Consider the following 144,179-nt stretch of genomic DNA (forward strand, 5'->3'; position numbering starts at 1 on the left):
ATACGTTTGTTTATTCACCGTCGACACTGTATTCAGTGTCCGTGTCTGTGTCTGTGTCGACCGACTGAGGTAAATGGGCGTTTTTAAAACCCCTGACGGTGTTTCTGAGACGCCTGGACCGGTCCTAATAGATTGTCGGCCGTCTCATGTCGTCAACCGACCTTGCAGCGTGTTGACATTCTCACGTAATTCTCTAAATAAGCCATCCATTCCGGTGTCGACTCCCTAGAGAGTGACATCACCATTACAGGCAATTTCTCCGCCTCCTCACCAACATCGTCCTCATACATGTCGACACACACGTACCGACACACAGCACACACACCGGGAATGCTCTGACAGAGGACAGGACCCACTAGCCCTTTGGGGAGACAGAGGGAGAGTCTGCCAGCACACACCAAAAACGCTATAATTATATAGGGACAACCTTATATAAGTGTTTCTCCCTTATAGCATCTTTTATATATATACAATATCGCCAAAATCAGTGCCCCCCCTCTCTGTTTTAACCCTGTTTCTGTAGTGCAGTGCAGGGGAGAGCCTGGGAGCCTTCTCTCCAGCTTTTCTGTGAGAGAAAATGGCGCTGTGTGCTGAGGAGATAGGCCCCGCCCCTTTTTCGGCGGGCTCGTCTCCCGCTATTTTTGAAGTTAGGCAGGGGTTAAATATCTCCATATAGCCTCTGTGGGCTATATGTGAGGTATTTTTTGCCTCTAATAAGGTTTTTATTTGCCTCTCAGAGCGCCCCCCCCAGCGCTCTGCACCCTCAGTGACTGTTGTGTGAAGTGTGCTGAGAGGAAAATGGCGCACAGCTGCAGTGCTGTGCGCTACCTTAAGAAGACTGAGGAGTCTTCAGCCGCCGATTTTGGACCTCTTCTCTCTTCAGCGTCTGCAAGGGGGCCGGCGGCGCGGCTCCGGTGACCATCCAGGCTGTACCTGTGATCGTCCCTCTGGAGCTAGTGTCCAGTAGCCAAGCAGCAAATCCACTCTGCACGCAGGTGAGTTCACTACTTCTCCCCTAAGTCCCTCGTTGCAGTGATCCTGTTGCCAGCAGGACTCACTGTAAAGTAAAAAACCTAAGCTAAACTTTCTCTAAGCAGCTCTTTAGGAGAGCCACCTAGATTGCACCCTTCTCGTTCGGGCACAAAATCTAACTGGAGTCTGGAGGAGGGTCATAGGGGGAGGAGCCAGTGCACACCACCTGATCTGGTAAAAGCTTTACTTTTTTGTGCCCTGTCTCCTGCGGAGCCGCTATTCCCCATGGTCCTTTCAGGAACCCCAGCATCCACTTAGGACGATAGAGAAAAGGATGAATTACGATTCTTCAGATCATTAAGTTATTTTTAGAGCTCAAAGTGTAAAATTTAGTGCAAAGTGCACACCAGCGAAGGGAGTGCCTCCTTATTCCAAAGGTGCAAATAGTGTATTGCATGTCCTCATGCTTCTCAAGATGCATTCAGCTCTGCATCATATGCGCCAGTTTACGCCAGGCGTCCTGTACCCCCAGGTACACAGACACCCGGCCAGGTAATGAGCACATTAAAAGATAAAGATTTGCTTTGATAGAGAAAAAACTTTCACTATTCTGAATTACTCGAATAAAACATCCTCTGTGATACAAGAGTTGTCTCTTCCTTGTACAAATGAAGCAGCAGTAAAGGCCATCTAAAATACGCCCCAAAAATTATACAATACAGGTGCAATCAAGTAAGGCGGCGCATATCGCCCTCAGGGGCGGTAAGTAATCACAGACCCGCCACTGATACGGCTACGTAGATGCGCATCTGCGTGGGTTCGTTTCCCAAGCACACCTCTTCCCTCCCGTTTTGCCTCTCCAAACATATGTAGCAAATTGCATACAGACGTAGGTGTCTTCTTTTTTTTTTTTGTGGGCATGTGCAGCACAACATAGTGTACTTTACACTAAGCAAACCGCTGTATGTCCCGATATGTTCAACTTTCAAAAAAGTTTGTAGAGTTTTGCTGAATAAAGTTTTTTACAAATGTTTTATTATGCTGATCAACAAGGCCTAGGGGATGTCGAAGCGGCTTCCTGCTCTAAGAAGAACTTCCTCGTCTCTGACCACTACTCTAACCACCCACTTTCACTGGACGTTTGCGAAACGCGTAGTTGAGGATACAGAGGTTTTGAACCCTAAATTGCGGTTAATGTAATGAAGGAGATGGCGGTAAAACATTTTGTATGTGTGACGGTACTGCACCATGTTTTGTTATAGGTTTTACAATAAAATAATTTCATTTCTGAATCAAAGACGCTTAAATATACCACCACCCAAAAAATAAAATAAATAAATTAAAAGGTTATCTAGGTATCATTGTGATTATTACATAATGGGGCTTTTATTCCCCTTTGTTTGTGTGTGAACAAGGTCATCTACTACAAGACAATCCCAGTTATTATACGCAAAACACTATTTTACTCCGCTTGTAAAATATCAGGTCCTTTACATTCCCGGTCATCATACACAATTGTTTTCTATCATCCTCCTTCTTCAACGGATTATAAATAAAATTACCGGGGAATTCCAAGTCAGAAATAACTTCTTATGTTTCTGGGGCAGAAATAAGTTAATATAACCGTTAAATGAAGGGTGACAATTATGTTAAAACAACAAGATATGAAAAGCTCTTAATCAGGCCTTAGTAATGGACTCTTTCACAATTAGGGAATCTTTTGCGCTTGGAGGAATTAACCTCAAAGATCAGAATTTGTATGCAGATTATAGGTATCCTTAGAAGTGGATCAACAAAGCAAACAGGTCTACGTAACGCTCTACAGAACAAGCCTACAGCCTGACATATACTTCACAGCAATTCACATTACTCTTCCCCTCCTGGAACATACACACACAGCGTAGAGACACATGCAATCTAATCTATAGCTCACAGGGATTCAACATACAGCCCTCCAGCTGCTGAGGAACTACACATTCCAGCATGCCCTGCCACAGTTTTAGCATCATGCCCTAATAGCAAAACTGTGGCGGGGCATGCTGGGATGTGTAGCTCCACCGAACTTGGGGGCCTCATGTTGAACACCCCCCCTACCGTTTGTACCTCGTTACTCTTTAGGTCTTCCTCCGGCGGGTAGAACACCAAATCAAATTCCAAGCGATCAATAACCTAATGGTTTTCGTGATGTAGTCACTATCCCGGCGGTGAGCATACGGACGCCGGGATCCCGCCAGCCAGAATGCTGGCAGGGGGCCGACGGCTATTCTCACTCGTGGGTGTCCACAACACCCATAGGGGGGTATTCAATTGTTTGAAAAGTCAGTTGGGTGTCTGTTTTTTCCTATGTAGTAGACAGGAAAAAACAGACACCGACTTTTCAAACAATTGAATTCCACCCATACAGTGGGAATAGAATCTGTGGCCTGCAAGAGGTTTCATTGCGCTCGCACCCCCCACATCCTGCCGGCTTTCTGGCGGCCGGGATCCCACCATACCCAACCCTGGTTTTCCATATATGCTGTAATCAAAGACCATAGCTTCTGTTTTTTTCTTATCCAAACCAAATCTACTGGAACCTCTTCGCTAAAATGAACTGCAAACTAAATTTTCAATAACAACATTCAATTAACTTCAAGCAGTAAATGGCCTAAAATAAATGTATAGTCGGAAACCTACTGAACAAACAACTGTACAGTTCATGTACAGGGTGCGGCATATAAACCTCCCAGATTTTAAAGGTTAACAAAAGAGGCATTGTAAATGCCATTCAAACTTTTAGTACATAACCTAAAAGTGCCTGGACTGCGGTTTATTTCCAATTTGTTTTGAATAGGAGAGATCGTCCAAGATAGGCGACCTTCATTTGTGATACACGTTTGTAGTCGACGTCTACTTTCGCATCCCTCTGCGTCTCATGTCTGGCGTTATCACTGCAACTTCCTGATGAAGCTCACTGTCATTTGTCTGGCTACACAGCCAACGAGACCACCCGACTGCTGAGGTCTACAGACATCCACCAAGACCCATTAAATAAACGGACGACTGCTATACGCCAAGAGATGACAATATCCTATTCCAAACCAATTGAAAATAATCTGTATTCCCTGCAATTTTTCCATTATGTGCTGAAATCCGGAATAGCATTTATCGTGCCTTTTTTTTTAACTTTTCAAACCAGGGAGGTTTTTCTTTGCCTCACATTGTACAATAATGTTGGACGATGAATCAGAAACGGACTGAGGGGGAGATATATCAAATTTTGGAGAGAGACAGAGTAGAGTACCAACCATTCCGCTTACTTAGCAAACACAGCCTTACCATGGCACTGAGAAGCGGATTGGTTGGTACTTTAGCTCTCTCCAAGGTTTGCTACATCTCCCCATGAGGGAGATAAACTATTATTACTTATAGATACTACTTATAAGAAAAGACAAAATACATTCCGATCCATATGGACGCGGACAGACATTACCAAGATAACCGTGACAACATCTATTATCCTATTTGGAATATTGATATACAGTATATGCTGAAGTTGTTTGTCTGCTGTGATAAATACAAATATTATATTATTATATATTGCAAAAATAAGAATTTACTTACCGATAATTCTATTTCTCGGAGTCCGTAGTGGATGCTGGGGTTCCTGAAAGGACCATGGGGAATAGCGGCTCCGCAGGAGACAGGGCACAAAAAGTAAAGCTTTAGGATCAGGTGGTGTGCACTGGCTCCTCCCCCTATGACCCTCCTCCAAGCCAGTTAGGTACTGTGCCCGGACGAGCGTACACAATAAGGGAGGAATTTTGAATCCCGGGTAAGACTCATACCAGCCACACCAATCACACCGTACAACTTGTGATCTAAACCCAGTTAACAGTATGATAACAGCGGAGCCTCTGAAAAGATGGCTCACAACAATAATAACCCGATTTTTGTAACTATGTACAAGTATTGCAGATAATCCGCACTTGGGATGGGCGCCCAGCATCCACTACGGACTCCGAGAAATAGAATTATCGGTAAGTAAATTCTTATTTTCTCTATCGTCCTAGTGGATGCTGGGGTTCCTGAAAGGACCATGGGGATTATACCAAAGCTCCCAAACGGGCGGGAGAGTGCGGATGACTCTGCAGCACCGAATGAGAGAACTCCAGGTCCTCTTTTGCCAGGATATCAAATTTGTAGAATTTTACAAACGTGTTCTCCCCTGACCACGTAGCTGCTCGGCAGAGTTGTAATGCCGAGACCTCTCGGGCAGCCGCCCAAGATGAGCCCACCTTCCTTGTGGAATGGGCCTTAACCGATTTAGACTGTGGCAGGCCTGCCTCAGAATGTGCAAGTTGAATTGTGTTACAAATCCAACGAGCAATCGACTGCTTAGAAGCAGGCGCACCCAACTTGTTGGGTGCATACAGTATAAACAGCGAGTCAGATTTTCTGACTCCAGCTGTCCTGGAACATATTTTCAGGGCCCTGACAACTTCTAGCAACTTGGAGTCCTCCAAGTCCCTAGTAGGTGCAAGGCACCACAATAAGCTGGTTCAGGTGAAACACTGACACCACCTTTAGGGAGAGAACTGGGGACGAGTCCGCAGCTCTGCCCTGTCCGAATGGACAAACAGATATGGGCTTTTTTGAGAAAAAACCACCAATTTGACACTCGCCTGGTCCAGGCCAGGGCCAAGAGCATGGTCACTTTTTATGTGAGATGCTTCAAATCCACATATTTGACTGGTTTTAAACCAATGTGATTTGAGGAATCCCAGAACTACGTTGAGATCCCACAGTGCCACTGGAGGCACAAAAAAGGGGTTTGTATATGCAATACTCCCTTGACAAACTTCTGGACTTCAGGAACTGAAGCCAATTCTTTCTGGAAGAAAATTTACAGGGCCGAATTTGAACCTTAATGTACCCCAATTTGAGGCCCATAGACACTCCTGTTTGCAGGAAATGCAGGAAACGACCGAGTTGAAATTTCTTTGTGGGGCCTTCCTGGCCTCACACCACGCAACATATTTTCGCCACACGTGGTGATAATGTTGTGCGGTCACCTCCTTTCTGGCTTTGACCAGGGTAGGAATGACCTCTTCCGGAATGCCTTTTTTCCCTTAGGATCCGGCTTTCCATCGCCATGCCGACAAACGCAGCTGCGGTAAGTCTTGGAACAGACATGGTACTTGCTGAAGCAAGTCCCTTCTTAGCGGCAGAGGCCATAAGACCTCTGTAAGCATCTCTTGAAGTTCCGGGTACCAAGTCCTTCTTGGCCAATCCGGAGCCATGAGTATAGTTCTTACTCCTCTACGTCTTATAATTCTCAGCACCTTAGGTATGAGAAGCAGAGGAGGGAACACATACACCGACTGGTACACCCACGGTGTTACCAGAACGTCCACATCTATTGCCTGAGGGTCTCTTGACCTGGCGCAATACCTGTCCCGTTTTTTGTTCAGACGGGACGCCATCATGTCCACCTTTGGTATTTCCCAACGGTTTACAATCATGTGGAAAAAACTTCTCAATGAAGTTTCCACTCTCCCGGGTGGAGGTCGTGCTGAGGAAGTCTGCTTCCCAGTTTCCATTCCCGGGATGAAAAACTGCTGACAGTGTTATCACATGATTTTCCGCCCAGCGAAAAGTCCTTGCAGTTTCTGCCATTGCCCTCCTGCTTCTTGTGTCGCCCTGTCTGTTTACGTGGGCGACTGCCGTGATGTTTTTCCCACTGGATCAATACCGGCTGACCTTGAAGCAGAGGTCTTTGCTAAGCTTAGAGCATTATAAATTTACCCTTAGCTCCATTATATTTATGTGGAGAAAGGTCTCCATACTTGATCACACTCCCTGGAAATTTTTCCCTTGTGTGACTGCTCCCCAGCCTCTCAGGCTGGGCTCCGTGGTTACCAGCATCCAATCCTGAATGCCGAATCTGCGGCCCTCTAGAAGATGAGCACTCTATAACCACCACAGGAGAGACACCCTTGTCCTTGGATATTGGGTTATCCGCTGATGCATCTGAAGATGCGATCCGGACCATTTGTCCAGCAGATCCCACTGAAAAGTTCTTACGTGAAATCTGCCGAATGGAATTGCTTCGTAGGAAGCCACCATTTTTACCAGGACCCTTGTGCAATGATGCACTGTTTTTAGGAGGTTCCTGACTTGCTCGGATAACTCCCTGGCTTTCTCTTCCGGGAGAAACACCTTTTTCTGGACTGTGTCCAGAATCATCCCTAGGCACAGCAGACGTGTCGTCGGGATCAGCTGCGATTTTGGAATATTTAGAATCCACCCGTGCTGATTGTAGCAGTATCCGAGATAGTGCTACTCCGACCTCCAACTGTTCCCTGGACTATGCCCCTATCAGGAGATCGTCCAAGTAAGGGATAATTAAGACGCCTTTTCTTCGAAGAAGAATCATCAATTCGGCCATTACCTTGGTAAAGACCCCGGGGTGCCGTGGACAATCCAAACGGCAGCGTCTGAAACTGATAGTGACAGTTCTGCACCATGAACCTGAGGTACCCTTAGTGAAAAGGGCAAATTTGGGACATAGAGGTAAGCATCCCTGATGTCCCGGGACACTATATAGTCCCCTTCTTCCTGGTTCGTTATCACTGCTCTGAGTGACTTCATCTTAATTTGAACCTTTGTAAGTGTTCAAAAAAAATTTTTAGAATAAGTCTCACCTAGCCTTCTGGCTTCAGTACCACAATATAGTGTGGAATAATACCCCTTTTCTGTAGTAGGAGGGGTAATTTAATTATCACCTGCTGGGAATACAGCTTGTGAATTTTTTCCCATACTACCTCCTTGTCGGAGGGAGACTTGGTAAAGCAGACTTCAGGAGCCTGCGAAGGGGAAACGTCTCGACATTCCCATCTGTACCCCCGGGATACTACTTGTAGGATCCAGGGGTCCTGTACGGTCTCAGCGCCATGCTGAGAACTTGTCAGACGCGGTGGAACGCTTCTGTTCCTGGGAATGGGCTGCCTGCTGCAGTCTTCTTCCCTTTCCTCTATCCCTGGGCAGATATGATCTTATAGGGACGAGAGGACTGAGGCTGAAAAGACGGTGTCTTTTTCTGCAGAGATGTGACTTAGGGTAAAAAAAACGGTGGATTTTCCAGCAGTTGCCGTGACCACCAGGTCCGATGGACCGACCCCAAACAAGTCCTCTTCCTTTATACGGCCATACTGTGCCGTTTGGAATCTGCATCACCTGACCACTGTCGTGTCCATAACATCTTCTGGCAGTTATGGACATCGCGTTTATTCATGATGCCAGAGTGCAAATATCCCTCTGTGCATCTCGCATATATAGAAATGCATCCCTTAAATGCTCTATAGTCAATAAAATACTGTCCCTGTCAAGGGTATCAATATTTTTAGTCAGGGAATCCGACCAAGCCACCCTAGCTCTGCACATCCAGGCTGAGGCGATCGCTGGCCGCAGTATAACACCAGTATGTGTGTATATACTTTTTATTATATTTTCCAGCCTTGTCAGCTGGTCCTTGAGGACGGCCCTATCTATAGACGGTACCGCCACTTGTTTTGATAAGCGTGTGAGCGCCTTATCCACCTTAAGGGGTGTTTCCCAACGCGCCCTAACTTCCGGCGGGAAAGGGTATACCGCCCATAATTTTCTATCGGGGGGAACCCACGCATCATCACACACTTTATTTAATTTATCTGATTCAGGAAAAACTATGGTAGTTTTTTCACATCCCACATAATACCCTCTTTTGTGGTACTTGTAGTATCAGAAATACGTAACACCTCCTTCATTGCCTTTAACGTGTGGCCCTAATAAGGAATACGTTTGTTTATTCACCGTCGACACTGGATTCAGTGTCCCTGTCTGTGTCTGTGTCGACCGACTAAAGTAAACGGGCGTTTTAAAAACCCTTGACGGTGTTTTTGAGACGTCTGGACCTTACTAATTGTTTGTCGGCCGTCTCATGTCGTCAACCGACCTTGCAGCGTGTTGACATTATCACGTAATTTCCTAAATAAGCCATCCATTCCGGTGTCGACTCCCTAGAGAGTGACATCACCATTACAGGCAATTGCTCCGCCTCCTCACCAACATCGTCCTCCTACCTGTCGACACACACGTACCGACACACAGCACACACACAGGGAATGCTCTGATAGAGGACAGGACCCACTAGCCCTTTGGAGAGACAGAGGGAGAGTTTGCCAGCACACACCAAAAACGCTATAATTATATAGGGACAACCTTATATAAGTGTTTTCCCTTATAGCATCTTAATATATATATAAACATATCGCCAAATTAGTGCCCCCCCTCTCTGTTTTAACCCTGTTTCTGTAGTGCAGTGCAGGGGAGAGCCTGGGAGCCTTCCCTCCAGCCTTTCTGTGAGGGAAAATGGCGCTGTGTGCTGAGGAGATAGGCCCCGCCCCTTTTTCGGCGGCCTCGTCTCCCGCTCTTAACGGATTCTGGCAGGGGTTAAATATCTCCATATAGCCCCCGGAGGCTATATGTGAGGTATTTTTAGCCAAAAAAGGTTTTCATTTGCCTCCCAGGGCGCCCCCCTCCCAGCGCCCTGCACCCTCAGTGACTGCCGTGTGAAGTGTGCTGAGAGGAAAATGGCGCACAGCTGCAGTGCTGTGCGCTACCTTTAGAAGACTGAGGAGTCTTCTGCCGCCGATTCTGGACCTCTTCTTACTTCAGCATCTGCAAGGGGGCCGGCGGCAAGGCTCCGGTGACCATCCAGGCTGTACCTGTGATCGTCCCTCTGGAGCTGATGTCCAGTAGCCAAGAAGCCAATCCATCCTGCACGCAGGTGAGTTCACTTCTTCTCCCCTAAGTCCCTCGTTGCAGTGATCCTGTTGCCAGCAGGACTCACTGTAAAATAAAAAACCTAAGCTAAACTTTCCTAAGCAGCTCTTTAGGAGAGCCACCTAGATTGCACCCTTCTCGGCCGGGCACAAAAATCTAACTGGCTTGGAGGAGGGTCATAGGGGGAGGAGCCAGTGCACACCACCTGATCCTAAAGCTTTACTTTTTGTGCCCTGTCTCCTGCGGAGCCGCTATTCCCCATGGTCCTTTCAGGAACCCCAGCATCCACTAGGACGATAGAGAAAGTGTAATAAACAAATATAATTAAAATAAACACATATTACAAACGTTAAACAAAACTGTATATAAAAGTTCTATGGCGGACAAATTGCGATGTAATTTTGGCTCTGCTAGGAAATGATCCCTACATGCGGTTTGCTGGTCTATTCTACATGTCCCAAGACCCCCATTCCTGGGGGACGCAGCTGTCCACATGGCATACAGAGCCTCCATGTTTAAATGACTGGTTCCTTAGACCATATTAGGTTACACGTCCACCAGGCAGCCAACGTCCCAGCCATTTAAAACACAAACTGTGCGAAAAAGTGAAGGGAAGTGAAGTGTCACGTCTCTGTATCTCTGGAAGCAGAGGGAGGATAAATCACCCCTGTATGTCTTCTGCCACTCTCTGGCAGTGCCAGTCTCTCAGGATTTGCTCTAATCTCTCCTTCCAAAATGTCACTCCGTAGGTCGCTGTTATAGGGCTGGCAATGATCAACATCGATTTGCCAGAATCACGCGTCACCCCATAAAAAGGAAAACATTTAAAATATTCAACAGTTTCCAGACAATGATCTGGCCTGGCAACAGGCATCCCCCCCCATCCTTGAACTAATAAAACATTTTAACACTTTTTTCTAGATATTTAGCAACAGTACAGTACACAATATTAGCAAGTCCATATATAATATTACCACAAGTCTATAAGTTGTTATAACAAAGGTCTTATTTGGATTATGGTATCCCTCACTTACACACGGCGGAGGCAGCCATGTTTGTGCACATGCAGCTTATTAGTTCCCATAGAACTAAGGCACCAAGCGTTACTCTGGTATTCAGCCCAAAAATGGCTGCCTCCTGGGTGTAAGCGGTATGCTTCAAACACTGGCAAGTCTTCAACAACCCAGATAAAAGGAATAAGGCTGAGATCTGTCGGTAACTAAGGCTGGGTACACATCTAGCTGACAGATTGGCCTCCCCGCCCATCGATCTACCGATAGGTAAGGTGTATGCTCCAGGTAGGTGATCTGGAAAACATGCACTGTTAATGGTTCCACAAACAATCTTGTGCATACACACCAATCTGTAGCCTGACAGGTCCGGCAGCAGAGTCATTTGAATATGCCCACCCACTTGTGACATCATATTCAATGGCTGTTGTGGCGGCCTATAGCGCGGTCGGCCGTACACATGGCTAGATGCACCGATATATCTGGATAAGATATCGGCATCAGCCGCGCTGCAGGGCTGGCCTGATATGTCTGTAAACGACGTCATTCACAGACCTATCGGGTGACCCGCCGGCCCGCTAGTGATATAGGGTTCATCAATCGAATGAACGATATATCGAATAGTGTATACCCAGCCTTAGGTCTAGTATTGGAATCCACTTCATCTTAGCAGCACTTTAAACACTCTCGCAGCTCTACGCGGTCCTAATTCTCGCCCCGGTTAGGGAGGAGTCTAGACTCGCTTCAGCCAGAGCGCCGGTGCAGTGACTGCAGAGTAAACGCCAGACCTCAGCCGCAGCACAATCATATGCTGATTTATCCACATGTCAAAGCAGCAGACCGTGTTCTTTGTCGTTGAATAGAATGTTGCCAGGTAGTCCTTAAACTTTGCCTAACCCAGTGGTTCCCAAACTCGATCTTCAAGGCACCCCTAGCAGTCCAGGTGCTAAGGATAGCCATACTTGTTCCATCGATTAAATAAAAAAAGACGTAAATACCAATTAAGCCACCTGTGGCTATCCTTTAAACCTGGACTGTTTGGGAGGGGGCGATATCAGCGCAAGTAACATGCGCTGATACCACTCCCCCCCCATAACGACCCTTAACACATCTCCCTCCAAGTTTGGGAACCACTCACCTAACCCATTTTAAAGGCAGACTACCCTATTTACTAAATTACTATAAAGAAGCGTTTGTCAGACTGACCTCATGGAACCCTAAGAGTGCATGTTTTCAAGGTATCCTGTTGATCTATTGCATTAGTCAATTAGCACGCATTAGCTCCAGCTAGATAATCTGGAAAACATGCACTGTCAGGGTTCCGCAAGGCCCGGGTTTTAGAAACCCTGTCATATAGTAATCCAGCTTACCTAACAATTAGCTTTCCCTTTCCGGTTCTAGGGCCAAATCCTGGTTACAATTTACACTATAGTCAAGCCAAACGTTCTGCAGAATTCCACCACCTCCTCACTAGCGAGTCATCCACGACTTCTCAGTTCCCAAATTGCAAGCAAACCTCGCCGACAAATTGAGCCCCGCCCCTTCTCGTACTTCTCCGTCGTAGGGCAAGCCAAGCGGCCAGCACAATCGGAGACCAATGCTGACATTTAAGCCTTCATGACATTAACGTAGTGCATTGGATGCGCCTATTTTCTGCTGGTTATCTTTGACCACCAAAGTATCATAAATAGTTAAGTACAATGTAAAGAGTACAGGATTTAGGCGTCTTTGCCTGTTAGCAAAGAAGTCGTATTGATAGAACATTTGTTAGGTTACGGGACATATAGGGCCGGATGTAATGCCGCCCTGAGTTCAGCGACCAAGCGGGATGCTTTTTTTAATGGGGCATTCAATGAAAAGTGATTGCCCCTTTAAAAAAAGTCAGCATCCCGCTTGGCCGCCGAATACGGGCGGCTTTATATCCCGCCCCCAGTATGTTATTAAATAGAGGCGTTAGCCTTGACATTCAGCAACTGCTGTCTACAGGATAGCATAAAACAAAACCAGATCATTTCACCGGAACCCTACACAAATTCCTTACACTTTTCCCACCCATATACATGCCTTTCATTATTGTATGGTTCTAGGCTTATTTAGGGTAACGCCCTGCACAGATGGTGATACCCAAAAAGAATTCCAATAGACCATTATCCAGCGTGCAGTTAATGCTCTTGAAAGATGACCGCAGATTTAGGCCATTCGTCCAATTAGTTCACTATGGACACGGGTCAATTAAGGACTGGTTGTGGCCCCTGGCTCTCTCTCATCAGATTAAACCTGCGTCTTGCCAGCTATAAAAACGGTTCAATGGCCATCTAGAGAAGCCTCAATGTTTCCACCAGTCACAGAGTATAATCGTTCTCAGCCAACTTTTCTTAAACCTTCTTTCACATTCCTGTTCGTTACGCAAGCTTAAATCGCCAGAGTTTGGGGCGCAGGCCGGTCACCTCGAATAAAGGCTCGCCAAAATCCGCAGGGTCACCGAATAACTATTTCTTTTTACAGTTCCGGCGTCTGGAATCTCTCTCGCCTTTCAGTCGGCGGCGACTATTCAGTTGATGAATCTTGGCCTGTTATCCTCTAACAGATCACATAGAATAGGGCAATGGAAATAACTGAACTGCCAGTAATGTACGGAACGTCAGCTAAATACAATGGTTAGGAGCTTGCTGCTCAGAAATCCTAAAAAGGGATCGTTTTAGAAGAATGGAGGTAAAATATGTACCGGGGAGGGGGGTCTATGCCAAATAGAACGTTTCAGGGCGTTTGTCCGCTGCATTCTCGGTATACTTTAGCGACTATTTATGGAAGGGGTCATGTATGATGTGTGGATGGGTCTAGTGTGACTGAGATGTGGGGACTAAAACACAGGGAGCTACTGGGATCTGGCCATTATTCACGGGGGGAAACACCTAGTAAGAAGTCTCTCTTCAATATAAGTCTATAAATGATTCTCCGTCACACAGACATGAGCAGAATCAGGGTACCAAACCAATGAGTCTGGAAAATAATGACTGTTTTTGGGGGTCGTATCTACATGAAATGTGTGTAGGACCTTCTGCACGAAAATCCCAGGTCAATGTAATGAGCGAGGGCAGCAGCCTCCCGGCCAAGCCTTCATTGTGGCCAGGGCGAAAGACAAAGCTGCAGTTATTTGGGACCATAAGTGTCCGAAGACCTTTAGATTGGAACCATGAGGACAACCTGAGAAAGACTATGGCTAACTATATAGAACGACTTTATCTGCTTAGGTCTGCCCACCGGAAACTTGCCAGGCAACCCCAGCAAATCTGCTTTCTCCACGAAAGATCAATCCAATAAAAATCAAGAATTTCTCACTAAAGATAAAAGAAAAAAATCCTAAGGATGGACCTATAAAAGAAAAACACGCTATGGACGGACCTGGCCCCAAGTTGCCCCTTAAATAAAAAAATAAATAAATAAAAAACTAATAGAATGTGAGTGACACAAGTTGGGGTCAATCAAATTATCCTTGCGAGATCTTCGCGGCAGCGGCCGCCATAAGAACTGGCCACACAGTGCTTGCAACCCCGCGGGGCAAAGAGCAATTTTTTGCAAGTTCAGGCTGAAAGGGTGCGAGATCACGCACAGTTGCCGGCATCGCACCCTTCACGGCTAATTGGGTTGACCACTTAGTCTTAAATTCCCGAGAATGCAGAGGACACAACTTCCCTAGGGTATCCGCATGATAGATCTACACTGTCTAAGTTAGACAGTCAATAGGTTGTCACCATACGGCCGACATGCATTAGGACAACAGTTACTAAAAGGTCAACATGTTTTTTTTGTGTTTTTCACGTTTTCCCAACTTTTGCTTGAGTTACTGTCCACGTGGACTATAATTGGGAATAGTAACCTGTGCCGGGCGCAGCGACAGCAAAATGAGGCACCTTGCCCCAAGCTTGCCGAGCACACAGTATGGACTTTGCACCAGTGCCCTGGCCACACGTCTGCCTAGGTGGCTGCGTTCTGCAGGCCAGGCTCCTGATGAGCCACGGTCGCTTCCGTGGATTCCTCTTGTAGTCAGAGCCCCGTCAGGTCCACGATCACTTTGATGAAGATCGTATCTTCTCGGATATAAGAATTTTTGCCATCCAGCTTGGAGAGAGGACAGAACAGGGGGCACCCGCTTGCTATATTCATTTCGGCTACTGGCCTCTGGAAAGACGAGGACGTTATGTCAGGCCTGAAGGCGTCTATGATGTGTTCTCGATTGTTCTGGTCCAGCAACATCAGGGTGACCTGCAAAAACAGAAACCTTAATCATAAACACAATAAATAATTTACCCCATATAATAATTTCTCTTTTAAATTATTATTTTTTTTTTTTAAATGTGTGGTCTCGTGTGTCGCCCCCGTTTTATAGGCGTGGCGGGCCCAGGATCTGCATCGTCGGATGCAGACCTCCTGGACCCGGCTGACCGATTCCGAAGGTTAGTGTAATAAGTCAGGGCTTACGCAGACCGGTCAGAGGCAATGACCACCACGACCGGTGGTCTGATGCTGCATCATCAGACGAAGCACTCGGATTGCAGAAGCATGCAGGAGGCGTCTATCTCCTACAGATGATTCTTGTAGTGTTTGCATTTTATATGTACGGAACTGCATAGCCGCTTCCCTGCGGCTGTGCGACACCGCACTTCCCTGCGGTTGTACGATACCGGGCAAATCATATTCACGCCCTGTGGACGTATACGGTTTTACAATCATTTATGTAACTCTAAAATACTTTTAGGTTTATTTCATTGTTTATATTTTAAATAAACATGGTGTAAGACTAAGTAAGACTAAGACCCCTCCCCCTTTCTAGCACCTGATATATAATTATCTCCAGGAATGATATAGCAACTGCCACTGTTTGTCTGCATATATTTTAAATAAACATGGTGTAAGACTAAGTAGTAGTATTTTTGGGCTGAGAAATAAAAGGAATAACATGGGTTATAACACTGACTTTCTGGTTAAATGGCCATCGCAGCAGAGCATCACTTGGCCCCTTCATCACCACAAAGAAGAGGGAAAGGTGAGTCCCCCGCCCGGTGCCGTCTCCATTCAGGTAGATCCGCAGACACATCTTGTAGCCGTACTTGTTGGTGTAAAAAGCTGGAAGAGGAGGATATTATATTATATATAGTAATAGACATGGCAATGTGCGGACAGCAGTCGCGTATTAACCCCTGTGTTGTCGTAGCCTCACAAATATAAGGCAACTTGTGGAAACAGGGTAGTTAATAGCACAGGAATGGTGAGGATGGCCATCACACCTCAAACAAGGCTGCTTCATGGGACTACCATCTCTGGCTGCCAGACCCACTCAGCCCATCTGTCTGAGCTCCTACCACCTCTGTCTGGCTGATGGACCCACTGAGCACACCTGTCGGTGCTCCTACCATCACTGTCTAGCTGCGGGACCCACTGAGCTCATCTGTCGGTGCGCCTACCATCACTGTCTAGCTGCTGGACCCACTGAGCTCATCTGTCGGTGCTCCTACCATCACTGTCTAGCTGCTGGACCCATTGAGCCCATCTGCCGGTGCTCCTACTATCTCTGTCTGGCTGCCAGACCCACTGAGCACAACTGTTGGCACTCCTACCAACACTGTCTGGCTGCTAGACCTACTGAGCCCATCTGTCAGTGCTCCTACCACCTCTGTCGGGCTGCTGGACCCACTGAGCCCATCTGTCAGTGGCCCTACCATCACTGTCTGGCTGCTGGACCCATTGAGCCCATCTGTCAGTGCTCCTACCATCTCTGTGTGGCTGCCAGAACCACTGAGCTCATCTGTCAGTGCTCCTACCATCTCTGTCTGGCTGCCAGAACTACTGAGCTCATCTGTTGGAGCTCCTACCACCTCTGTCTGGCTGCTGGACCCACTGAGCTCATCTGTCGGTGCTCCTACCATCACTGTCTAGCTGCTGGACCCATTGAGCCCATCTGCCGGTGCTCCTACTATCTCTGTCTGGCTGCCAGACCCACTGAGCACAACTGTCGGCACTCCTACCAACACTGTCTGGCTGCTAGACCTACTGAGCCCATCTGTCAGTGCTCCTACCACCTCTGTCGGGCTGCTGGACCCACTGAGCCCATCTGTCAGTGGCCCTACCATCACTGTCTTGCTGCTGGACCCATTGAGCTCATCTGTCAGTGCTCCTACCATCTCTGTCTGGCTGCCAGAACTACTGAGCTCATCTGTTGGAGCTCCTACCACCTCTGTCTAGTTGCTGGACCCACTGAGCTCATCTGTCGGTGCTCCTACCACCTCTGTCTGGCTGCTGGACCCACTGAGCTCATCTGTCGGTGCACCTACCAACTGTCTGGTTGTTGGACCCACTCAGCTCAGCCATCATTTTCCAGGACAGCAAGTAATATCTAATCCACATTCATCTTTTCAATTAACCTCACTACCCTGAATCATCTATAAATGTCCCTATCTCACCTTACTCCTCCTGGCCGTTGAAGGCATCTTGCCCCAACCCTGAGCCCATTCCATTCCCTATCAGAAACAAATAAAGTGGTGGAGCAGGCATCCTACTTTCATCAAATTGCACCTTCCAAGTAGCATCCCCAGAAACCTACCTACAAAGCATATTATGCTCCACTTTTTGTGGAGCATAATATATGCTATTACGCTCCACTTTTTGTGATTTATATGGCCAGGTCCAGTTTCCTATTTCCTTAACAACTTTGCTGCCTACTTATTTCTAAGCCTTTTGTCTTTTATACTCAACTTTGCTATTGACATCCCCACTGCCTTTCTTACTTCCTTGTCTTTCCCACGGAGCTTAATGTCTGACACACTGTGATGGCCACCGCCTTGACTTTGTCTTCTCCCACTTCTGCTCCACCTCCCGCTTCTCAGACTTCCCCTTCCTGCTGTCCACGCATAAGCTCCTTACCCTCAGCTTTGCATCCAAAGGCACAGAGAGACAGCGAAACCTAGATACTCTCAACCCAACCCATTTTTTATCACAGAGACTACTCCTTCTATAACACACTCACTTCAACCCTGGACAAACCTCTGGCGATCCAAACTTCAAGTATAGCCCAGAGCACCACTGGAGGAAAGGTCACTGCAATGCCAGCTTCCTCTGTATCCTTTTGACTTGACCAACAAACCTACATCACCTGTCTACTAGCCACCCAGCCACAGCTGGCACATTTCCATCCTCCTTTAAACACACAAACTTCTCTCCCCAATTCCAAAGAAAATGTCTTTTGACCTACCATTAATATTGCTCTCCTCTACCTTAGGGATGGCCATCTGTGTGGTTACCATCGATGGAAAGTGGCTATTGATGGTTGCCAAATATGCAATGGCTGACCATGGATGGTTTCACCAACCAACCAATGGTGATCCCTGTTTTTTTGCCTGACTATCCCGTGGGCCAATCAGAACCAGGTGGCGGGTGTCGAAGGGACGGATGGAAACCATCTGGTTCTCCCCCATCAATGGCAAAAGTATTCAACATCGCCCATAAACCATCGATGATTATGACTCGTCGATGGTTGATGTACCTCCAGGTTACTTCCAAGACTTGTGCACCCCCCTTTCCCAAGTTTCTACAATCAGGTTCCAACAACCAACATTCCACAGAGACTGTCCTAACAAACCGTAATACATGATCTACGTACAGTAAAGTCTAAAGGCCAAATCCCCAAACTCTGGACCTCTGTGTCACCTCTTATACGGATGATAACCCTCTACTGCACACCCTTCACTCATTCGGCCTCCATGTACCAAACCAGTCAGTTGGCTCCATGATCAGTCAGTTTCTCTAGATCTAGTGTCAAGATTGATATTTGTGAATTCCTACACTGGTTCCTCAATCTCCAGAGCGTAATTCATACTCACGCTCACCTACGAAACCCTCAACAAGACCATCCCATTCGTATGTCGCCTGACACCCACTGACAAGTCCGCGTGACTTGCGATTCCCGCCTATGGCTCGTACTCTCAACAACACGTATAGGGAACCATATATACTGCCACAGGTTTGTGCCATTTTGCAGCACCTGCCTTCAGTGGGATGAAGGGTAACCCTATCAGTAATGTCAGAGTTCCCCCCCCACCCCCCAGTGCGGGGCAGACTTTGGGCTCTTACTGTGCATATGCAAGTCACAAATCTCCCTCGCCACCTGCAGTCATTTCCAGCACTAATCTGATTTCCACACCCTGCTGAAGAGCCCAATAAGCCGCACCCAGCTGTAAGAGTAACTCACGCGCAGAGAACATTGCCGGGCAGCGTCCGTTCATGGCATCCTGTCGCCTCTTGGCAAACTCTGTAATTTTCCACACAAAGATTCCATCAAAGGTGGAAAGTTCTGCTTCCTGTAGTCGCGTGTCCAAATCTACCAGCTGCAGTTCCTTCTGGCCCAGTGTGCGCTCCAACTGACGCACCTTAAGACACGAAACATTGCGTTTTACTTAACGCGCACACAGGTATAAAAGGTCTCCCCTGCACTTGGTGCTTCCTGAGCACACAACAAAACTGTACAACCTATGTTTCATATGCAGGTTAATTTTCCACTACAATCTTTCCGCATTGGTAATCTGCTATCACTACTCTGTGCTCCTGGGGACCCTGCTCCTTCCACTGTATAGCTCTTAGTCTGTGGCTTCCTGCTGCCTCTATTCCACTCCTCACATCATGTCACTGCCCCTGTCACATGCAGCCCTGTCCTCACCGACACATCACTCCTCTCCTGATATACTCTGTGCTGCTGGGGAACACTGCTCCTTCCACTATATACCTCTTAGTCTGTGGCTTCCTGCTGCCTCCATTCCACTCCTCACATCATGTCACTGCCCCTGTCACATGCAGCCCTGTCCTCAGACACATCACTACTCTCCTGATATACTCTGTGCTGCTGGGGACCCTGCTCCTCCCACTATATAAAACTCTGTTGCTTCCTCCTGACTCCATCCCCCCTCCTCACATCATGTCACTGCCCCTGTCACATGTAGCGCTGTCCTCACTAACTAAATCACAATAGTAGACAAGTCACTATTTCCCATAATCCTCGATGTCTGCTGTGACCATTGCAGTGATCCGATTGGATACAGGCTGCCTATTTCAATCTGACAGCAGTCGCGTCTGGAGGCAGTTCTACGCTCACCTTGTTGTGCATGGTCTCAATCTTCTCTTGGTCTGACCTCCGCTGCTTCGCAGCCTCCTCAGCGGCGATGCTGGCTCGCTCCAGCTCTCTGTTCAGGACGCAGACTATGTTTTCCAGAACCGTGCTCTTCTTGTCCAGGGTCTCAAACTGCCTCATCGCCTCTGAGAACTTAGTGGACTCGGCTGCTATTGGCGAGACCAGGCTGCCGTAAGGAACCGAATTGCCCTGCACGGACATGGCTCCCAGGCGGTGAGTGATTTCAGCGGCATCCTTTGTGTGCGGCTGGAGCGACTGAAGGTACTCCCACACCTTCGCCAAATGATCGGGCAGAAATTTACTTTCATGTTCTAAGAACTTATCGTTCTCCACCTGTGAGAGAGAGAGAGAGAAGCTGGTTGGTGATAAAGGCAGAAGCAATCATTCATGATAACGCATTCCATCAGTTAGATGGAAACCAGTGAGATCATTGAGGCATGAGGCGCACAGTGCTCGTGCCTGAATGAGGTCATCGCTGAGGCACACAGTGCTCGTGCCTGAATGAGGTCATCGCTGAGGAACACAGTGCTCGTGCCTGAATGAGGTCATCGCTGAGAAACACAGTGCGCGTGCCTGAAGGAGGTCATCGCTGAGGAACACAGTGCTCGTGCCTGAAGGAGGTCATCGCTGAGGAACACAGTGCTCGTGCCTGAAGGAGGTCATCGCTGAGGAACACAGTGCTCGTGCCTGAAGGAGGTCATCGCTGAGGCACACAGTGCTCGTGCCTGAAGGAGGTCATCGCTGAGGCACACAGTGCTCGTGCCTGAAGGAGGTCATCGCTGAGGCACACAGTGCTCGTGCCTGGAGGTGGTCATCGCTGAGGCACACAGTGCTCGTGCCTAAATATTATCACATTACTAATACTAACTCGAGAACAAGTTTGGTATTACTATACCTCACTTTAAATCCCTGATTAAAAGCTCTGGTTCCAAACCCAATAGCGTGAAGGAATCATAATTAAAATTCCCATGTTAAATCTGGATTTAATACAAAGAAAGGAGATGTATCAAACCTTCAAGAGAGAAAAGAGTGGAGAAGTTGTCCATAGCAACCAATCAGATTCTAGCTTTCATTTTATAGGCTGTGCTAGATAAATGATAGCTTGAAGCTGATTGGTTTCTTTTGGAAACCTCCCCAGTCTATCCCTCTGGCAGGTCCTCAGGGCTAAGCAAGGTGATAGGGTTACTGTTGTGAATACATATAGCAGCAGGGGAGACAGACGCCAGCACTCACCATCTCCATACAGCCGGCGAGCATGTAGCGGCACGGCACTCTGCAGCGGCCACATGTCTTCACGTGATCCTGGAACTATGACAAATGAGGTTAGTTGGATGTCGCACAGCTCAGGTACAGTTCATTCACAGTAAATTTAGGATACAATCGGGTGATATTTGGCTGGGCAGTTTATAGATTTGTTTTGTTTACTGCCTCACAGCACTGGAGTCTTGAGTTCGATTCCCATTAAGGCCTTAGCTGTGTCTAGTTTGTATGTTCTCCCCGTGCTTCCTCCAGGTACCCCTGTTTCCTCCCACAAGCCAAAAACATGCTGGTAGGTTAATTGGACTGTCACAGTAAAATGGCCCCCGGTGTGTATGTGTGTGTACGTGTGGCTGGGAATATAGAGTGTCAGCGCCACCAGGGCAGGGACTGATGTGAGTGACTGGATATTCTCTGTAAAGTGCTGCGGTATAGGAACTGTAATAGTCTACGACTTGCAGTCATCGTCAAGATTCCGGCGTGACTACCCGATGTTTCAAAGTGGCAATCATTTCATTGTTGAATTGCAAGTCACAGACTATTACACTTCCGTCTAGGTATTGATAAGATATTTAAAAAAAAACCAAAAAAAAAAAAAAAAACCCTGTAACTAAACATTTATAACACGAATGTTAATTAATTCTTGAATTTCGTTAGGCCTAATATATGGTATTTTATATTTATATTTAAGACAGCATGATATAGGGCCTAATTCAGATCTGACCGCAACAGCAAACTTTTTCTCGAATGAACAAAACCGTGTGCACTGCAGGTAGGGCAGATGTAACATGTGCAGAGAGAGTTAGATTTGGGTGGGGTGTGTTCAAACGGAAATCTAAATTGCAGTGTAAAAATAAAGCAGCCAGTTATTACCCTGCACAGAAACAATATAACCCACCCAGATCTAACTCTCTCTGCACGTTACATCTGCCCCACCTGCAGTGCACATGGTTTTGCCCATTAGAGAAAGATTTTGCTTTTGCGATCAGGTCTGAATTAGGCCCATAGTCCAGAGTTTGGGCAATTTGATGGACATCCTTCGTATTTGTGTAGAGCCACTCACGAGATCAGGTAATATGTGTATATAAGCTTGTAATGTTTGCTGCAAGTGGCAGGTAACCATTGGTTTGCATCTAAATGGCGATTCTTTGGCGCAGTGACCATGCAAAAATCTACATGCACTTTGAAAATGGATCAAGTGTTTATTTTTTTTATCCTTACAGTAAATTTATATGTACACATATCGGCAATCTATTTAAAGAACTACTTCTGCATCAAACACAGAAATCCTGAACCATACAGAATTTAATTGCTATCAGAATTTAATTGCTATCAGGTCCCATTTTACCCCAGAAAGCAGTGGATTGGTATTGGTGTCACTTCTAGAGATCCAGTCGGGAGATCAGACCTGGGGGAGCAAATTACCTTTTCTCTGGGAATCTTCTTTTTCCCACACCCTTCACACGTCATTGGGTACTTGGGGCAGATTTCATCATGGGCCTAAACCAGCAAGAGACACAACGATTAGATCATTAGAAGACAAAGGATACGGAAAAAGTTTTTACAGCACTTGGCAATAGGGCGTCATCATGTTCAACACTAGAAAGTTGTTGGATGTCCTGGTTGTACATCCTGCACTTGCCAGAGAACCGCACTTGTGTAACATGCTCCAATCAATTTTATGAGGTTCAATAACGTTTCTGGCCAACTGAGCAGAATTTAAAGATATTTGTGTAATTGCAGAATGTGTGTGTTGCGTTTGTAGTTTCATATTTCCTGCATTTGTCATGTAGCCTGGAACATGCACCGGGGTTCCGAGGCAGGCAGCCCAGGCGCACAAAGGCCCTCATTCCGAGTTGATCGCACGTTGCAACTTTTTGCTGCCCGTGCAATCAACTAGACGCCACCTATGGGGGAGTGTATTTTTGCATAGCAAGGCTGCGATTGCTTGTGCAGCCCTGCTATGTTAAAATAAGAATTTACTTACCGATAATTCTATTTCTCGGAGTCCGTAGTGGATGCTGGGGTTCCTGAAAAGACCATGGGGAATAGCGGCTCCGCAGGAGACAGGGCACAAAAAAGTAAAGCTTTACTAGGTCAGGTGGTGTGCACTGGCTCCTCCCCCTATGACCCTCCTCCAGACTCCAGTTAGGTACTGTGCCCGGACGAGCATACACAATAAGGGAGGCATTTTGAATCCCGGGTAAAACTCATACCAGCCACACCAATCACACCGTACAACTTGTGATCTAAACCCAGTTAACAGTATGACAACAGAAAGGGCCTCTTAAAGATGGCTCCTTAACAATAACCCGAATTAGTTAACAATAACTATGTACAAGTATTGCAGATAATCCGCACTTGGGATGGGCGCCCAGCATCCACTACGGACTCCGAGAAATAGAATTATCGGTAAGTAAATTCTTATTTTCTCTATCGTCCTAAGTGGATGCTGGGGTTCCTGAAAAGACCATGGGGATTATACCAAAGCTCCCAAACGGGCGGGAGAGTGCGGATGACTCTGCAGCACCGAATGAGAGAACTCCAGGTCCTCCTTTGCCAGGGTATCAAATTTGTAAAATTTTACAAACGTGTTCTCCCCCGACCACGTAGCTGCTCGGCAGAGTTGTAATGCCGAGACCCCTCGGGCAGCCGCCCAAGATGAGCCCACCTTCCTTGTGGAGTGGGCTTTTACAGTTTTAGGCTGTGGCAGGCCTGCCACAGAATGTGCAAGTTGAATTGTGTTACAAATCCAACGAGCAATCGACTGCTTAGAAGCAGGTGCGCCCAACTTGTTGGGTGCATACAATATAAACAGCGAGTCAGATTTTCTGACTCCAGCCGTCCTTGCAATGTATATTTTTAAGGCTCTGACAACGTCCAACAACTTGGAGTCCTCCAAGTCGCTAGTGGCCGCAGGCACCACAATAGGTTGGCTCAGATGAAATGCTGATACCACTTTAGGGAGAAAATGCGGACGAGTCCGCAGTTCTGCCCTATCCGAATGGAAGATTAGATAAGGACTTTTATAAGATAAAGCCGCCAATTCAGATACTCTCCTGGCAGAGGCCAGGGCTAGTAACATAGTCACTTTCAATGTGAGATATTTCAAATCCACCTTTTTCAATGGTTCAAACCAATGGGATTTGAGGAAATCTAAAACTACATTTAGATCCCACGGTGCCACCGGAGGCACCACAGGAGGCTGTATATGCAGTACTCCCTTGACAAAAGTCTGGACCTCAGGGACAGAGGCCAATTCTTTTTGGAAGAATATTGACAGGGCCGAAATTTGAACCTTAATGGATCCCAATTTGAGACCCATAGATAATCCTGATTGCAGGAAATGTAGGAAACGACCCAGTTGGAATTCCTCCGTCGGAACCCTCCGATCCTCGCACCACGCTACATATTTTCGCCAAATGCGGTGATAATGTTTCACGGTGACTTCCTTCCGTGCCTTAATCAAGGTAGGAATGACTTCTTCTGGAATGCCTTTCCCTTTTAGGATCTGGCGTTCAACCGCCATGCCGTCAAACGCAGCCGCGGTAAGTCTTGAAAAAGACAGGGACCCTGCTGTAGCAGGTCCCTTCTCAGAGGTAGAGGCCACGGTTCGTCCGTGAGCATCTCTTGAAGTTCCGGATACCAAGTCCTTCTCGGCCAATCCGGAACCACTAGTATTGTTCTTACTCTTCTTTGCCGTATGATCTTCAATACCTTTGGTATGAGCGGCAGAGGAGGAAACACATACACTGACTGGTACACCCAAGGAGTTACCAGTGCGTCCACAGCTATTGCCTGTGGATCTCTTGACCTGGCGCAATATTTGTCCAGTTTCTTGTTGAGGCGAGACGCCATCATGTCTACAATTGGTCTTTCCCAACGGTCTATTAACATGTTGAAGACTTCTGGATGTAGACCCCACTCTCCCGGATGAAGATCGTGTCTGCTGAGGAAGTCTGCTTCCCAGTTGTCCACGCCCGGGATGAACACTGCTGACAGTGCTATCACGTGATTCTCCGCCCAGCGAAGAATCTTGGCAGCTTCTGCCATTGCACTCCTGCTTCTTGTGCCGCCCTGCCTGTTTACATGGGCGACCGCCGTGATGTTGTCCGACTGAATCAACACCGGCTTTCCTTGCAGGAGAAGTTCCGCCTGGCTTAGAGCATTGTAGATTGCTCTTAGTTCCAGAATGTTTATGTGAAGAGACTTTTCCAGACTCGTCCATACTCCCTGGAAGTTTCTTCCTTGTGTGACTGCTCCCCAGCCTCTCAGGCTGGCGTCCGTGGTCACCAGGATCCAATCCTGAATGCCGAATCTGCGGCCTTCTAATAGGTGAGCCTTCTGCAACCACCACAGAAGTGACACCCTTGTCTTTGGTGACAGGGTTATTCGCAGGTGCATCTGCAGATGCGACCCTGACCATTTGTCCAACAGATCCCTTTGGAATATTCTTGCATGGAATCTGCCGAATGGAATTGCTTCGTAAGAAGCCACCATTTTTCCCAGGACTCTTGTGCATTGATGTACTGACACTTTTCCTGGTTTTAGGAGGTTCCTGACCAGATCGGATAACTCCTTGGCTTTTTCCTCTGGAAGGAAAACCTTTTTCTGAACCGTGTCCAGAATCATTCCTAGGAACAGCAGACGAGTTGTCGGGATTAAATGGGATTTTGGAATATTCAGAATCCACCCGTGTTGTCTTAGCACCTCTTGAGATAGTGCTAAAGCTGTCTCCAGCTGTTCTCTGGACCTTGCCCTTATTAGGAGATCGTCCAAGTATGGGATAACTAATACGCCTTTTCTTCGAAGAAGAATCATCATCTCGGCCATTACCTTGGTAAAGACCCGGGGCGCCGTGGACAATCCGAACGGCAGCGTCTGAAACTGATAGTGACAGTTTTGAACAATGAACCTGAGGTACCCCTGGTGTGCGGGGTAAATCGGAACGTGTAGATACGCATCCTTGATGTCCAAGGATACCATAAAGTCCCCTTCTTCCAGGTTCGCTATCACTGCTCTGAGTGACTCCATCTTGAACTTGAACTTTTTTATGTAGAGGTTCAAGGACTTCAGATTTAGAATAGGCCTTACCGAGCCATCCGGCTTCGGTACCACAAATAGAGTGGAATAATACCCCTTTCCTTGTTGTAATAGGGGTACTTTGACTATCACCTGCTGAGCGTACAGCTTGTGAATGGCTTCCAACACCCTCTCCCTTTCGGAAGAGACGGTTGGTAAGGCAGACTTCAGGAAACGATGAGGAGGATCCGTCTCTAATTCCAACCTGTACCCCTGAGATATTATCTGCAGGATCCAGGGGTCTACCTGCGAGTGAGCCCACTGCGCGCTGTAATTTTTGAGACGGCCCCCCACTGTCCCCGAGTCCGCTTGAGAGGCCCCAGCGTCATGCTGAGGTTTTTGCAGGAGCCGGGGAGGGCTTCTGTTCCTGGGAAGGAGCTGCCTGTTGGTGTCTCTTCCCTCTTCCTCTGCCTCGTGGCAGGTACGACAAGCCCTTTGCTCTCTTATTTTTATAGGAGCGAAAAGGCTGCGGTTGAAAGGTCGGTGCCTTTCTCTGTTGGGGAGTGACTTGAGGTAAAAAAGTGGATTTCCCGGCAGTAGCCGTGGCCACCAAGTCTGATAGACCAACTCCAAATAACTCCTCCCCTTTATACGGCAAAACCTCCATGTGACGTTTTGAATCCGCATCGCCTGTCCACTGTCGTGTCCATAAGGCTCTTCTGGCTGAAATGGACATAGCACTCACCCGAGATGCCAGTGTGCAAATATCCCTCTGTGCATCACGCATATAGATAAATGCATCCTTTATTTGTTCTAACGACAGTAAAACATTGTCCCTATCTAGGGTATCAATATTTTCAATCAGGGATTCTGACCAAACTACTCCAGCACTGCACATCCAGGCAGTTGCTATAGCTGGTCGTAGTATAACACCTGCATGTGTGTATATATTCTTTTGAATAACTTCCATCTTTCTATCTGATGGATCCTTAAGTGCGGCCGTCTCAGGAGAGGGTAACGCCACTTGTTTGGATAAGCGTGTGAGCGCCTTGTCCACCTTAGGGGGTGTTTCCCAGCGCGCCCTAACCTCTGGCGGGAAAGGGTATAATGCCAATAACTTTTTTGAAATTATCAACTTTTTATCAGGAGCAACCCACGCTTCATCACACACGTCATTTAATTCTTCTGATTCAGGAAAAACTGTTTGTAGTTTTTTCACACCATACATAATACCCTGTTTTACGGTATCTGTAGTATCAGCTAAATGTAACGTCTCCTTCATTGCCAAAATCATATAACGTGTGGCCCTACTGGAAAATACGTTTGAATTTCTACCGTCGTCACTGGAATCAGTGCCCGTGTCTGGGTCTGTGTCGACCGACTGAGGCAAAGGGCGTTTTACAGCCCCTGACGGTGTTTGAGGCGCCTGGACAGGCATTAATTGATTGTCCGGCCGCCTCATGTCCTCAACTGACTGTTTAAGGGAAGATAAACCATCACGTAATTCCACAAATAAAGGCATCCATTCTGGTGTCGACCCCCTGGGGGGTGACATCTGCATATTTGGCAATTGCTCCGCCTCCACACCAATATCGTCCTCATACATGTCGACACCACGTACCGACACACACCGCAAACTCACAGGGAATGCTCTAATGAAGACAGGACCCACTAGCCCTTTTGGGGAGACAGAGGGAGAGTCTGCCAGCACACACCACAAAGCGCTATATATACAAGGGATATCCTTATATTAAGTGCTCCCTTATAGCTGCTTTAATATATATATATATATATATATAGCCATTAATGTGCCCCCCCTCTCTGTTTTACCCTGTTTCTGTAGTGCAGTGCAGGGGAGAGACCTGGGAGCCGTTCTGACCAGCGGAGCTGTGACAGAAAATGGCGCCGTGTGCTGAGGAGATAGGCCCCGCCCCTTTTTCGGCGGGTTCTTCTCCCGCTATTTTTCCAGTCAGGCAGGGGTTAAATATCTCCATATAGCCCCTATGGGCTATATGTGAGGTATTTTTAGCCTTGTATAAGGTTTATATTTGCCTCTCAGAGCGCCCCCCCCCAGCGCTCTGCACCCTCAGTGACTGCCCAGTGAAGTGTGCTGAGAGGAAAATGGCGCACAGCTGCAGTGCTGTGCGCTACCTTATGAAGACTGAGGAGTCTTCAGCCGCCGGTTTCCGGACCTCTTCACGCTTCAGCATCTGCAAGGGGGTCGGCGGCGCGGCTCCGGGACCGGACTCCACGGCTGGGCCTGTGTTCGATCCCTCTGGAGCTAATGGTGTCCAGTAGCCAAGCAGCAAATCCACTCTGCATGCAGGTGAGTTTACTACTTTCCCCCTAAGTCCCACGTTGCAGTGATCCTGTTGCCAGCAGGACTCACTGTAAAGAAAAAAAAAACCTAAACTAAACTTTCTCTAAGCAGCTCTTTAGGAGAGCCACCTAGATTGCACCCTTCTCGTTCGGGCACAAAATCTAACTGGAGTCTGGAGGAGGGTCATAGGGGGAGGAGCCAGTGCACACCACCTGACCTAGTAAAGCTTTACTTTTTTGTGCCCTGTCTCCTGCGGAGCCGCTATTCCCCATGGTCTTTTCAGGAACCCCAGCATCCACTTAGGACGATAGAGAAAATAAGTTTCCTGCAAAACAAGACCAGGGTAAGAGTTACTTACCCTGTGCGTCGGATCCAGCGACGAAAGTCCCGGGACTGACGTCAGACATCTGCCCTCCAAACGCCTGGATCCGCCTGCCTTCGCCTCACCGCGCCTTGATAACAGTCAGTTGACGCCCCCCGGAATGCCTCCCGCCTGTCAGTGTTCATGCGATCGCCGCTGCGATCACTTTCTGCCCCGGCGGCGTGGCCTGGCAATAAGGCGCGTGCACATTGCGGGATGCCGCGCAGCCGCAGTCCCGACCCCACCTCAGCGAAGAACCGCGAACAGGTCGTAATGACCCCCAAAGGGAGCGATGCTGGGGAAAACTGCCAGAGGCTTCTGCCGGGATTTACTTAGGAAACCATTTACATCACCTATTACACATTTCCTTGCTTCTTCTGGGAAACCGTTTTGTAAAGGCAGCGTCTCAATTACATAGGTGTATAGCATCTTATCTGCATGAATAAAATTAACGACATTGCTAGATTGGAGAGAAATTGCAGGTGCACACCCTAAGCAATGCTAGTAATCATTATAATAAACTGTGCAATGTAACATATTAAAATAAGATTTTACTCACCGGTAAATCTATTTCTCGTAGTCCGTAGTGGATGCTGGGAACTCCGTAAGGACCATGGGGAATAGACGGGCTCCGCAGGAGACTGGGCACTCTAAAAGAAAGATTAGGTACTATCTGGTGTGCACTGGCTCCTCCCTCTATGCCCCTCCTCCAGACCTCAGTTAGGATACTGTGCCCGGAAGAGCTGACACAATTAGGAAGGATTTTGAATCCCGGGTAAGACTCATACCAGCCACACCAATCACACCGTATAACTCGTGATACTATACCCAGTTAACAGTATGAAATATAACTGAGCCTCTCAACAGATGGCTCAACAATAACCCTTTAGTTAGGCAATAACTATATACAAGTATTGCAGACAATCCGCACTTGGGATGGGCGCCCAGCATCCACTACAGACTACGAGAAATAGATTTACCGGTGAGTAAAATCTTATTTTCTCTGACGTCCTAGTGGATGCTGGGAACTCCGTAAGGACCATGGGGATTATACCAAAGCTCCCAAACGGGCGGGAGAGTGCGGATGACTCTGCAGCACCGAATGAGAGAACTCAAGGTCCTCCTCAGCCAGGGTATCAAATTTGTAGAATTTAGCAAACGTGTTTGCCCCTGACCAAGTTGCAGCTCGGCAAAGTTGTAAAGCCGAGACCCCTCGGGCAGCCGCCCAAGATGAGCACACTTTCCTCGTGGAATGGGCTGTTACTGATTTAGGATGCGGCAATCCAGCCGCAGAATGCTCCAGCTAAATTGTGCTACAAATTCAGCGAGCAATAGTCTGCTTAGAAGCAGGAGCACCTATTTTGTTGGGTGCCTACAGGATAAAAAACGAGTCAGTTTTCCTGACTCCAGCCGTCCTGGAAATATAATTTTTTAAGGCCCTGACTACGTCCAGTAACTTGGAATCTTCCAAGTCCCTAGTAGCCGCAGGCACTACAATAGGTTGGTTCAAGTGAAAAGCTGATACCACCTTAGGGAGAAACTGGGGACGAGTCCTCAATTCTGCCCTATCCATATGGAAAATCAGATAAGGGCTTTTACATGACAAAGCCGCCAATTCTGACACACGCCTGGCCGAAGCCAAGGCCAATAACATGACCACTTTCCACGTGAGATATTTCAAATCCACAGTTTTAAGTGGCTTAAACCAATGTGATTTTAGGAAACTCAACACCACGTTGAGATCCCAAGGTGCCACAGAAGGCACAAAAAAGGGGCTGAATATGTAGCACTCCCTTTACAAATGTCTGAACTCCAGGCAGTGAAGCCAGTTCTTTCTGGAAGAAAATCGACAGAGCCGAAATCTGGACCTTAATGGAACCCAAATTTAGGCCCATAGTCACTCCTGACTGTAGGAAGTGCAGAAAACGACCCAGCTGAAATTCCTCCGTTGGGGCCTTCCTGGCCTCACACCACGCAACATATTTTCGCCAAATACGGTGATAATGGTTTGCGGTTACTTCTTTCCTGGCTTTTATCAGCGTAGGAATGACTTCCTCCGGAATGCCCTTTTGCTTTAGGATCCGGAATTCAACCGCCATGCCGTCCAACGCAGCCGCGGTAAGTCTTGGAACAGACAGGGCCCCTGCTGTAGCAGATCCTGTCTGAGCGGTAGAGGCCATGGGTCCTCTGATATTATTTCTTGAAGTTCTGGGTACCAAGCTCTTCTTGGCCCATCCGGAACCACGAGTATCGTTCTTACTCCTCATTTTCTTATTATTCTCAGTACCTTTGGTATGAGAGGCAGAGGAGGGAATACATAAACCGACTGGTACACCCACGGTGTCACTAGAGCGTCCACAGCTATTGCCTGAGGGTCCCTTGACCTGGCGCAATATCTAGTTTTTTGTTTAGGCGGGACGCCATCATGTCCACCTGTGGCCTTTCCCAACGGTTTACCAACAGTTGGAAGACTTCTGGATGAAGTCCCCACTCTCCCGGGTGTCGGTCGTGTCTGCTGAGGAAGTCTGCTTCCCAGTTGTCCACTCCCGGAATGAACACTGCTGACAGTGCTAAGACGTGATTTTCCGCCCATCGGAGAATCCTTGTGGCTTCTGCCATCGCCATCCTGCTTCTTGTGCCGCCCTGTCGGTTTACATGGGCGACTGCCGTGATGTTGTCTGATTGGATCAGTACCGGCTGGTTTTGAAGCAGAGGCCTTGCCAGACTTAGGGCATTGTAAATGGCCCTCAGTTCCAGAATATTTATGTGTAGGGACGACTCCTGACTTGACCAAAGTCCTTGGAAATTTCTTCCCTGTGTGACTGCCCCCCAGCCTCGAAGGCTGGCATCCGTGGTTACCAGGACCCAGTCCTGTATGCCGAATCTGCGGCCCTCTTGAAGATGAGCACTCTGCAGCCACCACAGTAGAGATACCCTGGTCCTTGGAGACAGGGTTATCAGCCGATGCATCTGAAGATGCGATTCCGACCACTTGTCCAAGAGGTCCCACTGAAAGGTTCTTGCATGGAACCTGCCGAATGGAATTTTGCTTCGTAAGAAGCTACCATTTTTCCCAGGACTCGTGTGCAGTGATGCACCGATACCTGTTTTGGTTTCAGGAGGTCTCTGACTAGAGATGACAGCTCCTTGGCTTTCTCCTGCGGGAGAAACACTTTTTTCTGTTCTGTGTCCAGAACCATCCCCAGGAACAGCAGGCGTGTGGTAGGAACCAGCTGTGACTTTGGAATGTATAGAATCCATCCGTGCTGTTGTAGCACTTCCCGAGATAGTGCTACTCCGACCAACAACTGCTCCATGGACCTCGCCTTTATAAGGAGATCGTCCAAGTACGGGATAATTAAAAACTCCCTTTTTTCGAAGGAGTATCATCATTTCTGCCATTACCTTGGTAAAGACCCTCGATGCCGTGGACAGTCCAAACGGCAGTGTTTGGAATTGGTAATGGCAATCCTGTACCACAAATCTGAGGTACTCCTGGTGAGGATGGTAAATGGGGACATGTAGGTAAGCATCCTTGATGTCCAGGGATACCATGTAATCCCCCTCCTCCAGGCTTGCAATAACCGCCCTGAGCGATTCCATCTTGAACTTGAATTTTTTTATGTATGTGTTCAAGGACTTCAAATTTAAAATGGGTCTCACCGAACCGTCCGGTTTCGGTACCACAAACAGTGTGGAATAGTAACCCCGTCCTTGTTGAAGTAGGGGCACCTTGACTATCACCTGCTGGGAATACAGCTTGTGAATTGCCTCTAGCACAGCCTCCCTGCCTGAGGGAGTTGTCGGCAAGGCAGATTTGAGGAAACGGCGGGGGGGGGGAGACGCCTCGAATTCCAGCCTGTACCCCTGAGATACTACTTGAAGGATCCAGGGATCCACCTGTGAGCGAGCCCACTGATCGCTGAAATTTTTGAGGCGGCCCCCCACCGTACCTGGCTACGCCTGTGGAGCCCCCGCGTCATGCGGTGGACTCAGAGGAAGCGGGGGAAGAATTTTGATTCTGGGAACTGGCTGACTGGTGCAGCTTTTTCCCTCTTCCCTCGTCTCTGTGCAGAAAGGAAGCGCCTTTGACCCGCTTGCTTTTCTGAAGCCGAAAGGACTGTACCTGATAATACAGTGCTTTCTTAGGCTGTGAGGAAACCTGAGGTAAAAAATTTTCTTCCCAGCTGTTGCTGTGGATACGAGGTCCCAGAGACCATCCCCAAACAATTCCTCACCCTTATAAGGCTCTATGTGCCTTTTAAAGTCAGCATCACCTGTCCAGTGTCGGGTCTCTAATACCCTCCTGACAGAATGGACATTGCATTAATTCTGGATGCCAGCCGGCAAAATATCCCTCTGTGCATCCCTCATATATAAGACGACGTCTTGTGTTCGCAAAATAGTATCCCTGTTTGACAGGGTTACAGACCACGCTGCAGCAGCACTATCTGCAGGTCTCAGTCTAGTACCTGAGTGTGTAAATACAGACTTCAGGATAGCCTCCTGCTTTTTATCAGCAGGTACCTTCAAAGTGGCCGTATCCTAAGACGGCAGTGCCACCTTTTTTGACAAACGTGTGAGCGCCTTATCCACCCTAGGGGATATCTCCCAGCGTAACTTATCCTCTGGCGGGAAAAGGTACGCCATCAGTAACTTTTTAGAAATTACCAGTTTCTTATCGGGGGAACCCACGCTTTTTCACACTTCATTCACTCATTTGATGGGGGAACAAAACACTGCCTGCTTTTTCTCCCAAACATAAAACCCTTTTTTTAGTGGTACTTGGGTTAATGTCAGAAATGTGTAACACATTTTTTATTGTCGGGATCATGTAACGGATGTTCCTAGTGGATTGTGTATATGTCTCAACCTCGTCGACACTGGAGTCAGACTCCGTGTCGACATCTGTGTCTGCCATCTGAGGGAGCGGGCGTTTGAGCCCCTGATGGCCTTTGAGACGCCTGGGCAGGCGCGGGCTGAGAAGCCGGCTGTCCCATAGCTGTTACGTCATCCAGCCTTTTATGTAAGGAGTTGACACTGTCGGTTAATACCTTCCACCTATCCATTCACTCTGGTGTCGGCCCACAGGGGGCGACATCCCATTTATCGGCATCTGCTCCGCCTCCACATAAGCCTCCTCATCAAACATGTCGACACAGCCGTACCGACACCGCACACACACAGGGAATGCTCTGACTGAGGACAGGACCCCACACAGCCCTTTGGGGAGACAGAGAGAGAGTATGCCAGCACACACCAGAGCGCTATATAATGTAGGGATAAACACTATCACTGAGTGAATTTTCCCCAATAGCTGCTTGTATAAACAATATTGCGCCTAAATTTAGTGCCCCCCCTCTCTTTTTAACCCTTTGAGCCTGAAAACTACAGGGGAGAGCCTGGGGAGCTGTCTTCCAGCTACACTGTGAAGAGAAAATGGCGCCAGTGTGCCGAGGGAGATAGCTCCACCCCTTTTTCGCGGACTTTTCTCCCGCTTTTTTATGGATTCTGGCAGGGGTAATTATCACATATATAGCCTCTGGGGCTATATATTGTGATTATTTTGCCAGCCAAGGTGTTTTTATTGCTGCTCAGGGCGCCCCCCCCCCCAGCGCCCTGCACCCTCAGTGACCGGAGTGTGAAGTGTGTATGAGGAGCAATGGCGCACAGCTGCAGTGCTGTGCGCTACCTTGGTGAAGACTGAAGTCTTCTGCCGCCGATTTTCCGGACCATCTTCATGCTTCTGGCTCTGTAAGGGGGACGGCGGCGCGGCTCCGGGAACGAACACCAAGGACGGGTCCTGCGGTCGATCCCTCTGGAGCTAATGGTGCCCAGTAGCCTAAGAAGCCCAAGCTAGCTGCAAGCAGGTAGGTTCGCTTCTTCTCCCCTTAGTCCCTCGCTGCAGTGAGCCTGTTGCCAGCAGGTCTCACTGTAAAATAAAAAACCTAATTATATACTTTCTTTCTAGGAGCTCAGGAGAGCCCCTAGTGTGCATCCAGCTCAGCCGGGCACAGAAATCTAACTGAGGTCTGGAGGAGGGGCATAGAGGGAGGAGCCAGTGCACACCAGATAGTACCTAATCTTTCTTTTAGAGTGCCCAGTCTCCTGCGGAGCCCGTCTATTCCCCATGGTCCTTACGGAGTTCCCAGCATCCACTAGGACGTCAGAAAAATAACAAGTCAAATTAACCCATTATCCCATTGTTGTTAGTGTCTCGTTCTCAAAACTAAAAGTGATCGGCGCTTTAAATAAAGAAGAGATCCCATTTAGAAAAAGAAAACAACGATTCTACTGTGGGTTCCGTCCAGCTGGCATTGTAGACGCCACTGCTATTACGCCATACACAGTACCCGACATGTGGCCCTCCAGCTGCTGTGGAACTACACATCCCAGCATGCTCTGCCACAGTTTGAAGAATGCTAAAACTGTGGCAGGATATGCTGGGATCTGTAGTTCCGCGACAGCTGGAGGGCCACATGTAGAGCACCCCTGCTACACAGTAATCCCATGTATAGCGGACAATGGAAGAACTCCAGCTCAGAAGGATTATTAGGTGATTAATGTTACTCATGCAGAACGGCGTGTTAGATGTAAAGGTTAATAAGGCCAAGCTGCCACGCCAGGCCATGTGACAGTCACCGACCCAATAGCAGCCATCCCAGGCCATGTGATGGACAGTGACCCTATAGCGGCCACCCCAGGCCATGTGATGGACAGCGAACCAACAGCAGCCACCCCATGCCGTGTGATGGACAGTGACCCTATAGCAGCCACCCCAGGCAATGGGATGAACAGTGACCCAATAGCGGGCAGCCCAGGCCATGTGCTGGACAGCGGCCCAATAGCGGGCAGCCCCCATGTGCTGGACAGCGGCCCAATAGCGGGCAGCCCCCATGTGCTGGACAGCAGCCCAATAGCGGGCAGCCCCCATGTGCTGGACAGCGGCCCAATAGCGGGCAGCCCCCATGTGCTGGACAGCGGCCCAATAGCAGGCAGCCCAGGCCATGTGCTGGACAGCGGCCCAATAGCAGGCAGCCCAGACCATGTGCAGGACAGCGCCCCAATAGCAGGCAGCCCAGTCCATGTGCTGGACAGCGGCCCAATAGCAGGCAGCCCCCATGTGCTGGACAGCGGCCCAATAGCGGGCAGCCCCCATGTGCTGGACAGCGGCCCAATAGCGGGCAGCCCCCATGTGCTGGACAGCGGCCCAATAGCGGGCAGCCCCCATGTGCTGGACAGCGGCCCAATAGCGGGCAGCCCCCATGTGCTGGACAGCGGCCCAATAGCAGGCAGCCCAGGCCATGTGCTGGACAGCGGCCCAATAGCAGGCAGCCCAGACCATGTGCAGGACAGCGCCCCAATAGCAGGCAGCCCAGTCCATGTGCTGGACAGCGGCCCAATAGCAGGCAGCCCAGACCATGTGCAGGACAGCGCCCCAATAGCAGGCAGCCCAGGCCATGTGACGGACAGCGCCCCAATAGCAGGCAGCCCAGGCCATGTGACGGACAGCGGCCCATTACCTTTATATCGGGGAAGTAGAAAGAGCTCTTGCAGTAGCGGCAGTTCAGTTTCCTCTCTGGGCACTCCCGCTCGTTGTGCCAGTCTTTATCGTGCAGCCGGATTAGTGCTTTGCACGCCGGACAGGGCACAAGCATGAATGGGCATTTTCCTTCATGGGTGGCCTGTAAGACAAATCATTCATTCCAGTTACAATGCAGTGTTAGCACAGACTGATGGCGGCCAATGAATACCGGGGAATTACGTAGGAAGCAGCAAGTCAGGCAAGAACATTAAATACTGTCATTTTCAAATACAAGGGAGGGGTATGTACGAGGCTGCAATGCCATGGAGATGGCGGGATTTCACCGAGGCGGTCCCTAAGTTTAAAGGAGCCATCAGTTACAAAGCTGAAGCGGCCTCTCGCTGAAATTGGAACTTATTACATAATCCCCAGCTACTAAACACTCATTAAAAACCAGAAGCCTTGCATTCATAGAAACAATTTTTCAAGAATTCAATATATTAGTCAAGTGGATACCCGCCTGCAACAGTCACTAAGTACAGTACCGCTATTCCCCGTATCCTACCTGTGTTTTATCCCGGTGATACCTGTGGCCTTGTATTTGGCATCAAATAATAGTCCTTGCAGCCAGTGTACGGGCAGACGGCGTATATCTACCAGTGTGTACCCAGCATCAGTCTCGCACTACCTGGGGAGCAGGCCTGTTGAGAGACATTGGGGGTCATTCCGAGTTGATCGCTAGCTGCATTCGTTCGCTGCGCAGCGATCAGGCAAATAATCTGCACTTCTGCGCATGTGTATGCGGCGCAATGCGCACGCGCGACGTACGGGCACAACGATCGATGTAGTTTTACACAAGGCGTAGCGAAGCTTTTCAGTCGCACTGCTGACCGCAGAGTGATTGACAGGAAGAGGGCGTTTCTGGGTGTCAACTGACCGTTTTCAGGGAGTGTTCGGAAAAACGCAGGCGTGCCAGGAAAAACGCAGGCGTGGCTGGGCGAACGCAGGGCGTAATTGTGACGTCAAATCAGGAACTGAACAGTCTGAAGTGATCGCAAGCGCTGAGTAGGTCTGGAGCTACTCTGAAACTGCACAAAAATATTTTGTAGCCGCTCTGCGATCCTTTCGTTCGCACTTCTGCAAAGCTAAAATACACTCCCAGTGGGAGGCGGCATAGCGTTTGCACGGCTGCTAAAAACTGCTAGCGAGCAAACAACTCGGAATGACCACCATTGTGATTACTGGCTGTAACGCCAATCGTTTGGAAGAGGAACGTTAGGTCTTCCTGCTCAGAGAGGGACTCGTTTAGTTACAGCCGGACAGGCTAAGCTTTTTTTAATGTTTTATTTATGTTTGTGCTACACATTAAACTAGCTGCAGCTAGTTGTACCAAGGCCGTGGACTGGTGCACTACTATTTGGCTGCAGTATGAACCTGCACCCGTCTGCCCCAGGAAACGTCATCGTTACCCTGATCTTCCCACAACATTCAGGTTTTTGTTTTGTTTCGCAGCGATCTCACGGAATGACCTACACCTGTGGCTGGACATACGCTAAAGAACTTGAAAAGAGCTTTGATGTGAACAAGTCATGTGACGTCAGACACTAGATATATTTATCTTTCATTATAAATACAGAACAATGCGTTGTGGTCATAGCCCTTAGGGGTGTTTTTGTACCTATTTTGTCATGTGATTGTATGCCGTAACCGCACGCTTGTATTGCTACAATGGGACATTGTTCTTTAAATACATAGAAGCCTAAATATAATTCAGTGTGTCTTTGTGTGATATAGCAACCGGGCATTTCCCAGGACTCCGTTCACAAATATGTGGACACTTTTACATTCTTCTCGGATGGTCTGTCGCAGCTGAAACTTGTCTGAATGTGGGGGCGCTGTACAGCCTGACGTCTCCGCCCTCTACCCTCCCCCAGCAGCGGGGAATTCGAAAACCGGAGTGGAAAAAAAAATAGGATTTTAATACCTACCGGTAAATCCTTTTCTCCTAGTCCGTAGAGAATGCTGGGGACTCCAAAAGGACCATGGGGTATAGACAGGGATCCGCAGGAGACATGGGCACACTATAAGACTTTGAATGGGTGTGAACTGGCTCCTCCCTCTATGCCCCTCCTCCAGACCTCAGTTATTGGAAGTGTGCCCAAGGAGACGGACATTTCGAGGAAAAGGATTTTTGATAACCAAGGGTGAGAAATACACCAGCCCACACCACAACACACCGTACAACATGGCTTTCAAGCAATACCAGTTAACAGCATGAGCTAAAAACAGCAACAAGCTCAACATAACCGATACACAACCTTCATGTAACAGAAGCAATGACTATCAATACAACTGCAAGTAACAGTCCGCACTGGGATGGGCGCCCAGCATCCTCTACGGACTAGGAGAAAAGGATTTACCGGTAGGTATTAAAATCCTATTTTCTCTTGCGTCCTAGAGGATGCTGGGGACTCCAAAAAGACCATGGGGTCTATACCAAAGCTCCAGACCGAGCGGGAGAGTGCGGACGACTCTGCAGCACCGTTTCAGCAAACATGAGGTCCTCATCAGCCAGGGTATCAAACTTGCAGAACTTAGCAAAAGTGTTTGAACCCGACCAAGTAGCTGCTCGGCAAAGTTAAAGCGCCGAGACTCCTCGGACAGCCGCCAAGATGAGCCCACCGTCCTGGTAGAATGGGCTTTCACTGACTTCGGCAACGGCAATCCAGCCGTAGAATGAGCATGCAGCGTGCAATAGTCTGCTTGGAAGCAGGAGCCCCAATTTTGTTGGGAGCATATAGGACAAACAGAGCCTCTGATATCCTAATTTGAGCCGTTCTGGCGACATAAATTTTCAAAGCTCTTACTACATCGAGAGATTTTGACACAGCCACGGCATCCGTAGCCACAGGAACCACAATAGGTTGGTTTATGTGAAACGAAGAAACCTCAATTCCGCTCTATCCACATGGAAAATCAAATAGGGGCTCTTGTGAGACAAAGCCGCCAATTCCGACACCCGTCTTGCGGACGCCAAGGCCAAAAGCATGACCACTTTCCAAGTGAGAAATTTCAACTCAACCTTTCGCAAAGGTTCAAACCAGTGAGACATAAGAAATTGCAACACCACGTCAAGATCCCACGGTGCCACGGGTGGCAGAAACGGAGGATGGATGTGCAGCACTCCCTTCACGAAAGTCTGAACCTCTGGAAGGGCGGCCAATTCTTTTTGAAAGAAAATAGATAAAGCCGAAATCTGCACTTTAATGGAACCTAATTTCAGGCCTGCATCCACGCCTGCCTGCAAAAAATGGAGGAAACGACCCAGCTGAAACTCCTCCGTAGGAGCCTTCTTGGCTTCACACCAAGACACATACTTTCTCCAAATACGGATTTGCCATGACCTCCTTTCTAGCCTTAAGGAGAGTGGGGATGACTTCCCCGGGAATACCCTTTTGAGCTAGGATTTGGCGTTCAACCTCCACGCCGTCAAACGCAGCCGCGGTAAGTCCTGGAAGACGCATGGCCCCTGCAGTAACAGATCTCCCTCAGAGGAAGAGGCCAGGGATCTTCTATGAGCAATTCCTGAAGATACGGATACCAGGCCCTCCATGGCCAATCTGGAACGATGAGTACCGCCTGAACCCTTGTTCTTATGATCCTCAACACTTTTGGAATGAGTGGAAGTGGAGGGAACACATATACCGACTGAAACACCCACGGAGTTACCAGGGCGTCCACTGCACTGGCTTGAGGGTCCCTTGACCTGGAACAATACCTCTAAAGCTTCTTGTTGAGGCGAGACGCCATCTTGTCTATTTGGGGAATTCCCCAATGACTTGTGACTTCTGCAAAAATCTCTTGATGAAGACCCCACTCTCCTGGATGGAGATAGTGTCTGCTGAGGAAGTCTGCTTCCCAGTTGTCCACGCCCGGAAGGAAGACCGCTGACAGAGCGCTCACGTGCTTTTCCGCCCAGCGGAGAACTTTTGTGGCCTCCGCCATCGCCGCTCTGCTCTTTGTTCTGCCCTGGCATTTATGTACGCCACCGCTGTTACGTTGTCCGACTGAATCAGGACAGGTAGACCTCAAAGAAAGTGTTCCACTTGCAGAAGGCCGTTGTAGATGGCTCTTAATTCCAGAATGTTTATGTGCAGACAAGCTTCCTGGCTTGACCATTTTCCCTGGAAATGTCTTCCTTGTGTGACTGCTCCTCTGCCTCAGAGACTTGCAACCGTGGTCACCAAGACCCAATCTTGGATCCCGAACCTGTGTCCCTCTAGGAGGTGAGAACTTTGAAGCCACCACAGGAGAGATATTCTGGTCCTGGAAGATAGACTTATTTTCCGGTGCATGTGCAGGTGAGACCCGGACCACTTGTCCAACAGGTCCCACTGAAATACCCGGGCATGAAACCTGCCAAACGGAATGACTTTGTAAGCTGCAACCATCTTCCCCAGCACCCGAGTGCATTGATGAATCGATGCTCTTGCCGGTTTCAGAATCTCCTTGACCATGGTCTGGATTTCCAGAGCTTTTTTCCGCTGGGAGAAATACTCTCTGAAGTTCCGTGTCCAGGATCATGCCCAAGAAAGACAGCCGAGTTGTTGGAATCAACTGTGACTTTGGCAAATTTAGAATCCAACCATGTTGTTGCAGAATGGTCAGGGAGAGTGCCACGTTTCTTAGCAACTGCTCCTTTGATCTAGCCTTTATCAGGAGATCGTCCAAGTACGGGATAATTGTGACACCCTGCTTGCGTAGAAGTACCATCATTTCCGCCATTACTTTGGTGAAGACCCTCGGGGCTGTGGAAAGACCAAACGGCAACGTCTGAAATTGGTAAGGACAATCCTGCACCGCAAACCTCAGGAAAGCTTGATGTGGAGGATATATTGGGACATGTAAGTAGGCATCTTTTATGTCGACTGACGCCATAAAATCCCCCCCTTCTAGACTGGAGATCACTGCTGGAAGAGATTCCATCTTGAACTTGAAAGTTTTCAAAATAAGATTTTACTTACCGATAAATCTATTTCTCGTAGTCCGTAGTGGATGCTGGGACTCCGTCAGGACCATGGGGATTAGCGGCTCCGCAGGAGACAGGGCACAAAAATAAAAGCTTTAGGACTAGGTGGTGTGCACTGGCTCCTCCCCCTATGACCCTCCTCCAAGCCTCAGTTAGGATACTGTGCCCGGACGAGCGTACACAATAAGGAAGGATTTTGAATCCCGGGTAAGACTCATACCAGCCACACCAATCACACCGTACAACCTGTGATCTGAACCCAGTTAACAGTATGACAAACGTAGGAGCCTCTGAACAGACGGCTCACAACAATAACAACCCGATTTTTTCGTAACAATAACTATGTACAAGTATTGCAGACAATCCGCACTTGGGATGGGCGCCCAGCATCCACTACGGACTACGAGAAATAGATTTATCGGTAAGTAAAATCTTATTTTCTCTGACGTCCTAGTGGATGCTGGGACTCCGTCAGGACCATGGGGATTATACCAAAGCTCCCAAACGGGCGGGAGAGTGCGGATGACTCTGCAGCACCGAATGAGAGAACTCCAGGTCCTCTTTAGCCAGGGTATCAAATTTGTAGAATTTTACAAACGTGTTCTCCCCCGACCACGTAGCTGCTCGGCAGAGTTGTAATGCCGAGACCCCTCGGGCAGCCGCCCAAGATGAGCCCACCTTCCTTGTGGAATGGGCCTTGATAGATTTAGGCTGTGGCAGGCCTGCCACAGAATGTGCAAGTTGAATTGTGCTACAAATCCAACGAGCAATCGTCTGCTTAGAAGCAGGAGCACCCAGCTTGTTGGGTGCATACAGTATAAACAGCGAGTCAGATTTTCTGACTCCAGCCGTCCTTGAAATATATATTTTCAATGCCCTGACAACGTCCAGCAACTTGGAATCCTCCAAATCGCTAGTAGCCGCAGGCACCACAATAGGCTGGTTCAGGTGAAACGCTGAAACCACCTTAGGCAGAAAACTGAGGACGCGTCCGCAGTTCTGCCCTGTCCGAATGGAAAATCAGATATGGGCTTTTATACGATAAAGCCGCCAATTCTGACACTCTCCTGGCTGAAGCCAGGGCCAGTAGCATGGTTACTTTCCATGTAAGATATTTCAAATCCACCGATTTGAGTGGCTCAAACCAATGGGATTTGAGAAAATCCAAAACTACATTAAGATCCCACGGAGCCACTGGGGGCACAACCGGGGGCTGTATATGTAGTACTCCTTTTACAAAAGTCTGGACTTCAAGAACTGAAGCCAATTCTTTCTGGAAGAAAATCGACAGGGCCGAAATTTGAACCTTAATGGACCCTAATTTGAGGCCCATAGACAATCCTGTTTGCAGGAAATGTAGGAATCGACCCAGTTGAAATTCCTCCGTCGGGGCCTTCCTGGCCTCAACACCACGCAACATATTTTCTCCAAATGCGGTGATAATGTTGTGCAGTCACCTCCTTCCTGGCTTTTACCAGGGTAGGGATGACCTCTTCCGGAATGCCTTTTTCCCTTAGAATTCGGCGTTCAACCGCCATGCCGTCAAACGCAGCCGCGGTAAGTCTTGGAATAGACACGGTCCCTGCTGAAGCAGGTCCCGTCTTAGAGGTAGAGGCCACGGATCTTCCGTGAGCATCTCCTGAAGTTCCGGGTACCAAGTTCTTCTTGGCCAATCCGGAGCCACGAGTATCGTTCTTACTCCCCTTTGCCGTATAATTCTCAGTACTTTTGGTATGAGAGGCAGAGGAGGAAACACATACACTGACTGGAACACCCACGGTGTTACCAGAGCGTCCACAGCTATTGCCTGAGGGTCTCTTGACCTGGCGCAATACCTGTCCAGCTTTTTGTTGAGGCGGGACGCCATCATATCCACCTTTGGTTTTTCCCAACGGTTCACAATCATGTGGAAGACTACTGGATGAAGTCCCCACTCTCCCGGGTGTAGATCGTGTCTGCTGAGGAAGTCCGCTTCCCAGTTGTCCACTCCCGGAATGAACACTGCTGACTGTGCTATCACATGATCTTCCGCCCAGCGAAGAATCCTTGCAGCTTCTGCCATTGCCCTCCTGCTTCTTGTGCCGCCCTGTCTGTTTACGTGGGCGACTGCCGTGATGTTGTCCGACTGGATCAACACCGGCTGACCCTGAAGCAGGGGTTTTGCCAGGCTTAGAGCATTGTAAATCGCTCTTAGCTCCAGTATATTTATGTGAAGAGACATCTCCAGGCTTGACCACACTCCCTGGAAGTTTCTTCCCTGTGTGACCGCTCCCCAGCCTCTCAGACTGGCATCCGTGGTCACCAGGACCCAGTCCTGTATGCCGAATCTGCGGCCCTCTAACAGATGAGCACTCTGCAACCACCACAGAAGAGACACCCTTGTCCGTGGAGACAAAGTTATCCGCTGATGCATCTGCAGATGCGATCCGGACCATTTGTCCAGCAGATCCCACTGAAAAGTTTGTGCGCGGAATCTGCCGAATGGAATCGCTTCGTAAGAAGCCACCATTTTTCCCAGGACTCTTGTGCATTGATGCACAGACACTTTTCCTGGTTTTAGGAGGTTCCTGACAAGTTCGGATAACTCCCTGGCTTTCTCCTCCGGAAGAAACACCTTTTTCTGAACCGTGTCCAGAATCATTCCCAGGAACAGCAGACGTGTCGTCGGGGTCAATTGAGATTTTGGAAAATTCAGAATCCACCCGTGCTGTTGCAGCACTACTTGGGTTAGTGCTACTACGTCCTCCAGCTGTTCTCTGGACCTTGCCCTTATCAGGAGATCGTCCAAGTAAGGGATAATTAATACGCCTTTTCTTCGCAGAAGAAACATCATTTCGGCCATTACCTTGGTAAAGACCCGAGGTGCCGTGGACAATCCAAACGGCAGCGTCTGAAACTGATAATGACAGTTTTGCACCACGAACCCGAGGTACCCTTGATGTGAAGGGCAAATTGGGACATGCAGGTAAGCATCCTTGATGTCCAGGGACACCATAAAGTCCCCTTTTTCCAGATTCGCTATCACTGCTCTGAGTGACTCCATCTTGAACTTGAATTTTTGTATGTACAGGTTCAAAGATTTCAGATTTAGAATAGGTCTTACCGAGCCGTCCGGCTTCGGTACCACAAATAGTGTGGAATAATACCCCTTTCCCTGTTGTAGGAGGGGTACCTTGACTATCACCTGCTGAGAATACAGCTTGTGAATGGCTTCCAATACCGTCGCCCTGTCTGAGGGAGACGTTGGCAGAGCAGACTTTAGGAACCGGCGAGGGGGAGACTTCTCGAATTCCAACCTGTAACCCTGAGATACTACCTGCAGGATCCAGGGGTCCACCTGTGAGTGAGCCCACTGTGCGCTGAAATTCTTGAGTCGACCCCCCACCGCCCCTGAGTCCGCTTGTAAAGCCCCAACGTCATGCTGAGGGCTTTGCAGAAGCCGGGGAGGGCTTCTGCTCCTGGGAGGGAGCTGCTTGGTGCACTCTCTTACCCTTTCCTTTGCCTCGGGGCAGATATGACTGTCCTTTTGCCTGCTCGTTCTTATAGGAACGAAAGGACTGCGGCTGAAAAGACGGTGTCTTTTTCTGTTGGGAAGGGACCTGAGGTAAAAAGGTGGATTTCCCGGCTGTTGCCGTGGCCACCAAATCCGATAGACCGACCCCAAATAATTCCTCCCCTTTATACGGCAATACTTCCATATGCCGTTTGGAATCCGCATCACCTGACCACTGTCGCGTCCATAAACTTCTTCTGGCAGATATGGACATCGCACTTACTCTCGATGCCAGAGTGCAAATATCCCTCTGAGCATCTCGCATATAAAGAAAAGCATCCTTTAATTGCTCTATAGTCAATAAAATACTGTCCCTATCCAGGGTATCAATATTTTCAGTCAGGGAATCCGACCAAACCACCCCAGCACTGCACATCCATGCTGAGGCGATGGCTGGTCGCAGTATAACACCAGTATGAGTGTATATACTTTTCAGGGTAGTTTCCAGCCTCCTATCAGCTGGATCCTTGAGGGCGGCCGTTTCAGGAGACGGTAACGCCACTTGTTTTGATAAGCGTGTGAGTGCCTTATCCACCCTAGGGGGTGTTTCCCAGCGCGCCCTAACCTCTGGCGGGAAAGGATATAATGCCAATAACTTCTTTGAAATTAGCAGTTTTCTATCGGGGTTAACCTACGCTTCATCACACACTTCATTCAATTCCTCTGATTCAGGAAAAACTACAGGTAGTTTTTTCAGACCCCACATAATACCCCTTTTTGTGGTACTTGCAGTATCAGAGATATGCAAAGCCTCCTTCATTGCCGTGATCATATAACGTGTGGCCCTACTGGAAAATACGTTTGTTTCTTCACCGTCGACACTAGATTCGGTGTCCGTGTCTGGGTCTGTGTCGACCGACTGAGGTAAAGGGCGTTTTACAGCCCCTGACGGTGTCTGAGACGCCTGGACAGGTACTAACTGGTTTGCCGGCCGTCTCATGTCGTCAACTGATTTTTGTAACGTGCTGACATTATCACGTAATTCCATAAACAAAGCCATCCATTCCGGTGTCGACTCCCTAGGGGGTGACATCATTACCGGCAATTGCTCCGCCTCCACACCAACATCGTCCTCATACATGTCGACACACAGCAGACACACAGGGAATGCTCTTATCGAAGACAGGACCCCACTAGCCCTTTGGGGAGACAGAGGGAGAGTTTGCCAGCACACACCCAAGCGCTATAAATATATAGGAACAACCCTACAGAAGTGTTGTTTCCTTTATAGCAGCTTAATATATCAATATCGCCAAAAAAGTGCCCCCCCTCTCTGTTTTTTTACCCTGTTTCTGTAGTGCAGTGCAGGGGAGAGTCCTGGGAGCCTTCCTCGCAGCGGAGCTGTGCAGGAAAATGGCGCTGTGTGCTGAGGAGATAGGCCCCGCCCCCTATTTTGGCGGGCTCTTCTCCCGGTGTTTGTGAGACCTGGCAGGGGTTAAATACATCCATATAGCCCCAGGGGCTATATGTGATGTATTTTTAGCCAGAACAAGGTATTATCATTGCTGCCCAGGGCGCCCCCCCCCCAGCGCCCTGCACCCTCAGTGACCGCTGGTGTGAAGTGTGCTGACAACAATGGCGCACAGCTGCAGTGCTGTGCGCTACCTCATGAAGACTGAAAAGTCTTCTGCCGCCGGTTTCTGGACCTCTTCACTTTTCGGCATCTGCAAGGGGGTCGGCGGCGCGGCTCCGGGACCGGACTCCATGGCTGGGCCTGTGTTCGATCCCTCTGGAGCTAATGGTGTCCAGTAGCCTAAGAAGCCAATCCATCCTGCACGCAGGTGAGTTCACTTCTTCTCCCCTAAGTCCCTCGTTGCAGTGAGCCTGTTGCCAGCAGGACTCACTGAAAATAAAAAACCTAATAACTTTTTCTAAGCAGCTCTTTAGGAGAGCCACCTAGATTGCACCCTGCTCGGACGGGCACAAAAACCTAACTGAGGCTTGGAGGAGGGTCATAGGGGGAGGAGCCAGTGCACACCACCTAGTCCTAAAGCTTTTATTTTTGTGCCCTGTCTCCTGCGGAGCCGCTAATCCCCATGGTCCTGACGGAGTCCCAGCATCCACTAGGACGTCAGAGAAATACAGATTGAGGGATTTTAGGTTCAGGATCGGTCTGACCGAGCCGTCCGGCTTTGGTACAACAAAGAGGCTCGAATAAAACCCTTCTCCCCGTTGAGACGGGGGTACCGTGACAATGACACGCTGTTGACACAGCTTTTTTATCGCAGCACTCACTACTTCCCTTTCTGGGATAGAAACTGGCAAGGCTGATTTGAAAAATCGGTGTGGGGGGGGGGGGGGTCACCTGCTGAAACTCCTGTAGAGGAGCCCCAGCGTCATGCGGTGGACTTGGCAGAAGCCGGGGAGGACTTCTGGTCCTGGGAGCCTGGCACAGCAGGCGACCTTTTTCCCCTTCCTCTACCTTTAGAGGCAAGGAAGGACGACCCTCTTCCTTTTTTGTATTTATTAGGCCGAAAGGACTGCATCTGATAATGGGGTGTCTTTTTCTGTTGTGCAGGAACATAAGGAAGAAAGGATGACTTACCCGCTGTAGCCGTAGACACCAGGTCAGCGAGGCCGTCACCAAACAAGACACTACCTTTATATGGGAGAGCTTCCATAGCTTTCTTAGAGTCGGCATCAGCATTCCATTGATGAATCCACAGCGCTCTCCTGGCCGAGACTGCCATGGCATTGGCCCTTGATCCCAAGAGGCCAATATCCCTCGCAGCATCCTTTAGGTAAGCTGCAGCGTCCCTGATATAACCGAGAGTCAAAAGAATGATATCCCTATCCAGGGTATCCATGTCAGATGCCAAATTATCTGCCCACTTACCAATAGCACTACTCACCCATGCCGACGCCACGGCAGGTCTGAGCAGGGCACCCGTAGTGACAAATGGATTTTAAGGTCGTTTCCTGCTTACGATCCGCAGAGTCCTTAAGGGCAGCAGTGTCAGGAGACGGAAGTGCCACCTTCTCGGACAGTTGTGATAGAGCCTTGTCCACATTGGGAGATGACTCCCACTTTTCCCTGTCGTCAGAGGGGAAAGGATATGCCATTAGAATTCTCTTGGGAATCTGCCACCTTTTGTCAGGAGATTCCAAAGATTTTTCACAAAGAGCGTTCAGTTCATGAGAGGGGGGGGAAACGTCACCTCATTATTTTTTTCCTTATACAAACAAACCCTTGTATCTGGAACAGCAGGTACTTCAGAAATATGTAAAACATCTTTAATTGCCACAATCATGTACTGAATACTCTCAACCAATTATGGATGTAAACTGGCCTCACTATAGTCGACACTGGAATCAGAGTACGTGTCGGTATCAGTATCCGCCATCTGGGTAAATGAACGCTTTTGTGACCCTGAGGGGGCCTGTACCTGAGACAAAGCGTCCTCCATGGATTTTCTCCACGTTTGTGTCTGAGAATCAGATTTATCCAGCCTTTTAGTCAATAACGCCACATTTGCAGTCAATGTACTCAACATATTCACCCAATCAGCAGTCGGCGGTGCCGACGGAGACACTCCCAAATCCTTCTCTGCGCCCCCAGTAACTTCCTCCAGGGAGGAGCACTCAGCCTCAGACATGTCGACACACACGTACCGACACGCACAAACACACTGGCTATAGGGGACAGACCCACAGGGAAGCCTGTAGAGAGAAACACAGAGGGAGTTTAGAAGCTCACACCCCAGCGCCTATTCCAGTACTGAGAGCAAATATACAGATGTAGCCACCTTTATCTTGACTGGTTGAGGCGTTTGTCCCGATCGAGCATACGCAGCATACCGGGGTTTAGGGAGGCGCGCCTAGTCACAGAGAGGCGTACCTAATCGCACGGAGGCAGACAGAGCGTTTGGCGTTACCTTTACGTGTAATACCTGCGATCATCCACCAGATGTCGCCTTTTACAATCACCACTGCGCATGCGTGTGGTCTCCCGTAAAATACAATACTGAAATATATAATAAGGACTACTTTACTAAGCGTCTCATTACGCTGCATACAGTAAATACTCATTACGCTGCATTATTTAATACAGTAAATACTCATTACGCTGCATTATTTAATACAGTATATACGGTACAGACGCAAATAGTACAGCATACAGTATATGATCCATCTACAGTACTTTATGAATATGTGAGCGTCCAAGTCCCGCAGACAAAACAGAAAACCAGTAGTGTACACTGTCGCAAATGGACGTGTTAGAAGTTCACTATTGCCTCTTGAGATTAGGAATTTTGTACAGTATGTTAGGGTCCTAATCCCATAGCCATTACAGCATAATCAAAACCAATGGATTTCTTCATCTGTCTGCGGCGAAGTGGTGAAGTGTTTCGCTTCCTATACTCAGAGTCCCGAGTTCGATTTCTTTTTTTTTTTTTTAATTCAATAATTTTTTATTGGTTTTTCATTTTGTAGTTAACCAATACAACAAAACTACCAAACAAACAGACAGTATTCCAGATAAGGGAATACGCAGATTCCCATCCAAAAATTTCAATCACAGCATGTGTAACTTGCATGCTCCTCTCTTGCATACACATTTATAAATCAGGAGAAGTGCCATATATGGAGACAAATTATTCAGATATATTAAGCATGCACATCTCAGAAACTACCCAACCATCTATACTGTACAGCATATAACCTCAAACACGGGCAAATGGGTGGCTGGCCGCGGTCCCATGGGCGATACACGAGAGGGAAAAACAACGCCATCAGTACAGACCCACCTACATAATTCAACACATTCCCCATGGTACATGGCCCATCCCTCCATCCCATCATCATATTGGTCACACTATAGCAAGTAATCAGTCACTATGGTTCGTTGAACTAGGAGAGCTGAGCCATCTGCCCCATAGGTCGTGATACTTTTTCCTTGCTTTTCTGGCCATGTATACATATTTTTCGTGAGCCGCCGTTTCATTGACAAGCGAAACCCATGACTGTACTGTGGGAACATCCTTGGCCAACCATAGTCTAGCGACACACACCTTGGCTAAAGCACACAAATTAATCAGATATCGTCTGCTAGGAGCATCCAGGGCCTCTTCCTCCAAAGCCGACAACACACATACCACCGGAGTACACAGATCCAATGGAATACCAGTCGACACCAGAATGTTAATAATACCAGACCAAAACACTGCCATCCTGGGGCAAAGCCAAATAATATGCCAAAAATCAGCATCCAGACTGCCACATTTAGGACATCTGGTAGTATGAGTACCGCCCATGCGGGCCAATCTCACTGGTGTCATGTACACTCTGTGTATTATGAACAACTGGATTTGCTGATATCTAGTGGTAGTGGTAGATAACCGTGGGGAGCAAAGAGCACTCTCCCATACCTCATCAGAAATTGTTCCCAGGTCTGATTCCCATTTATTTCTAAGAGAGGATAATGGGTCAGAGTAGTGAGACCGGAGCATACTTGTATAAATACTGGATACCAAATGCCCGTTACCCAGATTCTGTAAAAGTGACTTGACTGGGGAGGCCAGAATCTTCGGAGGGGTATTAGAAAACTGTACATTAATCGCATGTCTCAGTTGCAAATAACGGTAAAAATAAGAGGAGGGTAAATTATAGTCCTGTTGGAGCTGCTGGAAAGATTTCAATATATCGCCATTATACAATTGCCCCAGGGATGTTACCCCCCACCTACCCCACACCGCCCTGGTATGGAGCGAGGCTAATTCTGGGAGACCAAGGACATTATGTAATGGAGTGTCTGGGTCTATACCCTGGCCCAGCAGTATAGTATGTACCCGCTTCCACACAAGAGTGGCCTGCCTTATTATAGGGACCCTAGACAATTTAGTATTCCCACAGAGTAACAACTGCAACGGCGTGCCATCAGGATACTCCTGCAGAAACATTTGTGAGTGTAAGGTGAGATTGTCGGAGTCAGACATCCACTCCCAGATATGTGCCAACTGCGCTGCATAATAGTAAAATTTAAAAACAGGGAGGGCCAGTCCTCCCGTCAGTCTTGGTCTAGACAGGGTGTCAATCTTCAACCGTGCTCTCCTGCTAGCCCAAATCAAGGAAGACAGTAGGCTGTCAATTTGCCTGAATACTTTTAAGCCGATATATATAGGTGACTGCTGAAGGACATAAAGGAGCTTAGGGAGGTACACCATTTTCACTAAGTTGACCCTACCAGTAATAGTCAGAGGCAAAGCCCCCCAAACCTTAATTTTTGAGCAGAGATAAACAATCTGCGGCATAATATTAAGAGAAACATAAGTACAAGGGTCATTTGATACCCAAATACCCAGATACTTAAAGGAGTCTACCCACTTAAGCGGGATATGGATCAATGGGGCTACCGGGATTGGACCCTTAAGTGGAGTGATGTTGGATTTGTCCCAATTAATTTTGAGGCCGGAGAATTGTCCATGGGTATTGATCATATCCAGAATTATTGGCATAGAGGAGACATAATCCTGAACAAATAGCAAGAGATCATCAGCATATAATGCTATTCTATCTTCTCTTGTGCCCACCTTAATACCCATAATATCGGGACTAGCTCTAATCAAACATGCCAGTGGCTCAATAGCGACGGCGAACAATGTGGGGGAGAGCGGGCAACCCTGTCTCGTTCCCCTGGACAAAGGGAAGGAATGTGATACGTATCCATTCACTGAGACCCTGGCCATGGGCAGAGAATAGAGCAATCTAACATATTTAATAAAATTGGGACCCATGCCAAATCTACTCATGGTTTCCCATAAGAAGGCCCACTCCACCGAATCAAAGGCCTTTGCGGCATCTAACGAGGCTACAACAGAAGAGCAGGCCTCCCCACGAGAAACCTGAAAATGAGTGAACAAGCGCCTTAAATTAACGGCAGTGGATTTACCAGGCATAAAGCCTGTTTGGTCCGGGTGAATGATTTGGGTTATAACCCGATTGAGTCTGGAAGCCAGGACCTTAGCCAGGATTTTAATATCCGTGGGTAGCAGAGAGATAGGACGATATGACTCAACCCTCTTGGGGTCTTTATCTGGCTTGGGAATCACTATAATCAATGCCTCCGCCATAGAAGGGGGAAGCATATTTTGCTCAAATATAGTATTGAATAGTGTAAGCAACTGAGGGGCGAAAAATCGAGCGTGTTTCTTATACAACTCCGATGGGATACCATCAAGGCCGGAGGCCTTACCATCTGGAGATGCGGTGATCGCTGCCTCTACCTCCTCCAACGACAGAGGAGCATCAAGAAGAGCTCTAGACTCACTGGAGATACAGGGCAACTGGATTTGATCCAAGTAATTACACAAATCTAGCGGGGAACATGTTAGTGTGGAGCTATATAACGCTTGATAATATGATACAAATTCCGTGACAATTTGGGGGGTGCGGTCTAACACTGTCCCGGCCGAGTTCACAACCTCTAGCACCGTATGAGAGGAACGGTCCCCCCTTGTAAGATTAGCCAAATAAGAGCCCGGTCTATCCCCTGTAGCGTAGTGAACATGCGAGGAGAATAGAAGCCTGTGCTGGGTTTTCCCCCATAGATACTCCTTCCATTCTTTCTGAGCATGGAGCCAGTCTAATTTAGAGTTGTCCAAGCCATCCCGTATGTATACCATCTCAGAAGCAGTAACCCGAGCCTCAAGCTCAGTCTCGTGTTTCTTAAAAGAGGATTTAAGACTACCCACTCTTTTGATCAAAGTTCCTCTCATGAAAGCTTTAAAGGTATCCCACAATAAGGAGATGTCGGTAGTGTCCGTATGTGAATTAAAAAATTCTAGCCAGCTAGCTTCCAATTCGGATCCCTCACCCATATGCGTGAGCCAGAAGGGGTTAAATTTCCATACTGCTTGGCCCCTCTGACAGCTTAAGTCAATATGTACCGATACAGGGGAGTGATCCGAAATACCCCTAGTCTCATATTTAACACCATGTATCATAGGCAGGAGCTCCCGAGTGAGGAGAGCCAAGTCTATCCTAGAGAAGGAAGTGTGGGAGTGGGAGAAACACGAATATTGCCTTAGGTCAGGATATTTCAATCTCCAGGGATCGACCAAGCCCAGCTCAGAGACAACATCTGCAAATGGAGACCGCTTCGGCTGGGGGTTGGAGGATGCCATGGAGAACCTATCCAGTTCATGGTTTAAGACATTGTTAAAGTCACCCATACATATTGCAGCCACACCCGGGGACGCGGCCATGAAGGTAGATACTTTTTTAAGAACGTCAGGCGAGTAAGGAGGGGGCACATATACAGCTAGCAACAGTAAAGGGACGGAGTTGATTTTACATTTTAGAAACACATATCTCCCCCATTGATCTGTTTGTACACTATCAAGCAAGAAAGGAACAGACTTTCTAATCAGAATCGACACTCCCCGGGACGCCGCGGTATGCGTGGAATGGAAAGCCCACCCCACCCACGGCTTTTTAAGGGACATAAGTCTAGTGCCTACCAAGTGGGTCTCCATCAAACAGATTACATCCGATGCATATTGTTTGATCTGTCTAAGTACCAGGGAACGCTTGATTTTGTCATTGATCCCCCTCACATTCCAGGACAGTAACCTAACCAGAGCCATACCATAGCACTTTCAATGATAAAACAGATGACCCGCGACCAGCCACCTCCAGCACACATCCACCCACCCATACCCGTGAGCAGCTGCAACAGAATCACATCTGAAACAAGCACATTGCACGTCAGAGGATACAAACAAAACAATACTGTCTTAACATAACCCCCACCCCCACCCCGTATACCACTGAAAACTTGCAGCATACCTGATTCCCTAACAAACAACTCTCCCAAAGAGCGAACACTAGCGACTAAGGCAAGAAATACCTTTACACATTTTGCAAAATCAAGAAACAAAGAAAAAACAAAACCAAAAGGGGGCCAAGAATTCAATGACCTTGCGGCAGGAGTAACCTCCAGCTAAATTCAAGTCCCCCCTAGGGCCGTCAGAACAGCCCCATCTAAAGAACTATTTTGGACCATACATCGGGACAGAGATATACCCAGGCGGACCTGAGAGTAACATATAGATCTGAACAGGATGCTAGTCCAGGGCAACAGGAGGCAGATATAAGGACATAAGTGAGCACCGTAGCATATTAGTGAAAGCAGAATAACAATTCTAAAGATATCCCCGCATTTACCCCGCCAGCAATGATCACACATCCCTCAGAAACCCAATGCTTGAGTTCAGTCAGCGGCCAACGCCCGCCGTGCCGGAAAGTGTCTGTCCAACCACACCGAAGCCTCACGGGGAGTCAAGAAGAATTTAGTGTCTCCATCTGAAACCACACGCAGTTTAGATGGAAAGAGCATGGCATAGGGGATGTTCAGGTCACGTAGTCTGCGTTTCACAGGGACAAACTGAGCTCTATCCTTTTGCACATCAATAGCGAAATCCGGAAAGACTGAGATCGGAGAACCGTTCCACTTGAGGGGGCTCCTAGTGCGGGCCAATTTCAGAATCACATCCCTATCCCGGTAATGAAGCAGCTTGGCAATGAAAGTACGGGGAGGTGCCCCTGGAGGTAAAGGACGCATCGGAACTCTGTGAGCGCGTTCCACCGCAAAATGTGAGGTGAACTCTTCCGCTCCAAACGCATCCAACAGCCACTTCTCAAGAAATTTTTCAGGGGAGGCACCCTCCTCTTTCTCAGGGAGGCCGACGAAGCGAACGTTGTTCCGCCTCAATCTCCCCTCCATATCGGTCATCTTTTTATTTACCTCCAACATCTGCGACTCCAGGGCAGAAGTACGTCTGCCAATTGGCGTAACCGTGTCCTCCAACGTGGATACCCGCGTCTCAACTTCACCGACTCTCTCTCGCACCCGCTGAAGGTCCTGATGAATAATAGATAAGTCCGCCTGGACCTGACCGATCCTGTCGGCCAAGCGGGCTTCGCTGGCCGTGACCGCATCCAGCACCTTTTGCAATGCCGCATCCGTAGCCTCCGCAGAAGAGGAGCCAGCCGACGGAGAAGGCGGCGATGAGGTCGACTGTACCTCCCCCCCCCTGTTGGGACCGTGTCGGAGGGTTTCTAGCATATTTCTCTAACTTCGTCGCAGCCGCGGTAGATTGATGTGGCTTGACCATTGCAGCCAAGTCGGTGACAGAGAGCAAGGAATTATAGTATATCAGAACTGTCCAGGTGCTACGTGTGTAACTGTGAAGTATATCAAAACTGCCCAGCTGCCGCCTATGGATATATAGTATATCAAAACTGTCCAGTGGGTGTTTATGGAGAGGGCAGTACAACAAATCCGTCCAGGAACAGCCTGTCTAGATGCTGCCCGGAAGTATCTGCTGGGGGCCAACAGGATAATGTACTGAATGCCTCACACAGTGTCCCAGTATATGTGATGTAGCAGGCAACAGGGCAGCCCAGCAAAGGAGCCACTAGTAGCTTATATAGAATGTAGGGAGATCTTAATATAAGGATGCTCACACACGTCTGCCCCAGGGCAAGCTCCGTCCCCCCAGCAATGTGAGTGCTTCTCCAAGAGGCAGACAGGGGAGTTATGTAGGAGCCGCAGCGGTAGGCAGGAGATCGGCGGCGAGACCCGCGGCAGCGCTATAGCAGGGGTCAGGCAGAGTGCTCACCAGTGCCTATGCGGCTCAGCACAGCAGCAGCAGCAGCAGGAGCGGAGACGGGCAGCATAGGAGGCGGCCGCCAGGCACAGTCTCCAGCGCGGAGAAAGGAGAGCGGCGGCTCACGTGGTGTAACAGGTCCCGGCGCCCCGCTCACACATCAGTCCGGCTGCAGCGGGGATCAAACGCACAGCTCCCACTCCAACACGGCTGCCCCACCGAGGGTTTACACAGGTATTGGGGCTATTTTCGGGCCCACGGGGGGACACAGGATCTGTTTGTCGGATATTGAAGCTGGAGAGCCACAGAGCCTGTGTGCTACTCCATGTCCGCCTTGGCCACGCCCCCCCCGAGTTCGATTTCTAAAGTACGAATGCATGTTAGTTTTTTCCAGACACTTTATTATTTTTTTATTCACATAAACCAGGGCAAAGCTGCATGAGCGGTTCTACTGTTAAGGTTCTATGCACCGTACAGAACACATAAAATTCTGTAGCAGGGCAGACTCAATAGAAATGGCTACCACCTATGACTCCTTGCCCCACGGAGGCCCTAGGCTACGGAGCAAGTAACAGTCCAGATTTTGCAGGCTATGGGGCAGTGCTGAATGAGCGTCACAATCTCCTAGCTAAAATACACAGGGGCGATAGGAATAAGCGAGGTCTATGCACATAATATTACAAAACGGGGGTTCATGTGCCTCGGACATTTTGTCGGTACACCGAACTCAATCGCACAGCACACTGGCAAAATGGCCGCCGCCCCTGAACCCCCACTACGTGGCAGGCAGCGCTCGGATATGGAGTGAGAGATGGCAAAAGTTTTGCAGGCTACGGGGCAATGCTGAAGGAGCGTCACAATCCCCTAGCCAAAATACACAGGGGTGATAGAGATAAGCGAGGTCTATGCACATTACGTTACACCGGGCTCGATCGCATAGCAAACTGACAAAACGCAAGTTTTACATAAAGCAGGGCAAAGCTGCAGGAGAGTTTCTACTGTCAAGGTTCTATGCACCGTACGGTACACATACAATTCTATAGCAGGGCAGACTCAATTGAAATGGCTACCGCCTGTGACTCTTAGCTCCATGGAGGCACTTGGCTATGGAGCAAGTAACAGCACAGATTTTGCAGGCTACGGAGCAATGCTGAAGGAGCATTAGAATCCCCTAGCTAAAATACACAGGGGCGATAGGGATAAGCGAGGTCTATGCACATAACGATACACCGGACCCCATCGCATCGCATAGTGACAAAATGTCCGAAGCACGTGAACCCATGCCTTGTGGCAGCACTCAGCTATGGAGCGAGCAACGGCATAGGTTTTGCAGGCTACGGGGTAATGCTGAAGGAGCGTCACAATCTCCTAGCTAAAATACACAGGGGCGATAGGAATAAGTAAGGTCTATGCATATTACGGTACACCGTAAAGTTCCCCATGGTTTTGATTATGCCTTTTCTTTGAACACGGTATTTTCCACTGCCTCGCCCTACCCCCATCCCACTTTCCCCTTCCCCCCTGGGAGCCTGCAATGTACATGCAGTAGACAGGGAGGGAGATCCGATCAGGTTACAAGACATGTGCAACAGTATACTACTGTATGTAGGAAAATCCCCACCCACTCTGATTTATGTGAAACCTGTGTGCACCCTTCCATTGAATGTATAACAAAGAAAAAATAATAATAAAGTGAATGTCACGGGAACATATATATTAAAAAAAAAAAAAAAAAAAGGTTGGCACTTTGGGACTCAAACCTGGGACTCTCAGCGTGGGAGGTGGGAGGCTTCATCGCTAGGTTGGTATGGAAGGGGAGACAATTGGCTACCGGAGGATACCAACCCCAAGTTTCTGTGACCCCCACAAGGCTCATGGCAACTGTCGGAACCCATGGTGGGTCTGAATTAACGGGCCCATTATAGTCTATGGGAAAATGGGTCCACTTTGCGTACTAATATCTCTGGTTCTGAGTGTCCCAGAGACTCAGGACTGGTACCATTTAAAAGAGGAGACTCTTGGCTTTCGGGGCAGACCAACCACTAGTTTATGTGACACTGGAAAGGGAAACGGGAAGCAGCCGTGTATCGGGTCCCCTCCAGTTGTCCGCCTAGCTTGCACAGGATGCAGGGTTTCTGGCTAGATAGGAAATACTGTACAGAAATGCTAAGCATGGTAATTTGACATCCAGGAACATAGGGAGGAGTTTTTCGCTCTCTCCATTATACTTAGAAAAATTACACTTGCCACTGTACGTTACAAGCTGTTCGTGCTAATTAGTACCCTAATAGAACATACTGTACAGAGATACTAAGTACAGTGATTTGGAATCCACGAACTTAGGGAGGAGCTTTAATCTCTCTCCATTGTAATCTTTCTAAGTATAATGGAGAGAGATAAAAGCTCCTCCCTAAATTCCTGGGTGCCAAATTACCGTCCTTAGTATCGCTGTACTGTATTTTCTACTAGTGTACTAATTAGCACGAACAGCTTGTAACGTACAGTGGCAAGTTTAATCTTTCTATGTATAATGGAGAGATAAAAGCTCCTCCCTAAGTTCCTAGATGCCAAATCACCATTCTTAGTATCTCTGTACAGTATGTTCTACTAGTGTACTAACTAGCACAAACAGCTTTTAACTGGATGCCAAATCACCGTACTTAGTATCTCTGTACAGTATGTTCTGTTAGGGTACTAATTAGCACGAACAGCTTGTAACGTACAGTGGCAAGTTTAATCTTTCTATGTATAATGGAGAGAGATAAAAGCTCCTCAGTAAGTTCTCGGATGACAAATCACCGTACTTAGTATCTCTGTACAGTATTTTCTATTAGGGTACTAATTAGCTGTTCGTGCTAATTAGTACCCTAATAGAAAATACTATACAGAGATACTAAGAACGGTGATTTGGCAACCAGGAACTTAGGGAGGATCTTTTATCTCACTACATTATACATAGAAAGATCAAACCTGCCACTGTACGTTACAAGCTGCTCGTGCTAATTAGTACACTAGTAGAACATACTGTACAGAGATACTACGGACAGTGATTTGGCATCCAGGAACTTAGGGAGGAGCTTTTATCTCTCTCCATTATACTTAGAAAGATTACAATGGAGAGAGATAAAAGCTCCTCCCTAAGGTTCCTGGATGCCAAATCACTGTACTTAGTATCTCTGTACAGTATCTCCTCCCTGTCTACTGCATGACCTGTGCAGGCTCCCAGGGGGGAAGGGCAATGGGCTAGCGGCAGGCGATGGAAAATACTGTGCTTTTGAAATGCAAGTACTGTATGAGTCCGAGTCCCCAGTATGTTCTTCTAGTGTACTAATTAGCACGAACAGCTTGTAACGTCCAGTGGCAAGTTTAATCTTTCTATGTATAATGGAGAGATAAAAGCTCCTCTCTAAGTTCCTAGATGCCAAATCACCGTCCATAGTATCTCTGTACAGTATGTTCTACTAGTGTACTAATTAGCACGAACAGCTTTTAAATGGATGCCAAATCACCGTACTTAGTACCTCTGTACAGTATGTTCTATTAGGGTACTAATTAGCACGTCCAGCTTGTAACGTACAGGGTCAAGTTTAATCTTTCTATGTTTTATAGGGGAGAGAGATAAAAGCTCCTCCCTAAGTTCCTGGTTGCCAAATCACCGTCCTTAGTATCTCTGTATAGTATTTTCTATTAGGGTACTAATTAGCACGAACAGCTAATTAGTACCCTAATAGAACATACTGTACAGAGATACTAAGTACGGTGATTTGTCATCCGGGAACTTACTGAGGAGCTTTTATATCTCTCTCCATTATACATAGAAAGATTAAACTTGCCACTGTACGTTACAAGCTGGTCGTGCTAATTAGTACCCTAATAGAACATACTGTACAGAGGTACTAAGTACGGTGATTTGGCATCCATTTAAAAGCTGTTCGTGCTAATTAGTACACTAGTAGAACATACTGTACAGAGATACTATGGACGGTGATTTGGCATCTAGGAACTTAGAGAGGAGCTTTTATCTCTCCATTATACATAGAAAGATTAAACTTGCCACTGGACGTTACAAGCTGTTCGTGCTAATTAGTACACTAGAAGAACATACTGGGGACTCGGACTCATACAGTACTTGCATTTCAAAAGCACAGTATTTTCCATCGCCTGCCGCTAGCCCATTGCCCTTCCCCCCTGGGAGCCTGCACAGGTCATGCAGTAGACAGGGAGGGAGTTATTCACATAAACCAGGGCAAAGCTGCAGGAGCGGTTGTACTGTTAAGGTTCTATGCACCATACGGTACACATACAATTCTGTAGCAGGGCAGACTCAATTGAAATGGCTACCGCCTGTGACTCCTTGCCCCATGGAGGCCCTCGACTATGGAGCAAGTAACAGCACAGATTTTGTAGGTCACGGGGCAATGCTGAAGGAGCGTCAGAATCCCCTAGCTAAAATACACAGGGTCGACAGGGATAAGCGAGGTCTATGCACTTAACGATACCCCAGACCCCATCGCATCACAAAGTGACAAAATGTCCAAGGCACATGAACATCCACCTTGTGTCAAACTCAGCTATGGAGCGAGTGACTGCATAGGTTTTGCAGGCTTCGGGGCAGTGCTGAAGGAGCGTCGGAATCCCCTAGCTAAAATACACAGGGGCGATAGGGTTAAGCGAGGTCTATGCACATAATTTTACAAAACGGGGGTTCATGTGCCTCGGACATTTTGTCACTTTGTGATGCGATGGGGTCTGGTGTATCGTTATGTGCATAGACCTCGCTTATCCCTATCGACCCTGTGTATTTTAGCTAGGGGATTCTGACGCTCCTTCAGCATTGGCCCGTTCTTTGAACACAGTATTTTCCACTGCCTCGCCCTACCCCCATCCCACTTTCCCCTTCCCCCTGGGAGCCTGCACAGTTCATGCAGTAGACAGGTAGGGAGTTCCGATCAGGTTACAAGACCAGATTTATGTGAAACCTGTGTGCACCCTTCCATTGAATGTATAACAAAGAAAAAAAATTATAATAAAGTGATTGTCACGGGAACTCGGACGCTCATACTGTACATGTATTTCAAAAACACGGTGTTTATGCATTGTACATACTTCCTTTTACACAATTACTTGCGTCTCCATACACAATCTTGCGTCTGCATACACAAGTGTTTTAACATGTTCGTTTGTGTCTGTATAAACTATTTATTTATATTGAGAACTCTCACCGTCTGACCATTGGTCACCATCTATTAATATTACAGTCGTCACTGACCATTTGCCAGAGCTGTAGATCAACCCGCCGCTATATAATCGAAAGTACTGGATTAGTGGAGCATTAGCCACCCAGTGGTGAAGATGTGTAATGCATGCCGAGTATCTAGAATCGCCTCAACGCGCCTGCCTGTGATTAAACTCAGCAATCTAAGCTATCCCCTTAGCGTGACTAAACGTCCGTCTAGGCGGAGAATCGGTCAAGATAAAGGTGGCTACATCTGTACACTGCCTCAGATGTCTGCGCTGTTATTATAAAAAGGGTTAATAGTACCAAATTACTGTGTCCCCCCCTCCCGTTTTGCTCCCCGTTTCTTGTTCAGGAGAGTGGAGGTCAGAGCCAGCGTCTCTGCAGCCTGTGAAGAGAAAATGGCACTGGTAAGCTGTGAGGGTTAAGCCACGCCCCCTCACTGGCGCGCTGTAGTCCCGCTCAAAATGTAAATATTTATACTGGCGGGAGCTATGTTTAGTGCCTAAGCACTTATAATATATATATTTGTGCCAGTTTTATACTCCAGTAATCATGCTGCCCAGGGCGCCCCCCCCCCCCCCATGCGCCCTGCAAGTGCTGTCTGAAGTGTGTGTGGGAGCAGCCAAAGTAAATTGGCACATAGGGAGGGGAGATCTGTGCGGTACCTCGTTACTGAAGTCTTCTGCCGTCACTGAAGTCTTCTGATCTTCTTTATACTCACCCGGCTTCTTTCTTCTGGCTTCTGTGGGGGGGTTGACGGCGCGGCTCCGGGAACAAGCAGCTAGGCGAACCAAGTGATCGAACCCTCTGGAGCTAATGGTGTCCAGTAGCCTAAGAAGCAGAGCCCTTGAACTAAGTAGAAGTAGGTCGGACTTCTCTCCCCTCAGTCCCACGATGCAGGGAGCCTGTAGCCAGCAGGTCTCCCTGAAAATAAAAAACCTAACAAAGTCTTTAGAGAAACTCAGTAGAGCTCCCCTAGTGTGTGTCCAGTCTCTCTGGGCACAAAGTCTAACTGAGGTCTGGGGGAGGGGCATAGAGGGAGGAACCAGTTCACACCCATTCATAGTCTTATAGTGTGCCCATGTCTCCTGCGGATCCCGTCTATACCCCATGGTCCTTTTGGAGTCCCCAGCATCCTCTAGGACGTAAGAGAAATGGAATTAGAGGTGGAGTTCTCCAAGGATTCTATAATTATCCAAAAAGGCTTCCATGATGGAAATCTCAAATAACCACTGATTTCCACTATCATCCCCCCGCTGAATTGCAATCTATATGTACATATTATGGGCAGCATGGAGGCACAGTGGTAAGCATTGCTCCCTCGCAGAACTGGTGTCATGTGGAGTTCATATGTTCTCTCTGTGGGTTTCTTCGAACAAAAAAATTAGAACCATAGTGTATACGTGAAAGGGGATATAGATGAGCGCCTTATTTATAGCTGTAGCAAGAGAGAAAATGAAAGGAGCAGCCCATAGCTCAGACATCAGTGGGCAATGAAGATGCGTAGCGCCGAGGCCGGAAACGGCTAGCCGCAACTTGAAATGACGCATCGGCTGCACACCAGCTGGGAATCAATGCAAACAAGAGTCTACTGCGTTCCGCACTCTGGAACACATACCCAGAATGCACTGTCCATCACTAGAACCTTACCCCGGCAATATAAAAGCAATACTGAGCAATAAATTAAAAGTACGTAATGCACAAAACATCCCAGCTAGCACTATTCAGTCAAAAAGAACAGAGTAAGGGGGTAATTCTGAGTTGATCGCAGCAGCAAGTTTGTTAGCAATTGGGCAAAACCATGTGCACTGCAGGTGGGGCAGATGTAACATGTGCAGAGAGAGTTAGATTTGGGTGGGTTATATTGTTTCTGTTGCCAGGTAAATACTGGCTGCTTTATTTTTACACTGCTATTTAGATTTCAGTTTGAATACACCCCACCCAAATCTAACTCTCTCTGCACATGTTACATCTGCCCCCCCCCCCCCTGCAGTACACATGGTTTTGCCCAACTGCAAACAAAATTTGCTGCTGCGATCAACTTAGGCCCTAAATCCGAACCCGCACATCTCGAATACAAATTACGACGGAATTTGCCGCGAGTAAAGCCAGCAACCGCCGCATCACGGCACTTCCTATACAGGTTCAGACTCCGTTGCACACAGATATACAAGTGCCGCACAACAAATTAATCCGTGCAGGCTCGTGAACTGGTTCTGCCGCATCACATTGCGATTCAGACACACAAGCGAAAAAGATGCAAAAAAAGACTCTTGGCGCACATGTAACCTGGCACACTGAAAAGGGATATTTAGCGCAACCGCAGCAATGGTGTAATAGGGGACATCTGTAATCTTATATTGCAGGCAATAAGCTTCCCTTTATAGTCTTCATTGGAAAACAGCCATGATTTTATGGCAGGAAACACAGGGGGTAATTCAGAGTTGATCGCAGAAGCAAATTTGTTAGCAGTTGGGCAAAACCATGTGCACTGCAGGGGGGGCAGATGTAACATGTGCAGAGAGAGTTAGATTTGGGTGGGTTATATTGTTTCTGTTGCCGGGTAAATACTGGCTGCTTTATTTTTACACTGCAATTTAGATTTCAGTTTGTACACACCCCATCCAAATCCAACTCTCTCTGCACATGTTACATCTGCCCCCCCTGCAGTGTACATGGTTTTACCCAACTGCTAACAAATTTGCTGCAGCGATTAGATCTGAATTAGGCCCACAGTACGTTATCGTACTATAGGACAAATTCCTTCCCGAGAAATATGACGGGCTGATGTTACCCAAGCTTAATAAATACTATACAGTCTTGATAGTCTCTCCCGTCAGGCTCCACAGTCTGGATAGACATGGACGAGAGGCTGCCAGATCTCCCCTCCCTATGTGCCAATTTACTTTGGCTAACTCTCAGAAGTCAAACCGCTCTAGATGATCATAACATTCCGCCAATGGGTGAAACGCACCAATAACACCCTCATTATATGTCCTGGTATAGACCTTCTTCTGTCGGCCAAGAGCGTAGTGATCCTTCATATAAACCTTCATGCTGGGTGTTAGAAGGCATTGCTCTTCAGGGGGTATAATTTACGAAGACACAATTTTGGTTTCTCTGCGATTTTCAAAGGCCAAAACTGACGCAAACCTGCATAGCGACCACACTTAGAATACACCTGAATATCAAAGCTCCATCGATGTTCCTTCCATTTAAAGTATAGGACCCCCAGATATTCTGTGCGCCATTGGTTAGAACCTGCCGCAATCCCTCTGACAAAAATGGCCTGCCTCTGGCAACACGGAAAGCACGGCATAGATCCCTAGGATTTGTGCAATTTTATATATTAAAAAAAAAAAAAGGTCACAAAAAATAAAATAAAACAAAATTAGCTTTATTTTCCTCCAAATTGCTAACCAGCCCTAGGCCTTGAAGTCTGCATGCTAGTAGTCGAAAATCCAAATAACAGATTTAATGTTGTTCTTTCCTGGCGCACTACAGGTCCCAGACAGCCCTGCATGTCCACAGGATGGGGTGCGCTACACATGGACCCCCTACAGAGAGCTGCAATTCCCACCAATCAGAGCCCTCTCAGACTGTCGCAGTGCCCACTCCATTCCGTCCTCGTTAATTATTGCAGCTGAATTGGTGGGAGCAGGAGCAACATTGTCTAGAGACTACAACAGCCTTGTATACACCAGGTTCAGCCGCAATATATGCCTCTAACACGCACAGTCTGGAGACAGTACCAAAGACTGCAAACTATGGTCGCCTAACACTTACACTAACGGACGCAAAGTCAAAATCCCTCCCCAGTAGTTACAAAACAACACATTGTTGATGTACTGTGTGTCTTTAGGTACTTTCCAGTTTCCTAGTTAGTTTGGCTTCCAGCCAGGGGTTTTCCTGTCTGTCTGCTCTGCAGCAATCTCCATCTGCTGTCCTGCTGACTTCTCCCTCTCTAGTCTCAGGCCGCTATGGGACATGTAGTTCCTCAGCAGCTGGAGAGCTACGGTTCCTAACATCTGCACATTAATCTCGTACGGAATGCCTACAAAGTGCCCGACTACAGGAAAACGGTGCAATCATGGGACGCTGCAAGCTGCAGCTCACTTTATGAGCCTCAACCATCCACAGATGGTATAAAGATTGTACACGGACAGTCCCCTCGTTAAAGTGCCATCGGTCACTGGGAAAATTATTACATGCACACTGCAAAGCAAACACATTATTCCTCATTCCTAGTGTTGCATAACCAGCTGCCGGATCCTAGTGAGCAGTATGAACTGCAATAAAAATACTTCTGTCTGTTATCCAGCACAGACTAAGAAATGGCAGTTCAGGAGCAGATTGGAGGATTCGGGCAAACTCTCCACAGCTTGATACATCTCCCCCCCCCCCCCCCCGCCACAAAAATAGAAATAAGCAAGTCGCAATTTACCTGCAAATTCTTCCTGGAACTTGATAGTGTCTACAGACAGAGGGAGAGCGTGAGAGCCGTCACACCCACCAGATGGGCTGGCTATGAGCAGGAAAACAAGACAAGAAGCCTCCAATATATACAGTAATGCTTACAGTAATGAGATGGTGCAGAATGCACCGAGAGATCGGGAGACATTGTATTCCCAGGCAAGGAGTGAAGCGATCTGTTTCCCTGTATCTTTGATTGACACACACGACACAAAGAGGTCATTCAAAAAGTTCTCCATCATTCTAGGAGAAGACTGTAACAATTACATGTAAGCACACACGCAGAGGAACCTATGCAAGGACGGATTGTGCACGTCTGACCACTGTGCATGCACATCTAGGGGAGAAACGCAACACAGTTGCATCTTCCACTGCGGATGGAAGGGTGCAACCGATCTGCAACAGGGTGTCCGCATATCTACTAAGCTTAAGGTGGGCGTATAGATGCATCTGCAGTACCTCCAGAGTTGTTTGCATATAAGATCACTTGCGCTAAGAAAGAAGCCTGCGTATCTGTAGGGACGGGGCGGTCGTAGGTGTGTGTACAGCCGGTGAATATCGACACACGCTAATGATTACGTCCTAACCTCTCCAGGTGGTGGCATTTAAATCCATAGCAGTCCCATTATATTATGTAAAGTTAATGATCAAAATAATTCAAGATTAAATGTATGTGCCAGAATAAAGTATGTGGAACCTCTAGGGTTATAAATTCAGTTAAGGGGACAAATAGTCCATCGGTGGGATGACGCTCAGGAGCGAGATTAATCTATGTAACCCAGAATATTTTTGGAATTGGTGCCAACCCACGCTCAAGGGAAGTTTCAGGAGGCCTCTGGGAAACAGTCGGCAATGCCCAACAATCCAGTTCAGGATTTCTAATGACAACTGGGCTTCACCAACCTGTTGTCAGACGCTCTGGATTAAAAGCAGAGAAAATTTAAGACCATGGTTACTCTCCCCTGGAGTTGTCACCTGGCATAGATCACTTCAAGTACAAAGCATATAATATTCCGTGATTTGCTCTAGGTAGCGGTGGATCCATGAGTCCAACATCGGGCAAAGACTGAACGACCTTTAATGGTGTGTAAGGTAGGTCAGCATGGAGGAATACACTGCTGTCCAGGAACAACATGGCTGCAAACGTAAAGCTTGCTGGACACCAAGTAGATAGTTGGTTCTGATCAATCCAGAACAGCTGAGGGACAGATGAACATGTGAGCTCTTATCTGTAGGTCACAGGAATACAGGGTGTCTTGCAAGGATACAGCAGTAGCTTAAATAATGAGGTGTATTGCTAAAAGATAGACGTTAGACACACAACCCAACTCTTTACGGTAGGGAAAGAGGTTACACATTGGCATAACATGTGCAGAATATATACAGCCCACAAGCTGTTCTTCTCCTGCCATTAATTCAAACAGGGCGTCCAATCTGGAAGAGGGGGTAGACGGCACAGAGCCACCTAATCAGGTCTAGACCAATGAGCAGGGCCTTTCTGCTTTTGTGAGGTTCCTTTACCCCCAAAACCAGGTAAAAGTACAAAGACCACCTCTTACAAGCTTTACTGCTCTCAGCACAGTGACAGACAGGTATAAGGGTATAGCTCTGGGTACAAGAAACCATAGGGTGTCTAAGATAAGATTTAAATACAGTATTCGGTGACTCCCTGATAACCGGGGAACCCTACACAGGCTTGGTTTAACAGTTTCCCCAACCAGCACGGAAGAACCTCATGTGGCTTTTGGAGATATCTTTCAATTACGAAATGAATGTTGTTATCAAGGTAACACCTTCCTTTAATCCCTGCACAACGGGCAAGCTCTTCAGCACCATGTTACATCCGATGATAAGTACAGCTCAAAGCATGCAGAAACAGAAGCAGAGTCATTAAGCACCCACAGAGACGTATCCACACCTGTGAATGGGCATCATACTGTACAACACAAAGGTCAGGTCCTTACGAAATCATCTGCAGCCACAACAGTGTACACAAGACGCACGGAGCCATCCATACAAGTAACTCTGTGGCAGAAGTATTAACCTGCAGAAGAGATAAAGAAGTGATAAGTGGAAGGTGATAACGCACCAGCCAATCATTACAGGTTTGAAAAATGACAGTTGGGAGCTGTTTGGCTGGTGCGTTATCACCTTGCACTTATCACTGCTTTATCACTTCTCCAGGCTTAATACATCTGCCCCTTGATGCAATAATTTACTTCTTCCATGGGAGGTAGCTGGGAAGTAAGGGTCATGGGGGTCATTCCGAGTTGATCGCTAGCTGCATTTGTTCGCAGCGATCAGGATAAAAATAGTCACTTCTGCGCATGCTGCACAATGCGCACGCGCGACGTATGGGCACAAAGAACGATGTCGTTTTGCACGGGGTCTAGCGATGCATTTCAGTCGCACTGGTTGCCGCAGAGTGATTGACAGGAAAAGGGCGTTTCTGGGTGGCAATGGACCGTTTTCAGGGAGTGTGCGGAAAAACGCAGGCGTGCCAGGAAAAACGCAGGCGTGGCTGGGCGGGTTTGTGACGTCAAATCCGGAACTGAATAGTCTCAAGTGATCGCAAGCGCCGAGTAGGTTTTGAGCTACTCTGAAACTACACAAAATTCTTTTGTAGCCGCTCTGCGATACAACCGTTCGCACTTCTGCAAAGCTAAAATACACTCCCAGTGGGCGGCGGCATAGCGTTTGCTCAGCTGCTAAAACTAGCTAGTGAGCGATCAACTTGGAATGAACCCCCCATGACAGAGTAAGTACACCTAGACAATTAGGGTTGAAGAGTTACTATGGGATGAATTCTGTGTAGGGCTCTCCTAGCCCAAGCCAGGATAAATTAAACATTTCCGGACTAGCCGCCCCTTTAACACTAACTGGCACCTTATAAATCATTCTGCCAGACTCAGTGCAGACTAAACTCTTCCCCTCTTTCCTGATATTCTAACAGCGGAAGCCGCACTAGCCCTGCCGTCATACATGTCCAACCAGGACAGCACTTTAAGAGACCAGTCACAAAGCCCAGGAAGCAGGATATAAACTCACATCCCCCTGCACTAATACAATATCTGACACATGTGCTGTGAATGTCCTGGCTCCCGGCTTAATGTTTCCTGGAGTTCAGACTGCTCCCATATCCCGGATTCCAGGTACAGATACTCCGTGACTTATCATACGCCTTCACCAGAATGACATTGCATAAAGGCTTTGCAAAAACATCTTTGGAATGCAGTTATTCTATAATAACGAGACAAGACACTGACTTGCAGTGAGATCATGGGTTAGTAAGGTTTTGATTCTACCATGCAGATTATATAACTGACCCACCATACACCATCAAGAAGACATTCCATACCGTATACCACATATTATAACAGAATTCTCACTACTCCTCTGAGAGGAGATGAGGGGTTTATTCAAAAACTACGGCAGCTGTACTGAAATGTGAAGTGTGCGTGCACACTTCCTAGCAGCATCCTGCAACACAAATACTTTTACACAAACACCCATCAGCCATGACGCTAAAACCAGCTGCAGATCCCACTTCTGCCACCAAAACAGCTCGAGGCACGGACTCTACAAGACCTCTGCAGGTGTCCTGTGGTATCTAGCGAGGTGGTAACTCCATGGATCGGATTTGTTTTTCCAGTACGTCCTACAGATGCTCAAATAGGACTGAATTATTTGTCATGTTCCCTAAACCATTCCTAAACAAACAATGTTTGCAGTGTGGCAGGGCGCATTACCCTCAAGAGGCTACAGCCATCCGGGACAACCGTTTCCATAAACAGGTGGAATTGGTCTACACCAGTGTTTAGGTAGGTGGCACGTGTCAAAGTAACATCCACATAAGTGCCAGGACTCATGGTTTCCCAGCAGAACATTGCCAAGGGCACCACACCGCCTCTGCCGACTGGCTTTCTTCCCCGTACTGCATACTGGTGCCATCTCCCCACAAGAAAGTGATTCAGCGGTGGGCATGGGTCAGTATGGGCAACCCTGAGCGTTCTGCGGCTACGCAGCATGTTGTTATGCACTATGTGTTCCGACACCTTCATATCATAGCCAGCATGAACCTTTCCAGCAATTTGTGCTTCACTAGCTCGGACCAGACGGACTAGCCTTCACTTCCCACTCACATCGGTGAGCCTCGGGCACCCATGACCCTGTCACCAATTCAGCACAAGAACAGAGTGTTCACTTGCTGCCTACTATATACCATCCCATGACAGGTGGCACTGAGATAATCAATGTTATTGCAGTCACCTGTCAGTGGTATCAATGTTATGGCTGATGGGTGGATGTTAATATTTACATTGAACAGTTTCAAACATATGACTGGAGATTCCAGGGCTCTATTTGCCCATTTGTAACGGCAGAGAGAAAAGTGGAAGAGAAGGACATTTCTTAGCAGAGGGGTACGGTGGTAACCAAAGTGCTGAAAGTTGCCCCACTGCAGAAACTGGTAAGTTCTAGGGGTGCAATGTTCTTCTCACCTCATACTCCTTGATTGTCCCTCTCCAGGTGCAGCCGCTGTTGTTGCAGACAGAAGGAAGACTCTCCACCTCTCGGCGCGCTGCATTATCTGGGAAAGCCTAGGAATGATGAGCAGAATAAGCAGACGATCATGACATTATTCAGTTTCAGTGTGTGGTTCATGCTTAAATGATGGCTGTCACCGATGGCCAGTGGTTTTGCCATCAATGGCGGAGATCCAATGGTTCTCCGGCATTGATGGCAGAGAGCCCAGCAATTTTTTTTCTTTTACCCCATCACAGGGGACATGAAGCTTAACTCCGCCCCCAACAGGATCTGCAAAGCCCCACCCCCTCCCCTGATTGTCCTGCTACCAAGCATGCCACAACTCAGAAAGCCCCACCCCCTCCCGTGATTGTCCGGCTGCCCAGCGTGTCACAATTCAGGAAGCCCCACCCCTCCCCCGATTGTCCAGCTGCCCAGCGTGTCACAACTGAGAAGATGTCCCCCCGGCGTCCATTGATAGTTTAAATCAGGGATGGGGAACCTTTGGCCCTCTAGCTGTTGTTGAACTACACATACCAGCATGCCTTGCTACCGTTTTGCTATTTGGCCATGCTAAAACTGTTGCAGGGCATGCTGGAATGTGTAGTTCAACAACAGCTAGAGGGCCGCAGGTTTCCCACCCCTGGTTTAAACCTTCTATGATTTCAAGCAATCATTGCTAAAGCACCATTGACACTACTGATGGAGACCATAAATGGTTAAGCCTTCAATGGCCAATCCTATATTCTCTTACTGCTTTCACTATTCTGCTCCTGCTTTCACTTTCACTATTATCCTGCTTTCACATTTCCTATTCCCTCCTGCTATTCCCCTCCTTTCACTTTCGCTATTCTCCTCCTGCTTTTACTTTCACTATTCTCATGCTTTCACTTTTCCTATTCCCTCCTGCTTTCACTTTTCCTGTTCCCTCCTGCTTTCACTTTCATCCTACTTTCACTTTTCCTATTCCCTCCTTCTTTCACTTTTCCTATTCCCTCCTGCTTTCACCTTTGCTATTCTCCTCCTGCTTTCACTATTATCCTACTTTCACTTTTCCCATTTCCTCCTTCTTTCACTTTTCCTATTCCCTCCTGCTTTCACTTTTGCTATTCTCCTCCTGCTTTCACTATTATCCTACTTTCACTTTTCCTATTCCCTCCTGCTTTCACTTTCGCTATTCTCCTCCTGCTTTTACTTTCACTATTCTCATGCTTTAACTTTTCCTATTCCCTCCTGCTTTCACTTTTCCTATTCCCTCCTGCTTTCACTTTTGCTATTTTCCTCCTGCTTTCACTATTATCCTACTTTCACTTTTCCTATTCTCTCCTGCTTTCACTTTTCCTATTCCCTCCTGCTTTCACTTTCGCTATTCTCCTCCAGCTATCACTTTCGATATTCTCCTCCAGCTATCACTTTCGATATTCTCCTCCTTTCACTTTCGCTATTCTCCTCCTGCTTTTACTTTCACTATTATCCTGCTTTCACTTTTCTTATTCCCTCCTGCTCCTCCTCCTGCTTTCACTATTATCCTGCTTTCACTTTCACTATTCCCTCCTGCTTTCACTTTTCCATCCTGCTCCTCCTCCTGCTTTCACTTTTCCTATTCCATCCTGCTTTCACTTCCCTTTCTCCTGCTTTTCCTATCCCCCTTCTGCTTTCACTTTCGCTCCACCCATCTTCCTCACACCCCACCGTGACCCACTTCGGTTTTGTACATACAACAATATTGGTTAGAACAAAAAAAATAAAATAATGTAAAAGCACAGAAAATAAAAGCACACTTTGGTGTAACACTATAGCACAGGACGATCTGGCAGAAAACAAACAACTGCAGAGAGATCATAGCAGAACACATAACACGAGAATGTGGTTTGAACAGGGAGACTGTCACTCCGTAACACATTAATGCCCATGAAGCAGTCACTCTATGGGGGTAATTCAGACCTGATTGCTAGGCTGTGTTTTCACACAGTGGGCGATCAGATCTGAATTGCGCATGCACCCCACTACGCAGGCGCGACGGACCACTGCAACGGGGGATCAGCGCCCTGCGACGGGATGGTGCGAAAAAAGCAATGGCACGGGTGATCGCAAGGAGATTGACAGGGAGAGGGCGTTTGTGAGTGGCAACTGACCATTTTCAGGGAGTGTCTGGAAAAACGCAGGCGTTCCCAAGGGTTTGCACGGCGGGTGTCTGGCGTCAATTCTGCTCCTAGACAGGCTGAAGTGATCGCAGCGGCTGAGTAAGTCCTGGGCTGCGCAGAGACTGCACAAAATCAGTTTGTACAGGTCGGATGCACATGCGAGCGCACACTTGGACAGCTAAAATACACTTCCCTGTGGGCGGCGACTACGAGAACGCAGGACTGCAAAAAGAACCTAGCGAGTGATCAGGTCTGAATGACCCTTTATATGCCACATCTTGTACTGTAAGACAATTTTCACTTCTCAGTAAGATTAACAGGAGGGCTCTGGCCAGAATGAAAGGTTTTTGGTAAGAACTACGACAACTGCCCAGAGGTTATCCAACTGTTGTAAATAGAGGTTATGGTGCTGTGCATTATTCTACAACTGGTTTTGTAGATCACTCACATTCATGTAGGATCCCACATCCAGGACTCCCTAGACTACCGAATGCTGCTGTCACACTTACACATACAGAATGACTCCTTTAGTTACTGAGGGATCGCACTGGCAGCGCCAAAGTGCGGAGTCTAACAGTGTTCACCAGGGACACGGCGGTATGAACGTCGCTGCCGGTAGCATGTTGGTCACGGCCTACTAACTGCCCCCGAGCTGGGACAAATGTATAGACCAAGAGACAAGCCGAAGGTTGAGGTCACTGGCAATGGTTTGTTAACTAGGAGACCGACAAACTGGTCAAGATCTCCAACAGAGATGCAATGATCAGGAAAAAGCAGGATCTGGTACGCAGGAATACACTCAGTGTCAGGAACGCTGGAGCACGGCACAGGAACGGATTACTCTGGTGGCATCTTGTATCGGAGTGCGGCTTATGCGGGAAGTTCCTGTGCAAGTTTCGTACCCAAAAAAAACATCAGCTGACCAACTCCTTAAGTTACAGCCGATGCCACTCACCCTCCCCTAGAGGGAGACCTAGACACGGAATGGGGCAGGATTTAGAGGAGGTTGCTGCAGATACCCGGGAACACGCAGCAAGAGGCGGGACTGCGACATTTACGTCCATTTCAATAGGGCAGAATTAAATGCACCTTTCCACAGTTCCTGACTTACATAAGCAGTATGGCTCTGCACAAGCCCTTTATATAACAGATTATAATAGAGCCATATATAAATGTCCATACCACCCTGCAATGTATCTTATGCAGCAGGCTCTCTCAACAACGGGCTGAGCCAGCCAGCACAAGACCGACTCATTGGAAGAGAGCGGAACTGTTCCCACCCAAGGTTTCATGACCGGTCCAGTATACAGAACATTAGCGATCCCTTATACACATCGCAGGAATGGAGTCCCTGTTATATCCTGACAGTAGATACATTTGCGTTGCGGCAATAAAAAAACTACAATGATCCAGTGCAAGACCCGATCATTCATAACATTTATTTTATTGGACTTTTGTTGAAACTTTCCTGACTGGGTCACACCTCCCGTATGCTAATGCCCGTTTCATCCACTTACTAATGCCTGAAAAGTGCTTTAAATGTCTGGTTAGAGCATGTCTTGTATTGTAGCTATTCTGGGGCGATGAGCTCGGAACAAATTCCTTTTATAATACCTGTCATGTATGGTATGTAACTATGTATGGTGTGTGTGTGTGGTGGCTCAGTCGCAGTTTCTTTGTACGACAAACCCCCCTTTTATGGAAAGCTGGCAGTCACAGCCCCACCCCCCACCCTCAAGCTGAGGCATGATTAGCACTCTGCGGCTTAGAGGGCACTGCTACCGTCCTCGCAGGCGGATCCTGCGCAGGTACAGGTCATAACACATCAGAGATCTACGCAAACCATCTCTCAATCTGGCCCAGCGTACGGTACCGAACGCCGATCATTCATAGCCTAAAAACAGCTGAAACATCATCTAGATCGTTTGGTTTGGTCTTCAAACCTGTCTGATCCAACCGACCATCGTTCTGTGACAGGAGATCACTCGGATCACAGGGATCCTTGGAAGCAGCAGTGATAGCGCTGTACAGTGATGTAGCAGGAGGAGTCTATTACATGCAGACGCCTCCTGCTGCAGCAGTGATCAGACACGTGTCCTAGGATCATTCACTGTCTGTCAATGACAGTCTGATGCTGGGTTGTTTGCTACGTCGCAGGACCCGTTTGCGCACACGCAGAACAGGTCCTGCACATGCGAAGTACCGAACATGGGTACTTTGCGGCACGAGCCGCCCTAGCAGCTGCACCTGAATGAGTGCCATTGTGTATCGCATGGAGAACTAAACTATCGGGCAGTCGTCTCGTCTCCGCTCCCCGTTAGCTTGTATGGCCGATGTTATTAGAGCGCAACTCCTCCATTTCCACCAGAGGTCAGTTCAGAAGTACATAAAACGTCTAAGAATTTGTAATCTCTACAAAACACATTTACAATCACGTATATTTGCAAATTATCGATGTGTAACTTACTGTGCTGCTTTCTAGAATGGAGATGCCGTCCTCGAATATGCCTTCTTGTATACACGCAGCGCACTTCTGCGGTCCGGAACTGAGAACGAGACAAAGAGAGAACAGTAAGGAGCAAAACGACAAACGTTACAACAGCGCTTTCCGCACCTCACCCGGCCCACGTAGCCGTCACTCAGACAGACTGATGTCCCCCAAACATTCAATGTTAATTGGCTTAAAGAGCAAGTTTATAAAACAAAATACACGTCTACACACGCTGTATATTGGACGTTCCGCATAGGATTGGGCATGCAACGTTACAGCTTTATCTGGTGGTCACGGATTCACCCTCAAACCAGAGTATAGACTATTCCATTACCGCCCGCTGCATCATTATTACGCATGGTTACAGCACTGTGTGCTGTACAAACATCGGGAGTTATTAACCTGCACCAAGCACCATATACACTGGGGGCTGTAGACAGCAGGACGGGAAATGAAACTTGCCACAGCAACCCATTCAGGGCTGCCCATATTGTGAAACAGGTCCCTATCCCTTCACCCAGGAGAAAGGAACATAATTATACCTTATAGCTCTAAGCCAGGAAGCAGTGTTAATTTTGTCGACAAAGATTTTTACTAAAAGTATTCATCGATTACAGTTTATTTCAGGACTAAAAGTAGACTAAAATTAAAACTGAGTAATTTACCGCTGCTAATAGGTTCGCCGGGTGCTATAAAAAAGGCCCCGTAAACCAGATCCCATGTGTTATCGCATGATCACAGGTCCTTTTTTGCCAGATAAAAACGTCCAATATTTGGATAATGGCCATCAGACAAAAATCACTCTATCAGGTCGTTTTTGTCACCCGATAAAGGATCGCATCTAATAAAATACCCCCTTATATCTTAACTAAAACAAAACAAATTAAAAGAAAACAAAAAAACACATACTAAGTCTAAAACTATGGTAAGTCAGACTCATTAGTAATCTAGGCTCAGTAGGCCGAGAATGTGTTACATACTGAGTCTGATTTACCGTAGTACTCCCATATATCATTAGTAATCTAGGCTCAGTAGGCTGAGAATGTGTTACAAACTGATATATGGGAGTACTACGGTAAATCAGACTCAGTATGTAACACACTCTCAGCCTACTGAGCCTAGATTACTAATGATATATGGGAGCACTACGGTAAATCAGACTCAGTATGTAACACATTCTCAGCCTACTGAGCCTATATTACTAATGATATATGGGAGCACTACGGTAAATCAGACTCAGTATGTAACACATTCTCAGCCGGAGCCTATATTACTAATGATATATGTGAGCACTACAGTAAGTCAGACTCAGCATGTAACACATTCTCATCCTACTGAGCCTAGATTACTAATGATATATGGGAACAATACGGTAAATCAGACTCAGTATGTAACACATTCTCAGCCTACTGAGCCTATATCAGTAATGATATATGGGAGCACTACGGTAAATCAGACTCAGTATGTAACACATTCTCAGCCTACTGAGCCTAGATTACTAATGATATATGGGAGCACTACGGTAAATCAGACTCAGTATGTAACACATTCTCAGCCGGAGCCTAGATCACTAAACACATAGTTAAAAGATACGCAAACTTCTCAAGGGAATTTTAGACAAATGTTCTTCAGCAAAATCCATTACAGTATCATTAAACTGCAAAACTGTCTTTTCCAAAAAGGCGATCACACAATCGCACTGTACTTCCCCAGGTACTCCGTGTCACTCACCTGATGATCTTCCTAAGGCAGTGTGCGCAGTACCTATGTCCGCACTGGGCCTGGAACGGTCTGCGGAGGATATTCTTGCAGTCGGAGCAGAGGTATTTCCCTTCTAGCTTGGTCCCGAGAATTTCTTTCTTGAATCCTGGCTGGTTCAGGTCTAACGAAGCAGGCGGAGACGCAATGGATGCGGTTGCAGCAGCCATGCGAATAGCACACTGTGTACACAAAGGGGGGGAGATGTAACTCACAACAATCCCTTCCTACACCAGGCTGAAGATCACCCTACGCGTTTCGTAAAGCCTGGACAATTGAATAAGAAGCCAGAGAATCTCCAGATGTTCTGAAACTACAGAGTCCCCGACTGCCCGACCAGCCTCGCAACAAGGTGATCCTGCCCCTGACTCTGCAGTTCCATGGAAGTACAAGGCTTGTGTTGGACCGCCAAGTCATGCTGAATTTTAAATTAACCAGATATGTGTCATAGTTATTAAAGGCCCTGGAAATTCTGACTAATTTCCTATCCACACTGCAAAAGGGAAATAAATACAACGGCCCAATGGGCTAGAGTGACTGTACAATCACTCGTCAAAATGCCAACACCAGAATGTCAACAGTTACGTCAACACTGTTGAAATTGTCGTCATCTGAAATGTCGACATGCAAGATGCCTCAACACTGCCGAGACCCACTGTTTAGTCGACATTTCATCAGTGTCAGTGTGCTGCATGTCAACATGATGTTGACAAAATAGAACGAGCCCAATCAGGCCCTGTACATACAGGGCCTGATTCCGATTTGTAAATAAAGGATGAAAGAGCAAGAACCTTTGCACCTGGGCAAAACCATGTTGAGCTGCAAGGAGAGCAAATACATATATTTTTTTGTATGCAGGGTAAATACTGCCTGCTTCTGCATGCAGCCCACAAATGTTAGACAGATTTATTTTTACTCTGCAATTTAGCTCTGAGTATGGACACACCCTATCCGCATCTAACTCTCTCTGCACGTTACATCTGCCCCACCTGCAGTGCTACATGCTTTTACCAAGCTGCAGAGTTACTGGCTCTTTCATAGGGCCCACACACCTGGCCGACGTTTCCCTGATCAGACAGGAAGCGCTGACTGGAAACATGGATCGGCGGCCATCAATGAATGGTGATCCATCGGGTAATCAGGGAAACGTTTCCTACTAAAAATCCCAGATTTGCCGATCTCCACCATTTTTAGGTGGGGATCGGAGAATCAAGATCTTTCAACCTGTTGAATATCCCTAATTTCCCGACCCAGTGTGTCAGGGGGATCAGAGAACTGTGACAATTAATCGCATCTGCATGGGGACTCTAACACCAACACAGAATCAGTCACAAAGTCCCCTCCCAACATTGGGGGTAATTAAGACCTGATCGTAGCAGCTGGGCAAAACCATGTGCACTGCAGGGGAAGTGGGCAGATGTAACATGTGCAGAGAGAGTTAGATTTGGGTGGGTTATTTTGTTTCTGTGCAGGGTAAATACTGGCTGCTTTATTTTTATACTACAATTTAGATTTCAGTTTGAACACACCCCACCCAAATCTCACTCTCTCTGCACATGTTACATCTGCCCCACCTGCACTGCACATGGTTTTGCCCAACTGCTAACAAATCTGCTGCTGCGATCAGATCTGAATAACCCCCCATTATATCCACAATACTAAAACCACATAAAGGAAATGATCTCATGTAATTGGAGTGAGAAGACAGCAGGCTGACAATGATTACTGCTGCCAGCTAGCAATATGCAAATACAATACATGGGGGGAAAAGCACTATCGCATAGGAACAGAAAGTACATTTGGACATTTTTAGAATACGAATGCGATTTTGCATGGGGAACAAAAAATGCTCATGTTCCACTTTCTAGTGTCATTTATTAACACGACAGGCGGTGCTCACTGACCGTTAACCCAGGCTCATTATTATATATTACCAGTTATGTCTATAGCACACATATTCCGCAGCCATTCACATCAGTCCCTGCCCCAGTGGAGCTTACACTCTATATTCCCTATCACACGTACACGCGCACACATTCACGCTAGGGATCATTTTTTGTTGGGAGCCAATTAACCTACCAGTATATTTTTGGATTGTGGGAGGAAACCGGAGTACTCGGAGGAAACCCACGCAAGTACGGGGAGAATATACAAACTCCACACAGTTAGGGCCATGGTGGGAATCGAACCCATTACATCAGTGCTGTGAGGCAGTAATGCTAACCATTACACCATCTGTGCCGCCCATGCTTCAGTATGATTTTCCAACGGACACAATACAGACGGTCATAATCCCCGACAGCCACTGACCAACAGTCAAAATACCCACACGGTCAACATACAGACACTCATTGTACCGACATGTTCAAAATGCCGACATGAGTTGTTGGTGTCAGTGTCGACATGGACACCATCTAAGTGTACCTCCGCGCCCGGCACACTATTATATTCCCCCTCCAGGTCCACTGGGATGGTAAAGTATGAATAAGTCTGTTTTGGGGCAAAAATTCCTTAAAAGTGCATGTCGGCATTTCAAGTGTCGGTATGCTGGCTATGTCGGCATTTTCAACATGTCGGCATAACGAATGTCTGTATTTTGACCGTGTCGGTATACTGACTGTCGGTCAACGGTTGTTAGGATTATGACCGTCGGTACTCTGTCAGTCGGTAAAGCAACTGCTAACCTTCCCAGTCAGCGAGCAAACTTACGCATCATGTCACCCTTATGCAATAAATCAGAAGGAATAGCTACTTCAGTATTCACCTATGTATAGCGCCGGCACGGTCTGTTGCGCAGTACACAGTAACAGGACGAGACTGGGTAGTAACAGACAGAGGGGTAAGAGAGGGTGAATCATGAATTTACTTACTCACAGCCAGGTGTATCTGGAGACTCCCAGATGCAGAGAAACTCCTCACACCTAGAACCACACAGAAGAGACGTATAAAGATACAGCTCACAGCGGACACAGGTAATATACAGCAGAGAGACGAGTCTGTCACATCGATGCAATGGTGTATGCAGACATAAAGCAATGAAAGGAAAGCAAAAGACGGCATTAGCTTAGCTTGGTTTTTCTTTCTGTATAAAAGCTTTACTTTCTATTTTGCTACGGAAAAACACTTGGGCTTCTCGCCAGTCTTTTCCTGAAAGCGTTTCTCTGCATTTGGCGAGTTTCCACGTCTCAAGACTACAATCCACTCTGAAACGCTAGTAAATTGCAAGTACTGCATGCAAAGGAGTTAGACGAGTGGTTTTACCTGCGCTAAGAGTTGCAACGCAAACGCCAGTGTGTCTGTGACCTATTACAGGCTTGCAGCGAAATGATATCTAACCAGACATGCAGCATGTGGGTGTTCAAAACAGGGGACGGGTGATCAGTCTAGTTTACACAAAACCTCCTGCTTTGTTCGCATGTGTAAAAATAAGATTTTACTTACCGGTAAATCTATTTCTCGTAGTCCGTAGTGGATGCTGGGGACTCCGTAAGGACCATGGGGAATAGCGGCTCCGCAGGAGACATGGGCACTTTAAGAAAGAATTTGGATTCTGGTGTGCTCTGGCTCCTCCCTCTATGTTCCTCCTCCAGACCTCAGTTAAGAGAAACTGTGCCCGGAAGAGCTGACAGTACAAGGAAAGGATCTTGGGAATCCAGGGTAAGACTCATACCAGCCACACCAATCACACCGTATAACTTGTGATAACTTTACCCAGTTAACAGTATGAACAACAACAGAGCATCAGATCAACCCTGATGCAACTATACATAACCCTTATTTACAAAATACCTATATACAAGCATTGCAGAAGAAGTCCGCACTTGGGATGGGCGCCCAGCATCCTCTACGGACTACGAGAAATAGATTTACCGGTAAGTAAAATCTTATTTTCTCTAACGTCCTAGTGGATGCTGGGAACTCCGTAAGGACCATGGGGATTATACCAAAGCTCCCAAACGGGCGGGAGAGTGCGGATGACTCTGCAGCACCGAATGAGCAAACACAAGGTCCTCCTCAGCCAGGGTATCAAACTTGTAGAATTTTGCAAAGGTGTTTGAACCTGACCAAGTAGCCGCTCGGCAAAGCTGTAATACCGAGACCCCTCGGGCAGCCGCCCAAGAAGAGCCCACCTTCCTTGTGGAATGGGCCTTAACTGATTTAGGCAGCGGCAACCCTGCCGCAGAATGAGCCTGCTGAATCGTGTTACAGATCCAGCGAGCAATAGTTTGCTTTGAAGCAGGCGCCCCAAGCTTGTTGGAAGCATACAGGATAAACAAAGATTCTGTTTTCCTGACCTTAGCCGTTCTGGCTACATAAACCTTCAAAGCCCTGACCACATCCAGTGACTTGGAATCCTCCAAGTCAGTAGTAGCCACAGGCACCACGATAGGTTGGTTTATATGAAAGGATGAAACCACTTTCGGCAGAAATTGTGGGCGGGTCCGCAATTCTGCTCTATCCGCATGGAAAACCAGATAAGGGCTTTTATGTGACAAAGCCGCCAATTCTGACACACGCCTAGCCGAAGCCAAGGCTACTAGCATGACCACCTTCCACGTGAGATATTTCAATTCCACCGTTTTGAGTGGTTCAAACCAGTATGATTTCAGGAAACTCAACACCACGTTAAGATCCCAAGGTGCCACTGGAGGGACAAAAGGGGGCTGAATATGCAGAACTCCCTTTACAAACGTCTGAACTTCAGGCAGAGAAGCCAGTTCTTTTTAAAAGAAAATGGATAAGGCCGAAATCTGAACCTTAATGGAACCCAATTTAAGGCCCAAAGTCACTCCCGCCTGTAGGAAGTGAAGGAAACGGCCCAGCTGGAATTCCTCCATAGGGCATTCCTGGCCTCACACCAAGCCACATATTTTCGCCATATACGGTGATAATGTTGAGCTGTCACATCCTTCCTAGCCTTTATCAGGGTAGGAATAACTTCATCCGGAATGCCTTTTTCTGCTAGGATCCGGCGTTCAACCGGCATGCCGTCAAACGCAGCCGCGGTAAGTCTTGGAACAGACAGGGCCCCTGTTGCAACAAGTCCTGTCTTAGAGGCAGAGGCCACGGGTCCTCTGTGAGTATTTCTTGTAGATCTGGATACTAAGTCCTTCTTGGCCAATCCGGAACAATGAGTATTGTTCTCACTCCTCTTTTTCTTATGATTCTCAGCACCTTGGGTATGAGAGGAAGAGGAGGAAATACATAGACTGACTGGAACACCCACGGTGTCACCAGTGCGTCCACAGCTATCCCCTGAGGGTCTCTTGACCTGGCGCAATATCTCTGTAGCTTTTTGTTGAGGCGGGATGCCATCATGTCCACCTGTGGCAGTTCCCACCGACTTGCAATCTGCGTGAAGACTTCTTGATGAAGTCCCCACCCTCCCGGGTGGAGGTCGTGCCTGCTGAGGAAGTCTGCTTCCCAGTTGTCCACTCCCGGAATGAACACTGCTGACAGTGCGCTTACGTGATACTCCGCCCAGCGAAAAATTCTGGTGGCTTCTGCCATCGCCACCCTGCTCCGTGTGCCGCCTTGGCGGTTTACATGAGCCACTGCGGTGATGTTGTCTGACTGAATCAGAACCGGTTGGTCGCGAAGCAGGGACTCCGCTTGACGTAGGGCGTTGTATATGGCCCTTAGCTCCAGGATGTTGATGTGAAGGCAAGTCTCCTGACTTGACCACAGCCCTTGGAAATTTCTTACCTGTGTGACTGCCCCCCACCCTCTGAGGCTTGCATCCGTGGTCACCAGGACCCAGTCCTGAATGCCGAATCTGCGACCTTCGAGAAGGTGAGCACTCTGCAGCCACCACAGGAGAGACACCCTGGCCCTGGGGGATAGGGTGATCAACCGATGCATCTGAAGATGTGATCCGGACCACTTGTCCAACAGATCCCATTGAAAGGTCCTCGCATGGAACCTGCCGAAGGGAATGGCCTCGTATGATGCCACCATCTTTCCCAGGACTCGCGTGCAGCGATGCACCGACACCTGTTTTGGTTTTAATAGGTCTCTGACCAGAGTCAGGAGCTCCTGAGCCTTCTCCATCGGGAGATAAACCCTCTTCTGGTCTGTGTCCAGAATCATGCCCAGGAAAGGCAGACGAGTCGTAGGAATCAACTGCGACTTTGGAATATTTAGAATCCAGCCATGCTGTTGTAACACTTCCCGAGAGCGTGCTACGCTGATCAGCAACTGCTCTCTGGACCTCGCCTTTATGAGGAGATCGTCCAAGCATGGGATAATTGTGACCCCTTGCTACCGCAGGAGCACCATCATTTCCGCCATTACCTTGGTAAATATTCTCGGTGCCGTGGAGAGACCAAACGGCAACGTCTGAAATTGATAATGACAATCCTGTACCACAAATCTGAGATACGCCTGATGAGGTAGATAAATGGGGACATGAAGGTATGCATCCTTTATGTCCAGAGACACCATAAAATCCCCCCCTTCCAGGCTTGCGATGACCGCTCTGAGCGATTCCATCTTGAACTTGAACCTTTTCAGGTATATGTTCAGGGATTTTAAATTCAATATGGGTCTGACCGAACCGTCTGTTTTCGGTACCACAAACATGGTCGAATAATAACCCTTTCCTTGTTGAAGGAGGGGAACCTTGACCACCACCTGTTGAATATACAATTTGTGAATTGCAGCTAACACTATTTCCCTCTCTAAGGGGGAAGCTGGCAGGGCCGATTTGAGGAAGCGGTGAGGGGGGCATCTCTTCGAATTCCAGCTTGTATCCCTGAGACACAATCTCTATCGCCCAGGGATCCACCATCCTTTATGTCCCGGGATACCATAAAATCCCCCTCTTCTAGGCTGGCGATGACCACTCTGAGCGATTCCATCTTGAACTTGAACCTTTTCAAGTATAGATTCAAGGATTTTAAATTTAAAATGGGTCTGACCGAACCGTCCGGTTTCGGGACTACAAACAGGGTTGAGTTATACCCCCTCCCTTGTTGAAGCAGGGGAACTTTGACCACCACCTGTTGAAGACACAATTTTTGAATTGCATTTAAAACTATCTCCCTCTCTGGGGGAGAAGCTGGCAGGGCCGATTTGAGGAAGCGGTGAGGGGGCATCTCTTCGAATTCCAGCTTGTATCCCTGAGACACAATCTCTATCGCCCAGGGATCCACCAGGGAGTGAACCCACTTGTGGCTGAAATTTCGGAGACGCGCCCCCACCGGGCCTAGCTCCACCTGTGGAGCCCCAGCGTCATGCGGTGGATTTAGTGGAAGCCGGGGAGGACTTCTGTTCCTGGGAACTAGCTGTATTGTGCAGCTTCCTTCCTCTGCCCCTGCCTCTGGCAAGAAAAGACGCACCTCGGACTTTGCCTTTTTGTGATCGAAAGGACTGCATTTGGTAATACGGTGCTTTCTTAGGTTGTGAGGAAACATATGGCAAAAAGTTTGACTTTCCAGCAGTAGCTGTGGAGACCAGGTCCGAGAGACCCTCCCCAAACAATTCCTCACCCTTGTAAGGTAAAACCTCCATATGCCTTTTTGAGTCGGCATCACCTGTCCATTGCCGAGTCCACAGGACCCTTCTGGCAGAAATCGACATTGCATTTATTCTAGAGCCCAGTAGGCTAATGTCTCTTTGAGCATCTCTCATATATAGGACAGCGTCTTTTATATGCCCCAGGGTCATTAATATAGTATCCTTGTCTAAGGTATCCAGTTCCTCAGATAAGGTATCCGTCCATGCTGCTACAGCACTACACACCCAGGCCGACGCAATTGCCGGCCTTAGTAAGGTACCTGAATGTGTATAAATGGACTTCAGGGTACCCTCTTGCTTTCTATCCGCAGCATCTTTTAGGGTGGCCGTATCCTGTGACGGCAGGGCTACCCTCTTGGATAAGCCTGTTAAAGCTTTGTCCACCCTAGGGGAGGATTCCCAGCGTAACCTGTCCGTTGGCGGGAAAGGATACGCCATAAGCATCCGTTTGGAAATCTGCAGTTTTTTATCTGGAGATTCCCAAGCCTTTTCACATAACTCATTTAGCTCGTGTGAAGGGGGAAAGGTCACCACCTGCCTTTTTTCCCCATACATATGAACCCTCTTGTCAGGGACTGGGGTTTCCTCTGTGATGTGCAACACATCCTTAATTGCTATAATCATATAACGGATGGATTTAGCCAATTTAGGCTGTAACTTTGCATCATCGTAATCGACACTGGAGTCAGAATCCATGTCGGTATCTGTGGCAACAATTTGGGATAGTGGGCGCTTCTGAGACCCTGACAGCCTCTGCGACATAGGATCAGGCATGGGCTGAGACCCTGACTGTCCTAAGGCTTCAGCTTTATCCAACCTTTTATGCAAGGAATTAACATTATCATTTAAAACCTTCCATATATCCATCCAATCAGGTGTCGGCGGAGACACCACATTCATTTGCTCCCGCTCTGCTTCCACATAGCCTTCCTCGTCAAACATGTCGACACAAGCGTACCGACACACCACACACACAGGGGATGCTCTTTTTGAAGACAGTTCCCCCACAAGGCCCTTTGGAGAGACAGAGAGAGAGTATGCCAGCACACACCTCAGCGCTATATAACCCAGGAGTCACACAGTAACTTAGTGTTAACCCAGTAGCTGCTGTATATTATGTTTTTGCGCCTAATTTATGTGCCCCCCCTCTCTTTTTAACCTCTTCTACCGTGAATCTGCAGGGGAGAGCCTGGGGAGCTTCCTCTCAGCGGAGCTATGGAGAAAAAACGGCGCTGGTGAGTGCTGAGGAAGAAGCCCCGCCCCCTCAGCGGCGGGCTTCTGTCCCGCGATTTTGTACTATATTATGGCGGGGGCTCATACATATATACAGTGCCCAACTGTATATGTGTCCAACTTTTGCCAAGAGGTCCTAATTGCTGCCCAGGGCGCCCCCCCCCCCCCCTGCGCCCTACACCCTACAGTGACCGGAGTATGTGGGTATAGTGTGGGAGCAATGGAGCACAGCTGCAGTGCTGTGCGCTACCTCAGTGAAGACTGGAGTCTTCTGCCGCCGATTTCGAAGTCTTCTTGCTTCTTTCACCCGGCTTCTGTCTTCCGGCTCTGCGAGGGGGACGGCGGCGCGGCTCCGGGATCGGACGACAAAGGGTGAGATCCTGTGTACGATCCCTCTGGAGCTAATGGTGTCCAGTAGCCTAAGAAGCAGGACCTAGCTTTAGAGAGTAGGGCTGCTTCTCTCCCCTCAGTCCCACGATGCAGGGAGTCTGTTGCCAGCTGAGCTCCCTGAAAATAAAAAAACCTAACAAAATACTTTTTTATAGCAAGCTCAGGAGAGCTCACTAAACAGCACCCAGCTCGTCCGGGCACAGATTCAAACTGAGGTCTGGAGGAGGGGAATAGAGGGAGGAGCCAGAGCACACCAGAATCCAAATTCTTTCTTAAAGTGCCCATGTCTCCTGCGGAGCCAGTCTATTCCCCATGGTCCTTACGGAGTCCCCAGCATCCACTAGGATGTTAGAGAAACAGCATTAAAAGCACATTCATTAACACGCCCCAAACTTCCCTGCGGCACCGTGTACTGTGTATTTAATGCAGATTCTATAAGCCGCAGCGTCCCGGTAGTAGCATCACATGTTACGTTCCTTCCGGATGTTTGGTTCACGATCTTTGCTCACGTGTGCTCGCAGCAGGTGTGAGCACAATTGGGGTCAGACTTCATTTATTCGCAGCAATGTGCGCAGAAAGAGCGTGCAGTGCTACTACGGAGCCTCAATGCCGACGGAAAACAGCTCCAACAATTCTGTAGAGCTCCATTATACAGGGGCTACACTTACCCTTTTCCACTGTTTTAAAAACATGGCTTATTGCAGTGTCAACACGGGTTGCGGCTCATTGGACACGGCCCCCAGAAAAAAATTCCTGGGTCTCGACCAGGGTTTTACACAGGTACAACCCAGTAACGCTGCAGTGGTAACAGGTCTGTACCCGGGCAACCGCAAAAGCCACTGACTGGACCATCCCGGCCGCTGGAGGGTGATTTTTGTGACCTCGTCTTTGTGAGCCTGAAAAAGGCCATTTTCAATACCATCCATAGGCTTTTGCAGGGCTGACCCGGGTTCAGTGTGAACAGGTCTGAGATGGGAATAACCCGGGTCAAAGTGCAGTGGTAATGGGGTCTGAAGCTGGACCTGACCCGGGTTGGACCCTTGATCACAATCAGAGTCCGACCTGGGATTTTGGTGGTAAACGGGGTATGCGTTAAGAGAGGGCGCGTCAACAAAATTGTGGACTGTGCGGGGGAATACCAGTAACATACTGCTCTGTTATCAGCTGTCAGATGATACGTTACAAGCACTGGACCGCCCTGCAACAGCAGCTGACAGTTTCCTCACCTCGTTCATCACATGCTAAGTCAGTCATGACACACTGAAGAAAAAAAACATATGTCACACACCACATGACACTATAATGGGCATACAAATGTGACACAGTGCATGACGGTGGTTGTCCTCCACCCTGATATCAGCGTAATTATTACTCAGCACTCACACATACCAGTATAACTCACAGGAATACACGTGCCAAGTATTGCCACAGATTGCACATAAACCACAAACTTACTATATTTACAGGGACCCCAGCGTATGACACAGGTGACCTGACTGAGTCAGACGGATATTTGTGCATGGACACAGATATTGGGCCTAATTCTGAGTTGATCGCAGTAGCAAATTTGTTAGCAGTTGGGCAAAACCATGTGCACTGCAGGGGGGGAGGGGCAGATATAACATGTGCAGAGAGAGTTAGATTTGGGTGGGGTGTGTTCAAACTGAAATCTAAATTGCAGTGTAAAAATAAAGCAGCCAGTATTTACCCTGCACAGAAACACTATAACCCACCCAAATCTAACTCTCTCTGCACATGTTACATCTGCCCCACCTGCAGTGCACATGGTTTTGCCCAATTGCTAATAAACTTGCTGCTGCGATCAACTCTGAATTACCCCCATTGAGGGTTTGCATAGTGTTAAACGGGTAGCTGCGAGTTTGTGCATTTATGTGTATGTCAGTCTTATTCCGAGCCTTACAGAGCTCGCACGCTTCTGTCTCCGTGATATTGGGCGTGTCAGGGAGGCAACAACGCGAGTACACAGAACCGCCCTGGGGTGTGGAAGTGACGCGGGTGTGTATGTAAAGTTGTGCGGACGGGGAAGGGCAGCCTGTGTGTGACGAGTCTCTGGCACCAGACGTGCAGCTGCTGATAGTAATGGTGGTGGTGTAAAATCTATGGGCAGCAAAGGTTGCCTCTCGCAGGCGCACGACCCCCCCGCCCCCCCCCCCCGCGCATTAGCATAAACTAGTAGATCCGACTACCGCTGCGGAACGCTACTACAGCCATTTTGCCTGTGACGCAGAACCATCCCCTTTATGGAATTTCCCAAACTTAATGGAATTGTGATCTGTTCTGTATAAGCACAATATTTATTCAATAAACACCACGCAGTTCTACAGGTATTTAAAAGGAAAAACGTCAACCAGGTACTAAGAGCCATTTGTAGTGGGATGCATGCAAACCGTACATAAGCCACTCTTCCTCAGAATGGACTTCTGGGCGGCCATATTGGACTGAACTATCTGCAGCATATTATATCTTGCCACAGGATCATTCATACAGGGTGACAGGAAAATGGTTTCACACGGCATGAGAAAGAAGGGTCCACCCCCGGCATCACTGGGTCTATGCGAAAAATTCACCTCACATGTAGACTGGAAATGGGGAGGGGGTCATCTATCGACTGGTTTTACTGATAAACCGATAATTCAATATTGCATGCATGGGCGGGGGGGGGGGGGTGTAACTGTTCTTATTTGGTTAGGCACGGCAGCATATGAACAAATACAGTAGAAAACTGGAACTAAGAGCAGAACATATACACATAAAATGTAGATTATATCCATGAGGAAGTTGTTGTTCAAATTAATTTCCACGGAAGAGTAGACTCCCACAGCCAGCACGGCTCTCTTAGGCCAGTCACTGTTCCAGAGCATGCAAGAGAGGATTATTTTGTCATACAAGGTTTGGAACACAATGGTACAGACTCAATTATCCACGGGTTCCGTGCCAGTTGCTCGCAGGATAACATTACATGCGTTTCGCAGGATATTTTCATGAAGCTCCCGATTTCCTTGCAATTCAAGGGGGGGGGGGAGAAATCATCCTGAATCCCTCAAATACCTTATCATACACGTGTCCTCTTAAATTCTTGCTGAAGTCACACTAAACAGATCTTGAAGTCGCGCCATGCTGTGGCGGGACGCGGTAGAGCAGAGCATTTTTTTGCGTTTTTCAGCGGACATGCGTCTAAGTCGCAAAGTAATGTAATAGGACGCAAAAGCAGCTTATGTTGATTAAATTATATGCAGCATGCCTATGTTGTGTGTGTAATTGTGGCTCTATCTGCATCCGAAATGCCACATCACAGTGTCCATGAAAACACTGTAGCATAGCATTTCATATGCAGATACAGTCACAGTCATACACAGAATATAGGTATGCTGCATATCATTTTAATCAGCAGAAGCTGCCCGTGCGTCCTATTAGTTTGTGTCTAAGACGCATTTTCATGAGTGGAAGAAAAGACGTTCGGCGCTACAGAGTCACTTGCGCGTTGTGTGTAAGGTGATTTGTAGCACACAGCGCAAAGATGTAAGAGGACACATCTGTATAAGTCTCACATCATTTAACACATGTTTCTGCCTTTTAGAGAAAATGACATGAAAAATTAAATATTTATTGGCCATATATTCCTATTTAAAAAGCTCCAAGTGCATTATTATTCATCAGGAGGGGTGTCGCAGGGGTACTGTGCCGCGTTCCAATATTTTTACCATAAAATAAGGATTTCTCTCAACTTTTCACCTAGTCCGTAGGTGTGACTTCTTGCTCTTCAATTAGAAAAATCCACGATCACTTAACACAGATTTTTCATTCAATAGCAAAAAGTCGAGGCCGCAGGTTTATAACCCTCCTTAAGCTATTTTTGACGAACTTGCAGCTAACGCAATCATCCCCATAGTATTGTAGAAACATGCGACGCAGTACTCACCCCTCCATTAAAAGCGCATATTTATTGACACTTCAGAAAACATACAAAAGTCCAGCAGTAGGGGTCACGGTTAGCAGAGGCCCTGACACATCGGGTACAGCAAAGCCTTTCGGAAAGGCAGCAGGAGAAAGATTATACTGATCAGGAGGAAGATCACGTGCTGCACACAGGAATATGACAGACTCTGTATGTCATTTCAGGCAGGACAGAGGAATGTCCAAAACAAACACACCCAAGAGGGCGTCTAAGCCACGTCACCGCACGTGACTTGTTATAAAATTGCCACTGAACGACCTGTGGAAGTCACTCTCTGCTACTAGAACGGTGCCTGTCGCTTGTAAGCTAGAGGTAGAATCTCTGCCTCCATCACTGAAGAGCTATGTGACAAAGGGCCCGATTCCGAGATGCACGTTTCTTCGATGGAAACGCTCACCGCCGAGGTTTTAGGAGGTGCAGACTAGATGGGCCAAGAGGTTCTTATTTGCTGACAAATTCTAATGTTAGGATCTGCACATGGGCAGAAGTTGCAATGCATATGGGTCTGCGACATTGCTTGCGGTGCCCAAAGAGCCGCAGCTTGAACAACATGCTGCTGGCATTTGTGGAAGGGGAAGGGGAGGGGGGGTTTGCCCCATTTTCTGGGTGTGCCGAAACCGGTGGTTGTGTCCTCGGATGCAGCGTAACTGGCCCCTGGCAACGTGATTTGGCCAAACATCCATAGGATTACTCAGACAACTGATGGTCACACAGATGATATGGTGCTGCATTTTAGGACGCAGCAACTCACAGAAGCCGGCAGTAGGCATCTATTAAACTTATGAGGCTTCCTGCAGAATTGGGCACACCAGCTGCGTACAAAGACTCAGCAGCAGTCCTATAGCATCCAGCTCTGATCAGCCCCAAAATGTAATTGTTTGACAACTCCTGCGTTGATTGGGAGTGATATATCATTTGAATACCGCCCTATCTCCTTTCTAAAGTGAACCCCGTTATCGCGCATATTGCACCCATAGTAATCAGGTTTAGTTGTGCAAAGGGTTAGGGTTACTCGCTACCCCGGGGGTAGCGAGCTGAAATGATGATACCACGCCCATCAGCAGAAACAGAACGGGTGTGGAAGGGAGCGGAAAGATTGAATACCGCCCACAGTCACTAAACAGACAGAAAAATCTCATCTCTGCCATTAAACAGCACAGGGACCAATTGCCTCTCTTTTCAGGACAGCCTTGGTCGGATATCTCCCAAGACCCAAGATGACCAATCCTTTGTGTCCCTGAAATCACACCTGCATTGAGGCGGTGTAAGAGAATCACAAAAGGTTGTCCCTGTGAAAGAACAGGGGGACAGAAAGTTAACCTCTTTGTGGGGGCACTCATGTAATGTAAGTCTGGTTATTGTTTAAAATAGAACCCTGTATTTTGTACTATAAAAAGTTTTTTGTACTAAAAAAAATTGGAATTAATAGAGAGTTCCTGTATCCTCTGCAGATTAGCAGCCTGTACTATTAAAAGGAGAGAGGCGCTAATTATTACATGCAAGGAAAAATTCTTATGTGAGCCTCTCAACAATCTAATTACATGAGAATCTTTGACGGTTAATTGGTCAAAGAAGATTCTTTTTTTAAATTAATTTTGCCTCTGCTTCCTTCTCATGTGTGTCTATGCACAGTAAATGAGAGGTGAGTTAACTGTCCGCTGCTGGTAAGAAGGAAGTAGCGGCGTGTCTGCTGTTGAGGGGTGGAGTACTCAGCGGCTCTGATAACTGTGTGTGTGTGTGTGTGTGTGTGTGTGTGTGTGTGTGTGTGTGTGTGTGTGTGTATATCTCAGCTCCCTTCAGTAATCTCTTAGCTGCAGACATTACTCTCCGTGCCTGGTAACCGGCCCTGTGTGTGCTGCACAGGATTCCGGATATGACGTAGGGTGACTTGAGCCTCGTACGTACGTTTCACCCAGAGCAGGGCTTGATCACTGTGGTGCGATGTTAGAGAACTAAGCAGCAGATTTTGGCTGCATGTATTCTGGTATTATAATACTTTCCTACTACCAGATCCCCCCCCTTCCCCCACGACTATTAATGCATCAGTTTGTCTGTAGAGATTCACAATACAGATTTAGATGCAAGGTATCAGAAATGTAAGTCAGGCAGAGAAGTGCGTCTACCATAAGGTAGTGGGAGTCGCTCCTTGCACATTCATTTCAGAGGCATGGATGTACACCAAGGAAGGGCTTTATAGCAGAATTTGCATAAAGATGCATACACAACGGCAGCGTAACCCGCAACCGTGTCAGCCTTTTAATGTTAGAACTTATGCATAGATATTTATTTATTCAGTAGACAAGACGATTACGATGCAATGAACGTCACATCTGGTACATCGATACCACTTTTATACCATAAAACATTTCAGCAGCAATAACATTCACAGGGATCCCATCCGTCCGTCTCTCAGAAGGCAATGACGGAGTTAAACATGTGGAATGTATAAGTGCAAACTCGGTAGGATTCCTGCGTTGTAGATAAAACTGCCCCTATCCTGCAGCTTGCACCACCGTGACAGAGTGCAAGACAAATTCATCTGAACAGTGTCTGAACTGTAACAACCCGATAATGTCTAAGCACATTCCCCCCGAGATTGGGAAGCGGCAATGTCAGGGAGTGAGCATAGGTACAGGAACCACGGAATAAATGTGGTGTAAAATGCGGAAGGCTCTTTATATCTGATAGGCCAACAGCCAAATCCTCATGTGCTACGATAAATGACCAATATTGCATTTCTAGAAAATAATGGTTTTATTATACTCTCCAGCGCAATAAAAGCCACAGCCGTTGGTCTGTGTAGCAGGAGGAGGAAACGGCGGCACCCTGATTGATAGATGCGGCTTACTTATCGAAACAGGGTACAAGTTTATGTGACTGATGGGGAAGGTGCTCAATTGTGCACAATCCTCCTTCATAAGGTCCCCTACAACTTAGTTTGAACGAACCTCAACTCTTTCTGTTGAATTATCCATTTATCTGACTGTTAAAAACATTCTGTAAGCACTTTTCTCTTTATTCTGGCATGTTTTTTTTTTTTTACTGCTGAGGGGTGGTGGCCCGAAACGTACGTAGGATGAAATGAAATAAATGATACCATTTAAAGCTACTGAAAAGTCTCCAGAGTGCTGCCTGTCCTTTGCAATAACACACACACATACATATATATATATATATATATATATACACACACACACATACATACATATACACACACACACAGTGGGGCAAAAAAGTATTTGGACAGCCACCGATTCTGCAAGTTGACACACTTAAGATGAGAGAGGTCTGTAATTTCCAACATAGGTACACTTCAACTGTGAGAGACAGAATCTGATTTAAAAAAAAAAAACACAAAAGGAAATCACATTGTATGATTTTTACACAATTTACTTGTATATTCTGGAGAATAAATATTTGGACACCTACCAAGCAGCAAGATTTCTGGCTCTCACAGACCTGTTACTTCTTCTTTAAGAAGCTCTTCTATCCTCCACTCGTTACCTGTATTAATGGCACCTGTTTGAACTGGTTATCTGTATAAAAGACACCTGTCCACACCCTCAAACAGTCAGACTGCTACCTCTCCACCATGTCCAAGACCAGAGAGCTGTCTAAGGACACCAGGGACAAAATTGTAGAGCTGCACAAGGCTGGCATGAGCTACTCGACAATAGGCAAGCAGCTTGGTGAGAAGAGATCAACTGTTGGCGCAATTATAAAAAAAAAAAATGGAAGAAATACAAGATCACTGACAATCTCCCTTGACCTGGGGCTCCATGCAAGATCTCACCTCGTGGGGTATCAATGATCTTGAGAACGTTGAGGAATCAGCCCAGAACTACACGGGGGGACCTGGTCAATGATCTCAAGAGAGCTGGGACCACAGTCACAAAGGTTACCATTAGTAACACACTACGTCGTCATGGTTTGAAATCCTGCAGCGCCCGTAAGGTCCCCCTGTTTAAGCCAGCACATGTCCAGGCCCGTCTAAAGTTTGCCAGTGACCATCTGGATGATCCAGATGAGGATTGGGAGAATGTAATGTGGTCAGATGAGAGCAAAATTGAACTTTTTGGTATAAACTCTACTCGCCGTGTTTGGAGGGAGAAGAATGATGAATGGCATCCCAAGCAGACCATACCCACTGTGAAGCACGGGGGTGGAAACATCAGGCTTTGGGGCTGCTTTTCTGCAAAGGGGACAGGACGACTGATCCATATTAAGGAGAGGATGAATGGGGCTATGTATCGTGAGATTTTGGGCAAAAACCTCCTTCCCTCAGTAAGAGCATTGAAGATGGAACGTGGCTGGGTCTTCCAGGATTACAATGACCTCAAACACACCGCCCGGGCAACTAAGGAGTGACTCTGTAAGAAGCATTTCAAGGTCCTGGAGTGGCCTAGCCAGCCTCCGGACCTCAACCCAATAGAAAATCTATGGAGGGAGTTGAAAGTCCGTGTTGCCCGGCGACAGCCCCAAAACATGACAGATCTAGAGAAGATCTGCATGGAAGAGTGGGCCAAAATACCTGCTACAGTGTGTGCAAACCTGGTCAAGAACCACAGGAAACGTTTGACCTCTGTAATTGCCAACCGAGGTTATATTACAAAGTATTGAGTTAAACTTTTTGACTGTCCAAATATAAATTTTTCGCAAGAATATACAAATAAATTGTTTAAAAATCATACAATGTGATTTCCAGATTCTGTCTCTCACAGTTGAAGTCTATGATGGAAATTACAGACCGCTCATCTTTTTAAGTGGGTCAACTTGCACAATCGATGGCTGACCAAATACGTTTTTGCCCCACTGTGTGTACAATAAATACATATATATTGCGTCTTCTCCATCATGCATCACTCCGGGTTCGGCCTGGTATAGATCGACTTGCTAGTCCAATAAAGTTATGTGCCGGATGTAGGTTGGAGTCTCTGTCTGTGATATCAAAAGCAGCAGGAGTGATACACTACATTTTATCAATTCCATTTTCTAGAATGGATTTCCTTTGTGCACGAAAAGCGATTGAGTTGGAGAGATGTGCCGGACTCGTTCTTCCGTCGATGCCTATTCGCTTCCTTATGTAAATTCAGGTATCTGTCCGTATATGCCGAAGATCTGTGCGTCTGCCACTGGGGATTTCCCCTGCAGACCAGTGGGCCAATCTGACCCTGGCCTCACCTCTGTCCGCCCGCTGCAATCTAGTGAGGGATTGGGCCTACACACCCACAACAATCCCATGAGACAGGACAGTTCCATGTGATCACGTGTTCGACGCCCAGGAAGTGCGGCCCGTCAAGGGACAATTCAATCCATATGCACTAGCGTTCTCCGCCTGTGGGCCCGACCCAACGCCCGAGAAGCCGCTGGTTTCTTCCTTCAATGCACGCGCTGAACTCCACTAGCCGCGTCCGCATTTCCACTTCAGTCCGACTTAGAACCCGGGTGTCTGCAAAAGAAGTGGAAGTAAATAGCCCAATTTTATTTTCATGATCAGCAAAGCTGTAGTGGAAAAATCAAGCTCACTGTACACTCATTTAACCTTCATATCTGCAGGCTTCAACTCCTGCGTTTAGTCATCTGTTTCCTAGCTACTGATCTATATGAAGTCTGCTGAACTGTACCCGGTAACACTGCATTTTATATTCATTATAATATATTCAGAACAGTCAAGACATCCAAGGGTCCACGGTGGCGTGGTCAATCATGGTAGTGCGGCCACACCAGCCGACACGGATTTCACACAGCCGCCACAACCACCATCGTTAGTAACGGCACTTGCAGCAGCTCCACAAGAGATCAGTCCGTAACAGACACCCCTTCCCCATGACTCAGAATCTCACGGAGCTAAACATGCACACCCACAAGGGCGGATACATGCATTGCCACCACCCAAGTTCAGAGAGTTCCGGAAAGCTTAGTCTGACTCAGAATAAGATAGATATAAGCAAAGATACATATATTAGCATCTGCGCATGTGCCGTATGCAGAAACTCAGCACTTTAGGGGGTGGGGAAATTCATTCAATTAGCCGCAAGCGACGGCCAGTTGCCTTTGTAATGGCATGGAAACACAGGCAACGGGGCCTTAAGTAAAACCCCTCGTAGCCCAAACTTGCTCCGGACTCGCAGGTTTTTCTGTACGCAGCCCGATGTGGTTGCAGAACTAAAAAAATAAATAAATCTGGTGTTACCGTAAGCAGGGTATAGCCACACTCACATGGTCTCGCAGACTGTGTCTCACCGAATTGACTCACACATTTCCAGGACTATTTACCATCAATGAGTTCAGTTCATTATATTGGGGGGTATTCAGATGTGGAAGCAGACCAAGAAAGCAAGCAACTGGGCAAAACCATGTTGCATGGGGGGAGTAGCGGCGCAGGTGTAATAAGTGCAGAGAGAGTTATTGTATCTAAATTGTAGTATAATATGAACCCTGGAGAAGGAGTAAAGCGGATTAGCATGTGTGGGCTGCATGCAAAAGCATACAGTATTTGCCCTGCACAGAAACCATATAAATGGATTTCCTCCTCTTGCATTGCAAAATGGTTTGTTAGATACAAACTTACGTGCTTTTCTGCCTTGCTTCCAAATCCGAATTAGGTGCATTGTTTCTATGACGGAGGTGTCACTCCCTGAACTATTTACCATTATCTTGTTCATGCTCATCGTACCACGACTGAAGTGTCACTCCCCGGACTATTTACCATGGTCTTGTTCATGATTATCGTACCACAACTAAGGTGTCACTCCCCGGAATATTTACCATGGTCTTGTTCATGATCATCATACCACGACTGAGGTGTCACTCATCAGAGAATTTGCCATGGTCTTGTTCATGAACATCATACCACAACTGAGGTGTCACTCCCCGGACTATTTGCCATGGTCTTGTTCATGAACATCGTACCACGACTGAGGTGTCACTCCCCGGACTATTTGCCATGGTCTTGTTCATGATCATTGTACCACGACTGAGGTGTCACTCCCCGGACTATTTACAATGGTCTTGTTCATGAGCATCGTACCACGACTGAGGTGTCACTCCCCGGACTATTTACCATGGTCTTGTTCATGAACATCGTACCACGACTGAGGTGTCACTCATCGGAGTATTTACCATGGTCTTGTTCATGAACATCATACCACGACCTAGGTGTCACTCCCCGGACTATTTACAATGGTCTTGTTCATGAGCATCGTACCACGACTGAGGTGTCACTCCCCGGACTATTTACCATGGTCTTGTTCATGAACATCGTACCACGACTGAGGTGTCACTCATCGGAGTATTTACCATGGTCTTGTTCATGAACATCATACCACGACCTAGGTGTCACTCCCCGGACTATTTACAATGGTCTTGTTCATGAGCATCGTACTACGACTGAGGTGTCACTCCCCCGGACTATTTACCATGGTCTTGTTCATGAACATCGTACCACGACTGAGGTGTCACTCATCGGAGTATTTACCATGGTCTTGTTCATGAACATCATACCACGACCTAGGTGTCACTCCCCGGACTATTTACCATGGTCTTGTTCATGAACATCGTACCACGACTGAGGTTACACTCCCCGGACTATTTACCATGGTCTTGTTCATGAACATCATACCACGACCTATGTGTCACTCCCCGGACTATTTACCATGGTCTTGTTCATGATCATCGTACCACAACTGAGGTGTCACTCCCCGGACTATTTACTAGTGATGAGCGGATTCGGTTTTACTCGGTTTTACTCGGTTCTCAAAACCGAATCTTATTGGCTCACTGATGTCACGTGTTTTGGATAGCCAATAAGATTCGGTTTTGAGAACCGAGTAAAACCGAGTAAAACCGAATCCGCTCATCACTACTATTTACCATGGTCTTGTTCATGAGCATCGTACCACGACTGAGGTGTCACTCCCCGGACCACTTACCATAAACTGGATTGCAGCTGCCCATCCACGACTGGCTGCTTACCACTTTGTGGTGAGGTGTAACTTCCAGCACTGCTCACCCCTCGCTGGGTGCCTATACACTTTAGGTACTTGACGCCTTACACAACTGTCTACTTCCAGCTGGCCAATAAATGACTACTTACCATGCTCTGTCTGGCCAATTATTTTCCAGGTACAGAATTTCCCACAGGAGAGCAGAGTATTTTAGGCCAGATTATGAACGCTCTAAGCATTACCCTATCGACTGCATAAACCGTTTCTACTGTGGAACAGCAATGATGTCATTTGGAGCCATAACCGGCATTGCTTAGAAGTTGCCTGGAAAGGGAGTTTAAATCTGGCTTCTCTAATACTTATACCACCGGTGACCAAAGATCCAGCATGATACAATCCAACACATGGAAGCCTGGACATAGGAGTCTTGTGGGGGCTGCACTGGTTACAGAAAGCAGGACCCTGTGGGGGGCCACTGTGTCCCTCTATAGTGGCCCTAAGCACACACTGCCATCCAATAAAGGTGCAAAACATACAGTAGGAAACACTTCTGTGCATTTATACTCCATCGTGATGTTATGGCGTGGCTGTATTGCGTACACAGCTGTCGGCCTGGGGTTACCGCTCACCCGTCGCTTTATCCCCGGAAACGTTTGGGGGGGGCAGACACGATAACTAGGTAAGTTCCCTCATATCTTCATTACTAGAAATTTATATTCCTGACAGGGGTGGTCTTCTGTTTGCCGGCGGTCGGGCTCCCGGCGCTCAGTATACCGGCGCCGGGAGCCCGACAGCCGGAATACCGACAATTATTTTCCCTCGTGGGGGTCCACGACCCCCATAGAGGGAGAATAAAATAGTGTGGCGCGCGTAGCGCGCCACCGTGCCCGTAGCGTGGCGAGCGCAGCGAGCCCGCAAGGGGCTCATTTGCGCTCGCCAAGCTGTCGGTAAGCCGGCGGTCGGGGTCCCGGCGCCGGGATGCTGGTCGCCGGGAGCCCGACCGCCGGCCAGCCGTAGTGAACCCCCTGACAGGGCGAGGCAACCATCCAGAACCCGTACCTGAGAGACACTACTTTAGGAAATCCATAGACATAGGGTGACTTTGTTTCTCTTTGTATAAAACACAGAACCTGTAAGACAAAAAAAAAAACATTAAGCTATATAATAGTCAGATTCTGGGAAGACATATGGTCAGACGGTAATTAGCCGAGAGGGCGAATAATACCCAATAACGGAGACAGGATGTGCGGAAATAGAGACTGCACACTTATCACTGGTCCAGCTGCTGACCCATCACATGGCAAATCCTGTTTACCCCTGTAAATAACAATCTGGTTCCTCTGCGTCTACGGTCGCCCAGTCACAGACTAGTATAATCTGAGAACGTGCGCTCACCCACAGCTTGTGCGTCAGTGACAGGAAACCAGATTTTAATCTGAAACGCCACAAAAACTGAAATACAGATTGGATGATATAAAAAGGAGACACTAGTGGTCACATAGACTGTCAGATCCAGAAGCAATTTTACACAAGCCATTCAATATTTTAGGGCTAGTGGTTCTGTAAGTTACTTATTCCGTTGCGCTTCACAATTGGGAACAAAATAAAACAAGATTATAACAGACAGACAGTGTCTTCCACTGCAGCAGCTGCGAGTGTGTGAGGCGTGTGTGCGATTCCCCCCCCCCACGGAGTCAGCTGCTGGAAGAACTACATCTCCCAGCATCCACCTCCCCTTCCAGCAGCCCACTCCCGAGTACACATAAGGAGGGGAGATCACCAGAGAGGCGAGCATCTTTATTATGTTTTCACGCGTCGTGGAGTTTTCAGACCATTTTTATTAAATTGGATAGCTGCAGTTATCAGGAAGGTGCGTACCCGCGGTAATCCACACTGGACACAAGGTCCGCAAAGTGTTTTACCTCACGCCCATCTGAATTCTGCCCCAACAGTCCAGGTTTTAGGGCTCTCCAGGTTTGAGCACAGATGGCATAATTAAAATAACTGAGGTACCAATTAAGTCAGCTATGCTCAAGTAGGGCTATCCTAAAAACCTGGACTGTTAAGTGTGCCTTGAGGACGGCAATTGGGACCCCCCTGCCCTATATGGAAATAAGAATTGATATACAAGGACCATCTTACCATTTCCCACCAATTCCAGAGACTTTCTGAACTGGGCTCTAGGTGCGGAGCACAGACGGGTGGATGCACAGCTGCATGTTGCTGCAGAATCTCACAGTATCTAGCACTGCGCCTGCTCCGGAGCAGGGCATATACGCAATAACAGGTGATTCCGTAACGACGCACGCAACTCCGTTTCCTTTCCACGTGCAGCTGCATCTGGGTGGCAATGGATTCTTCTTGTACTAGAATACATTGGGGAATAGGGGGCTATGCAGAGATTAATCTCTTACACCGTGGATAGGCCTGGTGCATAACACCAGCATCAAACCAAGTGTACGGATATTTACAGTGCGGTCATGTAGATGCGCACAACTCAGCATGCAGGCAGATATGGACATTTAAACGAACTACAGTCCTGCATGAACCCGAGACTTGTTAGCTCACATCCATGAGCTGTCCATGCAGAGGTCACCGTTTTATTGCTCCTAAGACGCAGCATCAAATCAAACCACCCACTATCGGAAGACGTCTGGCACCCATGGTGCCGCACAAGCCACTCAGGAATCTCTGTCCTACAACGGGGAACCGTGACCTCTTCCCACCCCCTAAACGGCGTCGATGTGCCTCCTTTTTCACAAAACGGAGGCCGTCACCGCCCACTCCCTGACCCCGAAACAGCATCAGACTGTCAATCAAAGACAGTCTGATGCCGGGCTGCGTCCTATGCAACCGCACCTGAATGACCCCCAATAAGGGTCCATTACCACCTACGCCACATGTAGAACTTAAGACAAAAAGGGTGAGACACAGAGACAGGTAGTTTTGATCAAAGCATGGGCGTTGCAGTGGACTAGACAGTACCTGTCCTTACACGAGTAACCCTGCACGGTGAGTGTGCGCCTGTTACATGTCACTGCTGAGTGATGGCGGCATTCTTACCCTTCCGCCTGTAAATAATGCCTTATGTTTTCCTGCCTGCTATTCTGCCAGCCTGAAATTGGATATTTGCCTTTGAATGTGAATTAAACCTTTTTGTCAGACGTGAGCTTCTCTTTATATCTAAGTGAGCGTCGAAGCTTCATACCGACATTTTCATGTTAGTGTATAGAAAGGAGGATTTAACAACGAGTGATAAGCAATTTATCACTCTTTTCTAATGGTAAAAAGTGCTTAAGCCCCTCTCCGGTATCCAATATGGTAGATACTGTACCGCAGTTGATCTAATTGTACTGAGCGGCGCTCGGCTGCTTTCTCCTGCCCGAGTCTTACCGCTCGCTTTGAAGGTTCAAACTCGCCGGGTAAACCTGGGGTCCAGCTGCGCAGTTGTCGGGATTCCGGCTGTCTGTTTATGGGCGGGATTCCAGCGTCGATCTACTGAATGGTGGGATCCCGACAACCGGTAAACCGACTGCACCCCATTTAAAGGTATAGGTGCCGACGGGTTCAGTATGAAAAGCCAGCGGTTGGGATGCCGGCATTTAGTATCCAAACGCAATGCCGACAATGGTTCGGAGCGTACCCTATCCCCCACTCTCTGAAGCCTAACCCTACCCCCCCCCCCCTCCCTCACGCTAAGCCTGCGGCGGCAGTGCATACTTACCTTCGGTATCCACCCTTACGAGATATCGGCGTCGGGATCCTGATCTCCTCGACGTCGGTATTCTGGCGGTATTACGGCTGCCGGGATCCCGAACGCATACCGTGCCAACACAGTTACATTGCTTTAACTAACATTACTGACACTTCGGTATAGGATGCCGATATTGTGACCGTTGGTAAAACATACCGATTCCGTTTCATTGTGTTACAGATACAGATTTGCAATGGTAATAAGCACTGACAGCTGTACAAGTAATGGATAATTACCACTTACTGTACGCTCTGTACATAAGGGAGGCGCTGATTTCATGCAGAATACACACCGTGTATTCGTGGTGCTACAGAATTAAACCATATTGCTGAAATACCGCAGCCGTCTCTCCTAGGATTATCAGGAAGTACCTTCAGAAAGAGGTCCGGTTTGGAAGGCATGGCTGCTCACCCCTTCACCGTGTGGAGATTGGCTGGGTTGCGTTCTATTCGATCTTTGGTTTCGACAGACCACTAACCTTCTCTGAGGTCCTATGATCAGCCCATACACCTTAGCATTCATACAAATGCGATTTGATGTAGCCCATGTCCTTACGCACTTTACAATAGCGGATTGGAACAATTCTCTAGACCAGTGGTTCTCAAACTCGGTCCTCAGGACCCCACACGGTTCATGTTTTCCATGTCACCCAGCAGCTGCACTGTGTATGACCAACTGCCACATTTTAAAAATCTACAGGTGACCTGCAAAACATGAACCGTGTGGGGTCCTGGGGACCAAGTTTGAGAACCTGTGCTCTAGACAGTCTTTTATCTTACCCGGTCCCACATCACAAAGCCATTTCTTCCCACTACACTTTCCTGAGGAAAATCTTGGACCATGCTACAGTTACGGGAGGCATGTCTAAGTGGTTAAGTAATTTCCCTAGACTAACGATACCCATACTGGAAATAGCCCTATTGTTTTTGCGCAAAGTTTTACCGGCCAGTATATATACAGAATTATTTTTAAATGTATATCACAATACGTATTTGTCCCCTTTGCGACGTTTCCACATGGGAACCTCAGAATCTCATTCTTGCCCGAAATGCCATCAATGTGAAGCCGATACTTACCACTGTTTATGGGCCTGCTCAATTATTCAATATTTTTGGCATCTCGTTAGGCGATATGCTGAAGCTAAATTAATAACCTACGTTCCGTTCACGCCAGAATGGGCAATTCTGGTCATTATTGATCCGAATCTTAGGATGTCATTGGAATGCAAAAAATTGCTTGTAGCCCTTAGCGCAGCAGGGAAAAAGACAATTCTCCAGGGATGGATGGACAATGCACCTCCGCAGATAATAAATTTTGGATAAAAATAAAGGTATCTGTTCCGGATGGATTGGGTGGAGGCAATAGTGAACAAGGGCAAACAGGTGGATCGTTTTTTTACGCTATGGTAATCGTACATTTCCACCCTTCCTCTTACCACACTACAACAAATACATATATAGCCTGATAAACACTACGTGGTATCTAACTAGGGCCCTCATTCCGAGTTGATCGCTAGCTGCTTTCGTTCGCAGCGCAGCGATTAGGTATAAAAAATGGCAATTCTGCGCATGCATATGGGGTGCAGTGCACACGCGCTTCGTACTCTCACAAAAGCAATTGCAGTTTCACACAAGGTCGAGCGACGCTTTTCAGGCGCACTGCTGACCGCAGTGTGATTGACAGGAAGGGGGTGTTTCTGGGAGGTAACTGACTGTTTTCGAGGAGTGTGTGAAAAAACGCAGGCGTGCCACATAAAAATGTAGAAGTGGCTGGGGAAATGTAGTCGTGGCTGGCCGAACGCAGGGCGTGTTCGTGACGTCAAAACAGGAACTAAATAGTCTGAAGTGATCGCAAGCTAGGAGTAGGTCTCTAGCTACTCTGAAACGGCACAATCTTTTTTTGTAGCCACGCTACGATCCTTTCGTTCACACTACTGCTAAGCTAAGATACACTCCCAGAGGGCGGCGGCTTAGCATTTGCACGGCTGCTAAAAGCAGCTAGCGAGCGAACAACTCGGAATGAGGGCCTAGGTTAGCAGCACAGGATCCACCTGTTTCCCTGTGTTAATGCCGAAGGTCTGTTGGTGGCTCCCTTCAAGGCTGATATGATAACTTTGAGGATTTGACGTTACCTTGGTAGATCAAATTGACCCACTTAACGCACTACGATCAACCGTGGTTACTGCTCTGTTTACTTTAACATATGTTAAGATACATGATGTCTAGTTTATCTAAAACGAATGACAATTGTTATTGATGTGTCACTATTTTTTAACATGTGATGACTCAAAGAAAATTTATAAAAAAAGAAGAAAAAAGAAGAAGAGGTCCGGTTGCTCCCAGTATAGGTGTTCTGGATTTGTAGCTGTGGACAGTGCAGTCCTGGTGGTGGGGGGGAACCAGTCCGCGGAGTCCTGACATCACCGTGTATAATGGTTCTGTCATTAAACATTAACTCTCCATTATCCAATCCGTCCATCTGTAACACTAACCGGTACCAGTCTCTGCCTTGTGACGCCATGCCATGTCCTCCTGGCTGCAGCCTGGTTATATCAGCTACTGCTGCATCCAGCAAACAAAGCCTTGTAGACTAGGTAACCGACAATGACGGAGGACGAGAGCTGGTCACTGTAGGTCTCTGAGCAACCACACTCAGCTGTATTAGATCACAGGAGGCCTGGGCTCTGATACTTCTAGAGCAGGGGGTATCAAACGTGCACCCTGTGGAGGTGGCAGGTCTGGAGCGGGCGGAGTGGTCAGCGCTATAAGTCAGTGGGTCCAAACTCCAACCCGCATGTAACCCCCCAACCAGGTCACGTTTTGTGGATCTCTTTCATTTTATGCATGGGTGAGTTCATCTATTCTGCTGGTCAGTAATTATTCCACCTGCTTCCACAGAGAGAAATCCAGAAAACATGGCATGTTGCATTACAATTCCTGGCGTGTATTCCTGTCGGTCTTGAGGGCTGCAGTTGGGAACTACCGCTGTAAGGGGTTTAAAAGCAGCTCACAAGGAATTACAAGGAGCCATGAAGTCAGCGCCACCCAGAAGCCCTAATCAGAGCAATCCTGGCCTCCAGACGTTGCTTAGGGGGACCAAGGAAACAAAATGTTCTTGTATCAAACAGTGCAGATAATAACGATGACTTGTCACGTCTGCCGTCCTTCTAGCCAAGGTACAGTATATATGTAACAGCGGACGAAGCAGTCAGCCAGCCCAATATTAAAAACGGAGGTCCCACGGGAACCTCTAATACCATCTGACCATCTTCTCTTAATGGTACCATACTTCCCTATAGCAGCTTCTGCACTTACATACGGTTATATTAATGATCCTGGGACCCCAGAAGGGGAGCCAATTAGATGTCGCCATCACCTGGTAAATGCAGGTATAATTTAGGGGGATTTCCTGTCTGCTGAGGAAGTGGGTGACTGGGTGGAAGTAGACTAGCTGCTAAGGAAGTGTGTGACTGGGTGGAAGTAGACTAGCCGCTGAGGAAGGGGGTGACTGGGTGGACGTAGACTAGCCGCTGAGGAAGGGGGTGACTGGGTGGAAGTAGACTAGCCGCTGAGGAAGTGGGGTGACTGGATGGAAGTAGACTAGCCGCTGAGGAAGGGGGTGACTGGATGGAAGTAGACTAGCCGCTGAGGAAGGGGGTGACTGGGTGGAAGTAGAGTAGCCGCTGAGGAAGGGGGTGACTGGGTGGAAGTAGACTAGCCGCTGAGGAAGGGGGTGACTGGGTGGAAGTAGACTAGCCGCTGAGGAAGGGGGTGACTGGGTGGAAGTAGACTAGCCGCTGAGGAAGGGGGTGACTGGGTGGAAGTAGACTAGCTGACAGCACTAGCCGACATTAGGGTCATAGACTCTGCAGACCTGGAAATAACCTGGAATGACCTTTGCAGACTTCAAGCTGTGCTTCTTGTGGGGATGTTCTTTCCCCCAGAGTACAGTAACATGTGATGTAGTAATATCAGTGTCTAAGTTCAGTGGTTGTGTTACTTTGTGTGGGTGAGAATGTTTCCTAGAGATAATAAATTAACCCCTTATCCCCTGGTTTTTTTCCTACTTTTATGGTTGTTTTAGTACTTGTATATTGGCATATGCTTAAAGTGTCATGAATATTTTGGTTACAAGGGTTCGGTATTTAATACCAGCGCTCGGGATGCCGGCGGTCACATGACCGACACCAGGATCCCGACTGCGGATGGGTCAAGTATTTTTACTTCCCCCCCCCCCCCCCCCCCCCCCCCGACCCCACCCTAGCCCTCTGGGGGTGTCGGCTATTACTAACCCTCCGGGGGGGTGGCTGTTATGGCTAACTCTCAGGGGGTGTCGGCTATGGTTAACCACTCCCCTAGTGCCCCCCCCTAACTCTAACAAAGATACACACCTTCTGGATCCCGGCTTTCAGTGTTGCCGTGCTAACCCCCACAGTGACCCCGATACTTACATTTGGGATTCCATCGTTTGTCACCTGACCAGCGGCAACCCAACTGCCGGGATTCTAGCCGTATCCGCGACAGACATAGGGAATTACATGAACGTCCAATGCACATTGGGGTGTACAACTTACAGTAGATACAAGTATACACAGTCCAGCGAGAACGGGATATCCAGTGGGAAAAAATTGTTATTCCCAATCTCACCACAGTTATTTTATTTCTTGTAACGGTGACCTTGATCCGAGAGAGACAACCAGACGCCATTAAACAGCCGGAGAGCTAGCACAATGCACCACACTAATATGTTGGGAACAAGGTGTACTCGTCTTACTAGTTTACACATAACAAGTAGATTGTTCTGAGGCTTATTCTGGATTTATGTATAAAGAAAAGCGGAAGAAACTGGAAATGTGGAACCATCAGGCAACATTCCTGCCATAGACTGTGCCATAATACAGATCATCTTTGTGTCTGTACGTTGTGTTAATAAACATATATATTTGGTGGAAGATTAACTTTAAATACCCACGGACTAGACACAGACAGATAGGGGCGTCCATTAGATAACTCTAGTTTAAAGTAAAAATCGGAACAGTAATGTCTCATACGTCGGTCGTGCTACACTCAGAGCTGGCCCTAGGCATAGGCAAACTAGGCAAATGCCTAGGGCATCATATTGGTTAGGGCCGGCTCTGGCTACACTGAAGCATTCATTCTGGCTACGACACAATGCGTTTCTCCATTGCTGGGAGGTATTAGGGCTTGCTAGTAACCGGTAAGAAACAGGGCGAGTAGTTTGGATGCACACCCCATAGTTACGAGCCACTTCTAAAATACCAAAGTGTAACTTCAACCGACTAATGTTGACCCAGAGATCAAAGGCGGTGTTGCAAGGTCCTAGGCTTCCACGTGATCCATCACACACTGAGCCTAATTCAGACCTGACTGCAGCAGCAAATTTGTTAGCTAATGGGCAAAACCATGTGCACTGCAGGTGGGGCAGATGTAACATGTGCAGAGAGAGTTAGATTTGGGTGGGTTATATTGTTTCTGTGCAGGGTAAATACTGGCTGCTTTATTTTTACACTGCAATTTAGATTTCAGTTTGAACACACCCCACCCAAATCTAACTCTCTCTGCACATGTTACATCTGCCCCCCCTGCAGTGCAGCATGGTTTTGCCCATTAGCTCACAAATTTGCTTCTGCGATCAGGTCTGAATTAGGCCCACTGTTCCCACATAGGCACCTGTCACTGGGTTCTGGTTCCTAACTAGCATTTCTTACATGCAGCGTCTGAACCCATTGGCAATGCTTTGCATTCATGCTCTCGGTCGGTAGCTTTAGGACACATCCGCAATGAAATCTGCCGACTCAGGTAACCTGAAACCACAGCTGCGTCCTTATGTCGCATAATCTCATTTACTTACTACCTCTTCCTCTGGAGAAGGAGAAGCAGTGTAATAACCATTTATGGTTACAGCAGTTCCTAAAACACGCTAAATACTGTATAGGGGTGTGGAAGAGGCTGATTATACTACAGGACGATGCTTGGAAATCGCACGCAGCTCATCTAAACTAATATTCCTGCTACCATTTTTTTCTTTGGGGATAGTGTATGAGTGTGTGTGTGTGTGTCGACAGATCAAATTGCTTCAGATCAGATTGCTAAAAATAACCAGCTTGGCCAATCAAATTGTCAGACTTAATTGGGTCTTCCTTCGCTGTAATATTCCTACTGGCCATTGCTCAGGCTTGCAGACGCTACACAGGAAATACAGGTATTTTGGGGCGTAGTAGCATTACAATGGGTAGAGTTAGCTAAGGAAGGAGTGCAGCTTACAAAAACCACACACCCATAGAAAAATCAGTATCAGCAATACCATTTGTCACGGCCAAGATAAACGTTACTACTTACTGCGCGGGAACAGGGGAGCTGATGTAGACTGTAACAGAAGCAGTACCTAGATATTAGCCTGCAAATTACAAAAGAGATGGAACTACTCTGGAATGTGCGTTACATAAAGCGAGAGATGCAGAGACGCAGGCCTGTCTCTTACACAGCAAGGTACAGGCCGAAGCACATTGGGTCTGGTTTTGCCTTTTCCCATAGCACATCTGTGACTACGCACATGCCGGTACAAAGCCCTCCCCCCAAATGTTCATTAGCGCACCCGGATGTGCAAGGAGAGACGCCTACTTTCAGCGTCCGCAGACTGAAATGTGGAATTGCGCCACACCAACGAAACTAGAAGACCGTATAACATCCCCAATTCTCTTGTGCCCCTCTATTGCATGTTACTGGTCGCAAAGCACCGTCCCCCGATGGCCACGGAGGCACTACGCAACCATCACTTAAGCAGGGTACGCACTACGCAAATTGCACCCAGCCCTTACGTAGTGTTCAATCTAGCACCCTGCACCTTTCAAATCCTGTGCAGTTCCTCTTTCCTGCCTGCCTGACGTTACGTACACCCGATACATGGGATCCTGAGTACACATCACATCACTGTTCGGTCCTTCATTACAATACACCAGGTCGCATGCGATACCGCCTGGTTGGTCATGCAGCACGGCCGACGACACATGCGACTGCGGGTACCTACATACACACTGAACGAGTTGTCCGATATGTTGTTTCCGGACAAATCAGAACGACATATGGGGACGTTTTACAACATTGCAAAATCATGACAAGTCGACCTGCACAGAGTAAGATATGATGCATGTCTGACACAGCGATTCTCTGTCCCCTACACACACCACAAGTCCCAGGTGACTGAGCCCTATAAGGAAGGATGGAAAGCCCCTGAAAAGCTCGCACCATTTGCATACAGGACAGGTGCAGTTGTAGCTACAAGCAATACCTTGGGGGTTGGGGGAAAGGGGTAGATCACACCTGTAACACCTTCCAAGGAATGCAACAGACGCTACAACACAATCCCGCAGAACAGGAAGTATTAGGAAACTAACACGTTACAGACAAGCCAGCATTCTCCTGTAATGACACTCAAACCGTTTCAGCTGGATAGCTCTGCACATATCCTGGAAGAATCCGATTTTCTGGTGAAATTCTATTGCTCACAGTGTCCCATTTGCTGAATAGACCGACAGGAATACACGCCAGGAATTGTAATGCAACAAATAATAATTATTATTATACCCTGTTTAACATCCAGCACAGGAATAACAAAGGACAGGAATAATTTCACACTCGCAGGGCTAAGTGCTGCGGTCCAAATCCTGAAGTGCACGGTGTATCCGACACAGTGATCTCACGCAATCCGGTTACCTTCCCAGTAACGCACATTGGGGCAGATGTATTGGAAGCCTGAAGAAGGTATAAAGAAGTGATCAGTGGAAGGTGATAAACGCACCAGCCAATCAGCTCCTAAGTGTCATTTTTCAAATCCGTAATGATTGGCTGGTGTGTTATCTCCTTCCACTTATCACTTCTTTATCCCTTTCTTCAGGCTTAATACATCTGCCCCATTATCTGAACAGACAGCAAGAATAAATCAGCATTTGTGTGCCGTAATGACAGTATGAACATTCCACCTACTCCGCAAGGGAATGCGGCCTTTAAAGGGAAGGGAAATGAGAAGGATGCTTGCAAAGCCCCAAAAAGTGAATATATGGAGGGGGCCTGGAGACTCATCGACGGGGCCCTACTTCCAAATTTCATATGGTGCCTGACTATAAAGAATTCCGCCCCTGCATATACCAGTCTGGAAGTTGTGCACTGGGTTGTGGTCCTGTGTGGGGTCACACCTTGTACCCTCACCAAGCACTGCCGTGTACGGCCATTGTAAGGGCTGCAGGCAGTAAATAAAAAGAAACAAAAAAGTATGAAGAAATTCCTGCAGGAGACAAAGCCACAGAGACCTTTAAATGAGCAGATTCCATCAATAAGAGCGCTCAGTGAGGATGCAACAGACTCGGCAACATCAATTTCCATGTTTTGTCACATTATTGGTACATTGCACATCCTGCAGGCACCCGTCTCTCAGCAAGCTTTGCACAACCCCACAGCTGTCTCCTTCTCTCCGTAGGAAGAGCAGTCTTCTAATGAAAGAAGGCCACATTTAAAAAACAACAAGCACGCCCACAAAAGAGGAGTCTCCGCTGACCTTTTATGGCTGGTATAGGCTACATCTGGGTTAGACGTGTGACTCTCCGTTCCTGCTGCAACTTTTGAAAGAAGCCACGTTTCTGACACATGGCACCTGCTCAGAGTCAGACAAAGAGAGTGTTGCAGACCTCAATACTTAGAATCATTATATTTATATAGCGCCCTTTCTCCAACAGGATTCAAGACGCTCCAAACCCTCTGCAACTTTATTTTAAGTAAAACAAACAACGCACTTAGGGGGTCATTCCAAGTTGTTCGCTCGTTGCAGATTTTCGCTATTCTGCGATATGTTGCTAAATGCGCAAGACACGCAGGGTGCATGCGATTAGTTATTTAACACAAAACTTCAGCTGCGCTTTTCAGTCGCACTGCTGATAGGTGAGTGATTGACAGGACAGGGGCGTTTCTGGGCGGCAACTCAGCGTTTTCCCGGCGTTTGCAAAAAAAACGCAGGCGTGTCAGGCAAAAACGCGGAAGTGGCTGGGGAAACGGGGGAGTGGCTGGCCGAACGCAGGGCGTGTTTGTGACGTCAAACCAGGAACTAAACGGACTGAGCTGATCGCAATTTGTGAGTAGGTCTGGAGCTACTCAGAAACTGCAAGGAATTATTTAGTAGCAATTATGCTAATCTTTCATTCGCTATTCTGCTAAGCTAAGATACACTCCCAGAGGGCGGCGGCCTAGCGTGTGCAATGCTGCTAAAAGCAGCTAGCGAGCGAACAACTCGGAATGACCCCCATAATACACATATACAGCTTGAACCCATTTTCACTGTGTATGTATGATAAGGAACAAGGCAAATGCATTGCGACAGAGGTCAGGAGGGGGGGGCGCATTGCGACAGAGGTCAGGAGGGGGGCCTAACGCATTGCGACAGAGGTCAGGAGGGGGGGGGGGCGCATTGCGACAGATGTCAGGAGGGGGGGGCTAACTCATTGCGACAGAGGTCAGGAGGGGGGGCTAACGCATTGCGACAGAGGTCAGGAGGGGGGGCAAAATAGTGTTAGAGGTTAGAAGGGAAATCATGTTACTACAGAGGTCAAAGGGGAGGGGGGAATATAACTACCACATAGGTCATGGGAGGAAATGTGAGGGTGATAGTATTACTACAGAGGTAAGGGAAGGTAAGTGTTACTGGAAAGGGCTGTGGGTAAGAGAGGCAATGGGTTTCTGAGAGGCCAAATAATATACAGAAACAAAACAGGCTTAGCTCGTTCCCTATGTGGTGTAAACCCTCCATATCCCTTCTGGAAGAACACCACACGTCATGGAGCGCGCACGTGCCTCTGCACACCGGCATGTCTGAATGAATATGGCAGATATGATGTCAAAGCAAAAAGGTTCCCCACTTCCTCTATAAAACTTACACTTCTGCAGTATTATGTAGGTCAAGCTTTAAAACTGTGCTGAGAAGTTAAAAATAAAAATGCACATCAGACAAGCACTGGAGGGCATTCCTGCTGCCCAGCACTGGAGGGCGTTCTTGCTGCCCAGCACTGGAGGGCAGCACTGGAGGGCATTCCTGCTGCCCAGCACTACAGACCAGCACTGGAGGGCATTCCTGCTGCCCAGCACTACAGACCAGCACTGGAGGGCATTCCTGCTGCCCAGCACTACAGACCAGCACTGGAGGACATTCCTGCTGCCCAGCAATACAAAGTACAGACCAGCACTGGAGGACATTCCTGCTGCCCAGCAATACAAAGTACAGACAAGCACTGGAGGACATTCCTGCTGGCCAGCACTACAGACCAGAACTACAGACCAGCACTGGAGGGCATTCCTGCTGCCCAGCACCACAGACCAGCACTGGAGGGCATTCCTGCTGCCCAGCACCACAGACCAGCACTGGAGGGCATTCCTGCTGCCCAGCACTACAGACCAGCACTGGAGGACATTCCTGATGCCCAGCAATACAAAGTACAGACAAGCACTGGAGGACATTCCTGCTGCCCAGCACTACAGACCAGCACTGGAGGACATTCCTGCTGCCCAGCAGTACAGAGTACAGACCAGCACTGGAGGACATTCCTGCTGCCCAGCAGTACAGAGTACATACCAGCACTGGAGGGTATTCATGCTGCTCTGCAGTACAAAGTACAGACGGGGGTATTCCTGTTGCCCAGCATTACAAAGTACAGACCAGCACTGGAGGGTATTCCTGCTGCCCAGAGAACCTGACCCAGACAAAAAAAACAGCCTTTAATAATGACAATATGCCGCAGCACATTCACCCCTAGCACCACACATGTGCATGCAGACCAAGATTGCTTTAATGGAAACAGTTGAAACCATCCTGTAATCACCTGCACCGTAACAAGAGCCTATGTAATTGCTGCATACAGTGTTCCCATACAAGGTGACCTGTCTGTTACTCCCAATCAGGGGTCCTACAGGGTATAGCTCCCCCCACCAAGTACCCCTATCAGTGCTGCATGCCTTAAATGCACATTGCTACTCCCTATGTCCTATCTTCTGGGTCAGGGGTCCTACAGGCTATAGCTCACCGCATACAGGCAGCATAGCTCCCCGCCTAAATAGTACATCTCCCCCCAGCAAGTGCCCTGTGCTACATCCCTATCAGTGCTGCATGCCGTACCAGTGCACACTGCTGCTCCCCATGTCCCATCTCCCGGGTCAGGGGAACGCAGTACATAACAGGCCCAGAGCCTGCAGCAGTATCCTCCTCCCCCGGGATCCCCCTCACTGCCACTCCGAGGCTCCCGGGCCTCCTACCCATGTACGTCATGTGGACTCACCGCCCGGGTCTGTCTTCCCTCAGCCGGATGCAGTGTGTCTCGGTGACTTCGCAGCGTTATTACACATCCCCATATACAGGACAGAGCAGCCAGTGCTATAGGAGGAGCTGTGCAGTGAGGTGGGTGGGCCAAACGGCGGCCGGGCCCAGTAGTTATATGACTGGGTGTTGTGAGAGAAATGCCCCCCTCAGGGCAGCTGCCCCAAGCTGTGGTAAGTGTGTGTGTGTCTATCTACTGACAGACTGCACAGTGCTGATGTGCTAATACTAGCTGTGCTTTGCAAGTAAAATACACACTGTGCCGACACATCTGCCGACACAGCATACACACAATCAGCCACTCGATATATATGGCTGAGGTATAGAGGATCTACGTAACATAGACAGTCAGTAGGTGGACCCCATGTGGTCGACATGCATGATTAGGTCGAAAGGTCAACATGGAAATGGTAGACACACATTTTTTTTATTTTAGGGTGTCATTTTGTTTGTTGTTACACCATATGTGACCCCAATTAGTGGAAACGTGTAAGGTCGCCACGCTTCGGGCTTACTATTCACACTCATAGACCACAGAAATAGTAAATGAAGCTAAAGTTGAAAAAAACATGAAAAAAACAAACCCCAAAAAAGTGTGTCGACCATTGTCATGTCGATCTTTTGAACCTGTCCATCTTAAGCATTGTCTATCTTACCTGTCGATCTTTTGTACCTGTCGACCTAATGCATGGCCACCGTATGGTGTCGACCTATAGACTGTCAACTTATACATTGAAACCCCAGTATATCTGGTCAGACATAGCAACGGGGTGGGCATTTGAATTTGCCCCCCAAGCTGTGACAATACTGTCAGCGGTTCCTGCGGCCGGCATATGGGACAGTCGACGGGTCAGCCGCACACACAAGCAGAAGTGCCGCGCCGGGATCCCGGCTTTTAGATGCCCGGCAAGGGGGGGGGGGCTAGCGCAACGAAACCCTTTGAGGGCTCGCCACAGGTTCTATTACCACGAGTGAGAATAGTCCCTGTTAGTCGTCATGTAACTTCCTCCTGATGGAACAGTGCGCGCAAAATGATACTGTCCTGCGAAAAATCGTGACAGTTGGGAGGTACCCAATGGACAGAATCCCCACGGAGGATCCCAGTAAGTATCCTAACCCACCCCTCCCACAGCCTAACTCTAACCATCCCCTCCCACAGCCTAACCCTAACCATCCCCTCCCACAGCCTAACTCTAACCCTCCCCTCCCGCACCCTAACCATCCCCTCCCACAGCCTAACCCTAACCATCACCTCCCACAGCCTAATTCTAACCCTCCCCTCCCGCAGCCTAACCCTAACCATCCCCTCCCACAGCCTAACCCTAACCCACCCCTCCTGCAGCCTAACCCTAACCATCCCCACCCACAGCCTAACTCTAACCATCCCCTCCCATAGCCTAACTCTAACCATCCCCTCCCATAGCCTAACCCTAACCATCCCCTCCCACAGCCTAACCCTAACCATCCCCTCCCACAGCCTAACCCTAACCATCCCCTCCCGCAGCCTAACCCTAACCATCCCCTTCCGCAGCCTAACCCTAACCCCCCCCGCAGCCTAACTCTAACCATCCCCTCCCACAGCCTAACTCTAACCATCCCCCACAGCCTAACTCTAACCATCCCCTCCCACAGCCTAACTCTAACCATCCCCTCCCATAGCCTAACTCTAACCATCCCCTCCCACAGCCTAACTCTAACCATCCCCTCCCACAGCCTAACTCTAACCATCCCCTCCCATAGCCTAACTCTAACCATCCCCTCCCACAGCCTAACTCTAACCATCCCCTCCCACAGCCTAACCCTAACCATCCCCTCCCACAGCCTAACCCTAACCCCCCCCACAGCCTAACTCTAACCATCTCCTCCCGCAGCCTAACTCTAACCATCCCCTCCCACAGCCTAACCCTAACCATCCCCTCCCACAGCCTAACCCTAACCATCCCCTCCCACAGCCTAACTCTAACCCTCCCCTCCCGCAGCCTAACCCTAACCATCCCCTCCCACAGCCTAACCCTAACCCACCCCTCCTGCAGCCTAACCCTAACCATCCCCTCCCACAGCCTAACCCTAACCCACCCCTCCCGCAGCCTAACCCTAACCACCCACTCCCACAACCTAACTCTAACCATCCCCTCCCATAGCCTAACCATCCCCTCCCGCAGCCTAACCATAACCATCCCCTCCCACAGCCTAAATAACCATCCCCTCCCACAGCCTAACCCTAACCATCCCCTCCCACCCCCTCCCATAGCCTAACTCTAACCATCCCCTCCCATAGCCTAACCCTAACCATCCCCTCCCGCAGCCTAACCCTAACCATCCCCTCCCGCAGCCTAACCCTAACCATCCCCTTCCGCAGCCTAACTCTAACCCACCCCTCCCACAGCCTAACCCTAACCATCCCCTCCCACAGCCTTACCCTAACCCCCCTCCGCAGCCTAACTCTAACCATCCCCTCCCACAGCCTAACTCTAACCATCCCCTCCCCTAGCCTAACTCTAACCATCCCCACCCACAGCCTAACCCTAAACATCCCCTCCCACAGCCTAACCCTAACCATCCCCTCCCACAGCCTTACCCTAACCCCCCTCCGCAGCCTAACTCTAACCATCCCCTCCCACAGCCTAACTCTAACCATCCCCTCCCACAGCCTAACTCTAATCATCCCCACCCACAGCCTAACCCTAAACATCCCCTCCCACAGCCTAACCCTAACCATCCCCTCCCACAGCCTAACCCTAACCCCCCCCCCCCCCGCAGTCTAACTCTAACCATCCCCTCCCACAGCCTAACTCTAACCATCCCCTCCCATAGCCTAACCCTAACCATCCCCTCCCACAGCCTAGCTCTAACCATCCCCTCCCACAGCCTAACTAACCATCCCCTCCTGCAGCCTAGCTCTAACCATCCCCTCCCGCAGCCTAACTCTAACCATCCCCTCCCGCAGCCTAACCCTAACGATCCCCTCCCACAGCCTAACTCTAACCATCCCCTCCCGCAGCCTAACCCTAACGATCCCCTCCCACAGCCTAACCCTAACCTTCCCCTCCCACAGCCTAACCCTAACCAGCCCCTCCCGCAGCCTAGCTCTAACCGTCCCCTCCCACAGCCTAACCCTAACCATCCCCTCTGATAAAGCTAAATATTTATCGTATATAAAACACTTTAAGAGGTCTAAGAACACTGTACGCTATCTACGTAGGAAGTACCGTAAGGGTACGCAAGTTGCGTAGCGATCGCTCAACCGTAGTCGAGACGCTCAAGCGTCACGTTCGCTTACGGCCCAGAGATCACAGGCAGGCACGCTATTGGCTGCCGACTAACGTAATGATTCGCTATAGCGTAGCGGACGCTCGGGACCACGAGGAGATCACCAGCGGTGCAGACGCTCCCAACGTTAAACCTTTATATCTATACCTTTAACAATGAAATACACAGTAAACCTTAGTGTGGTGATAGAGTGTAAGTGCAACCTGGTGTAACCTGATTAACTACAAAGCTGCTTGAGCGTCACCGACGCTCAGGGAATACTTAACACTATAAGAAATACACAGATACCTGGGCTTAGGGTCCAAAACCTATTATATGTATTATGACTATTATACTTGCAAAAGAATCACAGTACAATGCATACACTACAATATAACATAGACTAACTAACCAGATAACTACACAGGAAATACAATACAATACAATACAATCAAGGGAAAATAAGGGAGAAAGAGGGGAGAGAGAGATGGCTCACAATAACATCAAGACAATATGATTGCGGAGAAACACTTACGCACAAGGGGAAACGATCGCATGCGCCTCGATATCCAGCTCCCGATTATCAGCAATGAGAACCGTTGAAGAGAGTGAACTGGATACGGTCGGCCTGCCTATTTATGCCCCACACACAATACAATTCAATGGTCCCTACAATCTCATTGTTCATTGGACACAGGAATTCGGCTTCGCATTATAACAAAAGGTCATAGGTTGATTCATACAGGTGGGCTGTGACTGTTTCCAACTGTCCAGGTGGGTCGGATACTGGGTTTCCCGCCGCATGACTAAGTAAGAACAAATAATAGTAAATGGACATAAACTTCTTATGTCCATAACTATTCGCACGAGCGATTAATCCGCTGCACACCAAGGCCCTCATTCCGAGTTGTTCGCTCGGTATTTTTCATCGCATCGCAATGAAAATCCGCTTAGTACGCATGCGCAATGTTCGCACTGCGACTGCGCCAAGTAACTTTGCTATGTAGAAAGTAATTTTACTCACGGCTTTTTCATCGCTCCGGCGATCGTAATGTGATTGACAGGAAATGGGTGTTACTGGGCGGAAACACGGCGTTTCAGGGGCGTGTGGCTGAAAACGCTACCGTTTCCGGAAAAAACGCAGGAGTGGCCGGAGAAACGGTGGGAGTGCCTGGGCGAACGCTGGGTGTGTTTGTGACGTCAACCAGGAACGACAAGCACTGAACTGATCGCACAGGCAGAGTAAGTCTGAAGCTACTCTGAAACTGCTAAGTAGTTAGTAATCGCAATATTGCGAATACATCGGTCGCAATTTTAAGAAGCTAAGATTCACTCCCAGTAGGCGGCGGCTTAGCGTGTGTAACTCTGCTAAATTCGCCTTGCGACCGATCAACTCGGAATGAGGGCCAAACACCGGAATATTGCTATTTAAATACTCTTCCGATGGGTACCAAACACTACTGTATGACCCCTGTTAGACCCTTCGTACAATACAAAGAGGGATCTCTCTGTTCAGGAACATGCTATGTTAACTAAACTTTCAGTATCTATCAAAGGGACCATGATCTACAAAATACATTATTAGTGAAAATATGTAACGAATGAGTCGCACGCTACGATTACATAAACTCTACCGTAAATACGCATACCGTGCGCCTGCGGGTGCCCGCGACTGTGAGTATGTGCACGTACGGGAGAGCGTACGCATGCGCAGCGCGGACCAATATGAGGTGCAAATATGGCAGTGTGTGTAGAGATATTTTTCTGACTTTGACAGTCCACCCTTTGGCAGTCAACAATAACTGCCACTTCCTGAAAACATTTCAAAAGGAGAAAAATATATGTTAGGGGTTAATACATTTACATGGTTGGGTAAGGGAGGAGAGGAGATGGTAGGAAAAGGGTATGACCTAGTGAGATAGCAGAAGCATGTGTGTATGAATCCGTGCTTGGGGGTCATGTATCATCGTGCCGTACGTGTTTTAAATCAAGCTTCGAGGTATTGCGAAGTATACATTTGAATTCCTTCTTATCCCGTATTAAGGGTCTGTGGATGGGCTGTCAAACTCTACCGAGCTCATTTCGGCTTTCAGTTGTAACAAAATGGGGGAGCACATTTTAGTTGATGATACATGAATGGGGGAGATATGTGATTGCTGATATCTGTGCCTGTATTCCCTATCGACTATGTGTGTCATTACCTGAGGGTTGTAGAGATGAAGATAAAGAACACTTATGGAAAATGCAGTGGTATTCTATGTCAGGTTAATGTACATCTGTCGGTTGAAGTTTTGTTCGGTATCAGTTGAAAGTCGTCTTCTTTGCGCTGTTTTGCCCATTAGGTGCGGGCAAAAAGCTTTGTCAATGCCAATAGATTTACAAAAATGTTGGGCTAGCGTAAGTTTAAGAATTCTAGGGAAACTGGGGATCCATGGCAAAGTTCATCAAATGTCCGTATCTAAAGTGGTCAAAACTTCTTCTTTGGTCAATCCGTTGTCTGTATAGCGTCTCGTCAACTTCCTCGTCCAAGTGGGTCTTTTTATCTTGGAGAAAAACGGAAAAACAGGTGAAAGAAACGGACCGTATAATCGCATTTTCATTACATCATTGTTTCTATCGTTGGGTCATAGATCAAATCCAGGTTAATTACAGTTTCCTCACTCCTCAAACTCATCACTCTTGTACTTTGTTTGCACTTCATTAAAGCCTGACCGCATCTAAATATCAAGCCAATTGATATGACAACACCTAAGATACATAGGAGAAACTTCCCAACATCCATTATGACTCCTTGAGCCCAGTCTCCTAAACCGGAGAACCAATTTCGCGGGTTCAACCATGACACCCAACCAGTCAGCTCATTACCTACAGCCGCAAGAGTGAGATTGTGTCTTCGGCGAAATTCCCACTTCAATTGGAGAATATCGTCCATCTTTTGGTCTATGACCTCGACCGGATCCTCGGTGCTATTCGTGATATACGTGCAACATTTCACGCCGTATTGTGTTGCCAGTGTGACACAATATCCGCCTGTCACTGCTGTGAGGTAATTGAGAACCATTCTATGCTGTACCAGTTCTGTTTTGTAAGCCTGAAGTTCTCTTCCAGTATACCTAAACGTGTCATCATACATTTCAGTGATATTATCTAACAAATTTGCGAGCGCCGATATGTATTTATAATTCAGCACTCCTCTAGCGGTGCGGGTGAAATCTAACGCGATTAAGAATTGAATCCCGGTGGATTCACTTATCAGATCAGAGGCCGGATGCTCTGTCTTCTCTATCAGGTGCCTTTTAACAACGTGCTCGTAATGGGTGTGAGTATAAGGAGCTTGGGCACCACGGTGTATGTCTTTCATTTTGTCATGTGATACAGTCATTACTTCAGGCAGTACTTTTCCAATATAACACAATCCTTCAGAGTTTGGGGCAAGCCACTTGTACGCCTTTCTCCCGCATATGAAATATGCATCATCGGGGAGAACATATGGGACGGAGTAGGACATAACCATATTACACACCTTCCATGTGAAATCTCCTAACCCTAATTCTTCCATCTACTTAGTACACGTATCAGGTTGTACGATATGTGCACAGTATCCTGGTGATACTTCTCCAACTCTCGTAATTCTATTTCCTAAGGTGTACCTATACCGGAAAGATTTTCCTCTACTGGCTATGTGGCGTACAAGCTCTGTATCTGTAGGCATTCTATCTGCTCTATGCGAAAAGGTCATGGTGTGATTACTCCATGACACTTCCCAATTTCCCGGTTTTCGGGGATTGGAGATGTTGAAACATAATAGGGACCTATCCACATGGTATTGGTGGAGCTTCAAACTAGGAGGGCTGGAGATATTAAACCTCCGGTCCACCGGTCTCCCACCATTTAACTCAAGTACCTCCTCTATCGTTAAAGGAAATGGTACTAGCCCTGATTTGCTATGACCCTGAGGTACTTGAGAGCATACCCAACAATCTGTTTTGTTTAACACATTACCCACTAAGGAGTGATAGTCACTCAATGGATGCCGGTCCATATGGATATTAAAACTGGATTGGCATTTCTTAATGCACCCATCCTCAATGACATTGTTACAGAGCCTACAGATACAGTTTTCTTCAGCTAACAATCCTTTACAATTCCTTCTATGGTCAATGCTATCGGATCGTTTTCTGATACTCGCCTTTGCTTGTTGATTATGTTGTTCTCGGAAAACTACGCCTCCATCTTTATCATCAGAACCCATTCCAGAACCTCTCTCGACCTCCATGGTACTCTCGCCGGAACAGACTGCTCTGGTCAATATCATGGTTAACAGGAAAATCCGGATCACAGTCTCTTGAGGCAAGTCCATCTTATAGGAGGAAAAAAGAAGACATTTGTAATGGGGGTATAAGAAAACAGTTTGTGGGGGAGAGAACTTGTTACGATAATAAGTTCTCTCGTCTTGTTGTTCTTCTTGTTCTGCTGTCCTCTCAAAAGGTGCTGTCTCTTCAGTCTTCCAAATGAACATTCTGGTGATGCAATATTCCTTCCTAAACAGCGATCTTTCTGTAAGGAGCAAAAATCTGGCATTACCATTGGTCCAACTGAGGGGTGACATACCATCTTTAAACCATGAAAACATGAGTGAGAAGAGAGAGAAAACAAAAAAAAACAAAAGAGATAGAGAACAATTCATGTGCATATATACATATTACATAACTCAACAATAAACACCAATAGGAAAAGAGAAATTAAACATTTTTTTCAAACATTTTAAAACATGGTCAGCATTAAGAAAACATTGTCAGATTTATCAGGCTGTCATATCTACGTGTCTAATGGTTTCCTTGAGCAGTCCCTCCCCACCAGCACCTCCATATTCCACTGTCTGTATCTGGCCAGAATACATTGTGGTGGATAGGTCATGCTGGGGTTTGGTAGACTTCTGCAAGGACCAAGCGGATATGCAATGTTTGAATTCTTACCAATAATCGTCAGAGATGGGGATAGAAAAAGAAACATTTCACAGATACATTTACAACTTTTCACCCGGTCATTCCTGTGTCTTCAGTGAATGACCTCCCAATTTATTAACCGTTACCTCAGGCTTACCGTCAGTCCTAATGATCACCTTTTCCTGACTACATATCATGGGTGTGGCCCAAAATTCTTCCTATGTGATCCCTGATTATAATCGTGTGTGTTATAATTTTGCTCATTTCTTGGTCTAGGGGGTCTAACTTTATGTGGGTTATTACAGTTGCTGGCATAATGCCCTTCTCTTCTACAATGATAACAAATCCTTGGCTTTCTCCATGTGCTAGGGGCCTGGGGTTCCGGTCGACTTGATGCCTCCTCTAGTGCTTGGATGTTCAGTGCCATTAACCGCTCTCCCTTCGCTTCCCTGGTTCTTTGGATATTTCGGTCATGCTCGATAGCGGACTCTCTTAATGCCGCCACCGAGATACCTCTCCAATGTGGTATGGAAGTTTGTACCCTAATTTTTAGTGTGTCTTTTAAGTTGTTCATTAATACGGACACAGCTACCTCTCTGTGGTGTACATTAGTTTCAATGTCATCTATACCAGTGTACCTAGCCATATCCTGCAGAGCCCGGTGAAAATACTCTGATGCGGATTCACCTTCTTTTTGTTTTATTGTAAAGATTTTATTCCATTTTACTACTGTAGGAAAATATTCTTTCAACTGTAGATTGATTCTTTTTACATTATCTTGGTTATACTCGTTTGTTAGTGGCACTTCCTCATCTAGCTTACAATCAGCGATAAATTTCAATGAATCAACATCGGGGGGTAAACATGTCCTCAAAACTGTCCTCCAATCTTTGTTATTTGGCTCTGCAGTGTGTCCTAGCACTCTAATGTATCTTTGACAAGCAACTAAGTCTTTCCTGGGATCAGGAAATTCAGACAGAATTGTTCTTAATTCTGTTCGGGAAAAAGGGCAGTACATGGCGATGTTCCTGACGGGGGTGACTCCTGAAGAGTCAGTTTTCCCATTTGGTACTGCAATCACCCTGACAGGATTAAGTCCAGTAACGTCATTCTGAATTGGTTCTACAATATGAGGTACATTTGTTTGTGCGTAATGTATAATACCATACGTACCTGTGGACACGACCTCACCTGACCCTCCATTAGGGGGTTTGTTTACAGTCTTTACCGATTGGGTCGCGTCCACCTGGATGTCTTGTGTGATGGCTTCTGGAAGAGGTGCCGACATCGTTCTGGGTTCACTTTCTTGTTGGTGTTCCTGAGGAAAGTTTAACATGGGGTGCGACTTGCATGGGTTAATAGTTGTACATTCAACAGTATTACAATTAGCATTGTTACATTTATTACACTTATTCTTATCATCTATACTACAGTTGCTAAGAGCGTTTTTATTGTTCACCCTTGTGCTTTTCTCCGCAACCATAATCCCCTCCATTGCCATGTCTCTCCTCTCAAGATGAAAGTTAGGTATGTGAGTTACATTTCTTTGCATTTCACCCTCCTGTTGCCATAACTGTAAACAATCATAATGCTTGATTCGTCTCTTTGCTGATTTAATGAGACATATCCTTCTCCTTAAATTATGCAACACCTCTGAGTCAAAACTACCTATCCCGGGAAATGGTGCCTTATCCCCCGCAGTCATTCGTGTCCATTCATCACAAAAGGTCTCAGTGTGGGGACCATATTTCCCCCACATTACTAACCGAGCAGACCCTCGGGGTCTGCAAGCCTCTGGAGTCTGAATCCTGACTGCTGAACGTCTCTGTGTTGTGCACTTGGCTGCTATTGTGGACCTTTTTAACACAGAAAAACTTCCTAAAATGCACCAAACACAGAAATTCGTTGGAAATCCTTAAAGCTCTTCCACTGAACTTCTTCTGCTCCGGGTATCTCCGATCCGCCTTCTAGCAGACACGTGTAGCCGTTGCAGGCCCTATCTTTAGAGATTTTCCTGAGAAAATTCCCTTCCTTTTTCTTTACACAAATCACGCTTGCATGTGCTCCCTACAACACATATGAGGGCAAGATTTACGCATGGATATACGACCTCATATCACGTTGCGTTATTGGTCACACATACAACCGTGCGGTCCAATCGTACCACTTATAGACACTTGTTGCCCATAAATGGTAGGATCATTGGAGTCTCCCTACTGTGCTCCAAAACAGCCAGAGCGTGATACAACGAAAACTTTATCACACTCTGTTGCACGTTTTCACTTCAGGCCGTGCTCATAGATCACACAGATCACAAAGTCCACAAAGCGGGATTTAATACCGTTTTATCACATAGACCACAAAGTCCACAAAGCGGGATTCAATACACTCATACCGTTTTCAACCCACTATCATTCTTATAGTTTTCTGATCAGAAAAATCATTTCCCGTAGTCTGATAGCTCTCCCCAGAGGTATTACAGTAAAGTAAGGTATTTAAACTAAGTTTTTGGAAAACTGAAATCAATTTGTGCTATTTATCGCCTTGCGCTATTTACCGCGTTGCGCTATTTATCGCCTGTTAAAATCAACTTGTGGTTTGAGTTACGTGGGCGTACACAGACGCTCCGTTACGTAATATACGCTGCGTGCGTCGGCCTTTGGATTGTGTACGCAAGTCTTTGTTAGAGACACGTGTACGCAAAGCAAAGATCCACCGTAACACAATTTATACTTTTATCAATGTAGATTGATCCTTGATCATCTACCACACAACACACTGACTTCGCCTTATCTCCCAGGCAAAAACTGTGTGTTTGTCTATACTTTAACTTTATTACCTCTATTCTTAAACTATGAAATAACGGCAAATCTCTTTTAGCACTTTTATCAACTATAAAACTGGCAGACAGGAGAGTGATATACGAGAATACACAAATGAAAAAGGAATGCAGATATATATGTGTGCGTGTGTACGCAAGATAGAAAAATAAACAGTTTTAAAAGACACTAGCGTTTTGCTCTTACCTCCGGTTCCCGGATTCCTTCAGCACCCTTTACCTAAGCGAAGCAGACGCTTATCCCGTCAGCACTACGAGGGATACAACCTCCCGCCCTTTGCTGATGGATAATGTCTGCTGATATTACCTAGTGCAGATATGTGAAGGACTGGACGGCCCCCAATTGATAAAGCTAAATATTTATCGTATATAAAACACTTTAAGAGGTCTAAGAACACTGTACGCTATCTACGTAGGAAGTACCGTAAGGGTACGCAAGTTGCGTAGCGATCGCTCAACCGTAGTCGAGACGCTCAAGCGTCACGTTCGCTTACGGCCCAGAGATCACAGGCAGGCACGCTATTGGCTGCCGACTAACGTAATGATTCGCTATAGCGTAGCGGACGCTCGGGACCACGAGGAGATCACCAGCGGTGCAGACGCTCCCAACGTTAAACCTTTATATCTATACCTTTAACAATGAAATACACAGTAAACCTTAGTGTGGTGATAGAGTGTAAGTGCAACCTGGTGTAACCTGATTAACTACAAAGCTGCTTGAGCGTCACCGACGCTCAGGGAATACTTAACACTATAAGAAATACACAGATACCTGGGCTTAGGGTCCAAAACCTATTATATGTATTATGACTATTATACTTGCAAAAGAATCACAGTACAATGCATACACTACAATATAACATAGACTAACTAACCAGATAACTACACAGGAAATACAATACAATACAATACAATCAAGGGAAAATAAGGGAGAAAGAGGGGAGAGAGAGATGGCTCACAATAACATCAAGACAATATGATTGCGGAGAAACACTTACGCACAAGGGGAAACGATCGCATGCGCCTCGATATCCAGCTCCCGATTATCAGCAATGAGAACCGTTGAAGAGAGTGAACTGGATACGGTCGGCCTGCCTATTTATGCCCCACACACAATACAATTCAATGGTCCCTACAATCTCATTGTTCATTGGACACAGGAATTCGGCTTCGCATTATAACAAAAGGTCATAGGTTGATTCATACAGGTGGGCTGTGACTGTTTCCAACTGTCCAGGTGGGTGGGATACTGGGTTTCCCGCCGCATGACTAAGTAAGAACAAATAATAGTAAATGGACATAAACTTCTTATGTCCATAACTATTCGCACGAGCGATTAATCCGCTCCACACCAACACCGGAATATTGCTATTTAAATACTCTTCCGATGGGTACCAAACACTACTGTATGACCCCTGTTAGACCCTTCGTACAATACAAAGAGGGATCTCTCTGTTCAGGAACATGCTATGTTAACTAAACTTTCAGTATCTATCAAAGGGACCATGATCTACAAAATACATTATTAGTGAAAATATGTAACGAATGAGTCGCACGCTACGATTACATAAACTCTACCGTAAATACGCATACCGTGCGCCTGCGGGTGCCCGCGACTGTGAGTATGTGCACGTACGGGAGAGCGTACGCATGCGCAGCGCGGACCAATATGAGGTGCAAATATGGCAGTGTGTGTAGAGATATTTTTCTGACTTTGACACCTCCCACAGCCTAACTCTAACCATCCCCTCCCACAGCCTAACCCTAACCATCCCCTCCCGCAGCCTAGCTCTAACCGTCCCCTCCCACAGCCTAACCCTAACCCCCCCCCCGCAGCCTAACTCTAACCATCTCCTCTCGCAGCCTAACTCTAACCATCCCCTCCCACAGCCTAACCCTAACCATCCCCTCCCACAGCCTAACCCTAACCATCCCCTCCCACAGCCTAACTCTAACCCTCCCCTCCCGCAGCCTAACCATCCCCTCCCACAGCCTAACCATCCCCTCCCACAGCCTAACCCTAACCTTCCCCTCCCACAGCCTAACTCTAACGGTCCCCTACCGCAGCCTAACCCTAACCATCCCCTCCCGCAGCCTAACTAACAATCCCCTCCCGCAGCCTAACCCTAACCATCCCCTCCCGCAGCCTAACCCTAACCGTCCCCTCCCACAGCCTAACCCTAACCGTCCCCTCCCACAGCCTAACTCTAACCCTCCCCTCCCGCAGCCTAACCCTAACCATCCCCTCCCACAGCCTAACCCTAACCCACCCCTCCTGCAGCCTAACCCTAACCATCCCCTCCCACAGCCTAACCCTAACCCACCCCTCCTGCAGCCTAACCATCCCCTCCCACAGCCTAACCCTAACCCACCCCTCCTGCAGCCTAACCCTAACCATCCCCTCCCACAGCCTAACCCTAACCCACCCCTCCTGCAGCCTAACCCTAACCATCCCCTCCCACAGCCTAACCCTAACCCACCCCTCCTGCAGCCTAACCCTAACCATCCCCTCCCACAGCCTAACCCTAACCCACCCCTCCCGCAGCCTAACCCAGGTCAGGAAGAGGAACTTGACAAGAACCTATTGCAGGACATAACTAAAATGGCATTAAAAGGAGAGGTAATAATCATGGGAGACTTTAATCTTCCTGATGTAAACTGGGAGGTGTCTGTTGCTAGTTCCACTAGAAGTAGGAACATTTTAAATTCCCTTCAGGGAGCATCCCTCCACCAATTGGTGAGGGAGCCCACTCGGAAAGACGCAATATTAGACTTAATACTTACAAATGGAGACAGATTATCAGACGTAAAAGTGGGTGAAAACCTCGGATCCAGTGATCATCAAGCAGTATGGTTCAGCATTAAGACAGAGACTGACTCGTCCCATACAAAAACAAAGGTGTTGGATTTTAGGAAGGCTGATTTTGTAGGGATGGGAAAATGTGTAAGCGATTCTTTGGCAGAGTGGAGGAACTTGGAAACAGTGCAGGAGAGGTGGAAAACATTCAAATGTGCAATATTGAAGGCAACAGACCTTTGTATCAAAACTGTTAGGAAAAACACAAGGAAAAGGAAGCCAGTGTGGTTTGCAAAAGAAGTAGCAAATATTGTGAGAGCAAAAAAGATGGCTTTTAGGAAATATAAGCAGACACAAAATAATGAAGACAAAAAGATATATCTTGTTAGACAGAAGGAGACAAAGAAGGTAATCAGATGTGCAAAGGCACAAGCTGAGGAGAAAATGGCCCAGTCAGTGGGTAAAGGAGGCAAAACTTTTTTTAGGTATATAAGCGAAAAAAGAAAAACAAAAGGCGGAATTATAAAACTAAAGACGGACACTGGGAATCTTGTTGAGGGAGACAATTTAATAGCAGATCATCTTAATGATTATTTTTGCTCAGTATTTACTACTGAAAGAGAGGGGAAGGGGCCACAGTTAAGTTGCAGGGATATTCAGGAAAATGAAACAAGTACATTTACAGAGGAGAAGGTCCTAACAGAACTCTCAAAGCTGAAAGTGGACAAATCTATGGGGCCAGATGGGATACATCCAAGGATACTAAAAGAACTTAAAGAGGTGCTGGTAGCACCATTGACAGAATTATTCAACCAGTCATTAGCTACAGGAGAAATTCCAGGGGACTGGAAAAGAGCAAACGTAGTCCCACTGCACAAAAGTGGAAGCAAGGAAGAGGCAAACAACTACAGACCAGTGAGTCTTACATCAGTAGTAGGGAAATTGATGGAAACACTCTTAAAAGAAAGAGTTGTAGATCATCTCAAATCCGGCAATTTACTGGATCCCAAACAGCATGGATTCACTGGGGGAAGATCATGTCAAACAAATCTTATTGACTTTTTTGATTGTGTGACTAAAGTGATGGATAAAGGTGGAGCCATGGATATAGCTTATCTTGACTTTAGTAAGGCTTTTGACACAGTTCCACATCGCAGACTGCTAAATAAACTTGAAAGTTTGGGATTGGATATTAGGATTATTGAATGGATAAGATCTTGGTTGAAGGATAGAAAACAGAGAGTTGTGGTAAATGGAGTGCATTCACAGGAGGGAAATGTTACCAGTGGAGTACCCCAGGGATCTGTACTTGGACCAGTGCTTTTCAATATCTTTATTGGTGACATTGCAAATGGGATTAAAGGGAAAGTATGCCTTTTTGCAGATGACACAAAGGTATGCAACAGGGTAGACACACCAGGTGGGGTAAAACAAATGATTGAGGATCTAGGTAGACTAGAGGAATGGTCAAGAGTCTGGCAATTACAGTTTAATGCCAAAAAATGCAAAATCATGCACTTGGGTCTCAAAAATCCTAAAGCTAAATACAGTATTAATGGCACTATACTGGAAACTACTGAGGAGGAAAGGGATCTAGGAGTCACTATTTCAGATGACTTAAAGGCAGGTAAGCAATGTAACAAGGCAATGAGGAAGGCTAGTCAGATACTTGGCTGCATTGGGAGAGGAATCAGCAGCAGAAAGAAAGAAGTAATAATGCCACTGTATAGGTCATTGGTACGGCCTCATCTAGAATACTGTATTCAGTTCTGGAGGCCATATCTTCAAAAGGATATTAATACATTAGAAACTGTACAAAGGAGGGCAACTAAAATGGTGCATGGCCTACATCACAAAACATACCCAGAAAGACTAAGAAATCTCAATATGTATAGTTTGGAGCAGAGAAGAGAAAGGGGCGACATGATAGAAACTTTCAAATATATGAAGGGTTTTAACAAAGTCCAGGAGGGAAACATTCTCCAAATGAAGAGAAGCAATAGGACACGAGGACATGCACTGAGACTGGAGGGGGGGAGGTTCAGGGGAAATTTGCGGAAAAATTATTTCACAGAAAGGGTAGTGGACAAGTGGAATAGCCTCCCATCAGAGGTGGTAGAGGCTAAGACAGTAGAGCAATTTAAACATGCATGGGATAGACATAAGGATATCCTTACAAAGAAATAAGGATCAAATAAGGTTAGTGATAAAAAAAAATAATATATAAAAAAAAAAAAGGGGCAGACTAGATGGGCCAAGTGGTTCTTATCTGCCGACAAATTCTATGTTTCTATGTTTCTAACCATCCCCTCCCACAGGCTAACTCTAACCATCTCCTCCCATAGCCTAACCCTAACCATCCCCTCCCGCAGCCTAACCATAACCATCCCCTCCCACAGCCTAAATAACCATCCCCTCCCACAGCCTAACCCCAACCATCCCCTCCCACCCCCTCCCATAGCCTAACTCTAACCATCCCCTCCCATAGCCTAACCCTAACCATCCCCTCCCGCAGCCTAACCCTAACCATCCCCTCCCGCAGCCTAACCCTAACCATCCCCTCCCACAGCCTAACTCTAACCATCCCCTCCCACAGCCTAACCCTAACCATCCCCCCCCACAGCCTAACTCTAACCATCCCCTCCCACAGCCTAACTCTAACCATCCCCTCCCATAGCCTAACTCTAACCATCCCCTCCCATAGCCTAACTCTAACCATCCCCTCCCACAGCCTAACTCTAACCGTCCCCTACCGCAGCCTAACCCTAACCATCCCCTCCCGCAGCCTAACTCTAACCATCCCCTCCCGCAGCCTAACTCTAACCATCCCCTCCCATAGCCTAACTCTAACCATCCCCTCCCATAGCCTAACTCTAACCATCCCCTCCCATAGCCTAACTCTAACCAGCCCCTCCCACAGCCTAACTCTAACCGTCCCCTACCGCAGCCTAACCCTAACCATCCCCTCCCGCAGCCTAACCCTAACCATCCCCTCCCGCAGCCTAACTCTAACCATCCCCTCCCACAGCCTAACCCTAACCATCCCCTCCCGCAGCCTAGCTCTAACCATCCCCTCCCACAGCCTAACTCTAACCATCCCCTCCCGCAGCCAAACTCTAACCATCCCCTCCCGCAACCTAACCCTAACCATCCCCTCCCACAGCCTAACCCTAACCATCCCCTCCCGCAGCCTAGCTCTAACCGTCTCCTCCCACAGCCTAACCCTAGCCCCCCCCCCCCGCAGCCTAACTCTAACCATCCCCTCCCGCAGCCTAACTCTAACCATCCCCTCCCGCAGCCTAACCCTACCCCCCCGCAGCCTAACCCTAACACCCCCCCCCCCCGCAGCCTACCCCTAACAGCCCCCTCCCGCAGCCTAACCCTAATCCCCCTCCCGCAGCCTAACCCTAACCACCCCCACCCGCAGCTTAACCCTAACCCCCCACCGCAGCCTAACCCTAACAACCCCCCCCCCCGCAGCCTAACCCTAACCTCCCCCTCCAGCAGCCTAATTCTAACCTCCCCTCCCGCAGCCTAACCCTAACCCCCCCCCCCGCACCCTGACCCTAACCGCCCCCTCCAGCAGCCTAACTCTAACCTCCACTCCCGCAGCCTAACCCTAACTACCCGACCCCCCCCTGCAGCCTGACCCTACAGCCTAACCCTAACCATCCCCTCCCGCAGCCAGACCCTAACCCCCCTCCCCAACCGCAGCCTAACCCTAACCACCCCCCTGCAGCCTAACCCTAACCGCCCCCTCCAGCAGCCTAACTCTAACCTCCACTCCCGCAGCCTAACCCTAACCACCCGACCCCCCCCCCTGCAGCCTGACCCTAAGCAAACCCCTCCCCACCGCCCGCAGCCTGACCCTAACCTTCCCCTCCCGCAGCCAGACCCTAACCCCCCTCCCCAACCGCAGCCTATCCCTAACCACCCCACCCCCCGCAGCCTAACCCTAACCACCCCTCCCGCAGCCTAACCCTAACCACCCCTCCCGCAGCCTAACCCTAACCACCCCGCCCGCAGCCTAACTCTTAACCATCACCTCCCGCAGCTTAACCCTAACCATACCCTTCCGCAGCCTAACTCTAACCCACCCCTCCCACAGCCTAACCCTAACCATCCCCTCCCACAGCCTAACCCTAACCCCCCCGCAGCCTAACTCTAACCATCCCCTCCCACAGCCTAACTCTAACCATCCCCTCCCATAGCCTAACTCTAACCATCCCCTCCCACAGCCTTACTCTAACCATCCCCTCCCACAGCCTAACCCCCCCCCCCCGCAGCCTAACTCTAACCATCCCCTCCCACAGCCTAACTCTAACCATCCCCTCCCACAGCCTAACTCTAACCATCCCCTCCCATAGCCTAACTCTAACCATCCCCTCCCATAGCCTAACTCTAACCATCCCCTCCCATAGCCTAACTCTAACCGTCCCCTCCCACAGCCTAACTCTAACCGTCCCCTCCCGCAGCCTAACCCTAACCATCCCCTCCCGCAGCCTAGCTCTAACCATCCCCTCCCACAGCCTAACTCTAACCATCCCCTCCCGCAGCCTAAATCTAACCATCCCCTCCCGCAACCTAACCCTAACCATCCCCTCCCGCAACCTAACCCTAACCATCCCCTCCCACAGCCTAACCCTAACCATCCCCTCTCACAGCCTAACCCTAACCATCCCCTCCCACAGCCTAACCCTAACCATCCCCTCCCACAGCCTAACCCTAACCATCCCCTCCCGCAGCCTAACTCTAACCATCCCCTCCCGCAGCCTAGCTCTAACCGTCTCCTCCCACAGCCTAACCCTAACCCCCCCCCGCAGCCTAACTCTAACCATCCCCTCCCGCAGCCAACTCTAACCATCCCCTCTCGCAGCCTAACCCTAACCCCCCCGCAGCCTAACCCTAACACCCCCCCCCCGCAGCCTACCCCTAACAGCCCCTTCCCGCAGCCTAACCCTAATTCCCCCCCCCGCAGCCTAACCCTAACCACCCCCACCCGCAGCTTAACCCTAACCCCCCCCCCGCAGCCTAACACTAACAACCCCCCCCCCCCCCCCGCAGTTTAACCCTAACCGCCCCCTCCAGCAGCCTAATTCTAACCTCCCCTCCCGCAGCCTAACCCTAACCACCCCCCCCTGCAGCCTGACCCTAACCCACCCCCTACAGCCTAACCCTAACCATCCCCTCCCGCAGCCAGACCCTAACCCCCCTCCCCAACCGCAGCCTAACCCTAACCACCCCCGTGCAGCCTAACCCTAACCGCCCCCTCCAGCAGCCTAACTCTAACCTCCACTCCCGCAGCCTAACCCTAACCACCCGACCCCCCCCCCCTGCAGCCTGACCCTAACCAAACTCCTCCCCACCGCCCGCAGCCTAACCCTAACCTTCCCCTCCCGCAGCCAGACCCTAACCCCCCTCCCCAACAGCAGCCTATCCCTAACCACCCCCCGCAGCCTAACCCTAACCACCCCTCCCGCAGCCTAACCCTAACCACCCCTCTCGCAGCCTAACCCTAACCACCCCGCCCGCAGCCTAACTCTAACCTCCCCCTCCCACAGCCTAACCTTAACCACCCCGCCCACAGCCTAACCATCCGATCCTGCAGCCTAACCCTAACCGCCCCCACCCCTGCAGCCTAACCCTAACCGCCCCCACCCCCTTCACCGTAGTGCCTACCCCTAACGTCTCTACATACTGTACTGTCAGGATTCTGGTCGTCTGAGTCTTGGGATCCCGACTGCTGGGATTTTGACCGCTAACCTCCCGAGAGGTCACATTGAACTTTATTAATTCACTGTTTTTAATATTGTGACATTATCACACTATTGTTCCTTTCTTTTTGTTCCGTGTCTGGCATCCACCTAAGGGAAATCACATCGTTACTACATCTACTAAGGGAAGTGTTATTCCTTCTTATATATACTTGTTTATATGTATTTAAACGTAGTCATTAAGGTTTAGCGCCTTAAGAGGTTCCTATTTGTATTATTGTTGAATTTTATTTATTTTTTAATCTGGGCGAAACCGGGAAACCTTTCCGGGGCGCCAGGCTAGCCCTCTATAACCCTTATTTCTTGGCAGAGGAGCAGTGTAATGTGTGAGAATCATATGACACAATTCAGAAAAGAAGACAAAAGACATAACATGAACATACAGATGGAGCCTTGCTCATCTAGCCTTCTCTGCTGCACCATGGTGCACCAATTTTTTTTTTAAGCATATGCCTTTCATCTATTGTTCTCTGTACTCCTTAGGATGCCATCGGACGTAACCTTAATACAGGAAATGAAGGTCTCTGTTTTGCGCTAATGAACAGTGTTACAAGCACGGCTGAGAAATAGCTTATGTAGTATGTCGCAGCAGTGCTCATTTTCACCACGGCACTGAGGTCTTGAGTTCGATTCCCACCACGGGCCAATAGGGTGTGGAGTTTGTATATTCTCTCCATGCTCTCGTGAGGTTCTGTCAGTTAACCTGGGTTCCTCCCAAAATCATACAGGTAGGTTAACTGGCTCCTGCCCAGAAAATACAAATTATCCCTAGTGTACATGTGGTAGAAAATATGGAGTGCAAGCTCCGCTGGGGCAGGGACTGATATGTCATTAGTACAGTCCCTCCAGTGCCGCACAAGAAATACGCCTCCTAAGAGCTGTGTCCGTGTATAATGATGTCATGTGTCCGGGGAGGCGTGCAACACTTATACAAACACGCCTCTTCTCAACCACGCCGACGTGTAAGGAGGTGCAAATCTATCATTACATTAGTAAGCAGCAGAAGCTCCGCAAAGTCTCGCTCTTTGTTGCAGGGGGGACCCCCCAAATCACCTAGTTGGGGGCAGGGCGGCAGGGGCGCTTCTGCCCTGGGATCTTTCCTGCTCGGTCTGTTGGGTGTGTGGGCTCACCAGGGTCTGAGTTGTGGCCGGATGGCCCTGTGCTCCCTCGCAGCACCCTCGCCTGTCGCTCTGCGCTATTTTCACATGACCGGCACAATATTTGGAGGCCAAAAGCACTGTGACCGCGTGTGAGTAGCTGGGGGCATGGTCCAGTTTGGAGTGACGTGTACAATGTAAAATTTCCAAGTCAATTGTATCGGGACGGGACCTGTTGAAAAAAAATTAAAATAAAACAAAAACTTTCAGGGATAGATTTAATAAAGCTTCTAAAACAGTCAAGACCCTGTCAACCTTTTTGTAACCCGTCGACCTTTTCTGCTGCCTACATTTTCATGTCGACTTTTCGACCCTGTCAACCTTTTGACCCAGTAAAACCTAATGCATGTCAACCATTTGGGGTCTACCTATTGACTGTCTTATCTTTAAAGGGTTCAGGATGATAGGTCGACCTCATATGACAATGATCGAACCATATGGTCATGACAATGACATGACAATGATCGAAACATATGGTCGACGCATTTGGTTTGTTTTTGTATTCAACTTTTTCAAACTTTACCATCCACTTGGTTTACGATTGGCATCAGTAACCTTGCCCGAAGCATGGCGAGTGAAGCGGTACACTTATTGGGGTCACATGTGGTTTTAAACGGTAAATGGCACCCAAAAAAACTTGCGTCAGCCTTTTTTCATGTCAACATTTTAATTGTGTTGACGTTTTGTTCCTGTCGACCTGTTGGGATGTCTTTTTCAGATGTCTCCCTTTCACCTCTTGACCTAATTATGGTCCAAATTATCTACACCCATCTTTTATGCCACACCCATTTTAACCGCGGTGACTGCGTGGATCCTGACAGCTCCCATGGTTCAAAAGGGAGACTAATGAGGAGGGGATGCAGGGACTTGTGGGGGGGGGAGGGGGGGGCATGAAGTCTAAAGTTGGGTACACACTAGGCAATGTGCTCCATGAGCGACATCGCCTGGTGTCCCCCCTCTGCTGGCCCGCGCGACGTAGGCATACACACTGTGCGATATTGCTAGCGACATCGCACAGTGACGTCATGCCTCGGCCGAGCCGTGCATACAGCTTTGGACGAGGGGGAGGCAGATTTAACATGTGCAGAGAGAGTTAGATTTGGGTGGGGTGTGTTCAATCTGCAATCTAAATTGCAGTGTAAAAATAAAGCAGCCAGTATTTACCCTGCACAGAAATAAAATAACCCACCCAAATCTAACTCTCTCTGCACATGTTACATCTGCCCCACCTGCAGTGCACATGGGGGGTCATTCCGAGTTGTTCGCTCTGTATTCTTTTTTCGCAACGGAGCGATTAGTCGCTAATGCGTATGCGCAATGTCCGCAGTGCGACTGCGCCAAGTAAATTTGCTATGCAGTTAGGAATTTTACTCACGGTTTTTTCTTCGTTCTGGTGATCGTAATGTGATTGACAGGAAGTGGGTGTTTCTGGGCGGAAACTGGCCGTTTTATGGGTGTGTGCGAAAAAACGCTACCGTTTCCGGGAAAAACGCGGGAGTGGCTGGAGAAACGGAGGAGTGTCTGGGCGAACGCTGGGTGTGTTTGTGACGTCAAACCAGGAACGACAAGCACTGAACTGATCGCAGATGCCGAGTAAGTCTGGAGCTACTCAGAAACTGCTAAGAAGTGTCTATTCGCAATTCTGCTAATCTTTCGTTCGCAATTTTAAGAAGCTAAGATTCACTCCCAGTAGGCGGCGGCTTAGCGTGTGTAAAGCTGCTAAAAGCAGCTTGCGTGCGAACAACTCGGAATGACCCCCATGATTTTGCCCAGATGCTAACTAAATTCCTGCTGCGATCAACTTGGAATTACCTCCATTACCCTCCGCGATATCACCCACTCTATCCGTTACATTAACCATCTCGGGGCTTCCAGGCCGGCAGCCCAGGTGCTGTGTTGCGGAGTCAGGGCCTCTGGGGATCTGGGCGTGGATGTGGCTGGGAGGCACTTCTGTGACATGACACGCAGAGCAGGCTCCGGGGCTCAGAGAGTACGCGGTGCAGGGAGGGCTATGAAAGGCTTCCGCTGTGCCGCTTTCATACACATCTATGCCGGTGGCCGCAGCAGCTTTTGTTCCACCTGCGGGGCGGCTAGGGAGTGGGGATTGTTGATGCCGGAGGGGGCAGATGGACTGGCAGCAGGACATTGCACGGCTGCTAAAAACTGCTAGCGAGCGATCAACGCGGAATGACCACCAAACGCTATGCCGCCGGCCACTGGGAGTGTATTTTAGCTTAGCAGAAGTGCGAACGAAGGAATCGCAGAGCGGGTACAAAAATATTTTGTGCAGTTTCAGAGTAGGTTCAGACCTACTCGGCGCTTGCGATCACTTCAGACCTTTCCGTTTCTGATTTGACGTCATGAACACGCCCTGTGTTCGGCCTTGTTTTTCCGAACACTCCCTGAAAACGGTCAGTTGACACCCATAAACGCCCACTTCCTGTCAATCACTCTGCGGTTGCCTGTGTGATTGAAAAGCATCGCTAGACCTGTGTAAAACTACATCGTTCGTTGTAATAGTACGCCGCACGTGAGCATTGCGCTGCATACGCATGCGCAGAAGTGCCGAGTTTTTGTCTGATCGCTGCACAGCGAACGAATGCAGCTAGCGAACAACTCAGAATGACCCCCATAGGACGCTGCAGTAAAAGGATGTTTCTCTGACGTCCTAGTGGATGCTGGGAACTCCGTAAGGACCATGGGGAATAGACGGGCTCCGCAGGAGACTGGGCACTCTAAAAGAAAGATTAGGTACTATCTGGTGTGCACTGGCTCCTCCCTCTATGCCCCTCCTCCAGACCTCAGTTAGATTTCTGTGCCCGGCCCGAGCTGGATGCACACTAGGGGCTCTCCTGAGCTTCTAGAAAGAAAGTTTAAAATTAGGTTTTTTATTTTACAGTGAGACCTGCTGGCAACAGGCTCACTGCAACGAGGGACTAAGGGGAGAAGAAGCGAACCTACCTGCTTGCAGCTAGCTTGGGCTTCTTAGGCTACTGGACACCATTAGCTCCAGAGGGATCGACCGCAGGACCCGTCCTTGGTGTTCGTTCCCGGAGCCGCGCCGCCGTCCCCCTTACAGAGCCAGAAGCATGAAGATGGTCCGGAAAATCGGCGGCAGAAGACTTCAGTCTTCACCAAGGTAGCGCACAGCACTGCAGCTGTGCGCCATTGCTCCTCATGCTCACTTCACACTCCGGTCACTGAGGGTGCAGGGCGCTGGGGGGGGGGGGGCGCCCTGAGCAGCAATAAAAACACCTTGGCTGGCAAAATAATCACAATATATAGCCCCAGAGGCTATATATGTGATAATTACCCCTGCCAGATTCCATAAAATAGCGGGAGAAAAGTCCGCGAAAAAGGGGCAGAGCTATCTCCCTCGGCACACTGGCGCCATTTTCTCTTCACAGTGTAGCTGGAAGACAACTCCCCAGGCTCTCCCCTGTAGTTTTCAGGCTCAAAGGGTTAAAAAGAGAGGGGGGGCACAAAATTTAGGCGCAATATTGTTTATACAAGCAGCTATAGGGGAAAATTCACTCAGTGATAGTGTTTATCCCTACAGTATATAGCGCTCTGGTGTGTGCTGGCATACTCTCTCTCTGTCTCCCCAAAGGGCTGTGTGGGGTCCTGTCCTCAGTCAGAGCATTCCCTGTGTGTGTGCGGTGTGGCGGTACGGCTGTGTCGACATGTTTGATGAGGAGGCTTATGTGGAGGCGGAGCAGATGCTGAAAATGGGATGTCGCCCCCTGTGGGCCGACACCAGAGTGGATAGATAGGTGGAAGGTATTAACCGACAGTGTCAACTCCTTACATAAAAGGCTGGATGACGTAACAGCTATGGGACAGCCGGCTTCTCAGCCCGCGCCTGCCCAGGCGTCTCAAAGGCCATCAGGGGCTCAAAAACGCCCGCTCCCTCAGATGGCAGACACAGATGTCGACACGGAGTCTGACTCCAGTGTCGACGAGGTTGAGACATATACAAAATCCACTAGGAACATCCGTTACATGATCTCGGCAATAAAAAATGTGTTACACATTTCTGACATTAACCCAAGTACCACTAAAAAAAAGGGTTTTATGTGTGGGGAGAAAAAGGAGGCGGTGTTTTGTTCCCCCATCAAATGAGTGAATAAAGTGCGAAAAAGCGTGGGTTCCCCCGATAAGAAACTGGTAATTTCTAAAAAGTTACTGATGGCGTACCTTTTCCCGCCAGAGGATAAGTTACGCTGGGAGATATCCCCTAGGGTGGATAAAGCGCTCACACGTTTGTCAAAAAAGGTGGCACTGCCGTCTTAGGATACGGCCACTTTGAAGGTACCTGCTGATAAATAGCAGGAGGCTATCCTGAAGTCTGTATTTACACACTCAGGTTCTAGACTGAGACCTGCAGATAGTGCTGCTGCAGCGTGGTCTGTAACCCTTTCAAGCAATAAGACGTCGTCTTATATATGAGGGATGCACAGAGGGATATTTTGCCGGCTGGCATCCAGAATTATTGCAATGTCCATTCTGTCAGGAGGGTATTAGAGACCCGACACTGGACAGGTGATGCTGACTTTAAAAGGCACATAGAGCCTTATAAGGGTGAGGAATTGTTTGGGGATGGTCTCTGGGACCTCGTATCCACAGCAACAGCTGGGATGAAAATTTTTTACCTCAGGTTTCCTCACAGCCTAAGAAAAGCACTGTATTATCAGATACAGTCCTTTCGGCTTCAGAAAAGCAAGCGGGTCAAAGGAAAAAGCTGCACCAGTCAGCCAGTTCCCAGAATCAAAATTCTTCCCCCGCTTCCTCTGAGTCCACCGCATGACGCGGGGGCATCACAGGCATAGCCAGGTACGGTGGGGGGCCGCCTCAAAAATGTCATCGATCAGTGGGCTCGCTCACAGGTGGATCCCTGGATCCTTCAAGTAGTATCTCAGGGGTACAAGCTGGATTTCGAGGCGTCTTCCCCCCCGCCGTTTCCTCAAATCTGCCTTGCCGACAACTCCCTCAGGCAGAGAGGCTGTGCTAGAGGCAATTCACAAGCTGTATTCCCAGCAGGTGATAGTCAAGGTGCCCCTACTTCAACAAGGACGGGGTTACTATTCCACACTGGTTGTGGTACCGAAACCGGACGGTTCGGTGAGACCCATTTTAAATTTGAAATCCTTGAACACATACATTAAAAAATTCAAGTTCAAGATGGAATCGCTCAGGGCGGTTATTGCAAGCCTGGAGGAGGGGGATTACATGGTATCCCTGGACATCAAGGATGCTTACCTACATGTCCCCATTTACCATCCTCATCAGGAGTACCTCAGATTTGTGGTACAGGATTGCCATTACCAATTCCAAACACTGCCGTTTGGACCGTCCACGGCACCGAGGGTCTTTACCAAAGTAATGGCAGAAATGATGATACTCCTTCGAAAAAAGGGAGTTTTAATTATCCCGTACTTGGATGATCTCCTTATAAAGGCGAGGTCCAAGGAGCAGTTGTTGGTCGGAGTAGCACTATCTCGGGAAGTGCTACATCAGCACGGATGGATTCTATACGTTCCAAAGTCACAGCTGGTTCCTACCACACGCCTACTATTCCTGGGGATGGTTCTGGACACAGAACAGAAAAAAGTGTTTCTCCTGCAGGAGAAAGCCAAGGAGCTGTCATCTCTAGTCAGAGACCTCCTGAAACCAAAACAGGTATCGGTGCATCACTGCACACGAGTCCTGGGAAAAAATGGTAGCTTCTTGCGAAGCAAAATTCCATTCGGCAGGTTCCATACAAGAACCTTTTAGTGGGACCTCTTGAACAAGTGGTCGGGATCGCATCTTCAGATGCATCGGCTGATAACCCTGTCTCCAAGGACCAGGGTATCTCTACTGTGGTGGCTGCAGAGTGCTCATCTTCAAGAGGGCCGCAGATTCGGCATACAGGACTGGGTCCTGGTAACCACGGATGCCAGCCTTCGGGGCTGGGGGGGCAGTCACACAGGGAAGAAACTTCCAAGGACTTTGGTCAAGTCAGGAGTCGTCCCTACACATAAATATTCTGGAACTAAGGGCCATTTACAATGCCCTAAGTCAGGCAAAACCCCTGCTTCAAAACCAGCCGGTACTGATCCAGTCAGACATCACGGCAGTCGCCCATGTAAACCGACAGGGCGGCACAAGAAGCAGGATGGCGATGGCAGAAGCCACAAGGATTCTCCGATGGGCGGAAAATCACGTCTTAGCACTGTCAGCAGTGTTCATTCCGGGAGTGGACAACTGGGAAGCAGACTTCCTCAGCAGACACGACCGACACCCGGGAGAGTGGGGACTTCATCCAGAAGTCTTCCAACTGTTGATAAACCGTTGGGAAAGGCCACAGGTGGACATGATGGCGTCCCGCCTAAACAAAACACTAGATATTGCGCCAGGTCAAGGGACCCTCAGGCAATAGCTGTGGACGCGCTAGTGACACCGTGGGTGTACCAGTCGGTTTATGTATTCCCTCCTCTGCCTCTCATACCAAAGGTACTGAGAATAATAAGAAAACGAGGAGTAAGAACGATACTCGTGGTTCCGGATGGGCCAAGAAGAGCTTGGTACCCAGAACTTCAAGAAATAATATCAGAGGACTCATGGCCTCTACCGCTCAGACAGGATCTGCTACAGCAGGGGCCCTGTCTGTTCCAAGACTTACCGCGGCTGCGTTGGACGGCATGGCGGTTGAATTCCGGATCCTAAAGCAAAAGGGCATTCCGGAGGAAGTAATTCCTACGCTGATAAAAGCCAGGAAAGAAGTAACCGCAAACCATTATCACCATATTTGGCGAAAATATGTTGCGTGGTGTGAGGCCAGGAAGGCCCCAACAGAGGAATTTCAGCTGGGTCGTTTTCTGCACTTCCTACAGTCAGGAGTGACTATGGGCCTAAAATTGGGTTCCATTAAGGTCCAGATTTCGGCTCTGTCGATTTTCTTCCAGAAAGAACTGGCTTCACTGCCTGGAGTTCAGACATTTGTAAAGGGAGTGCTACATATTCAGCCCCTTTTTTGTGCCTTCTGTGGCACCTTGGGATCTCAACGTGGTGTTGAGTTTCTTAAAATCACATTGATTTGAGCCACTTAAAACTGTGGATTTGAAATATCTCACGTGGAAAGTGGTCATGTTATTGGCCTTGGCTTCGGCCAGGCGTGTGTCAGAATTGGCGGCTTTGTCATGTCAAAGCCCTTATCTGATTTTCCATATGGATAGGGCAGAATTGAGGACTCGTCCCCGGTTTCTCCCTAAGGTGGTATCAGCTTTTCACTTGAACCAACCTATTGCAGTGCCTGCGGCTACTAGGGACTTGGAAGATTCCAAGTTACTGGACGTAGTCAGGGCCTTAAAAATTTATATTTCCAGGAAAAACTGACTCGTTTTTTATCCTGTAGGCACCCAACAAAATAGGTGCTCCTGCTTCTAAGCAGACTATTACTCGCTGAAATTGTAGCACAATTCAGCTGGAGCATTCTGCGGCTGGATTGCCGCATCCTAAATCAGTAACAGCCCATTCCACGAGGAAAGTGGGCTCATCTTGGGCGGCTGCCCGAGGGGTCTCGGCTTTACAACTTTGCCGAGCTGCAACTTGGTCAGGGGCAAACACGTTTGCTAAATTCTACAAATTTGATACCCTGGCTGAGGAGGACCTTGAGTTCTCTCATTCGGTGCTGCAGAGTCATCCGCACTCTCCCGCCCGTTTGGGAGCTTTGGTATAATCCCCATGGTCCTTACGGAGTTCCCAGCATCCACTAGGACGTCAGAGAAAATAAGATTTTACTCACCGGTAAATCTATTTCTCGTAGTCCGTAGTGGATGCTGGGCGCCCATCCCAAGTGCGGATTGTCTGCAATACTTGTATATAGTTATTGCCTAACTAAAGGGTTATTGTTGAGCCATCTGTTGAGAGGCTCAGTTATATTTCATACTGTTAACTGGGTACAGTATCACGAGTTATACAGTGTGATTGGTGTGGCTGGTATGAGTCTTACCCGGGATTCAAAATCCTTCCTTATTGTGTCAGCTCTTCCGGGCACAGTATCCTAACTGAGGTCTGGAGGAGGGGCATAGAGGGAGGAGCCAGTGCACACCAGATAATACCTAATCTTTCTTTTAGAGTGCCCAGTCTCCTGTGGAGCCCGTCTATTCCCCATGGTCCTTACGGAGTTCCCAGCATCCACTACGGACTACGAGAAATAGATTTACCGGTGAGTAAAATCTTATTTTTTTCCCTATCTACAGCACAAAGACTTGCTGCAGATGCAGTGGCATACCCTCCAGCCAGGGCCGGTTCCAGCGATGTTTGCGCCCCGGGCGGGAAGTAGGGGGTGTGGTTTCGTGCAGGGGGCGTGGTCAGTTACGCCCCCTGTTCAGAGTAGCGCTGCTGAAACACTGTGCGGTGCGCGATGACGTTATCGCGCACCACAAAGCAAAGGTCCTCTCCACGAAGAGAAACTAGACGCGTAGCGTCTAGTTCCCTTCGTGGAGAGGACCTTTGCTGGGCGGTGCGCGATGACGTCATCGCGCACCGCACAGTAAAGGTCCTCTCCATGAAGGGAAACTAGACGCTACGCGTCTAGTTCCCTTCGGAGCGGGCAGCGGGTCGCTGGGGGCAGTAGCGGAGGGCAGCTGGGCAGTAGCGGATCTTGCCCTGGTGCGGCGCCCTCCGGAAGGCAGCGCCTCGGGCAAAAGTCCTGCTTGCCCGTGGCAAGATCCGCTACTGCCTCCAGCTGCATCTTTTTGGCAGGTACAGGACCTTTTTTATTATGGTCTGTACCGTTTTTTGACTCTCCAAGCTTCCATTGAAAGTATAGGAAAAGGGGCGTGGCCACTGTGATGTATCCGTGGCCACGCCCCTTTTTCAAATTCATATCAATGTTTATGTGTAAAGTGTTGGAGGGTATGTTGCTGCAGATGCAGTGGGACTATTTTGGGGTGTGGGGCTGGAGCTGCAGCTCCATCAGTCCCATTGCTAATCCTGCTCTGTGAAAACACAGCAGGCAAAGGGCAGAGCCTCCCATTGGATGTAACCTGTGTGGGGGGGCGTTTCTCGCCCAATCAGCTGTGGACTGGGTGTGATAGACCTGCCACTAACCCAATGAGAGCTCCTAGCCACGCCCAGCATTAGAGACCCAGGCACAGAATCACAGGGCTATTATATAGGAGATCCTCAACTGCCCAAATCCCGCAGTCTTCTGCCACCTGATACTTATCTCAGTGTCATCTGCTGATGTAACTATGTTTATTTACCCTGTACTTGTCCTAAACTGTCAACTGTAAAGGTGGGTACACACTAGTAGATATATCTGCAGATCAATTGATCTGAAGATATATCTATAGACGGATTGGGTAGTGTGTTGAGCATACACACTGCCCGATCCGTCGGGGAGTGACGTCATGAACTGGGCGGGCGTGTACACACGCTCGCCCAGTTCAGCTGTCAATCACCGCCGGCCACCGTAGCATGTGTACGGGCGGTTGGCCGAACGCCCCGTACACACACAGAGACGCGCCAATATATCGGTAGATATATTGGCCGTCGGCTGTGCTGCGCGGCCGACGCGATACGTCTGTGAATGACGGAGTTCACAGACGTATCTGCCGTACACACTGGCCGACGGTCCCGCAATATATTGGCCGTTGTGTACGGGCCTTAAGTTGCTGTTTTCCTGTTTATTTGTTTATGTACTCTATAATTGGGCACTGCGGAACCCTTGTGGCGCCATATAAATGAAGGATAATAATAATAATATATTATATTTCTCTGACGTCCTAGTGGATGCTGGGACTCCGTCAGGACCATGGGGATTAGCGGCTCCGCAGGAGACAGGGCACAAAAATAAAAGCTTTAGGACTAGGTGGTGTGCACTGGCTCCTCCCCCTATGACCCTCCTCCAAGCCTCAGTTAGGTTTTTGTGCCCGTCCGAGCAGGGTGCAATCTAGGTGGCTCTCCTAAAGAGCTGCTTAGAAAAAGTTATTAGGTTTTTTATTTTCAGTGAGTCCTGCTGGCAACAGGCTCACTGCAACGAGGGACTTAGGGGAGAAGAAGTGAACTCACCTGCGTGCAGGATGGATTGGCTTCTTAGGCTACTGGACACCATTAGCTCCAGAGGGACCGAACACAGGCCCAGCCATGGAGTCCGGTCCCGGAGCCGCGCCGCCGACCCCCTTGCAGATGCCGAAAAGTGAAGAGGTCCAGAAACCGGCGGCAGAAGACTTTTCAGTCTTCATGAGGTAGCGCACAGCACTGCAGCTGTGCGCCATTGTTGTCAGCACACTTCACACCAGCGGTCACTGAGGGTGCAGGGCGCTGGGGGGGGGCGCCCTGGGCAGCAATGATAATACCTTGTTCTGGCTAAAAATACATCACATATAGCCCCTGGGGCTGTATGGATGTATTTAACCCCTGCCAGGTCTCACAAACACCGGGAGAAGAGCCCGCCGAAATAGGGGGCGGGGCCTATCTCCTCAGCACACAGCGCCATTTTCCTGCACAGCTCCGCTGCGAGGAAGGCTCCCAGGACTCTCCCCTGCACTGCACTACAGAAACAGGGTAAAAAAACAGAGAGGGGGGGCACTTTTTTGGCGATATTGATATATTAAGCTGCTATAAAAGAAACAACACTTCTGTAGGGTTGTTCCTATATATTTATAGCGCTTGGGTGTGTGCTGGCAAACTCTCCCTCTGTCTCCCCAAAGGGCTAGTGGGGTCCTGTCTTCGATAAGAGCATTCCCCGTGTGTCTGCTGTGTGTCGGTACGTGTGTGTCGACATGTATGAGGACGATGTTGGTGTGGAGGCGGAGCAATTGCCGGTAATGGTGATGTCACCCCCTAGGGAGTCGACACCGGAATGGATGGCTTTGTTTATGGAATTACGTGATAATGTCAGCACGTTACAAAAATCAGTTGACGACATGAGACGGCCGGCAAACCAGTTAGTACCTGTCCAGGCGTCTTAGA

The 144,179-nt window shown here is 48.1% G+C and overlaps 1 protein-coding gene across 2 annotated transcripts; it reads right to left on the bottom strand.

The window, feature by feature from the left end:
• Positions 1-10,015: 10,015 nt before the first annotated feature.
• TRAF2 (TNF receptor associated factor 2) lies at positions 10,016-112,502 on the bottom strand. Of its 2 annotated transcripts, XM_063936175.1 has the most exons (13): positions 112,418-112,502; positions 98,391-98,461; positions 79,139-79,189; positions 76,242-76,450; positions 74,487-74,565; positions 69,851-69,949; positions 36,446-36,607; positions 22,645-22,719; positions 21,196-21,270; positions 19,927-20,295; positions 19,030-19,207; positions 15,763-15,911; positions 10,016-15,050 (listed from the first exon to the last, which is right to left on the bottom strand). In XM_063936175.1, exons 4-13 carry the CDS (start codon positions 76,436-76,438, stop codon positions 14,832-14,834), a joined length of 1,602 nt encoding a protein of 533 aa, XP_063792245.1. In that variant the 5' UTR covers positions 76,439-76,450; positions 79,139-79,189; positions 98,391-98,461; positions 112,418-112,502; the 3' UTR covers positions 10,016-14,831. The 2 variants fall into 2 exon arrangements, with proteins under 2 accessions (XP_063792245.1, XP_063792246.1); XM_063936176.1 differs by lacking the exon at positions 98,391-98,461 and having other exon boundaries at positions 112,418-112,497.
• Between the last annotated feature and the right edge of the window lie 31,677 nt (positions 112,503-144,179).

This window comes from Pseudophryne corroboree, chromosome 8, assembly GCF_028390025.1.
Source record: "Pseudophryne corroboree isolate aPseCor3 chromosome 8, aPseCor3.hap2, whole genome shotgun sequence".
Lineage (NCBI taxonomy): Eukaryota > Metazoa > Chordata > Amphibia > Anura > Myobatrachidae > Pseudophryne > Pseudophryne corroboree.

What these genes read in the sequence shown, in the direction of transcription:
- TRAF2 (XM_063936175.1), bottom strand. Translation starts at nt 76,438, where the DNA reads ATGGCTGCTGCAACCGCATCCATTGCGTCTCCGCCTGCTTCGTTAGAC. An exon ending in CCCGGCAATGTTCTCTGCGC is followed by an intron (nt 15,912 to 19,029) that starts GTGAGTTACTCT and finishes CTCCTCTTCCAG; the next exon opens with CTTTTTACACCAACAAGTAC. An exon ending in GATGGCCATTTAACCAGAAA is followed by an intron (nt 15,051 to 15,762) that starts GTCAGTGTTATA and finishes CTGTTTTTGCAG; the next exon opens with GTCACCCTGATGTTGCTGGA.